The sequence below is a fragment of the Leptodactylus fuscus genome, chromosome 4 (assembly GCF_031893055.1).
Source record: "Leptodactylus fuscus isolate aLepFus1 chromosome 4, aLepFus1.hap2, whole genome shotgun sequence".
Taxonomy (NCBI): Eukaryota; Metazoa; Chordata; class Amphibia; order Anura; family Leptodactylidae; genus Leptodactylus; species Leptodactylus fuscus.
Window position 1 is genome coordinate 92,904,051 of NC_134268.1, and position 144,179 is coordinate 93,048,229.

At 41.8% G+C, this 144,179-nt stretch overlaps 2 protein-coding genes across 2 annotated transcripts; one reads left to right on the forward strand and one right to left on the reverse strand.

Annotated features, from left to right (window-relative positions):
- Positions 1-11,030: 11,030 nt before the first annotated feature.
- ELOVL2 (ELOVL fatty acid elongase 2) lies at positions 11,031-93,576 on the reverse strand. Its single transcript, XM_075270854.1, has 8 exons — positions 93,435-93,576; positions 35,750-35,813; positions 32,548-32,735; positions 21,353-21,430; positions 18,984-19,155; positions 16,657-16,781; positions 14,918-15,052; positions 11,031-11,493 (listed from the first exon to the last, which is right to left on the reverse strand). The coding sequence occupies exons 1-8, from the start codon at positions 93,435-93,437 to the stop codon at positions 11,368-11,370; spliced, it is 891 nt and encodes a 296-aa protein (XP_075126955.1). The 5' UTR covers positions 93,438-93,576; the 3' UTR covers positions 11,031-11,367.
- A 20,094-nt stretch (positions 93,577-113,670) lies between these two features.
- Positions 113,671-129,548, forward strand: SMIM13 (small integral membrane protein 13). Its single transcript, XM_075270865.1, has 3 exons — positions 113,671-113,787; positions 121,667-121,755; positions 124,106-129,548. Exons 2-3 carry the CDS (start codon positions 121,680-121,682, stop codon positions 124,297-124,299), a joined length of 270 nt encoding a protein of 89 aa, XP_075126966.1. The 5' UTR covers positions 113,671-113,787; positions 121,667-121,679; the 3' UTR covers positions 124,300-129,548.
- Positions 129,549-144,179: the final 14,631 nt, after the last annotated feature.

The window sequence follows — 144,179 nt, forward strand, 5'->3', positions numbered from 1 at the left end:
TCCACACAGTATAATCTTCCTACAGTCACCCGTAAATTATATCTCCCCCCCATTTTCATATACACCCTTCATCTACCCCTAGTTTCATGTCCTCCCCTCTATCTCTGTCCCTAGTTTCATGCCATTCTCCCCCTTTATCTTCCCAGTTTCATTTCCCCCCCGTCTCTGCCCCATTGTCATGCCGTTCTCCCCCCTTCATCTGCCCCAGTGTAATGCCATTCTCCCCCCTTCATCTGCCCCAATGTCATGCCATTCACTCCCCCCCTTCATCTGCCCCAGTGTCATGCCATCCCCCCCTTCATCTGCCCCAGTGTCATGCCGTTCTCCTCCCCTTCATTTGCCCCAGTGTCATGCCATTCTCCCCCCTTCATCTGCCCCAGTGTCATGCTGTTCTCTCCCCCTTCATTTGCCCCAGTGTCATGCTGTTCTCCCCCCTTCATCTGCCCCAGTGTCATGCTGTTCTCTCCCCCTCTATCTGTCCCAGTGTCATGCTGTTCTCCCCCTCCATCTGCCCCAGTGTCATGCTGTTCTCCCCCCTTCATCTGCCCAGTGTCATGCTGTTCTCTCCCCCTCTATCTGTCCCAGTGTCATGCCGTTCTCCCCCCTCCATCTGCCCCAGTGTCATGCTGTTCTCCCCCCTTCATCTGCCCCAGTGTCATGCCATTCTCCCCCTCTATCTGTCCCAGTGTCATGCCATTCTCCCCCCTTCATCTGCCCCAGTGTCATGCTGTTCTCCCCCCCTCCATCTGCCCCAGTGTCATGCTGTTCTCCCCCCCTTCATCTGCCCCAGTGTCATGTCGTTCTCCCCCCTCCATCTTCCCCAGTGTCATGCCGTGCTCCCCTCCATCTGCCCCAGTGTCATGCTGTTCTCCCCCCCTTCATCTGCTCCAGTGCCATGCCGTTCTCCCCCCTCCATCTGCCCCAGTGTCATGCCGTTCTCCCCCCTCCATCTGCCCCAGTGTCATGCCGTTCTCCCCCCCTCCATCTGCCCCAGTGTCATGCCGTTCTCCACCCCTTCATCTGCCCCAGTGCCATGCCGTTCTCCCCCCTCCATCTGCCCCAGTGTCATGCTGTTCTCCCCCCTCCATCTGCCCCAGTGTCATGCCGTTCTCACACACACACACACACACACACACACACACACACACACACACACACACACACACTCACCATTCCTCGTTTCCCTGCAGCTCTCTCCCTCTTACACATATTGTAGCCGCGATGTGATGACGTCATCACATCGCGGCTACAAATGCCAGAGCTCAGCGTTAAAGCAGGAGCTGAGCTGTGACAGCTCCTGCTTTAAACGCCTATGTTGTCAGCTCCTCGGCGTCCTACTGCCGATGAGCCGAATACATAGGCGTTTAAAGCAGGAGCTGTCAGCTCCTACTTTAACGCTGAGCTCAGTTGGAGTCGGGACATGCTGACCGGGACCATTTTGTTGCTAAGCGCGGGGCCCCGGGCGGTTGCCCGGCTCGCCCGGCCCTGGATCCGCCCCTGACCCTCAGGACCTCCATCTTAGTGCTGCTGAAATTATTTCATCTCCCTATATATGGAGTCTAATGATCTACATGTGACCTCCATATCAGGGCTGTATATTGAGTCCTGTATGGATATATATGGCAGCCTTCAGTCACTTTATACATGTCATCCTGCTGATATTGCTTACTATAAAATGTCTGCCTTTGCCTCTGTAGCTATTTCATCTACAACTGGAAATTAATCTATTACCTAAAATGGTGGAAGGCATATACTTTGTACATTACATGGAGCCTTTATCTAGATGTTTTTCCATAGTTCTCTCAAAGAATATATTATATCTAGATCATATTTATAGCTCTGCACACAGTATTATCCCCCTAGTGGCCCCTGCACACAGTATTATGCTCCATAGTGGCTCCTGCACACAGTATTATGCTCCATAGTGGCCCCAGCACACAGTATTATGTCCCATAGTGGCCCCTGCACACAGTATTATGCCCCATAGTGGCCCCTGCACACAGTATTATGCTCCGTAGTAGACCCTGCACACAGTATTATCCCCAGAGTATAATGATCGGAAACCCAGCAGAGGATACAAACATAAAAAACAATGTTACTTACCTCTCCCTGGCTCCAGCACTCTCCCTACTGATTTCAGCCATCTTCAATGTTGGACCAGACGTCACCTGACCCAGGCCGGCGTCGCGACGCATAATGACGCTGGCCTGGGTCACTTGACGTCACTAAACAGGCCAAAGCTTGCCAGAGCCCAGAAGAAGTAAATAACAGTGCTTTTTATGTTATCTCACCTCCCCTGGCTGTCCAAGTGTTATACTACAAGGTCTGAAAAGACCCTAGCGTATAATGATAGCGGTGTTTGTGGGGTTCACAGGCCTGCGGCTTCACTTACTCATCCTTGCTCCTGCTCACAGCCGCCTCCACAGAAGGGGAAGCGAAGGCGGCCATGAGCAGGAGCGAGAATCGGTAAGTAAACGGTGCCCGCCACCTGCTGGTATTACTCCATCAGGTAACAGGCTATTAAAAAAAAAACACTTCAGGGGCCCGCCAGGCCCTCTAATGTCCTGGGCTCTGTGGCAGCCGCTTTATAAGAGGCAAGTCTGCAGCAACTCTAGTGTTTTTTTTTTTTTTTTTTTAAAGAAAGAAGGAAAGAAGGAAGGAAGGTAGGAAGGAAAGAAGGAAAGAAAGATGGAAAGAAAGAAAGAAAGAAAGAAAGAAAGAAAGAAAGAAAGAAAGAAAGAAAGAAAGAAAGAAAGAAAGAAAGAAGGAAAGAAAGAAGGAAGGAAGGAAGAAGGAAGGAAAGAAAGAAAGAAAGCAACTCTAGTGTTTTAGGGTAAGTTCACATGGTTTTTTTGGATCGGAACCTGAGGCACTGCTGCTCTGGGATGAGCTTGGAGAGTCCCTGCTGCTGCCACCGCTGTCCCTACTGTATCGGTACCGACAATTGTGGTGGCAGCAGCCCTCTCCCAGCTCATCCCAGAGCAGCAGGGACAATAGATACAGTGTAGCAGGTGCAGCAGGTGCCGATTTTTTTGGTCAACAATAAAAGTGAATTCTTGTTCATGAAAAATAAGACATCCCCTGAAAATAAGACCATTGCGGTTTTGGAAATTGCAGCAAGTCAATTATACCTAGGGAAACGCTGTATTAGTGTAGAGGCCACCACTTAAATATAGTGGCCCTAATTAGATGACTTGTTTGGAGAAATAAGTTAGTTACTGCTCATGACAGACTACCCCGTGTTATACGTTTTTGTTCATGGTTAATGTGGATTGATGAATAATGCTCAATCATTTCCTATAGAATTCTAATAATACTTTGGCGCCATCTAGTGGTCAGGTAATTAATGTACTTGAGGAACACATATGATTGGCTTGTGCTTTGTTTAGTCTAGATAATGTAGTGGGTGGCAGACATGTCTCTCGATTTCCAGGCCCCCTCACAGTGGCATAACTAAAGTCTTGTGGTCCTCGGTGCAAACTTTTCAGAGCATTAATAAGGCCGAACCAGGACAAGCCCAGTGCGCTATATTTCTGTTAGTCCACCTTGGTACGCTGTACTATTCAATGTACTAGAAGGCTGGAAAAATTCATAATGGGATGGATTTGGATAGAAAAAGTGCATTTCTGTGGCATTCATACTTGCTTCATTTTTACGGCATTTACTGTGTAGCCAAAATGATATGTCACCTGTATTCTATGTTTCGGTACGATTCTGGGGATACCTAATTTATATTTTTACTTACATTTAACCCCTTAACACAAATCCAAAACTTTACAAAAATGTTTATTTCTTAAAGTCACCATCGTCTGACAACCATAACTTTTTTTCTACTTCCATGTACGAGGATGCATAGGGCGTCTTTTTTGCAGGCCCGGATGTACATTTTAGTGATACCATTTTGGGGAATGTTTATTGCTTTGACCACTTTTATTACAATTTGTATCAGAGGCAAAATTGTGAAAAAACGTTGGTTTGGAACTTTTGAATTTTTTTTTCTTCTGCTTTTTTCTTCTTCACCATACGGGAATAAATATTTTTTATAAATTTGTAGGTGTTTTCGGATACAGGCATACGCAGGCATATACATGTATATGTGTTTTGGACTAATTTTCTACTTTTATATGTATTCTAGGGAAAGGGGCATAATATGAACTTTTTGAAATTTTTTATTTCATCTTTTAGATACCTTAGGGGTCTTGAACCCTGGGGGGTCTGATCACTAATACATTGCAATATACCATCATTTGTATGACAGGCTGCATAAAGCATGTCGGGATGTTGGGAAGAGGCGAAACTCTGGTTCATGCCAAACTTAGCCAACCCCAAACAAATCTTTGGGCTGCACTTCCCAAAACTGAAATGAAACAAATCTTGAGAGTTTTGCCCTCTAATCACAAAGTCTCAAAAAATTTGTAGAACTATTAACAGAAAAAACACATGTGTAAGCCACAATGGTACCAATAGACAAAAGATATAATCCTTCCAAAAACAAGCTGTCACACGGCTCCATTGGTTTCTTGTTTATTTTCTTCTTCTTTTTCATGTTTCCTTTTTTCCTTATCTCTTTTCTTTTGCTGTCCTTTCTCCTGCCTCCCTCTCTTTTCTTGCTGCTTTTTTTCATTCCTTAGTTTCTCTTTTTTCCTTCTATCTTTCTTTTCCTCCTTCATTCTTCTCAACTTCAATTCTTAAATTTTTTTATTTCACAATTTCTTTCTCTTATGTTTTTCTTCCTTTTCCATTCTTCTATAGTCTCTGCTTTCTTTACTTCCTTCTTTACATTCTTTCTATTTCTACGTCATCATTTTTTGTCCTTTCATTTTCCTTCATTTTTTCTCCTTTATTCTTTCTTTTTTATACTTTATTTAATTTATCCTTCACTATTTTCTTCCTTTTTTGTGTCTTTCATTCTTTACTTTATCTTTGTTTCCTTCTATCTTTCCTTCCTTCTCTATTTCCTAATTTCTTTTTTTATTCATATTTTCTATTTTCTCTCTTTTCTTTATTTTATCCTCATTCCTTTTCCTTTATTTCATCCTTTCTTTCCCTACATTTTATTTTTTTCTCTTCTTTCTTACATTTTTATTCCTTTTTTCTTTCACCTTCCTTTCCTTGCTTCATTTCTTCCAACTTTCTTTTCTTGCTTTCATTTTTCTAATTCTAATTTCTTTGCTTTTTGTCTTCCCACTTTTTTTTTTACTTATTATTTTTGTTTTATTTCTGTTTTCTAATTTTTCTCTTTTCCTATTTATTTATTTCTTTACCTCCTTTATTTTTAATTTCTTCCTGTATTCTGAGCTTCCTTCTTTCTTTTCATCCTTCAATATTTTAGCTTTTCTTTTTCTTTCATTCCATCTTTATTTTTCTTTCTATTTTTCTTCCATTATTCTTACTTCACTTTTTATGTCTTCATTTTACTTTTCTTCCTACTGTCCTTTTTTTTAAATTGATTTCTTACTTTTTCTTTACTTCCTCCTGTCACTTTTTCATCTCTTACTTTTTCATTCTTCCCTCCTTGTTTCTTTTATTCTTACCTTTCTTCCCCTTTCTTTCTTTCTTTCTTTCTTTCTTTCTTTCTTTCTCTTTCTTTCTTTCTTTCTCTTTCTTTCTCTCTCTCTTTCTTTCTTTTCTCATTAACAACACACTTCAAGGTGATGTAGACAATTATTTGAGTTATATTTAAATAAATAGACAAAAGTTGAAGAGTTTTGTTTTCTGTCTGCTTGCAAAATTGTCTTCAATAAATAACATCCCAGTTTCTACATAATTGTCAACTTCATTTCTTGGTAGCCCACCACGTACACTCACCGGCCACTTTATTAGGTACACCATGCTAGTAACGGGTTGGACCCCCTTTTGCCTTCAGAACTGCCTCAATTCTTCGTGGCATAGATTCAACAAGGTGCTGGAAGCATTCCTCAGAGATTTTGGTCCATATTGACATGATGGCATCACACAGTTGCCGCAGATTTGTCGGCTGCACATCCATGATGCGAATCTCCCGTTCCACCACATCCCAAAGATGCTCTATTGGATTGAGATCTGGTGACTGTGGAGGCCATTGGAGTACAGTGAACTCATTGTCATGTTCAAGAAACCAGTCTGAGATGATTCCAGCTTTATGACATGGCGCATTATCCTGCTGAAAGTAGCCATCAGATGTTGGGTACATTGTGGTCATAAAGGGATGGACATGGTCAGCAACAATACTCAGGTAGGCTTTGGCGTTGCAACGATGCTCAATTGGTACCAAGGGGCCCAAAGAGTGCCAAGAAAATATTCCCCACACCATGACACCACCACCACCAGCCTGAACCGTTGATACAAGGCAGGATGGATCCATGCTTTCATGTTGTTGACGCCAAATTCTGACCCTACCATACGAATGTCGCAGCAGAAATCGAGACTCATCAGACCAGGCAACGTTTTTCCAATCTTCAATTGTCCAATTTCGATGAGCTTGTGCAAATTGTAGCCTCAGTTTCCTGTTCTTAGCTGAAAGGAGTGGCACCCGGTGTGGTCTTCTGCTGCTGTAGCCCATCTGCCTCAAAGTTCGACATACTGTGCGTTCAGAGATGCTCTTCTGGCTACCTTGGTTGTAACGGGTGGCTATTTGAGTCACTGTTGCCTTTCTATCAGCTCGAACCAGTCTGGCCATTCTCCTCTGACCTCTGGCATCAACAACGCATTTCCGCCCACAGAACTGCCGCTCACTGGATGTTTTTTCTTTTTCGGACCATTCTCTGTAAACCCTAGAGATGGTTGTGCATGAAAATCCCAGTAGATCAGCAGTTTCTGAAATACTCAGACCAGCCCTTCTGGCACCAATAACCATGCCACGTTCAAAGGCACTCAAATCACCTTTCTTCCCCATACTGATGCTCGGTTTGAACTGCAGGAGATTGTCTTGACCATGTCTACATGCCTAAATGCACTGAGTTGCCGCCATGTGATTGGCTGATTAGAAATTAAGTGTTAACGAGCAGTTGGACAGGTGTACCTAATAAAGTGGCCGGTGAGTGTATGTATACATGGTTTACTTCTCCAAAGGATAAGAGAACCGAAAGCAACCACAATTTGTGACAAACCTTTGTACTGTTTCATTCTCCAAGTTGTTTAGCAAATGAATTTTCAGTTTAGTAAATAGTAGTTTGTTTTGTTATCCAGATTGTTAATTTAATAAACCCATGCGGACTTCCCCGGATGGAATACTAATGCAGATGTGAACAAGAGGTTAGAAAACACTAGTGAACAACCAAGGAACTCATCAGACAGGTCAGGGATAAAGCTGTTGAGAAGTTTAAAGCAGGGTTAGGTTATAAAAACATATCCCAAACTTTGAGTACCCCAAGGAGCACTGTTAAATTCATCATCCAAAAATGGAAAAAGTATTGTACAGCTGCAAACCTACCAAGACATGGCCGTCCACCTAAAAAAAAGAGGCCCATGTTCACTCTGGAGGAGCTGCAGAAATCCACAGCTCAGGTGGGAGAATCTGTTCACAGGACAACTTTAAGTCATGCACCCCACAAATCTTTATGGAAGAGTGGTAAGAAGAAAAGTGCAGTTTGCCGTAAGCTATACAGGGGACATAGGGAAACATGGAAAAAGGTGTTCTAGTCAGATTCAGATGAGACCGAAGTTGAACTTTTTGGCCTAAATGCAAAGCACTATGTGTGGCAGAAAAGTAACACTGCTCATCACCCGGAACACACCATCCCCAATACGAAACATGGTGGTGGCAGCGTCATACTGTGGGGAGGCTATTCTTCAGCAGAGTCAGGGAAGCTGGTCAGAGTTGATGGGAAGATGGATGGAGCTAAATACAGAGCAATCCTGGAAGAAAACCTTTTGGAGTCTGAAAAAGACTTGAGACTAGGAAGGAGATTCATCTTCCAGCAAGATTATGACCCTAAACATACAGGCAGAGCAACAGTAGAATGGGTTAGATAAAGAATATTCATGTGTTAGGAAGGCCCAAAGTCCAGACCTAAATCCCATTGAGCATCTGTGGCAAAACATGAAGATTGCTGTTCACAGACTCTCTCCATCCAATCTGACTGAGCTTTAGCTATTTCGCAAAGAAGAATGGGCACAAACAACAGTCTCTAGATGCGTAAAGCTGGCAGAGACATATCCCAAAAGACTTGCAGCTGTAATTGCAGCAAAACGTGGCTCTAAAAAGTTTTGATATAGGGGAGCTGAATACTTTTGCACGTCACACTTTTCAGATTTTTATTTGATTAAAATTTTGAAAACCATGTATTATTTTATTATTATATTAGCTCTTCACCCAGGGCACAGATCGGGAAAACCGACAGTGCGCTGAATTCAGCGCACTGTCAGCTTTCCAGCAGTATATACAGTCCTATGAAAAAGTTTGGGCACCCCTATTAATCTTAATCATTTTTTGTTCTAAATATTTTGGTGTTTGCAACAGCCATTTCAGTTTGATATATCTAATAACTGATGGACACAGTAATATTTCAGGATTGAAATGAGGTTTATTGTACTAACAGAAAATGTGCAATATGCATTAAACCAAAATTTGACCGATGCAAAAGTATGGGCACCCTTATCATTTTATTGATTTGAATTCCCCTAACTACTTTTTACTGACTTACTGAAGCACAAGATTGGTTTTGTAACCTCAGTGAGCTTTGAACTTCATAGCCAGATGTATCCAATCATAAGAAAAGGTATTTAAGGTGGCCAATTGCAAGTTGATCTCCTATTTGAATCTCCTCTGAAGAGTGGCATCATGGGCTACTCAAAACAACTCTCAAATGATCTGAAAACAAAGATTGTTCAACATAGTTGTTCAGGGGAAGGATACAAAAAGTTGTCTCAGAGATTTAACCTGTCAGTTTCCACTGTGAGGAATATAGTAAGGAAATGGAAGACCACAGGGACAGTTCTTGTTAAGCCCAGAAGTGGCAGGCCAAGAAAAATATCAGAAAGGCAGAGAAGAAGAATGGTGAGAACAGTCAAGGACAATCCACAGACCACCTCCAAAGAGCTGCAGCATCATCTTGCTGCAGATGGTGTCACTGTGCATCGGTCAACTATACAGCACACTTTGCACAAGGAGAAGCTGTATGGGAGAGTGATGAGAAAGAAGCCGTTTCTGCACGTACGCCACAAATAGAGTTGCCTGAGGTATGAAAAAGCACATTTGGACAAGGCAGCTTCATTTTGGAAACAAAAATTGAGTTGTTTGGTTATAAAAAAAAGGCGTTATGCATGGCGTCCAAAAAGAAACAGCATTCCAAGAAAAACACATGCTACCCACTGTAAAATTTGGTGGAGGTTCCATCATGCTTTGGGGCTGTGTGGCCAATGCCGGCATCGGGAATCTTGTTAAAGTTGAGAGTCGCATGGATTCCACTCAGTATCAGCAGATTCTTGAGAATAATGTTCAAGAATCAGTGACGAAGTTGAAGTTACGCCGGGGATGGATATTTCAGCAAGACAATGATCCAAAACACCGCTCCAAATCCTCAGGCATTCATGCAGAGGAACAATTACAATGTTCTGGAATGGCCATCCCAGTCCCCAGACCTGAATATCATTGAACATCTGTGGGATGATTTGAAGCGGGCTGTCCATGCTCGGCGACCATCTAACTTAACTGAACTTGAATTGTTTGTCCAAAATACCTTTATCCAGGATCCAGGAACTGATTAAAAGCTACAGGAAGCGACTAGAGGCTGTTATCTTTGCAAAAGGAGGATCTACTAAATATTAATGTCACTTTTCTGTTGAGGTGCCCATACTTTTGCACCGGTCAAATTTTGGTTTAATGCATATTGCACATTTTCTGTTAGTACAATAAACCTCATTTCAATCCTGAAATATTACTGTGTCCATCAGTTATTAGATATATCAAACTGAAATGGCTGTTATAAACACCAAAATATTTAGAACTAAAAATGATTAAGATTAATAGGGGTGCCCAAACTTTTTCATAGGACTGTAAAACTGCCTGTGCTCCAAACCATGAAAGGTCCTCTTTAAGGCCTGGTTCACATCTGTGTTTGGTATTCTGTTCGAGGAGTCAGCATGGGGACCCCCAAACAGAATACTGAACACTTTAAAAAGCGGTGAGCAATGAAACCACACGGACACCATAGACTATAATGGAGTCTGTGTGTTTTTTGCACAGTGTCCGCACTAATCATGTAGAGAGAAAAGTGCTTCAAGCAGCACTTTTCTCTCCACATGTTCTGTTATAGTCTATGGGGTCCGTGTTGTTTCATTCCTCACCGCTTTTTAATGCATTCAGTATTCCATTCAGGGGGTTTGCAAGCGGACTCCTTTAATGGAATAGCGAATGCAAATGTGAACCAGGCCTAAGTTTGTGGTTGTAAGGTGTTTAAACAGACCATAGCAGCAGAGAGCAGCAGGGACCACAATCATGCCAGAATACAGGATGCTCTCAATATTCACTCAAATATAAAGCACCATAGAATTAATGGTGCTATATAAATAAACAATAATAATAATAATAATAATAATAATAATAATATTCAGAAGCAATTATTGTTAAAATGAAGTTTATACTATTTTTAACAAAACTGGATTCATTTTTTTGTCCAGAATGGAGCTCTGGATAAGCTATTTTGCTTTTCATTTGCTGAAGTCCTCACATTGAGGAAGCTTTGGCAACAGACATGCTACAGATTGTGAGTTGATTCTTTTCACTTGTATGTCCCACTCCCACATTTAACAGTATTTATTGTGTCTGTATAGAGGAACGTGTCTATAAAGTCTTGTCCACATTTGAAAAATCTTTTTTTGTACTCATGTGGGCTACTGGACAACCTTGAGCAATGACTACGCTTGTTGATCCAGGCTAAGGTGATGTGTCCTGTGTGATATGAGACCAGGGACAAGTCATTGCTAGAAGTGCAGCGTGTAACTGGCTCTATCCGAATTCTCTCCTTGGTGTTCTTTGAACCCCTCTGTCTGAAAGTTTAAACTTGCAGGTCCATAATAACCAATTATAAGAAAGTAGTCTACAACAAGGATTTTCACAGATTTTAAACTTTAGTAAGTACAAAGTCCTACATTAAATTAAAAATTGTTAAACATGTAAAAGAATGTCATTGGGGTTTTATAAGGCATTTCCTGGACTACAATTACTTTCCATTTGCAGTATTATTATAATGACATTTGGACCAAAGCCTTTATTGTCATAATTGTGTCATACTCTATATCAAAAGATTATAATAATCTGAAGTAGTAATTATTTAAAAAATGCTTTTAACGGAGACAGATATTGTTCTGTTGTTAGGAGGACGCCTAGAAGCATTTTTAAATATCACTTCAAACAGAGACTTCTTCTTAATAATCCATCTTCATGTTCTAGTTGTGTTTCTTGTGCACAGCGCCATTGCTTGCATTCACCAAGTCTTTGTGAAATCCGTTCTTTAGTTCTATGCTGGCTGTAGTTCCATTTGTATCTGATTTTGATGATTTTGATTTGTAAGCCTAAAATAAAAATAAAGTTTACATTGTTAGATGAAGTTAAATAATGAGAAACAAAACTCTTTACTACAAAAAAGCAAGGACACGATGGCGCTTTCTGTATGTGTGCAGTAAAGGTGTTTACCAGGAGTCAATTATTGATGACCTATTCTTATACATCGTGACACTCGGCTCCCCACCAATCACATTGTATTGTCACATGGCACCCCCACCAATCACAGTGTATCATCACATGCCCCCCACCAATCACAGTGTATTGTCACATGGCACCCCCACTAATCACAGTGTATCATCACATGGCCCCCTACCAATCACAGTGTATCATCAAATGGCCCCCCCACCAATCACATTGTATTGTCACATGGCACCCCCACCAATCACAGTGTATCATCACATGCCCCCCCCCACCAATCACATTGTATTGTCACATGGCACCCCCACCAATCACAGTGTATCATCACATGGCCCCCCACCAATCACATTGTATTGTCACATGGCACCCCCACCAATCACAATCACATGGCACCCCCACCAATCACAGTGTATCTTCACATGGCCCCCCACCAATCACAGTGTATTGTCACATGCCCCCCCCAATCACAGTGTATCACCACATGCCCCCCCCCACCAATCACATTGTATTGTCACATGGCACCCCCACCAATCACAGTGTATCATCACATGCCCCCCACCAATCACAGTGTATTGTCACATGGCACCCCCACTAATCACAGTGTATCATCACATGGCCCCCCCACCAATCACATTGTATTGTCACATGGCACCCCCACCAATCACAGTGTATCATCACATGCCCCCCCCACCAATCACATTGTATTGTCACATGGCACCCCCACCAATCACAGTGTATCATCACATGGCCCCCCACCAATCACATTGTATTGTCACATGGCACCCCCACCAATCACAGTGTATCATCACATGGCCCCCCACCAATCACATTGTATTGTCACATGGCACCCCCACCAATCACAATCACATGGCACCCCCACCAATCACAGTGTATCTTCACATGGCCCCCCACCAATCACAGTGTATTGTCACATGCCCCCCCAATCACAGTGTATCATCACATGCCCCCCCCACCAATCACATTGTATTGTCACATGGCACCCCCACTAATCACAGTGTATCATCACATGCCCCCCACCAATCACAGTGTATTGTCACATGGCACCCCCACTAATCACAGTGTATCATCACATGGCCCCCCCACCAATCACATTGTATTGTCACATGGCACCCCCACCAATCACAGTGTATCATCACATGCCCCCCCCACCAATCACATTGTATTGTCACATGGCACCCCCACCAATCACAGTGTATCATCACATGGCCCCCCACCAATCACATTGTATTGTCACATGGCACCCCCACCAATCACAGTGTATCATCACATGGCACCCCCACCAATCACAGTGTATCATCACATGGCCCCCCACCAATCACAGTGTATTGTCACATGCCCCCCCACCAATCACAGTGTATCATCACATGGCCCCCCACCAATCACATTGTATTGTCACATGCCCCCCCCCACCAATCACAGTGTATCATCACATGGCCCCACCAATCACAGTGTATTGTCCCATGGCCTGTTTACAACTCAGTCCCAGCTAAATATTTTTCATGCTCCCCCCCTGCTTACATACATTGCCCACTGTTCACAGGTAACAGTCCCAATGTACACGTTATGGCTTTATTGTCTTTATTACATTCTTCTTAGAGATAGCAGGCAAGCTTCGCTAACTCCTATGTAAACTCCTTGTCTCCCCCTTACTGTCTACATTTGTCTCTACCCTTTTGTGGCTGCAGACACTTAGCTGGGGTTGGGGAGATCACAAACAGCTAATGTACTATATATTAGGATAAGGATTGTCTCCAAAGAGCCTCCTGCAGCTCCTTCTGGAGGAAAAGGACTGCTGTACAGACACATACAGAGTTACATTGACCAGTGTTCTCAACCTTTTCAAGTACCCCTAGTAAGAATGCGTCCCAACCAAATACCCCGAAACATAGCAATCACTTATAAGTGTTAATAAATTAAGGCTTTGTTGGAAGCCCATGACAAGAGTTATGTAATGGCCTCAGTGCTCCCACATGTAATATAATGGCCCTCGCACTCACTTGAATGATCCCGTCAGATCCCCACATGCAATATAGTGACCCCACAGTGCTCCACATGTATTATAATAGTCTTACAGTGTCACAATGTGTAATATAATGGTCCCCATATGTAATTTAATGGCCCCCACAGAGCCACACATTTATTATAATGGCCGCCACAATGCGCCATGTAGTATATTGACCCCTATAGTGCTCTATGTGTAATATAATGACCCCCACGGTGCACCACATATAATATACAGGCCGCCATTGTGCCTTAACACTGCTTCCACATATAATAGCCCCTCATATAATATAATGACACTTACATATAGTATAACAGCCCCACAGAGTGGTGACTACTGAACAGTAAAGGAAAGCTGGCACCTGCGGGCATTCATCCTTGGTGGGGACAGTGGCTCTTAATTAACCCCAGGGGTATGTATACTACAGGTTGAGAATCACTGTTATAGACCAAACCTTTTTGTTATCTAAGTAATAAACTGCTGGGAGCCAAGTGAAAAGTATAAGTGGCAGGGTGGCTAGGTGAGGGGGCTTCAACAGAGGGAGACTACAGGCAAAAACTGGTAACAGTACATCACTACCTGTTTCCTCATATACCTGTGGAAGATACCTGTGTATAGCTTTCTTGTTTTAAAGTATGTGCCCTCGTCACAGCTTTCATTTCTTCCACCAAAAAACATTGATAGAATATTTAATATATTTGAAAATCATGTTTTGTTTCACGTTTCAAATTGTCCTCCTATATTGTCCAGCATGTCATATGTTTTTCTATTAATGGACCACACTGGTTTATTTTGGAATAGATGAATGGCAATACATGTTGTATACTGTATGTGCACCATTTGTTTCTGCCAGCAAAAACAGGAACTAAACCTTTCCATATTAGTAAACAAAAAGTAGAATCATGAGTATATAGGAAAAAAATTGTTACAATTGTTATTATATGGGGCATACAGGCAGACATGACGAAAGCAGCCAGCCCCTTTGTAGAGGTATTTTTTCAATCCAAATCTATGAATTATCCTTTGTGTTATTCCTTAATCTACCCTGGAAATACAGTATATAAATAGCTAACTGAACAAAATTGCTGTTATACACTAACACTATCAGTACTTGGCAACGTCACATTGTCTATGAACACTAAGTTGTCATTAAAAAAAAAATAGGTTTTGATGGTTCCAGTGTAAGGATAGGACTGAGATAATCCAAAACATGGATTGAGATGTTAATGCAATTTAAATAAGACACATTGCTCTCCTTCTAGATAACTTACCTTTAGATAGAAGTTGACAAATAAAATGACCAATGTAGTCATATATGAGGACTGAAACATGAGACAGCCAAAAGGAAACCCACAGGGCTTAACTGCTGCACTCAGAGTGTGTGAAATCGTAAGCAGGAACTGAATCTGAAAACACAGATATGAAAGGCCCATGAATATTTCTATTTTTACAGGTATAAGGAAAATGTTCGTTCTTGTACCGTATTAGCCAGTGGGTTGGTAATATAAAAAAACAAAAAAAAAACTTGATAGTCTTCAGTAGTTGATACCTTTTTAATGGCTCCGAAAGAGGTTCCGAAACGTCAGTAATTTGTCATCATTATGAGTTAGCCATTAAAAAGGTATCAACTACTGAAGACTATCAAGTTTTTTTTTTTTTTTTTTTATATTTTTACAAGGTTAAGCCTACTGCCCATTGGTACACTATGCAATGTAAATGATCAAGGTAATTAAGGATTTTTGGGTAACAACAGGAATCACAAGATGTTCATATTTCCAGTTACTCAAGCGTCTGAGGCTAAGGCAGAAAGTGGCGGAAAAGCTGCTTTTTTGTTGTTGCACATTTTGCTGCATTTTTTTTGAGCCAAAGCAAGGTGAGGATCAAGCAGAAGGTAGAAGTATACATGTTCTATCTGTATTTCCCATTCCTTTTGTAGCACCAAAAAAAGCAGCTTTTCTGCAACATGGGACTTTAGCGTAAGGCCATGTATCGAGTCACAGCCAAAAAGTGCCGTGGGAAAAACTGAGGCAGAAACGCATTGCAGATTTTCCCACAGCGCTTTTCACAAAAAGTCTGCAGAGTTTTCCTCTACTGACTTTCTGCTTCAGTTATACCTATACAGAAAATGCGAGCATTTCTGTAGGTATAATTGACATGTTGTGATTTTAAAAACGCAATGGTTTTTGAAATTTCAGCATGTGCGCTGCAGATTATATTCTGCAATGTGTGGATGGGATTAGCCAGAATCCCATCCACTTTGCAGGTACTGTAGAACGCTGGAATTTTTGCTGAATCTTATAATATTCACACCATTTTAAAAGCCTCACCAAAAGTTTGCTGAACAAACGGCTGAATCTTATAGGCATTAAAGAATAGAAATGCAATCAATGTCATGGTCAATGGAAAATAAAAATGTGTCAAAACCACAAGGACATATGATCATTTTCTTCATTTTAATACCAATGCAATGTACAATGTATGGCCACATTCTGCATTCTATGGCTACATGTTACATCTGCATCAGTGTTCACATACTCAAACTCAGTGTCCACTTAAAAGCATTGAACAGAAAAGTAATACAGGCACGACTTTTTTGTCAAGAATTTTTATTTAAAAACAATGGACACCCGACGGACAACATTATTGTCAAAGGAATCCGTCAGGCCCCATATTCATCCAATATTTTAGCTCTCAGAAAATGGCTGCAAAAAAATCGAACAGGGCCTATTCCTGTTCATTTCTGTACCTCGGTGTTGTCTTTTCTATTAATAGGGCCCATGGAAAATACAGACTGCACACGGATGAGATTTGTGTACCGTCCATTCTTCTTTTCACAGACCCGCACACAACTGCGCTCATGCACATGAAGCTAAAAATCTGGTAAAATTGTAAAGTACTTTACTAGCCAAGAAATAACCTGGGCAACATTGGTATGCATGAATGTAGGCTCAAATTCACGCTGTATGCGGCTAAACATGCCTGGTAATATACAGTATTTGGTCTCACTTACCAGTTGTGCCTGAGTAAGGTACTTCTTCCACCAGAGGTATTTGTGCATGGATGGAATAACTGAGAGGCCATAGTAGGAGTACATTAAGACGTGAATGAAACTGTTAAGTGTAGGTCCAAAGAAACCTGCAAAAGTGTTAAACAAATGAAAAAGTGCAGCACAATTCAGAATTATTTGCTTTGACTTCAAGTACAAATATATATAATTCTGTATATAAAAATACCAATGAGCATTGAGAGCTGCTGTCAGTAAGATAACTGCTCCAGCCAAACGCCAGCGTGCCAGAAATCACATCTGCACCAGTCACAAACTGGTATATAAAAATATAAAAATAATTCTTCTCCAAATCTACAAAAGTGATATACATAACAAATGAATGTTATTTATCATGTTTAATGTGCTCTATAATACTGTATAGTTGAATATACTTGGGGAAAAAGACAAGCTCCCTTATAATAATTGAAGAGCATGTCATGGCCATCAGGGACTTTATTAAGACTGACAAACAGAGCACCAGCCTTAATGAATTCTCCCCAGTATGTCAAAACAAAATAAATTCTATGGTTGTAGCATCACAAAATTCAGATTAACTCAGACAATGTATAAAGATTAGAAATGAGCGAACAGCGTTCGACCGAGTACATGTTCAAACGGATTTCAGGCTGTTCGAGATGTTTGATTCCAGTCGAACACCAGGTGGCAAACTCACAAAAAAATTTGATTCCCCTCCCACCTTCCCTGGCGCTTTTTTTGCACCAATAACTACGCAGGGGAGGTGGGACAGGAACTACGACAACGGAGGCATAAAAAAAAAAATCGGAAAAAGTAATTGGCTGGCTAATTCACGTGACCTCCAATTTATACAAATAACTGATTTAATATCCGGGTCATATGAGACTGTGAACTATGTGACTGTGAGATAGGGATAGATGTACAGGCAGGGTTAGCTAGGGATTACCTTTATTTAGGTGGGAATGTCACTCACACAGCTCTTTGGGGCTCTATCTGGTCAGGATCCCTGTCAGCTTGCGATATGCGTGAGCTGACTTTTTCCTATAGGAATGCATTGACCAGCATTGATTGAATCAACGCTGGTTCTGCCGGAGGAGGCGGAGTCTAAGATCGGTCCACAGCAGTCTCCATTCTGGTCTGATCTCAGATGTAACAGCGTTGAGCGCACGCTGTGCTCTGCCACACCCTCAGATGCAGCAGAGCCGAGTATGTGCTGAACCCTGCTACATCTCAGATGTAGCAGAACTGGGTGTGACTGGAGTATAAGACATGATGTAACAGCAGAATAGCGACTGCAGCTCTAGATGTGACTGGAGTATAAGACATGATGTACAGCAGAATAGTAACTGCAGCTCTAGATGTGACTGGAGTATAAGACTTAATGTAACAGCAGAATAGTGAGTGCAGCTTTAGGGGTGACAGGAGTATAATATGATGTACAGCAGAATAGTAACTGCAGCTCTGGATTTGACTGCAGTATAAGTGATGATGTAACAGCAGAATAGTGACTGCAGCTTTAGAGGTGACTGGAGTATAAGACATGATGTAACAGCAGAATAGTGAGTGCAGCTCTAGAGGTGACAGGAGTATAAGACATGATGTACAGCAGAATAGTGACTGCAGCTCTGGATGTGACTGGAGTATAAGTGATCATGTAACAGTAAAATAGTAACTGCAGCTCTAGAGGTGACTGGAGTATAAGACATGATGTAACAGCAGAATAGTGGCTGCAGCTCTGGATGTGACTGGAGTATAAGTGATGATGTAACAGCAGAATAGTAACTGCAGCTCTAGAGGTGACTGGAGTATAAGACCTGATGTAACAGCAGAATAGTGACTGCAGCTCTGAGACGAACCTGTGGCACAACCATCGTTGATTGACCGAATGCTGTACTCTGTATGGCATTCGGCCAATCAACATTGGTCAATGCATTCCTATGGTAAAAAGTAAGCTCCCGCAAATCGCAAGCTGACAGGGATCCTGACGTAATACAGTGACTTGGGCATGTTCCCCTGCTGTCCTAGCTGCATTCCAGAGGTGTTGGCATCATTTCCTGGGGTGTCATAGTGGACTTGGTGACCCTCCTGAGTCGAATAGTGGTTTCCCCCTTAACGAGTATTTTTTCCCCATAGACTACAATGTGGTTCGATAATCGATCGAACAGTCGAGTACTGAGCGGCTACTCGAATTGAATTTTGAACTTGGAACATTTCACTGTTCGCTCATCTCTAATAAAGAATATTGTGTGGCCCACGGAGTCATCCTGCAGTTGCTAGTGATTTTAGTCAAAGCTGATCCCCCAACAGAAACTTACTCTGACCACAGGGAATCCAGTTCAGGACACACCACCATATATTGAACATTGTGGCATGGTGATATACATGGAGGAAAGTGATTTGGCTGTTCTTTTTCCGTAAAACAAAGAAAAATGTGTCCATAAATTCAATTGCTTTGGAAAAGTAGTACCACCATAACACCTTGGCCACCTGTATAAAATTGATAACAAAAAAGCATAAAAAAGAAAGTATTGTTAAGGTTGTGTGCATTTGAAATACCAAGCATTCACACCCATCCCCCAATGAATAAGGCCCGTAAGTAGTTGTTATAAGTGTACAGATGTAGTATTTCTTAAATGAACAATTCTTATGGCACAAACGTTCACTTGGAACAATAGGATCAAGACCCAAGGGCAGCGATCTTTTACCATGTCAGCAGGGAGGCTACTGAAAGCTCCCAGGCTTGACATTACTGAGCTTATGGCAGTCTGTTGTAGAAGGCAAAGAATAGTCCATGCGTGATCAGACCCCCAAGGGTCCAAACGCCCCTAGGGGGTCTAAGAATAAAACAAACAAAGACAAACCTAAACATATCAGATGTCCCTGTATCTGAAAATGCTCCAACTATAATCATATAAAAATATTTATCCCATATGGTGAAGAAAAAAAAATCAAAATGGTCAAACCATGTTTTTTTTCCAATGTTTTGCGCCCCTCTCCCCCCAAAAATGTGAATAAAAACTTGGATGTCAAGTTAAAGTATATGTTCCCAAATACAAGAAGCCTAGCAAGCAAATTGCGGGAGCTTGAGGCCCCGGTCCAGGAGGAGCACGTTGATGTAGTTGGTGTGGCTGAGATGTGGCTTGATTCCTCATATGACTGGGCTGTTACTATTCAGGGTTTTACACTCTTTTGCAGAGACAGGGCTAGAAGGAAGGGAGCTGGAGTGTGTATGTATGTCAGATGTGGCATGATAGAGAGTGTGAAACCCTTTGTTCACATCTGCATTCGGTTTTCCGTTCGGGGAGTCCACATGGGGATCCCCCGAACGGAGTACCGAACGCAACTGCAAGCGGTGTGCAATAAAAGCACACAGACCCCATAGACTATAATGGGGTCTGCGTGCTTCAAAAAGCACTAGAAAATGGTTTGAGAGAAAACACTGGAGTCTTCTAAAGTGGCCAGCAATGAGTCCAGACCTGAATCCCATAGAACACCTGTGGGGGAGAGATCTCAAAATGGCAGTTTGGAGAAGGCACCCTTCACATCTCAGGGACCTGGAGCAGTTTGCCAAAGAAGAATGGTCTAAAATTCCAGCAGAGCATTGTAAGAAACTCATTGATGGTTACCGGAAGCGGTTGTTCGCAGTTATTTTGTCTAAAGGTTGTGCTATCAAGTATTAGGCTGAGGGTGCCAATACTTTTGTCCGGCCCATTTTTTGGAGTTTTGTGTAAAATGATCAATGATTTGACTTTTTTTCATTCTCTTTTGTGTTTTTTCATTGCAAGCAAAATAAATGAAGATATTAATACCAAAGAATTTGTGATTGCAATCATTTTCTGGAAGAAAACGAGTATTATCTGACAGAATTGCAGGAGTGCCAATACTTTTGGCCAACAGTGCAGAGAACAGCTAACAGTGGCACAAGATAGGGGAGGGTTTGCAAGGTTAGTTCGACTTAGTTTGCTATTTTAGGGCTAGTTCACACGTGAGTATAAGGGGAGGTTTTTGACAGCGGATTTCGCGTCCAATACCTCCCCTTATAATGGTGGTCTATGGAGACCGCCGGGCTTCTGTTCTCCGCTAGCGGCGAGCTGCTGCTAGCGGAGAAAAGAAAGGACATGTCCTTTCTTCAGGCGGAAGCCGCGCAGGCTCAGCCGCGCGGCTTCCGCCCCCGGCAGCTCCCTCCTATGTCGGCTCATTCATTTGAGCCGACAGCAGAGGGTTAAGCTGCGACAGCGATGGTCGCGGCGGGCGGGTTTTGACAAGAGAGAGACACGGCTCGCCGCGTCTCTCTCTGTGTCAAAACCCACGCGGGCAGTTCACGTGTGAACTAGCCCTTACAGTTTTGGTCATTTTGTGGTCTAGACAACATCTTTGAGGTATATTTACACTGATCCATTAGCAGTTCGCTCTATTTTTATGTATGAGACCTTATAATGTTTATAGAACTTGGGTTTGTGCTGCTGATTATTTTGACCCTAGTTTTGGAAATGCTAGAGATCAGCACTGCAGAGCTCTGCCAAATACCTGCTCAATAGGCTGAAGGTGACTGCGTTGCTGCAGTATATAGGGCCCCACTTTTATTTTTGTCCAGTACCAAACTACAAGCTTGCTGCTGCAGAACAATGGTTTACCTAAACGTAACTAAAATTCATTTAACATTTATGCATTAAATATGTCTTACCCGAACATCAGCTTCACCTGCACTGTCCAGGTTCTGACATTGTAAGTTATAACCACCTTCCCATGTTGAAAGAATGAGCTGTAAAACAAAACATATTGTTGTATTAATGCACAGAGACTGTATGTATGTATGTATGTATGACTGTATGTAAGAGGTGGCGCTCTTGTTTAGACCAGAAGTAAAGTCACCTATACATATTAGACTTTGGACAACCATCATGTGGTCATCTAACAGGTGATGGGATCATTTCTACAAACAATCCCACCATCAACATTAACTACATTTTCTGAGTCTGTACAAGCCAAAAACAGCAGATCGTGCCAAAAACTTGTACCTCTGTATTTCCCTCCTCATTAAATTTTTTTCTAAAGATCAGTAAAGCAGTAACATAATAAGGCCATAAATACGACTGTAGTTGTGTGCTGGGCCGTGAAGAATAGGCACACAAGTGTTGTAAGCATACCCCATCATATGTAGGCAGCTTCCTACCCTTCTCTTCTGACTGTAAGAGTTAGTTGGAAGAAAGAAGAGAATGTCTGAACATGCATCTTCTATGAATATAATGCACTGATGCATTTCATAGGACACATTGGACTCAGCACACGTATTATCATTATACACCTCTGAAATGTAGCTCTTACTAGTGAAACAGACAGCCACATGCTCCATAGAAAGAACAACCCACTCTGGATATTGTAGCCTGAGAATATAATGGAGCTATGGGGGTGCATATCTTAGAATAGAAGGCACATAGGAAGTGGGTGAAGTCACAGAAACTGTGCATATGGTTTATCTACATGGTTGCTTAAGATTTTATCAAATAAGTTGTATGTTTGGAAAACTACATTAAGGGAATGTACTGTCATGAAAGATCGTTTAGGGTTAAAGGGAGTCTATCATTGAAAAAGTGTTTTTTAAGCTGGTGACACTGTAATGCAGCCTTTATAATGGATATTCTAACCATACCTTTATTTTTGTGCAGAAAAATTTAGACTTTAAAATTTGCTGTCACTTTTCAAAAAAGTGGAGAGATATTACAGAAATAAAGGCAGACCGCTGCAGGGATACCTTTGCTGAGCCAAATTTATTACAACTTATGCCAGAAAACTGGCACTAGTTGTAGCTGAGCTGTGTGCCAGTTTCAGAATGGCATAGTCACCTGTCAGAAATATTAAAAAGGTTGTCAAAAACCCAAAGGATAGGTCATCAGTATCAGATTGACCAGGGTCCAGCACCCAGATCCTGCACCGATCAGCTGTTTCCGTTCCGTACACTGTATACAGCTTCCAGCTCCATACTATAGCAGTGGCACTAAAGAAATTAAGTTCTGCTCCCATTCACTTGAATAGGAACAGAGCTGCTTCTGGCCGTATAACCTGCATTACTTCCAGCAGCCTAATCACCTGGGGCCGGGTGTCAGACCCCAACCAATCTGATACTCAAAGCCTTTCCTGTAGATAGGTCATTAATATCCATTTTTACTGGTCCTTTAAGAAGGCCGGAGCCTCATATACAGAAGTGATTAAAACCAGCAAGCAAAGTCTTTGCAGCCTCAAATTGATTTATGACAAGATCAAAGTTGAACATTGATCTAGTTGTAAATCAGCCTGAAAGTTTGTTCCAGGAGTTATCCAGGGACTGTTAAACCACTTCCCGCGGACCCTGACTCAGAAACCGCACATTTAATGACTAAGGAAAGGACAAAATAAAAACATGAAAGTCGGGGCCACATGGTGGCTCAGTGGTTGGCACTGCTGCCTTGCAGCGCTGGAGTCCTGGTATTCAAATCCCACCATGGGCAAAAAAAAAAAAACATCTGCAAGGAGTTTGTATGTTCTCCCCGTGTTTGTGTGGATTTCCATAACATGTTCCAAAAAAGACTCTGTATGGAGTTCACAATCTACATTAAAATAAAACAAAAACATGAAAGTGTGTAGAGATAGTCTTAGTACAGATACAGTACAGATTTAGATGGAAAAAAAATTACAATGTATATATGATAAAAATAATAAAACTAAGTCAAGCGCAAAGTGGCTTACATGGACATGGATTACTTGGTCAAACTGATCCCTCAGACCAGCAGTTCTGTATCTCCTGATGGCAAAATCTCAGTAGTAATTTAAATGATAAGTGTACAACCTCAACAGTCATTAATAACTCCGACCACTAGAGGGACCCCTTGAATATACAATCTTTCAAGAAAAAAGTTGTAACAGTACAGCAATCTAAAAGCAATTATTGTTGAAGGCTTATATGAAGACATAAGCTCTAACTACTTTAAAATTGAGTTTTCCACTGCTGTATCTGTGTGATGGGAACTTATCCTGGCCTGACTATAGGCTTGTCTGTGCTGAATTCATAGCATCATGGTGGTTTCAAATTATGGTGCTGTAAGTTCTAAAATGACCATGGCTTTACTGTTCCATACTCACATGATGCTTTAAACAAGACAGTACAGCTGTGGAGCAAACAGCAAGCATGCAGTATTTTCTCAGAGCTATGGGGCATTATATGGGGCCACTATGGGACATTATATTGTGAGCAGGGGCCGCTATGGGACATTGTACTGTGTGCTGGGGTTGCTATGGAACATTATATTGTATGCAAGCTTACCTCCCAACCGTCCCGATTTCTGCGGGACATTCACGATTTGGGTGACTTGTCCCGCGGTCCCGGTTGGAGGGAGGTATGTCCCGATTTCAACTCAGATCTGCGTCCAGAGGATGCAGATCTGAGTTGAACACATACGCCGCTGCACGCCGCCTACTGGCTGTGTAGACGCGATGTGATGAAGTCACATCGCGTCTACAACTGTGTCAGCGAGAGAGAGAGAGAGGCGCAGAGAGCGGCGAGGGAGCGAAGGAGAAGGTAAGTGTAATGTGTACACTAAGGTGGAACGTGAAACTGGGGGCAGATGAAGGAGAGGACGGCATGACACTGGGGGCAGAGATGGAGAGGACATGAATCTGGGGGCAGAGATGTGGGGACATGAATCTGGGGGCAGAGATGTGGGGACATGAATCTGGGGGCAGAGATGGAGAGGACATGAATCTGGGGGCAGAGATGGAGGGGACATGAATCTGGGGGCAGAGATGTGGGGAAGATGAATCTGGGGGCAGAGATGGAGGGACATGAATCTGGGGGCAGAGATGGAAGGGACATGAATCTGGGGGCAGAGATTGGGGGGACAAAAAACTGGAGGCAGAGATTGGGGGAACAGGAAACTGAGGGCAGAGATGGGGGACATGAATTTGGGGGCAGAGATGGAGGGAGGACATGAAACTGGGGCAGATGAAGGGTGTATATGAAACTGGGGGAGAGATAGAGGGGAGACATATAATTTACGGGTGACTGTAGGAGGATTATACTGTGTGTGGGCACATCAAAAATTAATGAGTGTGCGGAGTCAACACAAAAGTGGGCAGGGCTAAATTTTCCACGGTGCGCTACGCGCGCCGCCCATTTTGTCCCTCTTTCGATTCTTCAAAAGTTGGGAGGTATGTGCAAGGGACGCTATGGGACATTATACTGTGTGCAGGGGTCGCTATGGGACATTATTAAAAGTATAGTATGCTTTCTGATTGATAGGAGAGGGGATAGCTTGGACAGAAGTCCTCGCTACCCCCCAACCCGTCACATACAGGGTATGCACACATAATGATGATTTATCATCCTCTCTGCAGTCTGCAGCTCCTTCCTTCCCCTCCTTCTTCTTTTATGCAACTCCAAGATGCTGACTGAGGCAGGAGAGGGGAGGACACTCTGGAGCCCCATGTCTCAGGATCTGTTAGGGCTATGAAGATGAGCTTGGATTCATTTTAAAGATTAGAATCACCTTTAAAATGATACCAAGATCATTATGATAGATCTTACAGATTCTCAGCAATTTACTGTTAAAAACGCTGTCGCGAATTGAGATCTCCATTGTGATCTCAATGCCGAACATTGAATTCATCAGCAAATTGCTTTGGATCTATATGGGCTATCATGGTGAACTTGATATCATCTTTAAAATAAATCAAAGATCATCTTCATATCCCTAACCGATCCTGAGAAATTGGCATTAGTAGCAAGGACGTATTACATATGTCCTCTGCAAATAAAGTGCCACCCAGGCATCCATTAAAGTGCCCTTGCAGTTGTTCCCACAGTTTAAGGTCCCTCTCCTACCACACAAAAATAATAAATAAAAAAAACACTAATACTCACCTCTCCTCGCTTCCCTACTGTCTTGGTCCAGAGTCTTCAGAGAGTTGCAGGTGCGATGTAAGTGTAAGTTATCACATAGCGCCTGCAGCCCCAGGGTAAGAGAGGATGAATGGTGAAGCAGGGAGTGCATGGCTCCCTGCTTCATCATTCTATGCAACTAGGGCAGCCCGGTAGGACACCTTATGCAGGCTGTACCAACAGGGCTCCTGCTACCGTAGGGCCCGATGCCAGTGCACCATTGGCTCCATGGTTAAAGTGGCCGTGTGCCTCAACAAAAAAAACACCCAATTTCAGTTGATGCTCCCAAGGGTTCACAAAAGTCAGGAGCTGGCCCTGGCTACCTCTGCACCTCTTATAGCTACACCTCTTTTATCAAACTCCTTTTTTTGCACTTGTCCTGCTGCTAAAATCAATTCTGATTTTTTGGACAGGCCCCATGTTGTGGAATGCAGCTAAAAAAAACACCTCTTTTTTCCCGCAACATTTTTTATTGAGTTTTGCCTGCATTTTTGTTCCGCTTTTTTTTTTCTGTGTTAAATCTATTGGTAAAATACAAGTATTTTGGCACGTAAAATTGACATGCTGCATTTTTAAAAACACATGCGTTCTTGAAAACGCATCTTTATCACAGTATTTTTTTTCCCACAATATGTGGATGGGATAAGCCTGAATTCACTTTGCTGGTACTGTAAAATGCAGTTTTTGTTCACAACTTGAAGATTATTTTGGAATTCACCTTGAAAGGTTCATTCACCTCTTATACAATGTCTAATTATTGTCTTATGCATTTGCATGTGTGTAGACTTTCTTCATGTGCCTTCACGCTGATATCTAACTTTTAATATGCTAGATATTTTCTACTTAGGTTTATGTGCAAATCCCTCAAGGGGCAGATTTTTTACACTTTGCCACTTTTCCACTAGATTTACACTACTACTGGCGTAAGTGATTGCTGAAATCTGTGCCATCTACAAACTGGTGTAGATGCTAGTGTAGCTATATGTCTAGCATTGAGATGAAGCTCTACAACACTTACTAGGATCAGCAGCAGTGTCTGTATGTATGGGCCTTCCTCACTGCCTGCACCATCTCCCTTCAGCAACAATTATAACCTGATCCATAAATGAAACTGAAAATCTGTCTCTCATAAGAAAATTTTTAACACTCAATTGAACGCGAATGTTCAGTGAAGTGGGATGGAAGAGAAGTGGTTGAGGGTGAGAAATAGGTATTTTTTTCTCTAATAAGATACTTTACAACGTCTTTTACCTTCACTATTAATTTATGTAACAATTGCTAAAACAATGCCCATTGAAGTAAACGCTCAGCTGATGTCACGAAGTTGTGAAGAATTTTTTTCCTCACTGCACTATGAGCTATGAAACATATTCTGAATACTTGATGCAAAAATAGTAGTTTTTCCCTCAACGGAGAAGAAAGCAGGCGGGCTTGAGCTGAATGGAGCTGCCATTTATCTTTGTATTCATGGGTTGCCGACCTTTGGCACACATAGCGCTACTTGTAGAAACAACCAGACTATTAATCCAAGGGCACAGCGCTGGGGAAGCTGCTGTGTGTGAGAAGAATCAAGTTGGTAGACTCCTAATGCAAGTGAAGATACAGACAACTATCTGCAGTCCATTCTCCAGAATACTTTATACCCTGTAATACATCACCAGTACAAGATTGTAACCACATAATATGAAGTATTAGGCACTTGGTGTGTTTGCAAGTCAAACCCAAGTGACTCTTTCCCAAAGCTTCTTTCCATTCAGCAGCAGAGCCCTACAACCCGCATACACCAGGGCACATCCTACTTATGTATTCTACACAAGACCACCATTAGTATGGGCAAGACAAATGTGTATGCAAAATCCGCAAGTCTAGACAATTTACATATTAGTGACACTTTTATTTATCAGGATCCTGTTCACAAAATACTTTTACCTAGGGAAGTTTCTATAGTATCAACTATAAATTGTGAAATTCTTGTAAAACACTAAGTCAAGATCAATGTTGAAAATATATTACTTTATGATGCACAGTGAATCTTTAAAATGATACATGATAGTGAAATATTTTACAGTTCATTTAATATAAGAATCACAGTATATAATTCCAAGAAGGCTTTCCTAACATGGGATGACATATTACTAACACTATTTAAAGGGGCTGTACAGTTTCAGAACAATATTGAGAGACAAATATCATTGCTTGTATAATGAAAAGTTCTACTATTTTCCAATATACTTTCAATTCCTCACAGTTATCTAAATCTCTGCTTGCTGCCATTCATTCTGCTTACTCCCAATGGATAAATATCAGTCCATGGTCATATGATGTACAGTCCATGGTCAAGTGATGTACAGTCCATAGTCATATGATGTACAGTCTATGGTCATGTGATGTACAGTCCATGGTCATGTGATATACAGTCCATAGTCATATGATGTACAGTCCTTGGTCATATGATGTACAGTCCATGCTCATGTGATATACAGTCCATGGTCATGTGATGTACAGTCCATGGTCATATGATGTATAGTCTATGGTCAAGTGATGTACAGTCCATGGTCATGTGATGTATAGTCCATAGTCATATGATGTACAGTCCATGGTCATGTGATGTACAGTCCATGGTCATGTGATATACAGTCCATAGTCATATGATGTACAGTCCTTGGTCATATGATGTACAGTCCATGCTCATGTGATATACAGTCCATGGTCATGTGATGTACAGTCCATAGTCATATGATGTACAGTCCTTGGTCATATGATGTACAGTCCATGCTCATGTGATATACAGTCATTGGTCATGTGATGTACAGTCCATGGTCATGTGATGGACAAGGTGCACAGCTTATTACCAGGCAGATGCAAAAATGACTTAGTATAATAACTGGAGAGCTGACTAACCACAATGCCACGAGCTAGGCATGATATATAAATAACTGAAATATCGGGACCACACGGTGGCTCAGTGGTTAGCCTTGCAGCACTGGAGTTCAAATCTGGGCCAAGGGCAAAAAAACATCTGCAAGGAGTTTGTATGTTCTTCCCGTGTTTGCGTGGATTTACATCCCACATTCCAAAAAAGACATAGGGAAAAATGTACGCTGTGTGTTCTATGTGGGGCTCACAATCTACATTAGAAAAAAAATAAAAATAAATAAACAACTGAAATGTCAGATATCTGGGAACATTCCAATTTTCATTTTGCATCCACTACACTTTTTTTTTTGGAAACTATCTCATTAATGCTCAATATACCCTTTAATAAATTCTGTGGGGGGTGTACTTTCTAAAATAGTCACTTTTTAGGGATTTCAATTGTACTGGCACTCTAGGGGATCTGCAAATGTGGTATGGCACCTGAAAACTATCTGAAACTAACCAAAAGCTAAATAACACTCTTTCTATTCTGAGCACACAAATACGGGGTATTGCCATGCTTTTTCTTCTTTAGTCCCATGTGAAAATTAAAATTTTGGAGCTAAATAGATGTTTATTAGAAAAACTTTTCATTTTCACACCCCAGTGCTAATAAAATCTGTGGTGCTGTCAAAATGCAACTATACACCTTGATAAATTCTGTGAGAGGTGTGTATTTCTAAAATGAGGTCACTTTTTTGGGATTTCCATACAACTGGTACTTTAGGAGCTTTGCAAATATGACATGGCACCTGAAAACTATTCCAACAAAATCTGCCTTCCAAAAGTCAATTAGAGTTCTTTTCTTTTCTGCTTGGGTTCCAGCTGTGTAATGTTATCAGGACCCAGGCCTCCCATGAGGCGACCTGAAGCGCTATGCCAGGGCCCCAGGGAGGGCGGCATTTTTGCTTACCTAAACCAGTCCAGGACAAGCTGTCCTGGACTGGCTTAGCACCGAGCGGTGGATCGGGGAGGCCACTGGAGCAGCTGTCCTCTCCGTGCCTGCTCTCTGCCTGCGAAAGCCGCTAAGCCCCACCCCTTCACTTAGCCCTGCCCCATTCGCTATGTCACGCCCCCTCTGCTCTGCCCCCTCCTGGGGGGGGGCGGCTTTCTGTCGTTCGCCTCGGGCGGCGAAAGGGGCAGGTTCACCCCTGGGCACAACAGCACCATACTATCACTATATGTGTGACGAAATGGTATGGTGCTGAGTGCGAAGGCATTCAGAGGTCTCTACCTGACATTGGCATATATTCACTGACACTTCTTCATTGATGCAATTGGTGGGTTTTTTTTTCTATTATTCTTTCTCCCACTCAGCAGTTATCACATCAGTCTCATTCGCTGTAGCCAATTGGCTGGGTGCTATAAAACTGGAGATACAGCTGAAGTGACCTCTCATTCTTTGTGACTGCCATAGCCGTACATACTGAACATATTACAGCTAGGAGCGCTAATATGCTGGGGGGAAATTTAAAGTCTATTTTCTCCTAAAAAGTAAAAAGAGATTAATAAAGTATATTACAAAAATTTTCATCAAACCTCTTCTACACAATAGTAAAACAAGTAAAATGAGAATTATACTTTAAAGGTAAAATACTGTATAGCAAATATATAATACTCATTTATTGTGTGCCAAGTCCCCCATTTTAAGGGTATATAATGGACACTCTACATTAGTGATTTTATGTAGGATAAAATGAAGTATTTGTGGGTATTACCTTCAGTTCTTTGCACATAGAAGAAAATACTATATTGTAAGATGCTTCTAGATTCACCCCCTGAGAAGAGCTCTGGGATTTATAGAAACAAATACTAGGAATGCTCTATAAATGTCCTTATATCTTGTATTGTGTGTATAGTTCCTTCCTGCTGGAAATTAGTTATCACATCTCATATTCTCCTTGCTGACCTGCATTGTCCTTGAATGTGTCCATTTGTACAAGAGAAATCACTGATGTAAGAGTAAATGAATACTATATATGGCAGCCTGCCCAGATCTGGTGTGTGAAGAGGTAAGATGACTGCCAGCATGGCACAGAACTTACAGTGAGATGGACCATGTTCCTAGCTCTGCAAATAATGGCAAGACCTTTCCCCTAGATACTGATATTTAGTATTAATTTTTTGTGTGGACTGGAAAAATCATGAAATTCTATTATCAGAAATTTTTCTAGACAAAAACAATCAAACAGTCTAATGGTGCAAACTCTGGTATAAAAATATTGCAATACTACAAGTGCTACATTGCCAATGGCCAACCTTGCCTAACAACCTTGGGCATCAGGCACTAATTCAAGACTACTAAAGTTAGTGTCCAATTGTTTTAACAGCAATGTTCACAGTATATGATGGAAGGAAAAGGTTCCTTCTACCAGCCCAACGGCCGCAAAATCATGGGCGCAATAATAACGCGACGTATATGCTCGTAACTCACATTGAACTCAATGGGATCTTTTTGAGCGCTCAAACTCTGACACGCTGTATACGTGCCAGATCACGCTCAATTTTACATCGTGTGAACGCACCCTCAAGGTTTGATTGAAGCAGAAAGTCCATAGTGGAAAACTCTGTTGACTTTCTGTGAAAAGTGCGGTGAGAAAAACTGGGATGTGTTTCCGCCACGGTTTTACCCGCATTGATTTTTTTGTTGCACCCACTACATGGGGCCTTAGCCTTAGGAGGGTTTTTGTCTGCTTGGTAAAATGGAATACTACATGCTTCTATTTCCACTTGCCTTCATTCCCTAACTTGGTTAAAATGCAAGTACAGAATGCTCTATGTGTTATCTGAACAAAAGAATACTGAATTAAAACAGACCCACGGGTCATGTCATTGTGAAAAAAATGCTTGGACCATTAAATGAAGTCTTTTACACAACACAGAATTGTAACACATTTTGTCCAGTTTGCTGTTCATGTTGAGATTCTCATAAAAGCACAGTAAGATCTTTGGAAAATTCATCTCATAATAACTCTAGTGCACATAAATTACTGTGTGAACTCGACATTGAGAATCTTAACATTACAAAGTGTCCTGTGTGAATTCAAGCAGCTTCATATCTGTAGAACATGAATTAAAGAGATACACTATTTCATAATACTGTTTTCTTAGGGTAGGTTCACACTACCAATATTAATTGAGAGAGGAACAGAGATTAACCATAGAATGCAGGCAGGGCTCCATCGTCTGTTGTCCGTCTGCGTTCACTCTTATACATAATAAAATCTTTCCTCAATCATGTTTTTAAACATGTAAATATGTCCTGAAAGCTTATATATTAGGAGTATCACAAACTGACCGTTATAGCCCCCAAATCTGTTTAGGCTTTGTACCCCATAAAACCACATATGATAATTAGTAGTGCAAATGGACAGTTAGTAGCTGTCATGGAGAATGGGTGTCCCAGCTATTATATGTAACATCAGATCTCAAGTATAGATAAATACAGTGTATTACGTTCAACTCCACCTCTCACGCAGACAAAACCTTAAAGTCTATGAACACCACGAACATGCAAAAAATAACCTCTTTGCTTTTTAAGGAGCACTGAGGTCACCAATATTACATTCATTTTTACAATAAGAACATTGTTAGTGAGGTTATCATTGGCTATAGCGATTTTTAACTGAACATATCTTTGCATAGCCTTTAGAAAGGCTATTCCAGGCATACCTTTAATTCATTGATCGGCGCCTGCATTTTTTAATTATACTGCTTTTCTTGATATGCTAATTATCCAGCATGGAGCAGCGGAAGCCTTTGCAATGTTCTCTGAGCACCACTTGTGTCATCAGCCTTCTCTGGCTCTCACCTTCCCCTTCTTTACATAGGATCAGACAAGCGGTGCTCAGGGAATATCGATAAGGCTTTCGGTGCTCCATGCTGGATAATTTGCATATCAATTAAAGCGGGCTAATTCAATAACGCCAGGACCGATCAATGAATAAAAAGTATGTCTGGAATAGCCTTTCTAAAGACTATGCAAAGATATGCTTAGTTAAAAATCACTATAGCCAAGGATAGACTCCCTTTAAATAGGTTTAGCCACTTACCTCTATCAACATGTACAGGGAAAGCAAAGTGACTGCAAGGTTGTAAACAATTAAGTGACCCCTGAGAGAGAATGCTGGTCTGTTCTTCATATATTTGGTCCCCAACCATATGGAAATTAAGTAGAGGATAGTCAAAGACAGAGTGGGAAGGTAGGAGTCCAGCATAAACCATCCTCTAACCCTTGGATCTGGAAAGATACAGACAACAATGAGAAGCTGAAATACTGATAGCTCATTGTAAGTCAGAGAGCTACAAGCACTAAATTGTGGTTTCATCCTTACCATGTAAGACACTCATCTGTAGTGAATTGCCACAATACAATTAGAAACAGATCATTAAAAATTATTCACTTTTATTAGAACATTAAATGAAGAGAAATACGTTGCAACGGAAGTTCTTTTTCTAATGTAAATACTTGGATCATACTGTCATCTGAATATACGGACTTATGTTAGTGTATCATAGTACATCATTGTGTCATTCAGCATATTCATAGGCGGAGTCCTCTCACTGTACCTCTCTATGGCATTTGATAACTGACTGCTATGTGATTACATGTACAGCAGACATCAACTAACTGACAGGGGCAAGGAAAGCCCTCCCATCATAAATTCAGCAGATGTAACTATTTCAGCTATTCTTTTATTACTATTATCAGCTAAACACCCCGATATTTGGACAGGAACAACAATATCATTAGTTGTAGGGATTTTCAATCTGGTAATATTTTTCAACGTTTTTTTTAGTTTTTAAGGATCAGAATTGCATTAAGAGAATACCATTCTGATCTGGCTATGACTTTACTAAGTGAACAGGAGCAAATTTACAACCCCCTGCCTCACTTCACTAGTATTCAATGTTGCTGTTGTCAGCTGACACCACCGTTTGATGCCCCTGATACTTTACTTTCACCTGCACTTCTGTGCCAGATAGACGTGTGGGCGGACATGGCCTAAACAGCAAGCGGCAGTGCCACTTTCCACTTCCACACACACTCCCTGGTGTCCAGCAATCCACTGCCTGACCAGCGGCCCAGAAACATAGCAGCTTGCCATCCCCAGACCCCATTTTCCGTCATTGTGGCTAAGCAGCTTCCTAGTAGGCTAGGGCCGAACAGCCACTTTGGCCGTGACTGCTTTTGCATGACCAGATTGCTGTGTCACCCTTCAACTTCTTCATTAATATAAGTAAATGGAGTTGCACTACAACCTGGGGAATGTTCTATCATGGCTTCTAATGACCAAAAAACCCCATTGTGATGAGATCAGTTTGCCAGGTGGATACAAGCCAGTAAAAACCCTTACAGGAACAAGTTAAGCTGTGCAAATGGACCCGAGGAATGGAAACCTAGCGTAATTGATGTCTATGTCTGTTACTTTTTGAGACCTTTGTAGGATACAGTCCTATGAAAAAGTTTGGGCACCCCTATTAATCTTAATCATTTTTAGTTCTAAATATTTTGGTGTTTGCAGCAGCCATTTCAGTTTGATATATCTAATAACTGATGGACACAGTAATATTTCAGGATTGAAATAAGGTTTATTGTACTAACAGAAAATGCGCAATATGCATTAAACCAAAATTTGACCGGTGCAAAAATATGGGCACCTCAACAGAAAAGTGACATTAATATTTAGTACATCCTCCTTTTGCAAAGATAACAGCCTCTAGTCGCTTCCTGTAGCTTTTAATCAGTTCCTGGATCCTGGATAAAGGTATTTTGGACAAACAATTCAAGTTCAGTTAAGTTAGATGGTCGCCGAGCATGGACAGCCCGCTTCAAATCATCCCACAGATGTTCAATGATATTCAGGTCTGGGGACTGGGATGGCCATTCCAGAACATTGTAATTGTTCCTCTGCATGAATGCCTGAGGATTTGGAGCGGTGTTTTGGATCATTGTCTTGCTGAAATATCCATCCCCGGCGTAACTTCAACTTCGTCACTGATTCTTGAACATTATTCTCAAGAATCTGCTGATACTGAGTCAAATTTTGGTTTAATGCATATTGCACATTTTCTGTTAGTACAATAAACCTCATTTCAATCCTGAAATATTACTGTGTCCATCAGTTATTAGATATATCAAACTGAAATGGCTGTTGCAAATACCAAAATATTTAGAACTAAAAATGATTAAGATTAATAGGGGTGCGCAAACTTTTTCATAGGACTGTATATTCTCATTTGTTAAAGGCACCTAATAGAGCCTCTATTGCATATCCACTCAAAAATGCTGGTTATAATAACATAGCATGCTCTGCTGTATTGTCTGCTATAGCAAAATGGCATGAGGATGGAAATCTGACAGACCCATTATAGTCTACCATGTCTGTCAGCTGGGAAAAGGGGGTTGTAAAGTTTATATATTAGACAGGATTAGTACATCTGCCCCAGCATATCACTTTTGCACATATCTCTTTTGACAAGGTTTCTTAATCAGAATACAAATTTAGAAAAAATTGTATTTTCATCCAGGTATAAAAATATAAATGTATATATGAAAACCTACACCATACCAAAAATTGTAGTGGTGGGGATAGCGTGATTTATTAAGACTGGTGTTTTATATGTCAGTCTTAGGGTGCATTCACACTGAGTAAACGCTAGCTTACTCTGAACGTAAAACACGTTCAGAATAAGCGGCGTCTAAAGCAGCTCCATTCATTTCTATGGGGAGCGCTCGTATCCCCGCTCCCATAGAAATGAATGGAGCTGCTTTAGACGCCGCTTATTCTGAACGTGTTTTACGTTCAGAATAAGCTAGCGTTTACTCAGTGTGAATTCACCCATAATCTGCAGTGTGCTGGGGTCATTTATTACATCATTTTGTACATCTTTTCACAGTTTGTGTGCCAAAAAAAGAAAATACTATTTATGGGCTGGCATAGACTAGCGCTATAATTTACATCAGTTTTTGCATACGGTAAATAAAAGAAAATGTGCCATAGGATGCTCAACCCCTTTCCTATAAGCCATGCTCCCTTTATTGAAAGTGCCATGAGTGGGGACAAATCACAGAACATGGCATGTGTTTCCACAAATATGACTTGTGCAAAAATTTGCCACTTTTGTATGCTAGAAAACAGGCGCAAATCAATTAATAAATTCTCCCTGTATATAAGATGATAAGTTGTAGAAATTTCACATTTGCAAAGACTGACATATTTCTTTAAATATCACCTTTTATAATTTACTTACCTCTTGGACCAAACAAATAATCCACAAAAGCATTTACTTCTCGGTCTAATGTTTGAATGTGATCCTGAAAGAAAACCACAAACATATTATTTCTATTTGTACATACGTTCTTATTTTAAAGGGGCTCTATCACTGGGAAAAGTCATTTTTAACTAATCACATCTTTGCATAGCCTTTAGAAAGTCTATTCCACACCTACCTTTTGTATATAGATTGCCTCAGTGGTTTCTGAATAAGTCTGTTTTTATTCATATGCTAATTAGACTAGTCCACGATAGATCGTGCACACCTCAAGCTGATGATTCCTATGCACAGGCTGCTGCTGCTGATGATGACTCAGCTTCCTGTTTGCCTCACACACACAGGAGATAATAGGAGAGAGGAGGCTGCTGGGAACTTCCTGTACTGGCTGGAAGCTCATTAGCATATTAATAAAAACGGACTTACTCAGAAACCACTGAGGCAATTTACATACTAAAGGTAAGTGTGGAATAGACTTTCTAAAGGCTATGCAAGGATGTGATTAGTTAAAAAATGACTTTTCCCAGTGATAGAGCCCCTTTAAATATTACAAATATAATAAACATTACAATAGTAATTGTATACCACCATAGAAATATGTTAATGTACATAGTAAATACATTGGTAAAGTGCAGATTTACAACCCCCTGCCTCACTTCACTCATATTCAGTGTTACTGACGTCAGATGACACCACCACTTGATGCCCCTGATACTTTACTTCCACCTGCACTTCTGTACCAGATAGACATGTGGGCGGACACGGCGTAAACACCAAGCGGCAGTGCCACTTTCCACTTCCACACACATTCCCTTGTGTCCAGCAGTCCACTGCCTGACAGTGCACTGCACCGGCATCCCGTTGCGGCAGCCGTGACGGAATGTGTTCACGTGGAACCCCATGTGAACTACCCTTAATCTTACCTAGACTTACATACAGGATGTGGTATCTACCCTAAAACATTTTGTAAAAGCATGCATAAATGTAGCATCAAATTTGTACTCTACTTCTGTCATGAGTAATAATATAATATTGATGACTTTCCTCACTCGTGAAACAAATAGGATAATAATAAAGTTAATAATTTAAGACTAATTAACCTTGTAGCACAATATAAGAGTCTCCCGAGGATCCTGTAAGAAAAGTCCATTACAGTTTCTAATTAGGCCATTTTACTCAAAGTCAGTAGCTTAAACCTTTCAACAAATTGTGCAAAAAAGAGATTTGCTCCAAACTCAAATATAGCCGCAACGGCTTTGCAAATCGCATTGTGTCCAGACTGCATTTTTTTCCGTAAAGTGGGTATGGGATTCACATGAATTCCATCTCCTTTGCTTGCACTGTGAAATGCCGCAATTTTTCCCACAGTTCCCACAGCGTCTCCGCTGTGGGCAAATCGCAGCGTTTACGTCCCGTGGGGCCCCGGCCTGAAAAAGGTTTTCCCAATGATTTTACATTGGTTTTTGTAGTCTTCTATGGTAAGATATCACACTACAGCAATTTAACCTCTTCCAGACTGTCCATAGAATATATAAGTCTGGGTGGTCCCTCTCTTGTTCTGCAAGGACATACGGGTACAGCCGGAGTTCCCCTAGAATAGGCAGGGATGGTTTATTACCATCCCTGCATTTCCTGATCAGAAGTCCCCAAAGGTCTATTATGACCTTATGGGGACACAATGTAAAAAAAAAATGTAAAAAATTAATAGAAAAGTAAAAAAAAAATAATAATTTTAAAAAATACATAAAATATTATGCCAATAAAATGCCCTTATTACAGGTTCTAGCCCCTCCTCCGACGACACCATGAAAAATAAAAATTACCGTAATGGAGAGAAAAACTATTTTAAAAAGTTTTTTAGTGGCACTTTATATTTTCCCGGATAAAAAAAAATTAAAAAACATTCAAAAATTAAAACCTAAAAATAATCCTTATGTGTCATCTAAAAAAGATGTAGAAATGAGTTGAATAACACAAATGATTAAAATGTTACAGCCCTCAAAATCGTGCAAAAAACCCGAAAACGTGTCTGGTCCAGAAATTGACCCAGTACAAAAGTGGTTAACCAGTGTCCCCCATGTGCTCCTGCTGCTTGCACACTAAGTAGAGCAGGGACGGTCATATGACCCAAAGTCGGATTGTCAGCAGAGGAGGCAGCGAGAAATGACTTCCGGCCACCTGCAGCATTGTAAAATGTAAGAATCAGCATGGCGGGGGAACAGGGTGTATATTACTAAATTTGCTGATATAGTGCAGTGAGTACACTGCCCAAAATATTATTCCCCACATAACCCATTTAAAGCTGCCATACAGGTCTGAACTATAGTAGCTAAAATGACACAAAAGAATGACAGATCTTTTTACAATCATATTACATTACCATCGTAATATATTCCCATCATATGCTGTCCTGCTGTATTTCAATCTCTATATGCAGAATAGTTCTGCTTACAAGGCAGATCAATGCAATCCTTTTATAAGTAATCCTTCTCAACTCTTTTTTGTTTTATCCCAGTGCCCAAAGCTTCACAGACAGCTCAATTCAAGATTAGACGGCTTGAAATCTGTTCTGTAATTTTAATAGTAGCGACAGAAACCAATTACCTTCTGCTGATGGCGACTGTTGTCCAAAATTTAGTATAGGAATGTGTAGATGTAACAGACTTTAACTAGAACATATTTACTTACTGCTGCATGATATCATACAACAAAAGCCATTCGAACCCCCAAAACCCCTTAAGAATACCACCAATTTTGGCATTATGGCTTGACTTCTTCTTGGAAGAATTTAGTAAGCCTTAAAGAGGACATTTCACCATCTGGGGTACATGCGGTTTAACACACTGCTAGAAAGCCGACTATTGGCTTACATGTTTTGTGCCCCCAATGAAGACCTATTGGTGCCGATACCGTAGCTCTACACTGTCAGAAGGGCGTTTCTGACAGTCAGTCAGGAAAACCCTTCCTCACAGCAGCGCCTATAGCGCTGTACTGTGAGAGCAGTGAGGAACGCCCCCTCCCCTACTGATAGTGCTCGTCCATAGACAAGTACTGGGGGGTTCCTCACAGCTCAGCGTCATCACTGGGCGGTAAACAACGCCCCCTCTCACTGTACAGTGCAATAGATGCTGCTTTGAGAAAGGGCGTTCCTGACTGAGTGCGAAACGCATCGTCTCAACTACTAAAACCTAACCAGGTTTACTCTGTATCATCCTCCCCTCCCAGTCTTGTTAGATAATTTACAGTAATATAATATGCAAACAAATGGCAGCAATGCACTACCTTGTAGGAGCTCAGCTAAGCTACTAAAGATCATTTGAAAAGCTTGTTGAATGGTTTTAAAGGTAATACGCAGAATTCTGAATATAGCTATGGGCTATACCAAATGCTAAAATGAAGAACTAGAGCAAAGAATTGACATAGTCAGTGCCCACATTTACAGACTATGTAATTTTACATTTATCTCAGTCACTGCCTGTCTAAATTGTTACACAACTTATTGTTTGGCCTAGATTGTGCCAAAAAGCAAAAACTAGGACAAAGCAATCTAAGCTAGGAAACCTGGCTGACCTAGTAGGAAAATATAGCCTAAAACTAGATGCTACGTTTTGCACTAGAACATTTCTGGATCATTTTATAACACGCTATAAACACTAACAATCTAGTAATGTTTTCTTAGTTCATAGCTGTGGTCAGCTTTATCGGCATTCTTGACTTAGTATAGAAAAAAACAATATCTACATAAAGAGGGGATCCAGTATATACCAATTTTGTATAGTTAGAATGTCCATATACCCTCCACAAAAAAGCTGACCAGTCAACAAACATGCAGACTTACAGAAAAGTATTACAGAAGAAGCCTAGTATATAATATGGACAGGATTAAAGGCACACTTCCCTAATTCGTTGTGGCACTATCATTGACAGCAATGACAGACTCTACACATTTTGCATTCATCTGTTTGATGGTGGTTTCTTCCACTCTTCCCCTTCAGGTCTCTTAAGTTCTTAAATGTTTGCTGTTTCCTAGAACAGATTTCAGTTCGGTCCACAGATTGTCAATAGGATCTACATTAGGACACATTGCCACACACTAGCCTATTTTTTCTTCTTAACCATTCTTGGGTGTGTACTTTTGTGTTTTAGGCTAAGGCCCCAGGGGCCGTATCCACAGCACTAAAGCGCTGTGGGAAGAACCGCTGCGTGAACGCATTGCGGTTCTTTCCACAGTGCTTTTAAGAGAAAGTTCACAGATTTTTCCCCTGCAGACTTTCTCTTAACATTATATCTACAGGAAAGCCACCAGTGTTTCTGTAGATATAATTGACATGCTGCAATTTGCACTTACTGATTTTGGGCTATTTCTTGTTTTTGGCTTTGTTGTAACTAGCGAATCCTTGCAGTATTTCAAGTAAGTACCTGCGGCCCCTGCCCAGAGTGTGACTACAGTGTCTGGCATTACCCTTATCCTGTCACTGTTTACTATTTTGTATCCTTGTATACTTTTTGTAGCCAATGTTTCACTTTTGTGCCTTGTGCTTTTCTGTATTAAGTAGATGAGTTTATATATATCCAATCAATTCTATTTTTCTTTCAGGAGATATTATACATGATGTACTTAATATACAGAGCTGGCAAAGCAATGTATGTTCCTAAGCATTTAAGGAAACACAGACTGGTGGAATAGGGTGTTCTGGGATTCCAGGGCTACTGAACTTGCAATATGATGACACTCCGTTAGATCATTAGGGAAGTGCTGTTAATAATGCAGCTTTCTCTACTGATTATTTAACATCTCAAGCAGCAAGAAATTAAATATACCCGGGGGAACCTCAGGACTGTACGACGCCAGGCTTTGGGATATCAATGCTTTACTAGCAGTTTCCTAGTGTTACAGATTACAGTAACTGCAATTAGAATAAGCCAACACAAGCCAGTGAAAACCTACTTTAAAGCAATGAACATATATGCATTGCTTGTAAGCCGTAAGCCGATGGCTGGTCAGGTAATGGAGGGGGTGTACATCTCACCCAGACTACTAAGGTGGGTGAGATGAGAAAACTCCAGAAAGAACATTTCTCGGCAGATAACTATTGTCTGCTGAGAGTTATTTCAGAGTTCCAGTTACTGGACTCGATTTTTAGGAATGACAGGTAGGATTGGTAGTGGGACCTGTCATTCCACGCCCCTCCAGTCCACACTTTGGGGATGTTCTGGCAGCGACTCAGCTGTTGAGAGTCTTCTCGTCAAGGAGGCTTAAGAAGCCAGCTCCAACAGTAGACTGGGGTAGAGTTTGGCTGGAGAGAAAACAGTGATTCAACTGGCTTTTGATTTCTGTTATTCTAGGTGAGGTAACCTATTCTATGTTTAGTTAGAGCCTAGCCAGGCAGGTACCGTATTTTTCGGACTATAAGACGCACTGGACTATAAGACGCAGGTTGTAGAGGAGAAAAATAGGGAAAAAAAATTTCAGGCAAAAAATGGTAAAATATTTAATATATGGGAGTTGTAGTTTTGGAACAGCTGCAAGACCACATTGACAGGTGACCCTGCAGCTGTACGGGGATGTATAGGGCGTTTTTTTTGTGGGGCCAGGTGTACTTTTTAGATATACCATTTTGGGAAATGTTTATTGCTTAGATCACCTTTTATTTAATTCAGAGGCAAAACAGAGAGAAAAACACAGCGGTTTAGCACTTTTGATTTTGACGTTCACTGTACATAAAAATATTAGTAGACCGGGCATTTTCAGACACAGGGATACCTAATGTGTATGTTTCACAGTAATGTTATACTTTTATATGTATTCTAGGGAAAGGAGGTGAACTTTTATTTATTTTATTTTTTATTATATTTTTTTTAAGTGTTTTTTTTTTTTTTTTTTTTTACTATTTTATTATCCCCCGCCTAGGGGGCTTGAACCTGCAATCATTTGATTGCAAGTCCCATAGACGGCAATACAAGTGTATTGCCGTCTATGGGAGATTCTATACATTACTATCGCGGAGTGTCATAGACCAGCCGCGATAGTAATATATATCTATGACAGGCCTGGGAGCCTTCATTAGGCTCCCGGCTGTCATCGGAACAGGTCGGCTCCTGCGGCCTCGCCGTGCAGGAGCCGGCCTGCATCACTAAAGGTATGGGGCCGGTGGGGACCGGCTCCGGGGCTAACTGACTGCCGGGACCTGCGGAGGAGGAGCGGATTTGCAGCATGGCTGCGCTACTGCCACCGCTGGTTTTCTTCAGCGGCAGGAGCGTGGCAATCTGCAGGCCCCGGCAGCTAAGACAGTCCCCGGCATCTGCTGTAATAGACCGGCGGATGCCGGGGAGTGTCTTAGCTGCCGGGGCCTGCAGATTGTCACGCTCCTGCCGCTGAAGAAAACCAGCGGTGGCAGTAGCGCGGCCATGCTGTAAATCCGCTCCTCTCCCCACATTCGGACTATAAGACGCACCCTCATTTTCCTCCGAAATTTTGGGGAAAAAAAGTGCGTCTTATAGTCCGAAAAATACGGTATTTATTTTTGTATTGTTTCCTTTGTTGCTGCACTACCTTTTGTGAGTGAAAATTAAACTCTACTTTTGTTTTGGACTAAACAAACTGGACTTGTGTGTCTATGCCACCCCACCTAGCAACCCCAGATATATATATATATATATATTAGTGTATCTCAATAAATTAGAATATTATCAAAAAGTTTTGTTTTTTTTAGTAATTAAATTGAAAAAGTGAAACCCATACATTATATTGAGTCATTACAAACAGAGTGAACTTTTCCAAGTATTTAATTCTGTTAATGTTGATGATTATGTCTTACAGCCAAGGAAAACCCAAAAGTCATTATCTCAGAAAATTAGAATATTATATAAGGCCAACTGTAAAAAAGATATTTAACACAGAAATGTTGGCAAAATGAAAAGTCTGTCCAGTAAATGCCCTCAATACCTGGTCGGGTCCTTTTACATGAATGACTGCACCAATGCAGCAATATGGTATGGAGGGATCAGTCTGTGGCACTGCAGAGGTGTTATGGAAGCCCAGGTTGTATGATAGCAGCCTTCATCTCGTCTGCATTGTTGGGTCTGGTGTCTCTCATCTTCCTCTTGACAATACCTCATAGATTCTGTATGGGGTTAAGGGCAGGCGAGTTTGCTGGCCAATCAAGCACAGTGATACTGAGGTTATTAAACCAGGTCTTGGTAGTTTTTGGCAATGTGGACAGGTGCCAAGTTCTGTTGGAAAATAAAAAGCGGCTCACATTGAAATCAATGAGAGTCGGTTTTGTCAGCGGAATCTGAGGCAGATTCCACGTCAAAATCCGCTGCCAACAAAATCCTTTACAGAAATGCTACTTTTTTTTTAATGCATATCTCGCTGCGCTTTTATGAGCCAAACCTACTAATGGCTATAGAAGGCATGGGAGATATATAGGAAGCTCTTATATGTCCCTCTTCTGACGAATTCACTCCTGGCTTTGGCTCAAAAAAAAACGGTCTAGGCACAAGAGGTGTTAGAGTCACCCTTTTCAGGCAGTTGCTCCACTATGATACCATATTATGCCGAGCACTAGGGTCCTAGGCATTTAGAACTATACAGATACAGAACAAGCTACTTAGGGACAGAATTTTATACCCAGTTACAACTATATCCTAATGCACACCAGTAGTGCAGGGGCATCTACAGAGATCTTCCTACCTCTAATATAGGAATACTATGTACAATTTATTCTGTCCACCAGTTTTAGAAGCTAATGTACATAAATAAAATTATGTTGTATTCTTTTAAGGTTTTTGCAGTTTGGAAATAGAGACTAGAAAGGGTAATGTCCAGTCTATGCATACAATACTGCCAGAACTTTGATTCTTATTAAATGGGACTGAGCTGCAAACAGGCCATCTGGGTGCCAGGTGTCAGACTCCAACCAAGCTGCTAAGGCTAGGTCATAAAATTTACATTGTACCTGTCATTTCATCTGACTTTATAGGATAAGCTGTTATGTACTTGAGGAGTAACACTATATCTCGCCTGGTAAAAGGAAAATGTTTGTTTTGGTACCGTGTTAGCCAGTGGTTATAAAATATAAAAAACAAAAAAAACTTTGCAAGTCTTCAGTAGGTGATACCTTTTTTAATGGCTAACTCATAATGATGACAGAATATGACGTTTCGAAGCTTTCCTCTGAGCTTCTTCTTCAGATATAACTAAAAGACACTTTCTAGAGGCTGCATATTTATGTACAACAGGACACAGGGCTAGAATTACAGGAGGGAGGGGGGAAGAGGCTTATTACTATATACTTATAACAACAAACAATCAATTGCCAGATCCCTCAGTTCTTATCTTAATGGCTGTCTTAATGATGTGTATAAAAAGACATAAACCCACGTGAGATGTTCATCCCATTGTCCAACGTCTGGAATAGGGTCATGGCCTTGTACTCATAAATCAGTCGCTGTTTCCTTGATTTAAAGTTCCCTTTTAAGATCAAGATTTTCATGTCATTGGTGATATTATGATCTTCCTGGCAAAAATGACTTGGCACGGGAAGATCAGTTCTCTGTTGTTTGATTGTATGGCGATGTGAATTAATTCTCATTCGGAGTTTCTGACCAGTCTCTCCAACATACAGATTTTCAGTGGAACATTTGGTGCAAATGATCAAATACACCACATTAGGTGTGTTACAGGTGAACGTACCTGGGATTTGATATTCCCTGTTAGAGTTTGGTATCTCTATCTTGTCAGTGGTCAGTATGTGCGGGCAGGTTTTGCACCTCTTCTGTCCACATGGAAATGTTCCTTTGTTAGTTGGAGGTGACAGTGAGCTGCTAATAATCATATTCCTGAGGTTTGGTGGCTGTCTGTAGCATAGGAGAGGGGGGTCAGAAAATATGGATTTTAGACGATTGTCTTTTTGCAGTAGTGGATGTAATTTGCGTGTGATTCCTCTCAGCGTCTCCAGGTGGGGGTTGTATGTGACAACCAGGGGTACCCGAGTGTTCTCCTGTTTGGTATTGTATTTTAATAACTCCGATCTTGGTATCCTGGTGGCTCTGGTGATTTGGTTATCAACTGTTCTTGGATGGTAACCCTGCCTCAAGAATGAGAATTAATTCACATCGCCATACAATCAAACAACAGAGAACTGATCTTCCCGTGCCAAGTCATTTTTGCCAGGAAGATCATAATATCACCAATGACATGAAAATCTTGATCTTAAAAGGGAACTTTAAATCAAGGAAACAGCGACTGATTTATGAGTACAAGGCCATGACCCTATTCCAGACGTTGGACAATGGGATGAACATCTCACGTGGGTTTATGTCTTTTTATACACATCATTAAGACAGCCATTAAGATAAGAACTGAGGGATCTGGTAATTGATTGTTTGTTGTTATAAGTATATAGTAATAAGCCTCTTCCCCCCTCCCTCCTGTAATTCTAGCCCTGTGTCCTGTTGTACATAAATATGCAGCCTCTAGAAAGTGTCTTTTAGTTATATCTGAAGAAGAAGCTCAGAGGAAAGCTTCGAAACGTCATATTCTGTCATCATTATGAGTTAGCCATTAAAAAAGGTATCACCTACTGAAGACTTGCAAAGTTTTTTTTGTTTTTTATATTTTATATCTCGCCTTTCTATGACTTATATTTTGCACTATTCAGCAGTTTTGCTACATCTGTAGTTTTCATTCCTCTCTGAGTTGGTGAATGGAGACTTGCTGCCATGTTTTATATACATAAACATTCCAGCATTATGCAGGGCACATATAGTGAAGTACTGTGGGAATAAAGCACTTTGGTTTTTATATTCAGCTCCAGAATCAGTCTGAGCATCCATGCACACAACCGTGCAGGAAGCCTATGGCTCTGTCTTCTGCTATCTCCTGCTTATACTGCTCATTCTCCCCCCCCCCCATTCCTCTCCATAAACTTTAACAGAGATGAGTTATCTGCAGTCCATCTCAAGATGGACATGACTGTGAGTGAAAGGTAGTACAGCAGAAGTAGCGAAAGCAGGCAAAGAGCCTGATAAGAACAGAAAAAAGTTTTTTCATTATACTGGGTGCAGGGACCGCTATAAGACATTATACTGTGTATGTCTATGGGACATTATACTATGTGGAGGGGCTGCTATGGGACATTATACTGTGTGGAGGGGCCGCTATGGGACACTATACTGTGTGGAGGGGCTGCTATGGGACATTATACTGTGTGGAGGGGCTGCTATGGGACATTATACTGTGTGGAGGGGCCACTATGGGACATTATACTGTGTGCAGGGACCACTATAAGACATTATAGGGGCTGCTATGCGACATTATACTGTGTGGAGGGGCCGCTATAAGACATTATACTGTGTGAAGGGACCACTATGGGACATTATACTGTGTGGAGGGGCCACTTTGGGTCATTATATTTGATTAAGGGGCCAATATGGGATATTATACTGTGAGTCAATGGGGCATTAGACCATGTGGAGGCCAGAAAATGGGAGCACTATGCCATGTAGGGGTAAGGGAGCCAAGTCAAAAGTTTGGTATGAGGCTACCCAGTGTAAGGGGTTATCCCAACTCTTCCTTAAATACTAAACCATGCATGGATGTGTATGAAGGAATCAAGAAACAAATCAAATGTGCATTGTGCTGCCAGCAATATAAAGTATATGGGTGATTTAACAGTCTGTTGATATGCTCTCATAGCAGCAGAAAAAGTTAAGAACCTTAGTTACACTACTGTTTTCTATTACACTACTATTTTCAATCCTAAAATAGCTAACAATGTATTTTTATTGACAGAAACCCAAAAGTAAGAGATTGTTTTTTCAGTTTTCACCCTATTCCCCAAATCATTGTGTTTGCACGGTTTTGACAGTGCTTTCAGACTTTTCATTCTCATAGACCCTCAAAAACTTGTATTTTCTTGTTTCAAGAATAAGACGACTCTGCACAGCCGCTACAATATAAAACAAAAGCTTTTATTAAAGTGATTTTCCTCATATGCTCCCTTAAATCCAACAACAAAGCAAACTTTGTTAAGATTTGTCAATGTAAGTTAGAAAGCAAATACATCCTAGAAACTGGGATTAATGTACAGTAGATATCCCCCTCCTGTTACAGCTTGAGGGGATAACAGGGGATTTTCTAACACATGCTGCTAGACTGTAGTGGTGTATAGTACGACACTACATGACCTTGTTTCACTGCAGAATGCTGGATTATGAGAGTATTTCTCATGTTACTAGTAAGTGTAGACCCAGCCAGTGATATCTGTAGCATACGATCACTGTGCTTCAAATGCTGACTTGATCAATGATGCTTAGCTTTAAGAAACCCTGGTGTTCCTCCATAGAATTAATTCCTCTATTTCTAATCGATGTTGGCACTGTGGTCTCTCCGAGGTATCTGTCTCCCACATCTGAGTCACGTGCCCCAAAATTAGTCCTTTCTGGGAGCCGATCGAGTGAGAGATCGAGTCCATTTTGGACACAGGGATACCTAATAGGTATGTGTCTCACACAGTATTTCTAGGGAAATGCATTGAAAAATACTGGCATTTGTATGACAGGCTGCATAAAGCAGTTTTGGCCAAGCCGACGGGGCTCTGGAAATAATAAAGGTAGAATTGTGACACCAGAACCATGATTCTACGTTTAATAATGCCTTGATAGGCTGAGGCATTATCAAGCCTAAACTTCTCTGTATTACATGAGTACTTCTTGAACCCACATTCAGTACCCGTTAGGATTTCTAATACCAGAAAAGCAAAAGTTGGCTGAAAATTTAAGTTTGTTTGAAACATTAAAATTTCCCCACACTAGAACCATGAGGCCCAGGCCAAGCCTTACACTGCCAGATACAGATACGTGATTTGTTACTCCACAGACCAAAATTCCACCACTACAGAGTCTAGAGGTGGCATGCTTTATACCACACCATCCACATAATGCTTGGTGATGTAAGGCGTGTATGCAGCTGCTTGGTCATAAAAACCCATGACAGAGTAGGTTCAAAACTCTGCAGAGACGGGTGTAACTGCAAGTGTAGCAGACACAGCAACTGTGATGGAGTCCAGCAACTATCATGAAGCAATTTCCACTGGGACCTAGGATGCAATTAATGATAACTATGTATAATAGAAGGACATATGGAAAGCAGAATGGGCCACTTTACTGTGACATCATAATGCATTCATGTGACATCATAATTCATGTGATTTCATTTGGGCCTAATCAGAGGTTGAAATACAGAGGAATCCAAAGTAGATGTCTACCTCACATTCCTCTATACTTTTGTCATCTGAATGGGTTCTATCTACTTATATGGAATGGACTACCTTAGCAGCAGGTCTGCCTTTGCAAAAAAAAAAAACTATTTTGGTTGTTTTTGCTACAGTGCAATGAGTTGCTCCAATAGGGGACCACTGAGGCTCTGTCGCCCATGGGCCCACACAGACCTGCAGCCAGCCCTGTATATGAGTATGTATGCAATGAGAGTGGCAGAAAGCAACACCCAAAATGTCCTCAGCTCTGATATAATAGTATTATTTCATCTGTTCATTATTATTTTTTTAAATCTTTCAGCAGTAAATACTCAGCAACTGTTATCTGCTTCTCCAGAGGGCCACTTTAATAATTTATCCCTATCTGCACTTATAGTACTTCATTTAGAGTATATTGGATGACTCTGCAAAGTTCACATTCAGCTATATTGAACCTAGTGATGCTTTCGAAATGCATTTAGACATTGCATATTCTATATTGAATCTGGTGATGCTTTAAAAATGCATTAAGGCATCGCACATGACTTTGTCTTTTCCTAAATAAAATTAAGGAAACTTAGTTTTTATGACACTAAACCGTAAACAGTCTGCAACCTTAGCTACATTTCTGGTCCTCAATGTTCTTGCTTTAAACATTCAATGATCTTATCATTCATAGGGCATTATCCAAAGCCTCTCTCCATGATACTCTGATAACTGAAAATAGTTTTTGGGTCATGTCCTCCATTATTCTAACATCAGTAATGGTTAAAAGAGGCAATGTGAAGGCATGGCTAGTAAACTCGATTGGGGAAATTTAAGGCCTGCACTTCAGAAATCTGGCATTAAAAAGTTGCAAAGTATAGTGTTAGAACTTTTTGAACTAAATTGTACCAAATATTGCGACATTTTGAACTTTTTGTACTACTTTTGAAAAGTGAGTGGGAAACTGTATGTGGGGAAACTGGCTACTCTAACTGTCTAGTAGTATTATAAATGGGTTTTTTTTATCACCTCCTCTGGGGCTAGAATTATTACCGGGGATTCGTGGTTCGCTTCACCAATCACCAAATTCAGTGATTGTCAGTTGAGTTTTCCATGGTGTTTTACAGTCAGTTTCTCAAAATTCTTATCAACCGAGTGCACATCGGGATTTAATGCCATGAATTGCTCAGAGTTAAAACATGCATCTCCCAATGTCCCTGTCACTTACTCACATTGTCCTCAGATGCAGCAGAATGAATATAGTGGCAGATTCCCTTTAAATAGGACAGCTCAGTGACTCAGTGGTTAGCACTGTACGAGCTTCTAATCTGAGAAAGGAGAACATCTGCATGGAGTTTGTATGTTCTCCTGATACTTGTGTATGTTTCCTCCTACATTCCAAAGAAATTTTGATAGGAAAATTAGAATTTAGAATTTTAGTCATCCATGGGACAGTGGCCAACATTGTCTGAAAAGCACGGAGGAATACGTTGGCGCTATACAAGTAAGAGAATAAATGAATAAGGACAAAAATTATAGGACACTGTGTTAGTTGCCAGAATATCAATTTTAATAACTTTTTTTTATAATAAATCTCCATGTTTTTTCTTATTCTGCACCTGGAAATAAGGTCACACAGCTTTTAGCTCCCTGCTGGTTATCAGTGAACAGAAACGATTTTTCATTTAGAGGCTAAAAACCTTTCTAAACATATAGGTTCACAAAATAGGCTTGTCATCGCTTTGGAAAATAAAGCTAGTTTCTGAGCATAGAAGATTTTCTATTATTGTTATATAAGTGTATCAATACAGCAAGCATATGCTCATGTTCAATCCCTGTGCACTGATTTTGGACAGCTGCAGACAGCAAGTAGAGCCAGTACTAGGACGAAAACATATCATCCTTATGTAAATCCTGGCTGCCTTGCATCTGGAGACTCCATGAGCGGAGAACCATAGGGACTGAATTGTAACTGATTTTATAATGACATAACATTTTTTACTGCTTTAACCCTTCCCACCACAGGCATTTTTCTATTTCAGTTTTTGACTCCCTTCAGTTTTTGTTAATTTACCATTCACAGAGCCATATGACGGCTTAATATTTGTGGGGGGCACGCTGTACTTCATAATGGTACTTTTTTAGTATCCTGTACAATGTACTGGGAAGCTGGAAAAAAATTCAGAATGGGGTGTAATTGGAGAAAAACTGTGTTTACCTAACTTTTTGAAGGGCTTTGTTTTTATGGTGTTCACAGTCCAGCCAAAATGATATGTTATCTGTATTTTATGGGTCGGTATGAATCCGGAGATAACAAATTTACATAGTTTTATTTGTAAAACTTTGCGGTTCTGTTCTTTTGTCTTTTTTCTTACTGCATTGTTCACCGTATGATATATTTTTTTTTAGAAGTTTGTAAACTGGCTGTTTTTGGACACAGAGATACCTAATGTGTATGTGTTCCACTTTATTTAAGTCCTTTTATATGTTTTTAAAGAAACTGATTTATTTGAATTTTGAAAATTGTTACTTTTTTCTTTAAGGTTTGGAACCCCTTGAGGGGTATTGAACCCCAAGGGGACTGATCACTAATGCAATGCATAACAATGGACATACGAAATCAGAGGGATACACCAGTTGCGAGACATGTTAATTCCTGTCATGGGGGAGATTTAAACTGTCTACGATTTATGGGTATTGATCTGGTTAAGCCACATCAAAGGGGAGGGGACTGGTCAAAAATGACGTTGCAGCGAGAAGCCAAATGGATATTTAGATTAAAAACGGAGTCTCCACGGGGTCTGAATGAGCAACTAAATTATTGCTGCTTTATCTAGGAGATTTTTGGGTAATCTCTTTAGCCGTAAAAATTCTCGGCATCTGAGTTCTAGTTTCTGTGAAAACTACTAAAAAGTTTATTTCTTAGGGTATGCGTACAGACCAATAAAGAGGGACAGTATCTGGTTTAGTAAATGCTTAACCGGTTAAGGACCGCCGTACGTAAATTTACGGCCTGCGGTCCAGGTACCTAAAGACCGGACTACTGTAAAAATACGTCCTGTCTTTAGGTACCTATTTCGCGGGGGGAGGGGTGCGGGGAGGACGGGGGTTAGGTGTTACTAACACCTAACCCCTTCCTCAATAACGTCCAGTCGGAACTGAGTCCGACTGGACGTTTTAACCCTTTCGATTGCGCCGTGAAACATCACGGCGCGATCGAAAGGCATCCGCCGACAATTGAAGCTGATCGGCACCCCCCGCGGCGAGATCGGAGGGTGCCGATAGCAGTAAAAGGTAGTCTGGGGTCTGGCCAGTGACCCCAGACTGCCCGGAGCCCCCACATACCTGGTGATCCTGCCAGGACCTTCTGATGTCAGGCTGTGCGTCTACACAGCCTGACATCCTGCTACGGAATGCCATGTGGGACACCTGCAGGCTGTGTCTCACATGGCATTCTATATCAGCAAAGTATTGCTGATTGAAGTGTCCTAAATGGACACATGAAAAAGTAAAAAAAAATGTAAAAAAAATAAAATGAAGTGTATGAAAAAAATTAATAAAGTTATAAAGCCCAAAAATCCCTTTTTCTCAATAGAAAATGAATTATATAAAAAAAAGAACTAAAAAGTAATAAAAACAATGCATATTTGGTATTGTCGCGTCCGTAACAATCTGTACAATAAAACTGAAATAATATTTAATGTACACGGCGAACGCCGGAAAAAAAAAACGGAAAAAACTCGCCGGAAGTAATGATTTTTCGCCATCTCACCATACAAAATATGCTATAAAAAGTGATCAAAAAGTCATATGCATCCGACAACAGTACCAATAAAAAGCGCAGGTTGTCCCGCAAAAAATAAGCCCTCAACCAACTCTGTCAACCGAAAAATAAAAATGTTACGCCTCTTAGAAGATGCGATGCAAAAAACATTGATTTATGTCCCCAAATGTGTTTTTCCTCTGCAGAACTAGTAACACATAAAAAAATACTATAAATGAGGTATCGCCGTAACCGTACCGACCCGCAGAATAAAGGGAACATGTTACTTATACTGTACGCTGCATGGCGCAAAATTAAAAAAGTAAAACTCAATGCCAGGATTGATTTTTTTTTTTTAAATCCAGCAAAAAAGGGTTAATAAAATGTATTCAATAAGATGTAGACACCCAAAAATGGTGTCATTATGAAATGCATCTCATCCCGCAAAGAATAAGCCCTTATATGGCCGCGTCACCAGAAACATAAAGAAAATATAGCATCTCACAATGTGAAGACAAAAACCCTCAAAAATCGCCAAATTATTAGCACACAACTGGGTGCGTCATGTAGGGAATATATAAGCTGTGTGAGCGGATATCAGGGGACACCCCAGATTTACAGCTTATGAGGGAACAGACACCAGAAGTGACCCCTAAAGTGACCCCCAGAGTGACTCCCCCAATCATAGGAGCTACGGGGACATAGTAGGGAATTTGGTGTTTGCAATGTCCTCCGCACAGCTTATACATTCCCTCTTCGCCATCCGCTGTGCAGTCACGTCCGGGATACTAATATTCACTACACCCCCTGATAAATTCTTTGAGGGGTGCAGTTTTCAAAATGGGGTCACTCCTGGTACCCCATGGAATCCACTTTTCTGGTACCTTACAGGCTCTACAAACATGACATGGCGTCCAGATACCAAACATCTGAATCTGTACTCCAAAAGCCGCATAGCGCTCCTTCCCTTCTGCACCCTGCTGTACGTCCAAACTGCAGTTTATGACACATGTATGACACATGTATGACACTGGTGTACCCCCGGATAACGGACATAATGTCATATGTGGGTATAAACTGATACTAGGGCACAGCCGGACACAGAAGGGAAGAAGGGTCATTTGGTTTTTGGAGCACAGACGGTTTGGTTTTTGGATGCCATGACACTTTTGTAGAGCTGAAACGCCAGTAATTTGGAATCCCCTGATAAATTACCTTATTTTGGAAACTACACCCCTGAAGGATTTATCCAGGGGTACAGACAGCATTTTTAACCCCCAAGTGTTGCTATAACTTTATATATATAACTATAACTGTAGTGGATTGTGAGAGGTGAAAATGACCATTTTTCCAGGAATACGTCCTTTCAGTGCGTAATATGTTGTGCCCACCTTGTATCAGAGATGAACGCTCTAAAAGCTGTTGTGCCTGGGATACCCGTTTAACAGTTTTTGGAGTGTCTCTGCTGACATAAGTCGGGCACAACATGTTGCACACTGAAATGGCAAATCTGTAAAATTTTCATTTTTAACTTCTCTATCAGTTGCGATTTCATTTCTGGAAACTAAATAAATCCAACACTCAAGGGTTAAAAATTCTCGCTACACCACTTGATAAATCCCATCAGTGGGGTAGTGTCCAAAATAGGGTGACATGTCTGCGGATTCCACTTTATTGGCAATTCAGGGGCTTTGCAAAAGTGGCAAAAAAAACCAAACTGTGCTCCAAAAACCAAAATAGCGCTCCTTCCCTTCTGTCCCCGGTTGTGCCCAAACAGCCGATTCTACCCACATATGGCATTAAGTACGTTATCCGGGGTACACCAGTGTCATACATGTGGGCATACACTGCTATTTGGGTACCCAGCAGGGTGCAGATGTGAAGGAGCAATATGTGCTTTTGGAGTGCAGATTTAGATTCTTCGTTTTTGGACACCACGTCACATTTGCAGAGACCCTAAAATTGCCCCTACAAAATGGGGTCACTTCTTGGTGAATTCCAGTTTACTGGAACCTCCAGGGCTCTGCAAAAACATCATGGCGCCCAGAGGCTCCCTCTAAATCTGTATCCCAAAAGCTAAAACGCACAGTGGTCCTTCCCTTCTGAGCCCTGCTGTGTGCCCAAGCAGCAGTTTACACCCACATATATAATTTTTTGACCCCCGGGATGGCCCACTTAATAGTTTTAGGAGTGCAGGTCTCTGACAACACAAAGTGGGTGCAACGTATTGGGCACCGAAATGGCATATTTTTAAAAATTTCAATTTTCATTTTGTACATTAATTTTTGGGAAGCATTTTAGGCTCAAAATGATAATACCCCTTGATACATTCCTTGACAGGTGTAGTTTCTAAAATGGGGTCACTTTTGAGGGGTTTCCATTGTATTGATACTTTAGGGGCTCTGCAAATGCGACATGGCACCTGAAAACTATTCCAGCAACATCTGCCCTCCAAAATCCAAATAGCGCTCTTTCCATTCTGAGCCCCAGCATGTACCCATACAGCAGATTTTGGCCACATATGGGGTATTGCCGTGTTCAGAAGAAATTGTGTAACAAACTGTGGGGGGCTTTTAATTCTTAAACTATTTGCAAAATTAAAACTATGGCGCTAAATGGACGATTTATTGGGAAAAAATGTAATTTTTCATTTTCACGTCCCAATGTTAATAAAATCTGTGAAACACCTGTGAGGCCAAAATACTCACTCTACCCCTAGACAAATTCTATGAGGGGTGTAGTTTCCAAAATGGGGTCACTTATAGGGGGTTTCCACTGTATTGGTACTTTAGGGGCTCTGCAAATGCGACATGGGACCTGAAAAATATTCCAGCAAAATCTGCCCTCCAAAAGCCAAATAGCCCTCTTTCCATTCTGAGCCCCGCCATGTTCCCATACAGCAGATTATTACCACATATGGGGCATTTCTGTGTTCAGCAGAATTTGTGTAACGAACTTTATGGAGCTTTTTCTCCTTTATCCTCTTGTGAAAATTAAAAATTTGGGGCTAAATTGACAGTTTGTTGGAAAAAAAGTAATTTTTCATTTTCATGGCCCAATGTTAATAAAATCTGTGAAACAGCTGTAGGGTCAAAATGCTCACTCTACCCTTTAATATGTTCTGTGGGGGGTATAGTTTCCCAAATGGGGTCACTTTTAGGGGGTTTCCACTGTATTGGTACTCTAGGGGCTCTGCTAATGCGACATGGCACCTAAAATTATTCCAGCAAAATCTTCCATCCAAAAGCCAAATAGCGCTCCTTCCATTCTGAGCCCCGCCATGTTCCCATACAGCAGATTATAGCCACATATGGGGTATTGCCGTGTTCAGGAGAAATTGTTTAACAAACTGTGGGGGGCTTTTACTCCTTTAACCCCTTGTGAAAATGAAAACTTTGGAGATAAAGTGACATTTTAGTAATTTTTCATTTACACATCCCAATGTTAGTAAAATCTGTGAAACAACTGTAGGGTCTAAATGCTGACTATACCCCTTGATGAATTTTGTGAGGGGTGTGGATTCTAAAATGGGGTCACTTTTGGGGGGTTTCCATTGTTTTGGTACTCTAGGGTCTCTGCAAATAAGGCATGGCGCTGAAAATTATTCCAGCAAAATCTGCTGTTCAAACACCCAGTGTCGCTCCTTCCCTTCCATGCACTGCCGTGTGCCCAAAAATCAGTTTACACCCACATGTGGGGTATTTCTGTGCACGGGAGAAATTGCACAATAAACTGTCAGATGCATTTTCTCCTTCAACCCTTTGTGAATGTGTTAATTTTGGGTCTAAATGAATGTATTAGTGAAAAAAAATGAAATGTCTAAATTTCACTGCCATATTATTTTTATTCTTATGAAATGCTTAAAGGGTTAACAAACATCCCAAATGCTGTTTTGAATAATTTGAGGGGTGCAGTTTTGAAAATGGGGTAATTTATGGGGGTTTCTATTATACAGGCCGTTATAATTACTTTCAGAACTGAAGTGGTCCCTAAAAAATTGGTTTGGAGAATTTTCTTGTAAATCTGGAAAATTGCTGTTACACTTGTAAGCCTTGTGACGTCCAAAATAAATTAAAAGACAATCAAAAGATGATGCCAATATAAAGCAGAGATATGGGAGATAATATTTATTCATGTATTTGGATGGTATGACTATCCGCCTGAAAAGCAGAGAATTTCACATTTTGAAAATTGCAATTTTTTTCAAATTTCCATCAAATTTCCTAGTTTTTTTATAAATAAATGCAAAAATATTGATTAGTGTTTACCACTAACATGAAGTATAATGTGTTACGAGAAAACCATCTCAAATTCATTTGTGTAAGTTAAAGCGTCTCAAAGTTATTGCCATTTAAAGTGACACATGTCAGTTTTGAAAAAAGAGGCCTGGTCTTTAACATACTTTTGGGCCTGGTCCTTAACCGGTTAATGAGCAATGAGGTGGATGAGGTTAGTTTCACAATATACTCACCGTTCCTAGGAAAGTATGGGGGATGGGGATAGAAAATTGTTGAAACTAGGGGTTATATGTTTGTTTATAATTGCTGGAGTGCACTGATTGGATTTGTGCAAACCCTTTTTCCTCATTCAGACGTCTGTATAGACAGAGAAGCGCTACTGCGCATGTACGGAGTATGCTGTGAAGCTCCGTGCGGCAAACTACTGCGCATGCGCGGGATCGGGAGTGCGATCCCGTGAGACATGAATACTGGGAGTACGTCGATACGAGCGGCGTCATGAGTATGCGCGAGATGGCGCCAAAATCGGAATGGTATCCATTTACCCCCTGGCAATACAGGTAAGGGGAGGAGCGCCACAAAGGTATTTAAAGTTCTTGATTGGAGTAACGGGTGCTGCCAGTGTCACTACACTTAGCGAGCGCTAGGAGATTGAACTATCTAGATGTCCTACCACTGTGGGCATGAGTTTGAGATGAGAGGAGTCTGCGGTTAGCAGGCAGAGAGCTAACCCCAGAAGTCAAGCTCCCCACACTCTGATCAACATTCCCCTAAAGTCATTGATGAAAACAGCAGGAAGATGTCCATTAGAACAGATGGGCTGGTTAGCTATCTGCCCCATGACTCCAAAAAACTCATTAGCTTATTGAGTGATATCTCTACTCCTTTATCATTGGCATATTCAACAAAAATGTATTTAATATGGATTACACCATAGGAACAGTGTTATAAAGACAACAAAGAAAGCACCATTCAATAGAAGCTTTACTGGTGAAATGGAGTTGACAGGTTTCCTTTAAATTCTCCATAACCACCTTGACCATTGTAAAATTGTTGGTTAGTAAACTTTTGTGAGTAGCTGAAGTCATAATGCCAAATTTTTCAACAGTCAACTCAGTCCTGGAATGGAGGAACAAATTAAGGAAACTACCTGCCCTTTTCTGTGACTTAAAATAACTGATTCTTTAAACAGATGGTTAGGACTAGAGATCAGCGAACCAAGTTTATCAAAAAACCCTCGGTGGATGAAAGATGTCACCCAGGAGGATAGTAGAGAACCCAGAGAAAGCACCAGGCACTGTGAGAAGGCACAGAGGAGGTGAGTGAATTTGAGTTTAACTGTTTGTATTTTTTTACACCTCCCCTGGGCCTGCAACTATTATTCTGAAGAGACCCCAGGGTATAATAATTTTATTTTTGGTTCTATCAGAAGTGTAATAAAATAATAATAATATTTTTTATTTATATAGCGCCAACATATCCCGCAGCGGTGTACAATTTGTAGGGTTCAAATACAGACAGAAAGATACATTACAAGAAAAGTCATTTCACACAATGGGACTGAGGGCCCTGCTCGCAAGAGCTTACAATCTATGAAGCAGACTACAACTGATCCAATCTGAAGCCAGCTTCCTTCACTTCTGGGTGCAGCATGTCATCATCAGTCATGCACAGTAAAGTTAGTGTGTGGAGTTGAGCAGCAGTTAGCAGCAGGGTCGGACTGGGGTGTCTAGGGCCCACCAGTGGAATTGTTTCTAGGGGCCCACCACCAGGACCCTGCAGACCAGTGATACCGAGACAGGGCAGCTAAAGGTAATACCATCTCGGGTACCATAGCTCTTCACTGTCAGAAGGGTGTTTCTGACAGTCAATCAGTAACGCCCTTCCTCGCAGTAGTGTCTATTGCGCTGTACTGTGTGAGGGGGTTTTGCTTATCGCCTAGTGATGATGTTGAGCGGTGAGGAACACTACCTCCCCCCAGTACACGTCTATGGACGAGCATTATCAGGAGGGGAGGGGGCGTTCCTCCCTGATCTCACAGTACAGTGCAATAGGCGCTGCTGGGAAGAAGGACGTTCCTGACTGACTGTAAGAAACGCCTTTCTGACAGTGAAGAGCTACAGTACCGGCTTTCTAGCGGTGTATTAAACTGCATGTGCCCCAGGTGGTGAAAGGACCTCTTTAACATCTCAATACACTGTACATCACCTAAGACCTAACACAGCGTCCCGCAGCAAAAAAGCGCTGCAGGAAAAACCCCGGCGCCAACACATCAGTTTTCTTGCAGCGCTTTTTGCAGAAACTCACAGAGGTCTCCTCTGAGGACTTTCTGCTTCCATTATACCTATAGGGACACTGTAGGTGTTTCCGTAGGTATAAGTGCTGCGATTTCCAAAAACTGCAACAGTTACCTACACACTCATACATATACATTCATATATACTCTCTCACACACACACACACACACACACACATATATGTATACTAGCTGGTACCCGCGACTTCGTCTGCGGTGATTGTAGAAGTGGGTATATACAGGCGTGGGTAAGGTTTTCGTAGTGTGTATAAGGTATGAGATATGAATTTTAACTTTGTATCTTGTTTTTGCTGTAATTCAGAGAATACGTGAGACTTTTGTGTTGAAGTTACTTTGTATTTGAGCTGCTGTACGGTGTTGTGAGAAACTTTACATAGTGACTTTGGGACAGAAGTATTTGAAGTTAACCCTTTCCCGCCGGTGGCATTTTTTGATTTTCGTTTTTGACTCCCCTCCTTCTAAACCCCATAATTTTTTTATTTCTCTGCTCCCAGAGTCATATGAGGTCTTAATTTTTCCTGGGACAAATTTTTCTTCATGTTGCCACCATTGTTTATTCTATATAATGTACTGGGAAGCAGGGAAAAAATTCAGAATGGGGTGGATTTGAAGAAAAAATGCATTTCTGCGACTTTCTTACGGGCTTTGGTTTTACGGCGTTCACTGTGCAACCAAAATGACCTGTCCCCTGTATTCTGTGTTTCGTTTCGATTCCGGGGATACCAAATTTATATGGTTTTATTTACATTTTGACCCCTTAAAAAAAATTCAAAACTGTTTAAAAAAATTATTTTTTGAAAAGTCGCCATATTCCAACAGCCATAACTTTTTTATACGTGCGTGTACAGGGATGTATAGGGCGTCTTTTTTTGCGGGACCGGTTGTACTTTGTAGTTCTACCATTTTTGGGAAATGTTATTGCTTTGATCACTTTTTATTCAAATTTCTATCAGAATCAAAACAGTGAAAAAATGTCGGTTTGGCACTTTTGACCATTTTTCCCGCTACGGCGTTTACCGAACAGGAAAAATATTTTTATAGCTTTGTAGAGCGAGCGATTTCGGACGCGGGGCTACCTAACATGTATGTGTTTCACAGTTTTTAACTACTTTTATATGTGTTCTAGGGAAAGGGGAGTGATTTGAATTTTTAATCTTTTTTTTAATTTTTTTATTATATATATATTTTTTTCCTTTTTTTAAACTTTTTTTTTTGCATTTATTAGACCGCCTAGGGGTATTGACATGGGTGGGCGGTGTCGCGGATTGTCAGAGCGGTGGGGGTTGGCTGCTCCGGAGCGTTAAAGAGAACCTCCTGGAGTATCATTAAGGTGAGGGGCAAAGTGGTAAAGTATATGTGTATGAGATTGTGTGGGGTTAGGGGCGAGGCTGCAGAGGGCAATATGAATTTTGTGGCTTGCTATGGTCCAAAGTGTGTGAGATTGCAGAGATGGTGGTGTGAGTTTGGGTTTTGTGGGGGTCCTGGCACAAACGTATGTGCGCTATTGTGACGAAAAGTAGCCTATTGCGCAATCGGGTGTATTAACTATGTTTGTGGAAAATTTCAGCCAAATCGGTCGAGCGGTTTTTCCGTGATTAAGGAACAAACATCCGAACATCCAAACTCACAAACCCACAAACTTTCACATTTATAATATTAATAGAATATATATATATGAATATATATATATATATATATATATATATATATATATAATTAGCCTATACACATTTATATACATTCATATACCATATATACTATATATACTCACACTAGCTGGTACCCGCGACTTCGTCTGCGGTGATTGTAGAAGTGGGTATATACAGGCGCGGGTAAGGTTTTAGTACTGTGTATAAGGTATGGGATATGAAATGTAACTTTGTATCTTGTTTTTGCTATAATTCTGAGAATATGTGAGACTTTTGTGTTGAATGTAATTTGTATTTCAGCTGCTATACGGTGTTGTTATAAACTGTACATAGTGTCTTTGGGACAGAGGTATTTCAAGTGAATATACTTGGATATACGACATTGTATGATTTGTTATTTTCCGCCAGTACATGTACATTTTGGGCACAGGATACTCTTGAGCAAGCCACATAAAGTCTGGCCCTGTGCATGACAGTTTAGTAACTCCATGCGCCTCTTAGTAATAGCAATTAACCCCATCATGTCCCTCACATTAACCCTTGTGTAAGAGTTACTGATATGTGAGAGACTTGGAGGTAATAATTAAGTATCTTCATTATTGAGGTCTTTTATTAGTCCCTCCATATGTCTCACATAGTAGTAACCTTTATATGAGGCACACAGGGGTTAATATGAGGGACATGATGGGGTGTATTCCTATTAATGTGAGGCACATGGAGTTACTAAGACTAAACTAATAACCCCAAATGCTTGACATTAATGAGAATAGTAATCCTATGTACCTGCGTGTTTTTCAGTTTCACTTTGCTAGCAGCTTCCTCTTCTCCTCGGGGAATGTTTGCAGGATGCAGACCACTATAGCAGGCACAGACCTGAGTGATTAAGCTCCACCCCCTGGGTTTCCTGTACCCCTCTCAAAGGGGAGTGTCCTTATGCCTCAGCTCTAACAGAGCACGGACTTCACTTAACTCTTGCAGGTCCTGTGCTGCTGGTGTGCCAGTGAAATATGGCAGGAGTGCCACTCTTGGCATGTGTGCCAGGGGTTGCTGACCTCTGCTGTAGAGGGTAATATGAATTTTGTGGCTTGCTATGGTCCAAAGTGTGTGAGATTGCAGAGATAGTGATGTGAATTTGGGTTTTTTAGGGGTCCTGGGAAAAACGTATGTGCGCTATTGTGACAAAAAGAAGCCTATTGCGCAATCGAGTGTAGTAACTATGTTTGTGGAAAATTTCAGCCAAATCGGTCAAGCGGGTTTTGCGTGATTGAGTAACAAACATCCAAACACACAAACCCACAAACATCCAAACTCACAAACTTTCACCTTTATAATATTAATAGGATTATTATAGCATACTGTATACACACACACATACCTGTATACAAACATACAGTCCTCACACAGTATACAAGACACATGCTTTAACCCTTAAGTACTATCATGGTGTCTATCATAGTGATATGTGTATGGTAATGGTGTATGATAGACACCATGATAGGACTTAAGGGTTAAACAAATGTACACATATACATATTAAATATTACATTTTACCAAAAAAAAAGAAAAATATATACTCACATTTGTGAAGCAGCAGCAGCAGACTCCTCTGTCCCCACACGGGCCGATGTAAACGATGACTCACTCTGAAGAGGAGGGGGAGGGGGGAAAGTCCCGGCTTGCAGAGAGATCGCTTCCTAAGATTGCACTGACAGGAGGCCCCTGTGTACGTGTCGGGGCCCTGGGAAACTGCCGGCAGCCGTGCTTCTTTATTCATTACAGCGCTGCCAGCAGCCTGGGGCCCCGAGCTTACCGATCGGGCCCCTGCCACTAGCAGTGCTCAATTTATCAATGCAAATGCACTGGACAGGGGCCCAAACCAGCCCCTGACATCCCGATCGGGCCCCTGACCAGTGCTTCTGCATTGAGGAAATGAGCACTGACAGTCAAGGCTCGGGGCCTACCCGGTGGCCCAGTCCGACCCTGTGCAGATCGGGCCCCTGCTTATGCTTTTTCTTAAATAAAATGAGCAGCAATATATAGTCGGGGCCTGGGGCCCACCGGGGGATTCCCCGGTGCTCCGGCGGGCCAGTCCGACCCGTGTAACTGCTCCCCATGAGACCTAAGTCTCCAAGACCCTGCCCAATGGCCTGTGATAGGCCAGGGCTATACCAAGTGTAGGGTTTTGAATAAAAGGAGAACCACAGGGAAAATAACAAGAAGAAAGCAGCAAAACAAATTATAAGTAGGAGCACTCTGGGATGCTGCATATGGAGAAATAAAGTTTATAAGTACAGATAAAGAATGCTGAAGCATCAGAATATGTGCTTGGTAGAGCACACACTCAAAAGCATCCCCTCTCCATTGATCATAGTCGTAGTATATAGAACCCAACCATCTGAATTCAGCAAGGTAAGTCATTTCATGTGTAAGGCAGGTGGATGATGATAATGAATTGGTTTATATGCATAAGGAAACTCAGCCCTAAGCATTTTAACATCTACTGTATGAGTCAACAAGCTTTGTTTTGCTGAATGCGCTGAATGTTAGGACACTGTTTACCTAAAGCCTCTCAAGCCCCATGAGATACTTGGCTTGTGAACTAAAAGGGAATAAAAGCATCTCTCTCATGTGATTTTATAGAGTGTTATTTATTAGTTCCAGCCTACATATTATAACAAGCCAAGATACGTACAGAGAAATAGCTGAACAGGTGGCTCAATTCGACAACTCAACTTAAGTCTAAATGCACATTAACCCCTTAACGACCAAGGACGTACTGTTACGTCCTTGGTCACCTGGGGATGTATGGAGAGGGCTCAGCAGCTGAGCTTTCTCCATACATGGCGGATGCTGGCTATATAATAACATTTTAGGGGCACTTTTAGCTCCCCATTCTCCTGATTACTGGGGGACCCGGCAGTCAGGCCCCCAAGCAATAAAACATTTATCCCCTGTCCCGTGGATAGAGGATAATTGTCCTTGATGGCACAACTCCTTTAACTATTTGCCAGCAGTGGCGTAACTACCGCCGTAGCAGCAGAGGCAGCTGCCACAGGGCCCGGGACATTAGGGGCCCGGTGACAGCCGCAGGCTCTGGCCTATTGCCAAATTAGTATTTATCCCCTGACCCTGGTCTATAGTCTTTCATTCTGCCAAATCATTATCCCTGCACTATGCTGAGGAGGCCCAATAGGCCGAAACAGCGCTGGCAATTAAATCCGCATCATGATAGTAGACTTTTTAACTGAGTCATGCATGATGTTAAGGATGCTGCCCTCTAGAGGACGGCGTACAGAGTGCACTGGTTCTCCTAATTACATCCTGGAGAATAGATTTGCATATTTTTTACCCAGAATCCCTAGTGGAGCAGGAATGACTTGTAAGTCTCCGTACTGCCTATGTAGGCAAACACTCTCCCTGATGTGTACGATTATCCCCTGACCCAATTTCAGGTGGACATTGCGACGCAGAATCCAATGCAAATTTGAACATAGCCTAAAGGCAATATTACTATTAGGACAGAATACTGCATTATAAAAGCACCATATGGCAGCACAAGAAATGTGCCACTGTACTGACCCCTTCATCTGGCTTTTTGACCTCTGTACCTCTGGTACATTGATCGATAGTTGATCTGGGGATACTAAAGCATTACTGACCCGACACCAGAGTCAGAGCCGTATCATTTGGCTCCAGTAGTCAGGATCATAATACAGGCGATTACATAACAGTCAGCATTCTCCAACTGGACTTTGCAGCAGCTCCACATCACAGCCAGTTCACATTTTTGTTCGTGTTGTTCTTCTTAATAGTTTTGGTAAATACTTGTTACATACATGTAACACATTAGTAATATTTCTATTGTAATATGTTACACAGTCTCCTTTTAATATATAGCAAGGGTCATGCCCATTTGCTGTATTGGAATGTACTGTATGTTGTAAATTTAAGATTTCTTGTTCTAAAGTTTATGTACCATAGTTTCAGTGTCTTCTCACCCTCTATAAAATGGTAAAATTGTAATATGTCTGATATTTTATCTGTAGATACCTGGTTGTCATGTTATGTTTTGCAAAGTGCAGCGCTTCTGATGTCTTTCTGTCATGGCATTCCACATATGTGTTCTTCATTCAAGGCAATACTGATCATGTGCCATGCAGTAAGGATATAAGATACATAAGTTTCAATGCCAATGACAATGACTGATATTTTATCTAGTGCACCATTACAAAATCAGATCTCTTTCTACTGGTCTTACTCTTATGAGAATGCTGTGGATTAAATGGGTTTTATTGACTAGAACAGTCCTTGTTATCTGCCCTATATGCACAAGTCTTTCCATTCACTTGTACGCGACCTCCACAAACAGCCAAGGCTAGAGATGAGCGAACAGTGTTCTATCGAACACATGTTCGATCGGATATCAGGGTGTTCGCCATGTTCGAATCGAATCGAACACCGCGTGGTAAAGTGCGCCAAAATTCGATTCCCCTCCCACCTTCCCTGGCGCCTTTTTTGCACCAATAACAGCGCAGGGGAGGTGGGACAGGAACTACGACACTGGGGGCATTGAAAAAAATTGGAAAAAGTCATTGGCTGCCGAAATCAGGTGACCTCCATTTTAGACGAATAGTGGATTTCAAATACGGGTCATATGAGAATGTGAACTTTGTGACTATGAGACAGGGATAGCTGTACAGGCAGGGATAGCTAGGGATAACCTTTATTTAGGGGGGAATGTTATTAAAAATAATTTTTTGGGGCTCTATCGGGTGTGTAATTGTGATTTTTGTGAGATAAACTTTTTCCCATAGGGATGCATTGGCCAGCGCTGATTGGCCGAATTCCGTACTCTGGCCAATCAGTGCTGGCCAATGCATTCTATTAGCTTGATGAAGCAGAGTGTGCACAAGGGTTCAAGCGCACCCTCGGCTCTGATGTAGCAGAGCTGAGGCTGCACAAGGGTTCAAGCGCACCCTCGGCTCTGATGTAGGAGAGCCGAGGGTGCACTTGAACCCTTGTGCACCCTCGGCTCTGCTACATCAGAGCCGAGGGTGCGCTTGAACCCTTGTGCACACTCTGCTTCATCAAGCTAATAGAATGCATTGGCCAGCGCTGATTGGCCAATGCATTCTATTAGCCCGATGAAGTAGAGCTGAATGTGTGTGCTAAGCACACACATTCAGCTCTACTTCATCGGGCTAATAGAATGCATTGGCCAGCGCTGATTGGCCAGAGTACGGAATTCGGCCAATCAGCGCTGGCTCTGCTGGAGGAGGCGGAGTCTAAGATCGCTCCACACCAGTCTCCATTCAGGTCCGACCTTAGACTCCGCCTCCTCCAGCAGAGCCAGCGCTGATTGGCCGAATTCCGTACTCTGGCCAATCAGCACTGGCTAATGCATTGTATTGGCGTGATGAAGCAGTGCTGAATGTGTGTGCTTAGCACACACATTCAGCTCTACTTCATCGGGCTAATAGAATGCATTGGCCAGCGCTGATTGGCCAGAGTACGGAATTCGGCCAATCAGCGCTGGCTCTGCTGGAGGAGGCGGAGTCTAAGATCGCTCCACACCAGTCTCCATTCAGGTCCGACCTTAGACTCCGCCTCCTCCAGCAGAGCCAGCGCTGATTGGCCGAATTCCGTACTCTGGCCAATCAGCACTGGCTAATGCATTGTATTGGCGTGATGAAGCAGTGCTGAATGTGTGTGCTTAACACACACATTCAGCTCTACTTCATCGGGCTAATAGAATGCATTGGCCAATCAGCGCTGGCCAATGCATTCTATTAGCGTGAACTGAGTTTGCACAGGGGTTCTAGTGCACCCTCGGCTCTGCTACATCAGATTGCTACATCTGATGTAGCAGTGCCGAGTGTGCATCAGATGTGTAGTTGAGCAAAACTGACTCAGCACTGCTAAGTCTCTGCATTCGCATAGGAATGCATTGGCCAGCCTTCGGCCAATCAGCGCTGGCTCTGCCGGAGGAGGCGGAGTCTAAGGTCGGACCTGAATGGAGACTGGTGTGGAGCGATCTTAGACTCCGCCTCCTCCAGCAGAGCCAGCGCTGATTGGTCGAGTTCCGTACTCTGGCCAATCAGCACTGGCCAATGCATTTCTATGGGGAAAAGTTAGCTTGCGAAAATCGCAAACTGACAGGGATTTCCATGAAATAAAGTGACTTTTATGCCCCCAGACATGCTTCCCCTGCTGTCCCAGTGTCATTCCAGGGTGTTGGTATCATTTCCTGGGGTGTCATAGTGGACTTGGTGACCCTCCAGACACGAATTTGGGTTTCCCCCTTAACGAGTTTATGTTCCCCATAGACTATAATGGGGTTCGAAACCCATTCGAACACTCGAACAGTGAGCGGCTGTTCGAATCGAATTTTGAACCTCGAACATTTTAGTGTTCGCTCATCTCTAGCCAAGGCTGACTGTTTGGCTATCTTCAAAAGTCCTGTACAAATGAATGGAGAGACTTGCACATGCGCTTGTGGCTATGAATGGGTCCTGTTCTCAAAATAGATGTAGGTTCCAAAGTAGGACCTGCATCAAAAGGGCTACGTATACAGTCATAAATTTCAGAATGAAAATACCTCTTTAATGGTGGTGCATCATAGAGATACAGGTGTATAAGGGATTTTTCCATAAGTATCACAGATTTCTGTATTCATCTACTAATGCTCATTCAATCTATATCTCATGTGTGTATGTAATTTTAATCTATTTAACAACCATATAATAATTGTGTTCTGGTCTTTTTCTGTTCCTTTGGGTTTAATAAGAAAAGATCAATTCGAATATTTACCTATCATTTTCACCTACTTACCTTTACACAATGACTTACTACATTTAACATTGTAGATTTGCAGTTATTTTGCATACATTGTTGCAGTTTTCAATAAAAGTCACTTTCTATAAAAGACAATGCTGCATATTAGGATTAGAACCTGACTATCTAATTTTATGGATGATGATAAGGAATAGGTTTCTATGTATAAGGAAACTTGGCCCTAGGCATTTTAACATCTACTGTAGGAGTCAACAAGCTTTGTTTTGCTGAATGCACTGAATGTTAGGACACAGCACGGAAATATTCTTTCACTGTTTACCTAAAGCCTCTCGACCCCATGAGATACTTGGCTTGTGAATTAAAAGGGAATAAAGGGACAGCTTGCGAATAGTCAATTTAAAACCCCATTCATTTCAATGGGTTTTTAAAGCAATCCGCAGGTGTCCATATGCAGCCTCTCCGCCATGAAACCGCTTTTTTTGCACGGATACAAAGTCGGACATGTTGGTGGAGATCACTGGCAGGATAACATTTTTAGGAAATGGGTAGACTGGGCTAAAAAATAAAAAAGAAGCAAAGTACAGCTTTCAATACAGAATCAAATGAATAATAATAATAATTAGAGATGAGTGAGTACTATTTGAAACTCCCGTTTTGAATAGCACGCACCCATAGGAATGAATGGAAGCGGCCGGCACGCAGAGGGTTATGTGGCTGGCAAAGTCTTTGTGCCGGCTGCTTCCATTCATTCCTATGGGTGCGTGTTATTTGAAACGGCTGGTTTGAATAGTACTCGCTCATCTCTAATAATAATACATTTTATTTAAAAGAATAAAGAAACGAAGGATTTCACAGACAGGAGCCAAAATATCTTAACAAAGTATATTGCAAAATGTATTAATGAAACAAATGTCAGAAAATGAAAAGTTTTTTGAAAGTTTGGTTATGGTTTAAGGGTGACATTGCTATTAGGTCAGAATGACTCTATAATATGTTGCAGTATAAAAGTACCATATGGCAGCACATGAAGTGTGCCACTCTACGGGCACAGACTACATAGTCTCTCAAACCCTTCCAGGTCCCTTTTTGACCTCAGTCATATTTATTGTATGTTGATTAACATGTAATCTAGGAATATTAAAGTATTACAGCAAACTGGCATCGCCGTATCATTTGGTCTAGCCAGGATCATAAAATAAGTGCTAGACACTCTAGTCAGCACTATACAAAAACATACACAAAAAAAAGCAAACAAATACATATTGATAATATGTTGGCAAGTAGACTAAATACAATTTACAACAAATCTCACACAACCGCAATAGATAATAAGATCCATAGTTCTTACATTATTAAAAACAAGGATAGATTAAAAAGGAGAGAAATATACAGAGCCTTAAAAGGATTCATTCCAGCATTGGATTTTTTTGAGTTTTAACTGACACCACGTAGGAATAGCCTTTATAAAGGCTATTAATCTCCTACTTTTATTTCCACTTTCCTCGACGCCGTTTTCACATTATTCCTGGTTTTCCATTTATGTAAATGAAGCTGAGAGAGCACAGATGCAGTACGCTAGTATAGTTGTAACATCTCTGCCTGTTCGGGCCCCTGCGCCACCCTCTGCTCGTGTGCTGCGGCGCAGGAGGCGCGTGCAGTTTGATAATCTGCGTAAAGTTTTTAGTTGCACTGTGTGAACACGGCTCTAGTCCTTAATTGGATTTGCACCACACCCGTCTTCTGCCTAGGTTGCCTCTGTCCATTAAGTGGTTAATCTGGCCTTGCCCTGTGATTGACAGCCTGCCTTCCTGTGAACTCCATGGGCGGGTTCTTCCTCCCTATTTAGCCTTGGTTCCCATTCACACCAGTGCTTGTTATTGCCGTGCGCATACCTGCTCTTACTGTCCCTGTTTGCTTATACTATTATACCTGACCTTTGGCTTTTCTCATTGACTATTCTCTTGACTCCGATTTGGCACTGCATCGCTCTCCTGTTACCGAACCCTGGCTAGCTGACCTCCCTTTGTTGTTGTTCGTCTTGTCTGCGTTTTGTGTTTCACGTATTCAGGGAGGGTTTGTCCTCGTGGTTGTCGCCTATTACCTAGGATAGGGCCTGGCAATAGGAAGGGAAAGAGGGGGGCTTCAGCTTAGGGCTCACTGTCTCTTGTGCCCCTCCCAGGGTTTAACCGTTCTGGGAATTGCTGTCTTAGCAATTCCATTACAATAGTACTATGTAGTATGCTCAGTACTCCATAGAACTACACAGGCGCAGTACTCTTGCGTAGTTATCGAAACAAGATGGCGGGTGGAGCATGCGCTGTTGGCTCTGCCCGAATCCCAACTGCACATGCGTGGCATTTCGATTCCTGAAGATGATAACATCGGCTCCTGACGAGCAAAGAAGCCGTACAAAAGTAGCAGGGGGCATACTGAAAATACACATAGGCGGCATTGCGGGGCTGACGAAGCTGTGCTCTGAGGACAGGGAGAACACCCCTTGTGCTCTCTCAGCTTCATTTGCATAAACCAAAAACCAGGAATAACATGAAAAATGCGGCGAGGACAGTGGAAATAAAGGTAGGATATGAATAGCCTTTTATAAAGGCTACTCCTAAATGGTGTCAATTAAAAATCTAATGACAGAATGAATCCTTTAAGGCTCTGTATATTTCCCTCCATTGTAATCTATCCTTGAGTTTAATAATTTAATAAATATGGATCTTATTATCTGTTTTGGTTTGTGAGATTTGTTATAAGATGTACTTAGTGTACTCACCAACATATTATGTGGCGTTCACACTCGCGCCTTGACCTGTCCGCCATGATTCCGCCTGGATCCCAGGAAAAACTGCTTGGGGGCGGCTTGTTGGTCAGTTTAAAAACCCATTTATTTCATTTAAACTGACCGCCAGCATGCTGTCCCTAAACAGTTTTTCCTGGGATTTAGGTGGAATCACGGCGCACAGGTCAAGGCAAAAGTGTGAAGGCCACGTTACAAATATGTTTATTTGCTTGTTTTTTTTGTGTTTTTATATAGTGCCGACTGTATCAAGCACCTTTTTATGATCCTGACTAGAGGGGCCAAATGATACGGCATTGACTCTGATGCCAGTTACCAGTAATGCTTTAATATCTCTAGATTAACTGTTGATCAATGTGCAATAAATATGACTGAGGTCAAAAAGGGATATGAAAGGGTCTGAGAGACTCAGTAGTCTGAGCCTGTAGGGTGGCACACTTCACGTGCTGCCATATGGTACTTTTATACTGCAACATATTATAGAGTCATTCTGACCTAACAGCAATGTCACCCTTAAACCGGGACTAAACTTTCAAAGAACCTTTAATTTTCTGACATTTGTTTCATTAATACATTTTGTAATATACTTTAAGAGATTGTGTCTCCTGTCTTCATTTCTTTATTCTTTTAAATAAAATGTATTGTTATTATTTGTTATTCCTTTGATCCTGTATTGAAAGCTGTACTCTGCTTCTTTTTAATTTTTTTGATCCCAGTCTACCCATTTCCTAAAAATCAGCTCCATTAAAGCTCCGTTCACATCTGCATTCAGGGATTCCATTTCCCTCAACGCATGAAAAATATGGAGAGAAAAGGGCTGCAAACAGCTCTTTTCTTTCCAAATTTTTGTGCTGAAACCAAGCAGAAACCACACAGACCCCATAATAGTCTATGGGGTCCGAGGGTTCCTAAGGTAACCGCTTTTTTATGTGGATTAGGTTTGCATTTGGGGGTCCCCAAGTGGACCCCTCGAGCGGAAACTTGAACACAGATCTGAACCTAGCCTAAGACTGTAAAATGATTGATAATAAACCATGTTATGTTAATTTCTGCATAAAACTTTATCATTTATGAAGATGCACTAATACCGTTTCATAGCTGAAGTGTAACTCCCAGTTTACTATTTTGTTTTTGCTATTGTATTGGGGGAATGGTCACTACAAATAGCTATATCTCTGGTTTTATACCACATCTTTCTGGTATCTCAAGAAAGCTGATATTCTTAGCTTTTATATGCTGCCAAGATAAAGGTATTGGCTATAAAAGAATTAGAGATATCATTAATTAAAAACGCAGGATTTTGAACTATATATGCAGCAGTCCATGTGATAGTGATATCTCTAGGTAATTTATAGCTAGTGCTTGGCAGCATATGAAAGCTAAGAATCACAGCTTAATAGTGATACCGGTTTTCTAGGTGGTATACAGTAATACCAGAAATATACAGTAGCCATTTGAAGTGATCATTCCCCCATTTAGTAAATGTTTCAGCGCTATATACTGCATTGAGTACAGGCGTACAGGACAGACCCTCTCTGGCAGTGCTTAGTTAGAGCATTGCTAGTAGGAACTCTATGGCCTCTTTTCTATTAAAAGGAAGTTAAATCGGTAAATACAGTATATTGCAAAAATGTTTACTACACCCCGACACAATAGCGGACTATTGTTTACTACACCCCAAGCGGACTCCCTGAACGGAATACCGAACGCAGATGTGAACCAGGCTTTAGACTAGAAAGTTAAAACGTGTCACATTTATCACACTGTCTAATGCTGGACGATAAGTCTGGTGTATCTTTAAGACTGTGTAGTCAAACTTTATACTACCTATTTGTTGGCTTAGTCATACCAATAATTGCACCACAATTTTGGTGTATTTTTGGCATATGATATTCCATCTTAAGCCATGCTCCTGCCAGCAAGAGCATACCCCTTCCTGTGGAGTAAGTGGAGTAAAGCATAGATACCACTTTTTAATGCAAATAACACCAGAATCCTGTTCCATTTTACTTAGTAAATCATGTCTGCTCTTACATTCTTCTCCCTTTGTGCTGGATTTCCTTTACAGTTAACCTTTTTAAAAACATAATATTGTCAGCTAGAGACAGACAGAAATGTAAATACACAAAAATCTTCTTTTCATTTCTTTAAATGTAGATTGTGAGTCCCACATAGAGCTCACAATGTACATTTTTCCCTATCAGTATGTCTTTTTTGGAATATAGGATGGAAATCCATGCAAACACGGGGAGAACATACAAACTCCTTGCAGATGGTTTTTTGCCCTTGGCGGGATTTGAACACCAGGACTCCAGCGCTGCAAGGCTGCAGTGCTAACCACTGAGCCACCGTGTGGCCCCTTTTTTCATTTCTTTATATGGTATTATTCATATATTGCTTTCAATGGGGCAAAATGCAGCATGAGACTACATGTAAACCCTGCATTTACTATGCTGCATTTTACCTTAGAACTTGTATTAACATTTCCTACTATTGTTTCTTTTTCAGAATGACCATAATTATTTGCATATGTCTTGCATAGATCTTATTATCTATTTTGGTCTTGTTTGACTTATTGTAAGATATACTATAGTAGTCAGCACTGTCCAACTGGACTTTGCAGCAGCCCAACATCGCAACCACTTGACTTTTTCTGTTTGCATGGTTCTTTTCTTCTTAACAGTGCTGGTAAATACTTGTTACATACATGTAACACATCGGTTGAGTGTTTATTGTAATATTTTACACATCAACCCTATTTGGGGTATTGGAAGGTGTGTTGTAAATTTAGGATCTTTGTCCTAAAGTATAAGCTCCATAATTTTGGTGTCTTCTTACCCTCTACAAAACTGCAGTTTGTCTGATAAATTATCTGCAGAGATATAAGGTGGCCATCCTGTGTTTAGCAAAGTGCAGCTCTTCTGACCTCTTTCTGTCATGGTATTCCACATATGCATTGTGCATTAATGACAATACTGACTATGTGCCATGCAGTATGGCGATAAGCTACATAAGCTGTACTATGGATTCAATGTGCTTTATGGACTAGAAAACCCCTTCTTATCCACCTTATGGCATTTGTAGTTGACTACACAAGTCTCTCCATTCACTTGTACGACACGTTCCTAAACAGCCATTGCTGCCATACAAGAGTATGTTAGCTGAGCAGGAATGTATGTGTACTGTATCTATTAAAGGGGCTCTATCATTAGATTTTGGCAATTTTAGATAATCATATGCCTGAATAACAATTTAAAAAGACTATTCAGGTGCTGCTAATGGTTTTAGAAAATTCCCCCCCATTTTTATGATTTACCTGTAAAACAGATATGCTAATGAGTTCCTCCGTGCACACTGGGCATTCTATGCACCTCCCTAGTGTCTCTACCCTGCTCATGCCCACCTCCGTTGCTTTTGCTCTAAGTAATCCTTCTCCTCCCTGTGAGTAACCGCCTCCAGCGTCTGTATCTCGGCGCTAGGGAATTGAAAGTAAGCATGCCCAAGTGCCATTTTCTTGTGGAACTGTGATTTCAATTCCGTACTGCCATGAATACAGACGCTGGAGACGGTTACTCACAGGGAGGAGGAGGACTAATTAGAGCACGAGGTGGTCTTTTCTAAAACAATTAGCAGCATCTTAATAGCCTTTTTAAAGGCTATTCAGGCATATGCTTACCTAAAATTTCCAAAATCTAATGATAGAGCCTTTCAATGAAATTGCTCTCACACTTCCCTTTGCTTTGTAAATATTTATATTCTGTATCGCTTTCAATAGCTTTTATGAAGATCCATCCTGCAGTACATCGAACATATCACAGGAAACAGCAACCTGTGATTTAGAGTGCCCATACAATTCATGTGAACATCCAAATGATTTTTAGTACTTAGCAAATAATTAGAAAATTTGGAGCTTAGGGGAAGGTTTTCAATAGCTATAAAGCACTCCCAAGGCTTGTTCCCACTTAAAAGATTTTCATGCTGTACAAAGCAGCTACATTTTGATGCTTGCTGCGCTCTACTACTAACAGGCCATGTGCTTCCCTCTGGACATCAAGACCTGCTTGTTTCTAAGATCACATTATATGAATCTGCACAGCTGGAAGAAAACACAAGGGAAAGCTCAAGCAAATATGATGCCTGAGGTGTAAATTTTCTCTTAACTTTTTAGGTTCTGAACTAAGGACTTGATGTGTAAAATGAAATATAAAATGCTATGCTTTGAAACAAAAGAACCCATATTTCACCACAATGGTCGATAAGAATTTAAGAGCTCAACTCTGGAAGAAGAGAGGACAATGTACTTTCATCATACATAGTAGATTAGGTGGTCAGTGCTGAAATAGTACATTGTATGTATGTGTAAAAAAAAAAAAGGAATCATATTTACTGCAGTGCTATGGAAAATCAACTTAATCAATCTGGCTGTAATGAATAAAACCTTATATAGTGGCATTATTGCACTAATAGATATATAGAAGTATGGCCATAATAGTAAATATGGATATCACAGACATGAAATATCCAAAAACGGGGAACTGGCTCGCTGTGGTATAGACACTTGATAACAAGCATTTAGCATTTATCACATTGCACCTCTGCTTTTCATTAGTTTATTGTTCTTACTAGTAAATGGTCACAAATCCATATGTATAACATTTATCTGACCCCTTTTTTAATTGAAGGTGAAGCATAACGAAATTTTCAGACAACTCTTTGTTTTATGGCAGCATTTGTTTCATTAATATATTTTGTAATATACTTTATTAAAGAGGACCTTTCACCATTTTGCCCACAGGCAGTTCTATATACTACCGGAAAGCTGACAGTGCGCTGAGTTCAGCACACTGTCGGCTTTCCCGATCTGGGCCCAGTGTGAAGAGCTTACGGTCCGGTACCGTAGCTCTTCTATGGTCAGAAGGGCGTTTCTGACAGTTAGCCAGAGATGTCCTTCTTCACAGCACAGCCAATCGCGCTGTGCTGTGAGAGCCGGGAGGAACGCCCCCCTCCCTCTGCTCGCAGTACTCGTCCATAGACGAGCATTATCAGGGAGGGAGGGGGAGTTCCTCCCGGCTCACACTGTACAGCGCGATTGGCTGTGCTGTGAAGAAGGACGTCTCTGGCTAACTGTCAGAAACGCCCATCTGACCATAGAAGAGCTACGGTACTGGGACCGTAAGCTCTTCACACCGGGCCCAGATCGGGAAAGCAGACAGTGCGCTGAACTCAGCGCACTGTCAGCTTTCCGGCAGTATATAGATCTGCCTGTGTGCAAAATGGTGAAAGGTCCTCTTTAACAATTTTAGGTTCCTTTTAGAGATGAGCGAACAGTGTTCTATCGAACACATGTTCGATCGGATATCAGGGTGTTCACCATGTTCGAATCGAATCGAACACCGCGTGGTAAAGTGCGCCAAAATTCGATTCCCCTCCCACCTTCTCTGGCGCCTTTTTTGCACCAATAACAGCGCAGGGGAGGTGGGACAGGAACTACGACACTGGGGGCATTGAAAAAAATTGGAAAAAGTCATTGGCTGCCGAAATCAGGTGACCTCCATTTTAGACGAATAGTGGATTTCAAATCCGGGTCATATGAGAATGTGAACTTTGTGACTATGAGACAGGGATAGCTGTACAGGCAGGGATAGCTAGGGATAACCTTTATTTAGGGGGGAATGTTATTAAAAATAACTTTTTGGGGCTCTATCGGGTGTGTAATTGTGATTTTTGTGAGATAAACTTTTTCCCATAGGGATGCATTGGCCAGCGCTGATTGGCCGAATTCCGTACTCTGGCCAATCAGTGCTGGCCAATGCATTCTATTAGCTTGATGAAGCAGAGTGTGCACAAGGGTTCAAGCGCACCCTCGGCTCTGATGTAGCAGAGCTGAGGCTGCACAAGGGTTCAAGCGCACCCTCGGCTCTGATGTAGGAGAGCCGAGGGTGCACTTGAACCCTTGTGCACCCTCGGCTCTGCTACATCAGAGCCGAGGGTGCGCTTGAACCCTTGTGCACACTCTGCTTCATCAAGCTAATAGAATGCATTGGCCAGCGCTGATTGGCCAATGCATTCTATTAGCCCGATGAAGTAGAGCTGAATGTGTGTGCTAAGCACACACATTCAGCTCTACTTCATCGGGCTAATAGAATGCATTGGCCAGCGCTGATTGGCCAGAGTACGGAATTCGGCCAATCAGCGCTGGCTCTGCTGGAGGAGGCGGAGTCTAAGATCGCTCCACACCAGTCTCCATTCAGGTCCGACCTTAGACTCCGCCTCCTCCAGCAGAGCCAGCGCTGATTGGCCGAATTCCGTACTCTGGCCAATCAGCACTGGCTAATGCATTGTATTGGCGTGATGAAGCAGTGCTGAATGTGTGTGCTTAGCACACACATTCAGCTCTACTTCATCGGGCTAATAGAATGCATTGGCCAGCGCTGATTGGCCAGAGTACGGAATTCGGCCAATCAGCGCTGGCTCTGCTGGAGGAGGCGGAGTCTAAGATCGCTCCACACCAGTCTCCATTCAGGTCCGACCTTAGACTCCGCCTCCTCCAGCAGAGCCAGCGCTGATTGGCCGAATTCCGTACTCTGGCCAATCAGCACTGGCTAATGCATTGTATTGGCGTGATGAAGCAGTGCTGAATGTGTGTGCTTAGCACACACATTCAGCTCTACTTCATCGGGCTAATAGAATGCATTGGCCAGCGCTGATTGGCCAGAGTACGGAATTCGGCCAATCAGCGCTGGCTCTGCTGGAGGAGGTGGAGTCTAAGATCGCTCCACACCAGTCTCCATTCAGGTCCGACCTTAGACTCCGCCTCCTCCAGCAGAGCCAGCGCTGATTGGCCGAATTCCGTACTCTGGCCAATCAGCACTGGCTAATGCATTGTATTGGCGTGATGAAGCAGTGCTGAATGTGTGTGCTTAACACACACATTCAGCTCTACTTCATCGGGCTAATAGAATGCATTGGCCAATCAGCGCTGGCCAATGCATTCTATTAGCGTGAACTGAGTTTGCACAGGGGTTCTAGTGCACCCTCGGCTCTGCTACATCAGATTGCTACATCTGATGTAGCAGTGCCGAGTGTGCATCAGATGTGTAGTTGAGCAAAACTGACTCAGCACTGCTAAGTCTCTGCATTCGCATAGGAATGCATTGGCCAGCCTTCGGCCAATCAGCGCTGGCTCTGCTGGAGGAGGCGGAGTCTAAGGTCGGACCTGAATGGAGACTGGTGTGGAGCGATCTTAGACTCCGCCTCCTCCAGCAGAGCCAGCGCTGATTGGTCGAGTTCCGTACTCTGGCCAATCAGCACTGGCCAATGCATTTCTATGGGGAAAAGTTAGCTTGCGAAAATCGCAAACTGACAGGGATTTCCATGAAATAAAGTGACTTTTATGCCCCCAGACATGCTTCCCCTGCTGTCCCAGTGTCATTCCAGGGTGTTGGTATCATTTCCTGGGGTGTCATAGTGGACTTGGTGACCCTCCAGACACGAATTTGGGTTTCCCCCTTAACGAGTTTATGTTCCCCATAGACTATAATGGGGTTCGAAACCCATTCGAACACTCGAACAGTGAGCGGCTGTTCGAATCGAATTTCGAACCTCGAACATTTTAGTGTTCGCTCATCTCTAGTTCCTTTGTGTATGCCCCTCTATTGTGTATGGGTGCTGGGTTTTATGTGCTACACTGGGAAAATAAGCGTGAAGGGGGTTACTTCAAAGCCAATATATTTCAGGCATTGTAAAACAAAGAATCTTGCTTCTGGTGTCCTAAGAAACTGGAGATTCTCATCTCCCATTAAAGGGATCCTATCATTAGAATCCCTTTTTTACTAACTAACACGTAGGAATAGCCTTAAGAAAGCCTATTCTTCTCCTACCTTTTAGATGTCTTCTCCGCGCCGCCGTTCGGTAGATATTCCGTTTTCCGTCTTTATGCAAATGAGTTCTCTCGCAGCACTGGGGGCGGGCCCCAGAGCTCAAACAGCACTGGGGGCGTCCCCAGTGCTGCGAGAGAACTCTCCAGAGCCACCTCCATCTCCATCTCCAGAGCACGAGCTCTTGTAGTAAGCAGCCACAAAAAAATGGCCGCGCGCAGGTGCAGTCGGCTCTGCCCGAGGCCTTCTGGCAGAGCCGATTGCGCATGCGTAGAAGATTGAAAGCCAGGCCGGAAGATGACGCGTAGAGGCCGGTTCCTGAAGAAGATGGAGGCCGCACTGGAGAGTTCTCTCGCAGCACTAGGGACGCCCCCAGTGCTGTTTGAGCGCAGGGGCCCACCCAAGTGCTACAAGAGAACTCATTTGCATAAAGACAGAAAACGGAATATCTACTGAACGGCGGCATGAAGAAGACATCTAAAGGTAGGAGAAGAATAGCCTTTCTTAAGGCTATTCCTACGTGTTAGTTAGAAAAAAAGGGATTCTAATGATTTACAGAGCTATCACTGGTTGAAAATACAGTCAAAATTGAAATATGTATTTGTAGCTGCAAAAAAAATCGCAATCCAACTGTGTTTTCAACCAGTGATATCTTTGGAAATTAGGTTTTTTACTGTCATCTAAAATAGCGAATCTGTTCTTTCATATGGAACCAAAAGCAAGTTCCTATATTTTATAATGCAGAGATATAATAACTGTCTTTTCCCCACCATCTTTTCTTCACTACACACACAGAAGAATCCAATGTGTCATAATATATTTAAAAAAATATTAATGACACAAATTCTTCCCCAAAAAAGTTGCTATAAAATTTAGTTATGCTCTTAATGGATTACAATACTTTTGCTTACTACATCAGATTAGTACTTGTCTGTGAATAGAGATATACAGTGTACTTTATGCAGGCTGTTACCTTATCTATGCTCCAAGAGTCTGTGAAATCTGACCTGTGTACTATACCTCACCTGACACTTTCCTTTATCCTGTCCACAGTCCATTGCCCAATAAAGGCACAATGTAATGCTAAAGTGTTTCATCACCCCATGTCTACGTACTCCAGCACTTTGTACATTCAAATATCAGTGACTTTTATACTTTGACAGTGACAAGAAACAAATAGGCAACAGGCTACCCTCCAACAGCACTGTACCTGTCATCATATTTCCATAAAGTACAGTAACTTCACCAATAAAACACCAAACTAAAAGGAGACATCTATCAAAATAAAAAATACTTCTTTAGGCTGGGACCCCATGTTGCGAAAATGTAGAATTTACAGTAACTGCAAAGTGGATGGGGTTCTGGCTAATCCCATATACACATTGCAGAAACAAATCTACATCAGTAAATGCAACTTTTCTGCTGTGGATTTTTTTCTGAAATGTGTCGATATGATTAGACAGAATCCCATCCACTTTGCAGGTACTGTAAAATGCTGCGGTTTTACAAATCGTGGCGTTTTTGCTCTGTCTTGTCTAAGGCCACACATTGTGGAAATGCAGCTCGTTTTGTTCAATATTTTGCTGCATAATAATGACCAGTGGCGTAACTACCGTGGTAGCAGCAGTAGCAGCTGCCACAGGGCCCGGGCCATTAGGGGGCCCAGTGACAGCCGCTACCGCTGCGTTTTTTTTTAAATAGGCTATTACGGGCCCTATTCACTTGCCGATCCTGGCTGGGCCGGGATCAGCAAGTGACACCGCGGGCCCCACAGGGGCTATCATTATACTCGACACTATTGGGGTTAATACTGTGTGCAGGGGACACTATTGGGGTTAATACTGTGTGCATTGGACACTATTGGGGTTAATACTGTGTGCAGGGGCCAGTAAGGGACATAATAGAGTGCAGAGGAGGGGGGTCGGTCGAGGTCTTCGGCGTCAGTTGGGATGGGGGGGGGCCCCATGTCAAAAGTTCGCCACGGGGTCCCGCCATTCCTGGTTACGCCACTGATAATGACAATACATTTTATTTATAGAGCGCCAACATATTCCGCAGCACTGTACACTTTGTAGGGTTCAAATACAAAGAAAGATACATAACAAAGAAATAGCCACTTCATACAATGGGACTGAGGGCCCTGCTCACAAGAGCTTACAATCTATGAGGTAGAGGGGATGACACAAGAGGTAGCAGTGGGTAGCTGCACTTTTTTGAGCCATTTATAATTAATTTAGTGATGGATCATTGAGAAATATGATAATAAAACAATATACTATGCAGCTTTGTATGCTAATGCAGTTGCTCTCTATTTACAGGGGCTTTCCAGGACCACAATTTATTTTTTCCTTTCGCCCATTAGGCCATGTGTAATGTTTATTAGATTAGCACATTGCGCCATGTAAGTCATATGACTGTTCTGGTGTGAATTTCTCTAGTCCCAGTGATGTGCTACATTTCTAGCCTTATTTCCAGAAGAGAATGGTTATGTCACTGAGAGGATGCCGATCAATCTCAGAACACAGCAAATATGTGAAATGAGAGAATGAAAATAAGAACAGAGGTGTAACTAGGAAAGACCAGGCTCCATAGCAAGTTTTGATAGACCCCCCTACAGTATACTGCCCCCTTCATTAGCCCCACATAGTATATTGTCCCCTTTGCAGGCCCCCATACAGTAAGGGTCCCCCTTTATAGGTTTATATACAGTAATGGACCCCTTTACAGGCTCCCACACAGTAAGGGCCTCCCATATAGGCCACCACATGGTAAGGGCAGTCCATTCTGTAAGTGTACCCCAATACTGGTCCCCAAACAATATACTAGTCTACGTACAGTGAATTTAAACTGCTACCTACTGGATTACTCTAGTAACTAGTGGACAATATTCACTTACCCATCCCCACTAGTGCCAAGGGACTTCCCAGCTTTGCCTTCAGCCACTTGTTGTATATTATATTTTGACACTGAACAGTGCCAGGAGACAACGTCCAAGCAGTGATTCGCACCAGGATGTAATGTGCAACCCCAACTGAAGGCTGAATACATAGCAGAGATGGCACTGGGCATCAGTAAGTCACTATAGGATGTTACCTGATAGAATAATCCAACAGGTAATGGCTTTAAAAAAAAATAAGCAGAGTGTAGTTGGCTGTGCTCCCTAAGGGTAGTTCACACGAGGTTTTTTGGTCCGGAACATGAGGCACCAGCATCCAGTCGCACACTCCGCTCCGGATTGGGCCCAATGAATGGGCCTAGTCGGGAGGAGGGGATGTCTTCAGGCAGAATTGCGAGGTGAAATGGCCTGAAGAATTTGCATATTCAGCTCCCGGAAAAAAGAATTGACCGGCTCCCATTGATTTCAATGGGAGCCGTCTTTTGGTCAGGATTTTGAGGCAGATATGGCCTCAAAATCCTGACCAAAAAACCCTGTGTGAACTAACCCTAATACAGTCCACATGGCAGCCACTACGCCTGCTATTGTGATAGCTATGGCTCTCCATGGCACCAGTCACAAGGATATGAAACTTGACTGCATATAAAGTTAAAAGAGGCAATAAAAGATAACTCAAACACTGCAGGTGTAGGGTGTCTTCTTTTGCGTGTGTCTTCTTTTGGGAAGTTTTTTACTGAGTGGTTAGAGATATGGTTATGACATTCATGTTAGCGAAGTTCAAGTGAAAACACAAAAACTGTGAGAGAGTCAATGATTTATTATTGCTTATTGGAGTGACATCGAACTTCTGAAATGTTTATCTGTACTGTAAAATGTATCATAAAGGGTTGATAAATTGACTGGGAAAGTTTTTTTATGCCTTGTACAACATTTTTCTCACGTACAATGCAAAATAAAGTTGCAATTTTTTGAGCAAAAAAAATTGTGACTTTTTCAGTGCCATTCTTGCCACCAGATTTATCATAATTTACGCCAAAAATCTGGTGTAAATGATGTGGGAAATTTATATCAGAGGATGTGTGTCAATTACGAGGAGGAATGCGCCATACCATAAATGAGGTGCACCTTCTGCCATCTTGGCGGTTAAGGAAATAGTCTTCATAAATCTACCCCACTAGCTTTTTAATAAAGCACCTACACAACTACACACAGCCATTGCTGCAGGCCCAAGAAAAATCTGCAGGCTCTGGGATCATAAATTCCTTCTGATGAAGCTATCTCACCATTCATGGCACTCCTGGAAAGTATTGTCCGAGCGCTGAGACAGTGTCTGCATATTGTTCTCAACTTGGCTTTGGCGTAGATTTCATTAGACATACTATATATATGTGCTGTCCATGAGGGCAGACAATTACCGTATGTCTGGATACGTTTTCCTTGTACCATGAAATCTGAGGCCTACTGTTCCTAACACACCAGAATAATCCACAAGACACCAATTTACACCAAATTAAAACGGCAAATTCATGTCAACAAGAAAATTGCCATGTTAATCGAAATTTTTTAAAAAACCTTTTTCATCTATTCATGGGATAGGTAATAAATGGATTATTTCTGGAGGTCCAACCGCTGAGACTCCCACCAAATATCCAGGAGTCCATGTTGTAAATGGAATGGCATTACACGAGTGACTACTGCTCCACTTCTGTAGGACCTCTGGAGAATCTAGATAGCTCCACAATACTCCCTATACATCAATTGTTCTTTCATCTTTGCAAAACTATTCACGCTCAGTCAGTTTGGAAGAGTGTGAGTGAATAGATATTTTCAAGCTCATATCTAGAATTTCAATTAACATCTGGATTTCAACTAAGACTATAACACTGATGTATATAAGACCTCTGACTGAGGTTTTATGTCTTCATGGAAAGTCTACATCCTTGAAAGTATATTTTATGTCTGTTTTATGATACGACACGGATGTTAGGATAAAGAAATAAAAACCGTTATATATCTAATTATGAATTACGATTTCCATGTTCTTCGTTAATTCTAGTCTACACCACCTCCATGTATTCAGCTTATCTATGCTGACACGCTAATGCCGATGCTGCATCAATAAGACAAGAAAATAGGACTTGGCTTGAACACAAATGCTCTTTACTTTGTACATGAAAGATGATATAGGCATACTACAATGATATCTAGCTAATCATTTTCTTATTGGAATTAATCACATTACACATCTCACATAAGTACAATGTTTTCTATATGTACTGTAATGTTCTATATGATTTACCGTAATTAAAGGAAATGGCTATGTGACTTTAATAAATTCACTATTGCTCACACCCTACTCTTATTCTGATGTCTTTACTCAGGAGATTTTTGCCAATTCTAGGGGTTGCCGCACTACTCCAGACACTTATCCCTTATCCCCCTTTGAATGAAGCACTAGAATGAATGACCTATCTATAGAACAGGTTTATCAATATCAGATCTGTGAGAGTCCAATGCTCCGATCTCTTCAGTATTTAGGTCGGTCAACCTACTTGCATGCTAGATACCTAGTAGTGGCAGCAAATGGTACTGCAGCTTTATTCCAAACTACTGTGGCCCCTTTCAAGCAGCAGATAGCGGGTTGCCAATAGTTAGACCCTCAGTATCAGATTGATGGGGGTTCCATCTTGGTTGGTCCACCACGCAATGCAACAACAGAAATCAGATGGAAAATAAACGGTAGAGATGGCTTAGCAATATTGTTTGTTTGCACTGCAACGGCATCCTGTCGCAGCAGCCGCAACAGAATGTGTACACGCGGAACTCCATGTGAACTAGCCCTTATTGTCATTTTTGAATGGCTATGTGGCTTAGGGCTCGTTCACATCTGCGCCCCGTCTCCGTTCTGCAGGTTTCCATTTCCTGCAGAAAACAGAGGCAGGAGACGGAAACCTGCAGGACTCTTTCATACCCATTCATTTGAATGGGTTTGAAAGCTGTCCGGCTGTGAGCAGCGGTGAGCGTTTTATGCTCTCCGCCGCAAAACCGTTTTTTAAATCCGGACATAGAGTCGGACATGCAGTACTCTGTGTCCGGTTTAAAAAAACGGTTTCGCGTCGGAGAGCATATAAACGCTCACTGCCGCTCACGGCCGGACCCGGTCTGTGGTTTCCGTTTTCTTGCATGCAGAAGATGGAAACCACAGAACGGAGACCCGAACGCAGGTGTGAACCTAGCGTTAGAAACATTAACCGGTTAAGAAACACTTTTGTAGGGTATGCAAAGATGGTTAGACAATATTAACTACAATTTTTTAATTCTATTCACTTCACTTTGATTTTTTTTTCTCATGGTGAAAAGGGCTGCACTACTCATTTAAGATGTAGACACATAGAACTAGTTTATCACACTTACAGTATTTACAAGGTAATTGCTTAAATACATTTTCTTTGGATTTACCCTGTAGAGAAATATGCCAGAGCCTAGCACATGTGAGTATGAGATAAAAGTGTTAGCGCAATCTGATTATAAAGTCTGTAGTCACATAACCCTTGTTCAGGGGACAACATAAAGCAAATTAGCTCTGCGTGTACAGAACTATCTGATCACTCCATTTTCAGGCAGCGAATCGTACAACTAAATGACTTAATCACCTTACGAGGGAAATCCTCTTATTTGGAAAAATGTCACGTGTGAATGGAGTTGGTGTGAAAGATGGGATGTGCTTTATGCTTTCTTGTAACGCTGCTCCACATACATAAACCCACTGGCACACCAAAGAGGTTTTCAGTTTTATGTTAATAAAAAGGAGAACCACTATATGGCTCATATGCCATATGGACCACTTAGGAGGCTTCTTCCCCCCAGTATCATCAGGAGTGGATCATTCACCGGTGGACTAATCATGGCCACGTAATACACAGTTAACCATTTATTTCCATTTATGTTGTGCAATACTACATTTTCCCTCCAGCAGCCAGTACAGGAAAAATGTATGGTCATTCATAGCTGATAGAACAAACAGCTCATGACTGGGCAGCAAGTTTATAAGAAAGGGAAGCTTTGTTGCCCAATTTTCTAATTAGAAAAGTTACTATACTATGTGGTTCAGATGTGGCCTCATGTTCACACATCTTTGTTGTCAAAAAACAAAAGTGGATTCTTTAGAAGAAAGTAGGATATAGTTTCTATTGGGCTCTTCTATTGGGACCCCTTTCTGGTTTTGGCAGTTAATATACACAGTAAGGTCTCATTCACATGGCCGCTTTAAGGACACATTGATTTCAATATGTCTATTTACGTGTCCGTTTTTTTCGACTGACTTTTTTTAATGGCGGTAAAAATAATTGACATGTTTTATTTTTGGAATCTTTATCTTATCTTTATCTTTGGAATGTTTTATCTTTACCAATGAAATGGATCTGTTTTTAATTGATGTAAAACGGATTGATGTCCACTCTACAGTTATTAAAAACAGATTAGTGGGATGGGTCAAAAAAGAAATATCAATGAAATTCATCCGTTTTTTTTACTGATGAAGAATGACACTTGACCATCAAAAACAGAAAAGTGCAATAGATGCAAAAAGGCAGTTAAAAAGTACCAGGTAGATCCATTAGCTCCAAACTTCACTGTGGTATGCATAAGGCCTATAAAGCTACCGGTACATGTACATGAATGTATGCATGTATGGGTCGGTGAGTAAGTGACATGTGACCTCCACGGACCTGTACATTTCATTAATGAGCCCAAGCCATGAAACAGGACTAGGACCTGATTTTTGCCCCTGGGCTAATGGCCCTCTAAAAGAACCTATGATAATATACAGTCATCGCATGGGGCAATAAAAAAATAAGTCAGTGTGCTAGCTGTTAAAAACACAAGTAGCATAATGTCCGTGTGCATGGGGTCTAACATGTGATTATGATTCCTATTGAAGACAGGGACACTGAGGGCATGGAGGTAAGTGGCAGTAAATAGAGCAGTTAAACCAAGTCCAGTAAATGATGATAAGAAATTAAACATAAACATAACTTTATGCTTCACTTCTTACTTTTGGACATATTTAGAGATGTAGGCCTTGTACATAAAGGTAGAAACAAAAGAGAGAAGACATATCATTAAAGTTATAAATGCATTACTCCTTTTACTACCTGATAAATGGAATTTAGTAATCCCCTGGGATTTATCCAATAGAGCTCTAAGTGCTGACACTGAAGTCCTACTCTAATACAATGCATGCAGCTGTTCAGAGGATTTTTTAGCACATGAAGTACCATAAATGCACTGAGAGATACAAGTCTTTCCCATCATGAACATGATCACATAGTTAGGACTAAGAGAAGCAGAGTATTCAATCCTCTCATGGCAAAGCCAAGACAAAGTTTACGAAACATTTTATTATCTAGAATTTACACAGATAAAATAAACTAAGCAGACATCTACTTGAAGCTAGGTGATTCCACTGGAGATATCCAAGAAACAAGATAGCACAAAGATCGAATGACCAGGAAGCACTGCTGGCCAAGGCCACTAATCCGAGTCTAAAATTAAACGTGAAATGAATAATGGAACAGGATGTAAATGGAGAAGTCGTAGAAAAGCAAAACTGTGACAGCTCGGCTTTACCAAGATAACCGAATGAAGATTCACATAGTGCTGATAAACTGTAGTAGCAATACTGTATAAATATATAGGCTGGCAGGATACCAGGCATGGTAACTGTTATGGGTTCCAACAGTCAGAGGGACCCTCCTCTACTAGGACCTCCCATGCCAGGAGAAATATAGTCCATACATCAGCTGGAGTTCCTGGCCTGAGCCCAGTCTAGAGACCCAGACTCCAAGTGTCATAGTAATTTATGATGCTAGAAGTCCCTGTCTTCCCGTGACCCTGCTGTGCCATGCTGTATACAGTACAAGACAGTAGTGCTATGGGGAGCCAGGAATTCCTAGCATCATAGATCACTATAATGCCTAAGTTTAGATAGCCAGACTGGATAGGTCGGGAAATCTGGCAAATATACAGAGCCTAATTTTTTCACCATATTCCCCCATATGTATTAAGACTCAGAGGTCAGGTGCAGTGTGTGATCACTTTACATGAAGGAATCTGGAAGTGAAAGTGGTCCAGTGGATACTTGAATGTAGAGCACTGGGAGAACAATGAAATATAAGGGATAAAAAGACACAGGGGACCAAAGTTACCATAAGTTTCCATGCAAATTGTAACCAGAGATTGTGGTTTAGCAAACTGCCGTTCCATGTTTGGATACAGGACATATGGTCACGTGTTAAATCCTTGCCAATGTTATTACCATAAAGCTCAACGGTATGAAGTGGCATCTAGTTTATGAAAAACTGCAGAGAATATAGTCAAATTCTACATTTCACTTGCAAAGTGGCAAAAGGTTTTCACTTCACTTGATGTCACCTTCAGGTTTTGTTTTTTGTCACAGCTGATTCCCAGCTCAACTTATGGGACATTCAACCCCTGAAGTTTGCCTTGTTTTTAAATGTTGAGGTACCTGTCGGAATTGGGAGCCCAGGGCAAATTCACACTGACAAAATGGGATGTGGTAACTTAGGTTAAAAAAGTCAATACCCCACAGTATCCATAGGCGCTGCTTACTTAACTAACACTCAGTTCACACTAGCAACATGGCTTACATTTTAATAAGAGTTCTGGTGCTTATGACGGATCTGTTATGTACTGCTGTGTAATGTCATGTAATGGATCCCATTTACTTTTAATGGGACAGGGACTTAAAGTCACATGAACTATTCATTTATGAAATGTTTTATAGGTGAAGGCATGCTTTAAGGAGGGAGGTGTGGGATACTCAAATACCCTACAATTACATAATCATATATGTTATTTTGTTATAAGAAGGCGACAGACAGAAAAGAACAGAAATGTGTAAATGGCCAAAGACCAATAACAACTCTTTAGCAGTGGAGCAGTGAAGCATATACCCAATTACTGTATACACCGTCCAGCCATAACATTAGAACTAATATGGTGGAGGCTCCTCTAATACCACTAAGAGAGCTGTGAGCCTTCAATGCATGTACAAGCTGTATTTCCGTAACGTAGGCCTTAGTCGTAGCGTTTTACAGCACCTGAAAAGTGGGTGGGATTCTAGTAAATCCCATCCACACATTGCAGAAAAATATCCGCAGCAGAAATGCTGTGATTGCTACAGTAAATTGCAGCGTGTCAATTATACCTATGGAAATGCTGGTATTTTCTATATGGGTATAATATGGACAGAAAGCGCTGCAGAAAAAAAAACAGATTGCATTTCTGCCACAGTCTTTTATGCAATGCTGTTTGTCTGCATCTCACCACATAGGGCCTTAGCCTTAAAGGGGTTGGCCACTTCCAGACCAATATTGAGAGACAAATCTTATTGTTTGTATTCAAAGATACACAATTTTCCAATATACTTTCTGTATCAATTCCTCCTGGTTTTCTAGATCTCTGCTTGCTGTCATTCATTATTTTACCTCTAGTGGATAAAACTCTGACCATGGTCATGTGATTTACGGTCTATGGTCATGTGATGAGCACACAGGTGCACAGCTGATTACCAGGCAGGTGTCTGATTATTGTGCTGTGACTGTAATGAGCGGCACCTGTGTGTCCAATCACATGACCATGGACTGTATATAACATGACCATGGACTGTAAATCACATGACGATGGACTGTAAATCACATGACCATGGACTGTATATCACATGACCATGGACTGTAAATCACATAACCATGGACAGATTTTTATCCATTGGGAATAAGCAGAATGAATGACAACAAGCAGAGATCTAGAAAACCGTGAGGAATTGATACAGAAAGTATATTGAAAAATTGGGGCTACACGGTGGCTCAGTGGTTAGTACTGCAGCCTTGCAGCGCTGGAGTCCTGGTGTTCAAATCCTGCCAAGGGCAAAAAACCATCTGCAAGGAGTTTGTATGTTCTCCCCGTGTTTGCATGGATTTCTATCCCATATTCCAAAAAGAAAAGACATACCGATAGGGAAAAATGTACATTTTGAGCTCTATGTGGGGCTCACAATCTACATAAAAAAAAGAAAAGAAAGTATATTGAAAAATTGTACAAAATTTTGTCATACAAATAATAACATTCGTCTTTCAATATTCATTTGAATGTGATCAACCCCTTTATGGAGCAAATCTAACCGAAAAAAACGAAAAAACAGCTGAGAATGCCCCCATTCTAGTATAAATGAGAGTTTACTATACAGAGGTTATGTTAGGCTGCCTCATTGCTTCGTTACTCTTCTCACACTACACAAAGGCTTCCCTTTGAGCTAGAGGTTACATTATCTACACTCTATAGTTGCAGTGTAACCGCCATAGGTTATATAGTTGATCATGATACATAAAGAAGTCTCCAACTATAAAGCCCCATCTGGTTCCAACATTCAACCCTCATCAAAAGCCTTGCCTAGAAATTATATATAACACACACATTGAATATGGACACTGTGTATGCTTGTATATACTGTATTTCATGGATAAATATACCTTATTCTACTGTACATTTCATGGCAAACCAAGATGCAAAATGGATAACTGGAAACTATCAATTTAAAAGTCGCCTAAAGAAACAAATGCTTATTTACTACACACAATATTTAGCCCTTGTGTACCATGTAGTCTGACTCATATGCTAATTATCATTTTGTATGTAGCCCCATCTTGATGTCTGTATATATTTTGGGGTTATCGTTTTTTTGATTTATTAACAAAAATGCCAAAACATGTTACGGTAATCCACAGTTACTTAGCAAATAATGCTGCAAATTCCTTCATTATGACCCCCTTTATGTTGCTCCACTGCATTAAAAAACAGTGTAGTCTGATCGTCAAAGTCATAGCTTTCTTCTACTGTAGGTTAGCAAATGTCAATATCAAGGCAAAAGAAATCCTATATGCATGGAATTGTGAGCAAGTGGTGTACTGTTTTTTTGTAGTTTAGAAGAAGGCAGGAAAGAAAGTGGGGTGACACATAATTGCAGAATCAGACTGTAAAGGGTTTAACTGTAGTCTATAGCAGCGGTTCTCAACCTTTTCAAGCAAAGAACCCCCTAGAGAAAAAATGTCCCACCTGAGTCCACCCTAAGTAGCGATCACTTATAAATGTTAATAAAATAAGGCCTTTTTTGAGGTTTTTCTTAACAATTATGTAAAGGCCCCATCAGTGCCCCAACATGTAGTATAATGACCTTCTCAGTGACCCCACACTCAGTATAATGGCACCACCAGTGCCCCCACATGTAGTATAATGGCTCTCACACTTCAGTGCCCCACATGTAATATAATGATACCACATGTAGTACAATGTCCAATAGCGGCCTCCATACAGTATAATGTTCCATAGTGTCCCCTCAATACAGTATAATGTCCCATAGTGGCCCCTTCATACAATATAATGTCCCATAGTGGCCTCCATGCAGTTCAATGTCCCATAGTAGCCCCTCCATACAGTATAATATCCCATAGTTCCCCAGTGTAATGTCCCATAGTTGGCCCTCCATATAGTATAATGTCTCATAGTGGCCCCTTCATACAGTATAATGTCCCACAGTGGCCTATTCCACATACATAGGGATTCTCTTACAATATTGGGTTCGGCCGAACTCTCATTTTTTTGGGTTCAGCCATACCCGATATTTTGGGTGGTTTGTCACATGCAAACTACAATTATACTGTGAGGTTCTCTTTGGACCCTCAGAGTAGAATTAGGGAAGGTCGCAATGAGATAATTAAACATAAAAACAGTGTTACTTACCTGTCCTGGGCTCTGGCTTCTACCGCGCCTTGAGAACCATTAGTCTACAACCATGGTTCAGCATTTGAAACAAATTAGTCTTACTTAATAGATTCTGGACAAAAATGTAATGTACATTTTTTATTTTTTTATTTTTTTTTTAATGTTGCTGTTTTCTGCCTTAAAAACTTTGTAAAGTCGCTGCCATTAGGAATTTCCCTTCCTGCTAAGATGCTGTTCATTCCCTGTTACTTGGATAAGTTCTGTATTTAGAAACCAGCAGGCTCAAGATGGGAACACAATGAGTAGAAGGGAGAGGGACAACCTCTACATGTTTCCACACAGCTTCCATAGCACACAACACAGACATGAATCTACAGTTTCTGACAATGAGTGTAAGGAGAGCTGTTGCTTGTGTTATTGTTAATGGTATGTTAGTCATATACAGCAAGTAACTTTCCTTATTGTGCTCAGATTTTTTTTATGTCAGGGATCATTTTAGCTCCATCATAACCTGTACATGGAGTCTAGTGTCCCTGGATCTCCTATATCATATTCACTTTGGCTTTTCTCAGCTGTTTGCTATTTTACAGTTACTCCTGGCAAAATTACATCGAAAGAAACCAGTGGTAGTAATATTGAATGGAGGGATTAGACTATGCTACACTGTACACACCCCATGCCTCAGAGAGAAATATAAATGTGCTGCATCCATAATGGGGCTATTAGCAGCAGAAAATCAGATAGGACACCACATATGAAGGGTTTTGCAGCCATAAAACAGACTGTTCTGCTAAACCCTACTGATATATCAACTTTTGAAAAAAACTCAAGTGCCCTTTAAGGGAGGGAACTCAAACGCTGAAATTGTGTCTTAAGGAGGACCATTCATCATCTCTTTGTCCTTCAATTGGTGCAGCTCTGCTGATTCACCACCCAATATGCTAAGTAGTTTCTCTACTGTCAAGTGGGCAAACCTGAGCTGGAACAGAGAAACGAGCACTAGCTAATGTCAGTAAAGAGTCTACTTAGAATATTGAATGCTTTAACTAACTGTGCTATTTGCTCAGGAACAGTGGGGGCCACAGAAAATATTCCAACTGTGTCAGAATCGGCTGAACAAGCCTACAGAATGATGTAAAAAAAATGGAGAAGGTGGAACTGATGAAAGGTCCTTTTTAAAGAGGACCTTTCACCGATTTGGGCACAGGCAGTTCTATATACTGCTGGAAAGCTGACAGTGCGCTGAATTCAGCGCAGTGTCAGCTTTCCCGATCTGTGCCCCGGGTAAAGAGCTATCGGTCCTGGTACCGTAGCTCTTTACAGTCAGAAGGGCGTTTCTGACAGTCAGTCAGGTACGTCCTTCTCCACAGCAGCACCTATCACGCTGTACAGTTTGAGTGGGGAGGAACTCCCCCTCTCTCTGCTCACAGTGCTCGTCCATAGGTGAGTATTATCAGGAGGAGAAGGGATAGTTCCTCCCCGCTCACAGTGTACAGCGCAATAGGCGCTGTTGTGAAGAAGGACGTACCTGACTGACTGTCAGGAACGCCCTTCTGACTGTAAAGAGCTACGGTACCAAATTGGTGAAAGGTCCTTTTTAAATAATCTTCTAGTCCTGTGTTTCTCAGTGTGGGTTCTAAGGAAACCCCATAATTCTGCCAATAAATAAATCACAGGGGTCAGTGAAACAAGTGTCATTTTGGGTGTTGTGACATACAAGAGCCAATTGTTACTGCCTACATATTCACAGTTCAGTTTGCCAAGAAAAGAAACCCCATCTGATACATAAATAAATAAATATGGGGAATTATATATTCTGTATAACTCACACTACAGGGTTATGCATGGTCACTGTTCACCTAAAACTCAGCAACATCACTACACAGTGAGTGCCAGGTTACTTTCTTCAGGTGTATTCATCTTCTTCATCTCATTGCTTAGCATTGGTTAGTACTGCAGCCTTGCAGTGCTGGAGCCCTGGGTACGAATCCTGCCAAGGGCAACATCTGCAAAGATTTATATGTTCTCTATGTATTTGTGTGGGTTTCCTCCCACACTCCAAAGACATACTGATAGGGAATGTAGATTGTGAGCCCTATATGGGACAGTGACTGTCAATGTCTGTATAAGTGCTGTGGAATATGATAGCTCCACATAGGTAAGCTTAATAATAATAATTGCTTCATCGGGGACCTCAATGCAATGGTACTACCGTATATAGTACTTGCTTGTCTGGTTATACTTTTGGCTATGCCGTTTCTCTTTGGAAGCTGGAGCTCACATCTAACTGTAATGTAAGGGTTCCTCAGTGAGATCCTGAACTTTTTTTTAGGGTTCTCTTTCCTTGAACACTTTTACAAGCACTGTTTTAGTCTGTATGAATACATTATGTTAACAAGTCATCAAGCTAATGTTAACAACTTCTAAAGCTTTGAGCCTTTCCTTCTGACAGTTGTATGGGAAGACACATAGACAATACTCGTATAGAGCGCGGCTCCATGAATCAGCCCCATGACATTGGTGTATTATCCGTATAGCTCTGTGTTCTTGGCAATCTTTTTAGGTCATCCTGCCGGATTCTGTGTCTCGTCTTACAATTCACAGAATGCAGTGAGACATTTCCCACCCCTCTCCTCAGCCCACCATGCTCCCCTCCCCTTGTACAGCCCCTCTCCATCTACTCATGGAGATCAGACCAGCTAGAGTCCAGCCTGCTCTTGTGTTCTCCTGACAGGTCAGGCAGGATCAGCTCTCGCATGGATAAGTAGACTTGTCATTATGTCAGTAATGATATAGAGGATGAGTGAGGTGGGCACAGAATTGACTATCACACTGACAGTCACATCCATTCCCTTACAAGACGGTGACAATTCATGGCTGGGTTTAGAGATGACTGAAGCTAGACTGGTTATTATATCCTAGAGGAGGCCATGCACTGGAACAGCACATGGTCCTGGTGGAATGAATTGTTATACAGTAGTAATATGGGGATGCCCCTCAGAGTGACTGGAAGCATCTTCAGCCAGTGTGGATGGGAAGGATGAGTGTATTACAATGTGAAGGAGGGGCACAGAGCCTGGTTGTGGAGCAGGTGCATGGCTCCTGTCAGTGCACTCTTCTATATGTGTGCTACACATTACTACGGTCAGTGGTACAAATACAATGCAAGTGTTCTAGTACAGCCCTGGCCAGCAGCTATAACATAGGTGCTACACACATATACTACAGTCTATGCCCTGGTAAAGTGCACTATAGTGAATGAATGAAGGCATCTGCACGCACTTACCATGGTGAGGGCAGCAGGGCTGACACAAGCAGTAGCACCGGGAACTCCAGTGGATTGGATGAGTGCTGTCCAGGGTATCTAAGCGGCGCCGCTGCTGCTGCTGCTGCTGAGCACTCCGGACTGGAGGATGTCTCTGCACTCACAGAGCAGGCACAGATGAGAGGCCGGCCTGAGGCACAATGTGAGGCTGCCACTACTGCTGGCTTTGTGACGTAGTAAGGGGCGTGTCCTGGGCTGCTCCGTCTACTCAATGTAAGCCAAGGGTAAGGGGCTGACAGTGTAGTGTATTGAGTAGTGTGTATTAGGCTTAAGACATAACTTTAATTTGTGACTTTAATATCAAATCAACTCTTAATAATATAAGTATACGATGACTCTTACAGGTAGTGTAATAATAGGAGGTTAGAACTCATGCTGGTTTCATCTACATATGATTTACAACAGTGTATTAAGATTATTACAGCAGAGAGTGACCAATCTTCACTAGATACTCTATGTATCCCTCAATAACTCCTACGGGCAGCGTGAGTGGACTACATACACACTTTTAATCATTTTATAGTCCCATAGTGGCCTCTCCATAAAGTATAATGTCCCATAGTGGCCCCTTCATCTCTATATATTATAAAAATGAATACTTGTCTGTCTGTCTATCTGTCTGTCTGTATGGACATACACACAAACAACATACAAAATACAACAGTGCAAAATTGGACAATTCTTATGGGGCCACTACACAAACAAAAAATGTAATATACAAAGCCAGGTCCTCCTGCTAGTACAGTATAATGTCCTATAGTGGCCCCTCCATACAGTACAATGTCCCATAGTAGCCTCCATGCAGTACAATGGCCCATAGTGTTCTTCATACATTACAATGGCCCATAGTGGCCCCTCCATACAATATAATGTCCCATAGTGGCCCCTCCATGCAGTATAATGTCTCATAGTTGTCCCTCCATACAGTATAATGTTCCATAGTGACCTATCCCACATACCGTATAATGTGCTACAATGTGCTATAATGTGCTACACTATAATGTCCCATAGTTGCTCTTCCATACATTATAATGTCCTATAGTGGCCCCTCCATACAGTATAATATCCCATAGTGGCCTATCCCACATACATAAGCATTTTCTTAAAAGTTTAGGGTCAGCCAAATCCGATATTTTGGGTGGTTTGTCACACACAAGCTACAATTATGCTGTGAGGTTCTCTTTGGAAATACAGAGTAGAATTAACGGAGGCCGCGATAATGTAATCAGACTTGCAAAAAGTGTTACTCAACCAGTGTATTTAGTTTATTAGGGTGGAGAGTGGCCAACCTCTACAGTGTGTTTCATTTGCCCCTCAATAACTCATATGGGTACTATGATAATAGGAAGTTATAACTCATCCTGGCTATTCTCTTTCATCTCCATATAATTTTCAACAGTGTATCAAGATTATTACAACAGAGAGTGGCCAATCTTCACTGTACACTCTATTTGTGCTTCAGTAACTCCTATGGGCAGCGTGATTGGACTAATTAGGGGACACCTGTCACAAATCCCTAATTACCTTTGCACACACTTTTTATCATTTTATACTTGTATTGTGGTGATTTGATATTAAAGTCACAAATAAAAGTTATACTTTAAAGCTAATACAAACATTATACTATCCTTTGTCTGCCTCGTTTCCTTTTCGTTTCCTTACCCTTGCCTTATATTCACTTTTTCAAGATAGTGTACACCTGGTAGACTTACTCAAGGAGCTATAATTCTTTTTCCTGGGACCTTTGTCATCTATAACTGTTCTCTGTACTGGAGATTACAATGCTATGGCAATAGTATCCAGCAGGGGGCACATGATGCTCTGTTAGACGCTTGTTGCTGGGTACTTACACATGCTGGAGAGGATGATAGATATTGGCGATTTATGGCCCTCGGTGACAGGATGGAAGGGTTGAGCTCTGTATCTGGTATATTGAGTAAAGAATGAAAAAGCAAATTGAAAGGAGGTGGAAAATTTGGATTTAGGACATTTTCACACTTCATTATTTGGCCAGTATTTTGCATTAGTATTGGTAAACCAGGAGTGCGACCTGTATAGCGAAGAGGTATAATGTTTTGGATTGACTCCTGATTGCAGCTTACAGATACTAATACAAAATTCTCACCGAATACTCTTTATTGGAGGGAGGGGTCTTATTTATTTTAGTTTTCTCCACACTACCATTGTTGTTTAGTAGTCTAAACTTACACCCTGAAGCTATTAGATGTGGCAGAATTGATTAAAGCGTTTCTCTTTAGCTAAGGCTGTGAACACACGGCAGAATTTCCCTGCAAGCTACCACCAGTGATTTTTACTATGGCTCACCTGCACGTTTCTCCTGCTGACCTTCTGCATATTTGGACCTTTTTATTGAAACCCACAAGTGATAACTGATGCACTTCGGGTTTAAGCCATAACTTGGTGCTACTGGTTTTATTTGCAGACAGAGGTGTAACTTAAAGCTCTTAGGACCCAACACAAAATCTGTAATGGGGCCCGATTTACCATTTGCTATCTATAATACTGGTGTCTTCTGATGCTTTAGAGGCCCCCAGAGGCTTCAGGGCCCGGTAACAATTGTTACCTCTGCACCCTTTATAGCTATGCACCTGGTTGCAGCAAGTGAATAAGATTTATAGAAATCCCTGCCACAATTCTGCAGTATTGGGAGCAGGGTTGAGCGACAACCACAATGCTACTTAAAGAGGTTTACTAAAGTCCTTCTGAACCATCAGAACAAATGAATAACCTGAAAATAGGCAAAGATTTGAACAACCATCTTTTTCTTCAGCCGCCTGCGCTGTGCAAGTGACTCTCCCCCTCCCTCATATGGAGTGTAAGGTTGGAGCCAATAACTTGATTTAAAGGTGGTAGCCAGAAATAGGTTCCATCTATGGCACTCTTCACTGTCTGACCCTCCAGTACCCAAAATGGCCACCTCCTCCTGTACTTCCCTCATCAATCCCTCACTGCTGCTGGCTCCGTTTCTGCTCTAGGTGCTTCTGCATGTATACCTGTTTCTAGGGCATGGATTTGCTCTCTCACTCTGTCTTTGGAAGGTTCGATCAGGCCAAAGACAAATCTTTTTACAGCACAAGAAGCTTCCCTCCAAGGAAGAACAGTTGTCAGGTCTCTCTGAGGACATGAAATATTATTCTTTTGTCATTGTTGCTCTGTTACATGGCAACATATAGCGTTAGTATGAGGCGCCTTTCTTGTAGCTCCCAACTGATCATTTAGAAACCATGTAAACGTATACATGTATTTACACTTGACCTAGTAAGTACACTTACTTACATGTTATGCCTTTTCTCTGATAGTACAACGTGTGTCTGCCTGAATTCTACACTGTTCTATCTTCTCCCATTTCTGGGTAATCCATGCACAACACATCTAGCAAGATACTAGACCCTCGTAAAATGTGTTCCCTATCCTAGAAAACCCATTTCAAATACAGTGGTCACGTTACAGTAGTAATTGGTTCTGTGGTGACCTTTGTAAATTGACACCCTTGAAACTTGTGGCCATAACTATATGGTTAAAACTAGTAATTTGTTCCAAACATCTCAAAATATCACCAGAAATGTAGAAAAAAAGTGAAGATTAAAGAAAAATCATAGGGTAATGAATATTTATAGAGCAATTCTTGAGTATAAAAGTATACTAAATCTTTATGTTTAAAAGTAAAAAAGAGCTGATGTAAGCAGGATTGTGACAGCAGCTTTTTTCTCTGTGTCCTGAAATGTATGCACGGTGCACCCCAAAATAACATGGAATTTCTCTCACCTGGTATCCATTTTGCAAACCATTTTCTCTCTTCATTCTTCTCTGTGCATGCTCAGAATGAAGAATGAAAACAAGGGTGAAAAAAAATGGATCTGCCAAAACCGGACACTAACAGATACTTTTTTGACGGACACCCATTGATAAAAATGGATAACGATATGCGCTGTTTAACCGTTTGAGTCAGGTTTTTTTTTTTTTTTTTTTACAAATCTGTTATTTTTAAATGGCTACACAAGGGGCGGATACCAGACGTAGATGTGAACATAGCGCAATCTGATCAGCTTTCATGAGGAGGTATAATCTAACATATCCTGGTATCACATCAGCAGCCCAGTTTCATGCAAGTTATTGCCTTTCTCTGGGTCAGCTCCACTTGGCAGCATTGTCCTGGCAGTAGCTGCTCTACATTCACAACATCTCTCTTACAGTGTGAAACATTTCACAGTTTACCCCTCAGTCCCCATCAGACACACCGTCACATTCCCCCAGTTGTCTCTGGCATGGAGCTCAGACATCAACTCTCAGATTTCACCCCTTAAAGCATGGACTTATTTTGCCTAATGGCACAAGCACTCTTTCTTACTTGTGACAGGTAGTCTGAGCTTCTCCCACCCAGAACAATGAATGTAGCTCAGGCTATAATTTTAGGTTACATTCACATGGAGGAATGTTGAGCTGATTTTGAGATACATTATGCCTCAAAAACATCTTCAAATTCCATTTGGAATATACCTCCAATTCTTTTCAATAGGGGGTAGTGGCGGACACTTCTTTTTTTCAGAATGCAGCCACATGACTGGTGGCCTGAGACTGCAGCAGATTACCCCCATTGTGACTGAGGCTAATCAGGGATTAAATCCTCGGTGGAAAGCCAAAGCTCTGCTGCTCTGTTTGTCCGCAAGATGTACAAGGCCAGAATTTGGATAAGAAAGTGAGGCAGAAGACTACTTCAAATTCCTCTTCACTTACCCATACCTCCCAATTTTGAAAGGACAGAGGGACAAAATGTGTGGTACGCCACGGCAAATTTAGCTCCGCCCCCTTCTGTGTTGGCTCCGTCCTTTCTCACCCATTTTACTGTGTCCCCACACAGTACAATGCTCCTATAGTCACCCTAACATTATTGCCCTCAAATTATAATGTTCCTCTCCAATTGCCCCACAATATCATGTCCCTCTTCTCGTTCCTCAATTTAAGCTGGGGGCAAATAGAAGGGGACCTTAAACTGGGGCAGCTGGAGCGGGACATTAAACTGGGGCAACTAGAGGCAGACATGTCCCCCTCTAGCTATCCCCATGGTTTAGTGTCCTCCTCCAGTTGCCCCCAGTTTAATGTCACTCTCCATATGCCCCCCCCAGTTTAATGTCCACTCCTCTATCTGTCCCCAGTTTAATGTCCCCTCCATCTGTCCCAAGTGTAATGTCCCCCTCCATCTGCCACCAATTTAATGTCCCCTCATCATCTGCCCCCAGTTTAATTGCCCTTCTTAAACTGTCATCAGTTTAATTTCCCCCTTCATCTGCCTCCAGTTTAATGTCCCTCTTTATCTCTATATCTCCCTCAGTTTAAAGAGGACCTTTCACCATTTTGCCCACATGCAGAAACTCCCTTCTGACCATAGAAGAGCTATGGTACCGGACCGTAAGCTCTTCACACCGGGCCCACATCGGGAAAGCCGACAGCTTTCCGGCAGTATATAGAACTGCATGTGGGCAAAATGGTGAAAGGTCCTCTTTAACATAACAAAATCACTGATGCTCACCTCTCCTCGCTCCCCTGTGGCTTCTTCACTCCTACAGCTTCTAGGATCAGAGCATAGGGAGGAGATCAGTGGTGAAGCAAGACCTGTCCTCTCCCGCTTCACCATTGTATTCAACTCATCTACGTCCTCTCTTGATGGTTGGGAGTTATGCTTACCACTGTTCGAACAGCTCCTTAGGGTATGTTCAAATGGTGGAAAATGAGGAGAAATTCCTTTTCAATTTCCGCCACAGTATTCATCTGCAGTTTTGCCACAACGAATTCCGATGCCCAGATGAATGGACATTATCGGCAGGGATTTCCGAGCAGGAGAATCAGCCATGGAATCTGCAGATTCAGCAACGGAATCCGCTGCAAGGTTGAGCAGGGCACTGATTTTTTTCCGCTTTCTGCTGCAATCTCTGCCTCTTATTGAAAACAACAGGAGGTAGATTCAGGGTGGGCCCTTAGAGTCCTTTTGTGACCTAATTACTTCTTATCCCACCCCCACACACTTACTAACTAACAATTCTGCAGTGAATTGGGATTCTCCTCAGCACAACCTCCTGTGATTATTGATTGGAAGTTTAACGTTGTAAAGAGCTGATAGGGCTAGTTCACACAGGGTTCTGCATGAACACATTCTGTCGCGGCTTTCCGCTCCGGATTAAGCCCAAATGAATCCGCCTGAAAGGGCAGCTCACTTCTTTTTTCCGCAAGCGGGAGCAAACCGCTCGCGGAAGAAGGAAATGACCAGCTCCCATTGATTTCAATGAGAGGCGGCAGGATTTTGACGTGGATTCCACGTCAAAATCCTGACCATTGTGCCCCATGTGAACTAGCCCTTATAGTATACACTGGTATGGAGAGAACACTTGGACATATTGCCACTAAAATGTTTGAAAATGCCGCTGTATATAAACCATAATTTACTAGAATAGATTTGGTGTCAAGTTAACTTTTCAGTATAAGATTGTAATAATAGGGCATTTGGTCTGGGTCGTAATATGCAGCAAAATAAGTTTATACATAGCAATAGCTTGTAGACATTAGATTTCAGATGGCAACAGCATCTACTCGCTCATATCTACATTTTGGTTGATAAAAGTCTAATGTCTATAGCTTGCTTAAGGGTGCATTCAGATGTTGCAGTTAGATGAGGTTGAAACTGAATCAGCAACAAAAGAAAAAACACATGCATATTTGCCCTGGTTTTAATATGGTTGCAGCAGTGGTTTACAGGTGAAACATCTATCTGACATGTTTCACATATACAATAGGAAAAATACACCACAAATTGCTGCAAAACTACATGAATTTCTATCTGTTGCGGTTCTGATACTGTTTCAAGCATACCTTATTGCACTTCATATGGGTCTGATACAGTATATGTCCCGTGATAGCAAACCAAGTTACTTTACCTAACTCTTCCTGCAACTGTTGCCAATGATTATTCAGAAATCAAGGATTATGTATTTTAGGGACAGAGCCCTCAATGCAAGAGAGGCAATGGAAGTAGGCAACTTTGTTGACAGATATTTAAGACAGTATACACTAAAATACATTTTTTTTTTTGTTCAGTACGCAAGAGAAAAGTTTATCTTGCCCTACAGATTGTTCTGAGTTATACTATGGTACTTTGTACTGCACTCTGTCACCCTCTAGTGGAATTCTAGTGTTATGCAGAATTTTTCATCTAATTTGTGGATTAAATATGAAGACATTTAGACCTTTGATATTGCATAGATGTTGCAAAAGTCAATTTGACATTTTGCATCCTACATGCTATTGATTTAAATAATATGTAACCTATTAAATGTCAAGTTAACATTGCTCTCTGATTCTCTCTGAAGCTGCCTGTAGAGACTGGAAAGTTCTCTCGGGAACCATATGAGGTGTTAGTTTCATTTTTGTTTGTGCATTTTTTTGGGGACCACAAGAGGTCGACATTGTAATGTGGGGGCCACATGGAGGGAGACATTATAATGTCAGGGTTATATGTAGGGGGAATTATAATATAAGGCCAAACACAGACATTATTCTGTGTGCGGAATGAAAAGGGCATTATGAAGAATGGGCAGGGCCGAAGAAGGGGTTGGAGGCATGTCTTATAATATTTAAATACACCACTGCAGTTTTTAAGTCTTTTTCAGTCCGCCACGTTGGTAGGTATGGGCTATGCATTTACAATTGTGAATTTCCTTTAGGGAATTTTTCCATCCTTACATTGAAGGTTACTCCACAATCATTAAATGATATTTAGTTTAGCTGCTGTGGAATTAAACTTTTCTTCCAGTTATCTTGAAAGGCTATTAAAACCTTTGACATGGAAAAAATATTATAAATATGACATTGGTTCCCTTAAAAAATTGCACTAATTTTCAAATCGCAATCTCTGTTCATTCCTAGCAAATTATATTTATGATCTATCCTTAGCATAGGTCATCAATATCAGATAAGCTTGGTACAAAAACCCAGGACCCCAACTATTGTCAGCAGCCACTATACAATGCACTGAGCATAAAGCAAATAACTCTGTTCTCTGTGTATTGGTGCTGAGTAGAGATGAGCGAACAGTGAAATATTCGATATTCGATATTCGTTTTGAATAGCCGCTCAATATTCGACTATTCAAACGAATATCAAACTCTATCAATTGGACAGTTCTGCGGAATATGTGGACACTATATAAACAAAATACTGTATATTATCATTATTAATTATTATTATTAAAAGCACATCAAATCTGCCATTGTTTGCTTTATGCTAAAAATTATTTGGTAGGGATGACCCAAGGAAATTTTTTTTTTCAAGTGGTGCCCCATGTGTGAAGAGGTTGGGAACCACTACAACCACCAAAACATTATAACTAGAGATTAGCGAACAGCGTTCGATCGAGTACATGTTCGATCGGATATCAGGCTGTTCGAGATGTTCGATTTAAGTCGAACACCAGGTGGTAAACTCACTAAAAATTCGATTCCCCTCCCACCTTCCCTGGCGCTTTTTTTGCACCAATAACTGCACAAGGGAGGTGGGACAGGAACTACGACAATGGAGGCATTGAAAAAAAATTAGAAAAAGTAATTGGCTGGCTAATTCAGGTGACCTCCAGTTTATACAAATAGTGGATTTAATATCTGGTTCATATGAGACTGTGAACTATGTGACTGTGAGACAGGGACAGATGTACAGGCAGGGTTAACTAGAAATTAGCTTTATTTAGGTGGGAATGTTACTCACCCAGCTCTTTGGGGCTCTATCTGGTCGGGATCCCTGTCAGCTTGCAATATGCGAGAGCTGACTTTTTCCCATAGGAATGCATTGACCAGCGTTGATTGGCCGAGTGCCATACAGAGTACAGCATTCGGCCAATCAACGCTGGTTCTGCCGGAGGCTCGTCTGTGAGGAGGCGTAGTCTAAGATCGGTCCACAGCAGTCTCCATTGTGGTCCGATCTCAGGTATAGCAGAGTTGACGCAATTCTGCTACATCTCAGGTGTAGCAGGGCTGTGCGCTCAACTCTGCTATACTTGAGATGCAGCAGAGCTGACCATGCGCTGTACTCTGCTACACCTGAGATGCAGCAGAGCTGGCCGTGCACTGAACTCTGCTACACCTTAGATGCAGCAGAGCTGGCCGTGCGCTGAACTCTGCTACACCTGAGATACAGTAGAGCTGGCCATGCACTCAACTCTTCTACACCTGAGATGCAGCAGAGCTGGCCGTGCGCTGAACTCTGCTTCACCTGAGATGCAGCAGAGCTGGCCGTGCGCTGAACTCTGCTATACCTGAGATGTAGCAGCGCTGTGTCAATCTGCTATTCCTGAGATGTAGCAGTGCTGTGCGCTCAATGCTGCTACATCTGAGATGTAGCAGCGCTGTGTCAACTCTGCTATACCTGAGATCGGACCACAATGGAGACTGCTGTGGACCGATCTTAGACTCCGCCTCCTCCGGCAGAACCAGCTTTGATTGGCCGAATGCTGTACTTTGTATGGCATTCAGCCAATCAATGCTGGGCAATGCATTCCTATGAGAAAAAGTCAGCTCCCGCATAACGCAAGCTGACAGGGATCCCGACTAGCATATAATGGGCTGCCACGAGATAGAGCCCCAAAGAACTATTTGAGTAACATTCCTACCTAAATAAAGCAATTCCTAGCTAACCCTGCCAGTACATCTATCCCTGTCTCACAGTCACATAGTTCACAGTCTCATATAAACCAAATCTAAAATCCACCATTCGTATAAAGTGGAGGTCACCTGATTTAGCCAGCCAATTACCTTTTCCGATTTTTTTTCGATGCCTACGTTGTCGTAGTTCCTGTCTCACCTCCCCTGCACAGTTATTGGTGCAAAAAAAGCGCCAGGGAAGGTGGGAGGGGATACGAATTGTTAGTGCGTTTGCCGCATGGTATTCGATTGGAATCGAATATCTCGAGCAGCCTGATATTCAATCAAATACCAATTCGATCGAAAGCCGTCCGCTCATCTCTAGTGCTGAGTTACTATTCTGTGTATTGGCGCTGGTGAATTACTGTTCTGTGTATTGGCGGTGCTGAGTTACTGTTCAGAGTATTGTGCTGGTGAGTTACCCTTCGTTCACATCTGCGTTCGGTATTCCATTTGGGGAGTCCGCATGCCCCCCCCCCCGGAATGGAATACCGAACGCAACTGCAAGCGGTCTGCAGTGACAACACAGGGACCCCATAGACTATAATGGGGGTCCGTGTGCTGGCTGCGCGCTGCCCATACGAATCATGCAGACAGGAAAATAGATTGTGAACTATTTTTCTGTCCACATGATCCCTTCGGAGATCTGGCAGCAAGCACACGGACCCCATTATAGTCTATGGGGGCCGTGTGCTTTCACTGGCACACTGTTTGCAGTTGCTTTCGTTATTCTGTTCTGGGGGTCCTCATGTGGACTCCCCCGAAAGGAATACAAACGCAGATGTGAACGAGGGCTTACTCAGCTTCCATTCATTTGTATAGGCCACTACATAGTGAACAGAGATGTCTGCTTCCATCTAAGTTCTATTGCAGCTGCTGAGAACAGCTGATTGGTGAGGATCAAACTACTTAAGATCTGATATTGATGACTTATCCAAAGAATTGGTCATCAATATCATTTGCATGGAAATCCCTTTTTTTCCCAAATCCCCAGCTATGCAGTTTGCAATTTACTCCTGCTTCAATAATTTTGTTATCTGCTCGTATCCCTCCAACTAATAGATGCTAAATGTCAATTCTTTGACTCCATAGTCCTATTGACTGCACTAGCTTTTAAGAAGTAGCACCACTTTATCTGTATTGCTTTTCTCTTCAGAAGCCCATAAGCAATCTATTCTCCTTGTGTTTACAGACACTGATGCTGAGGCATGTATCTAATCTTCCCACCCCATGCTGCAAAGTTAGATGTTCACCCCCTTCATCCTGAAAATTGCCGTCACTGCTTTTCTCCCTGTCTAAACTTTGGCACAGTGCAGCCTGTATGTTCTATCTTCCTTGAAGAATTGTATTCTTTCATCTACCCACACTCCAAACTGTGGTCTACTCCTCCTTTCGAAAGAAGTGAGGCTGAGAGCAAAGAGTGCCTGCATGGTTTAGAAGCAGCTGTACATATGTTGAATTTTGCAGTTTATATTGGACTATTCTTCTACACTCCTTTGCTGGTCCTGAGTCCATATAGAACTAGTCCTGGTAAGGTGCATTCTGGTAAGCTTATTATATACTGTATATTGGACATTGTACAGAGTTGCAAATCCACTGCTTTCCTTAACAGCATCATAGATTTCAAAAGCTAAATTCTGCAGCCTCCACTATGTGAAGCTGAGAGCTCAATGGATCTGTGTAAATCTGTCTTCAGTAAGCACCAGCAAGTGGGGACTGTAGATCGCAGAATTTTGTTACTTACCTCTATGGCAATGTGAAGGCTATAAAGGAGACTTTATAGCTATTATTATAAAAGAAAATCCATAAAAAGTCCATTCTTTTCCAATATTTTTGCTAAAATGACTACCAATGTATAATAGTACACACAAGATGCATTGTGACAGTAGATAAATATCATTGACAACTACAAAGGAAAGCTGAAATAAATGTGGGCTTCAGTGGTTTAAATACCAGCAGAGCGTTTCAGTCCCTGTCTGGCCCTAGTCAGATCTTATAATTCATCTGGCAATAAAAGCTGTGCTGCCAGTTTGGGAGGGGTGAGGATTGATCACCTGCCTAGTAATAGACATGCCTGACATTGGAAAAATGATAATAATGAATCAGCCTTACCAATCCAATCTGCAATCTATGCCTAGACTGACAAGTTATACTACATTAATGTATGTAATATTCAGAGATAAAGCTAATAACCTGCTGTACTCACGTTTAACTAATCTTATTTTTATATATTTTCTGGTGTAAACCAATAACAATGAAATTTCAAAGTAGAATGGAAGAATATTAGTGAGAGTCTATATATTTTCCATATTTTTGAGTATGTCACCCATAAAATTGTCAATAGTGTATGTGGGATTAAATTCTAAACCTCATAAGAAATATGGATAGATGTGTTTTTTTACTGTTTCTTACTTATGTTATTTGTGTACAATGCTGTGGCATATTTTATTACTCAACAGTGAACTAGAGGTAAATATGGCAAGTCATATTATTATTAGATGATGGATATATTTTCTTTTTCATGTGATACATATTTGTGACACCGTGACCTTGCCTTTATATCAACTGTTTTTAGCTTTAGGATTCTTTTAATTGAGTAGTTTTGTGTATCCTAATAAATTTATTATACTTTTTGACATTAAAATTCATGTGTTGTTGATTTATTTTTATTTTATTTAACAACTATTCCTGATAGGTGAAGTGTATGTTATAGTAGGGGTAGTCTCTGTATTTGCCTGGATTATTGGAATTGTAGGTTATATATGCCAAGTCAACCCTATAGTTAAATATACAGCTAACTAACCCATTCCTGTAGTTGCCATTTTTCATTTTTGCATTTACAAATTTTTATTCTCCTCCCCTGTTCATGGAATGATGAGAGGGTACAGTACAGTGTATACAAATGCACAATGCATGGTATGGGGTATGAAGCCAACAAGCATGTACTACATTGATCTTTACATACAACGGAACTATGTAGTACACACAAAACCATGCACACACTTACAGTGTAGATACAGAGTTAAGTGCACACTGTGCTGTCTGTAAAGATCATATTCTACACTGGTGTGTACTATATAGATTTATTGTATATATGTGAGTCAGTCTGCAGGGCATATATTTATATAGAAATAGATAGATAGATAGATAGATAGATAGATAGATAGATAGATAGATAGATAGATAGATAGAGTGGCGTAACTAGGAATGGCGGGGCCCTGTGGCGAACTTTTGACATGGGGCCCCCTCCTAGAGGGGTACATGGGCGTGCAGGCTGTTTGTGAATAAGAGGGCGACATGGGGTGCAGGGTGTGTATAAGCAAGAGGGGAAATGGGGTGCAAGCTGTGTGCGAGCAAGAGGGTGATCGGGGGGGGGGGGGGGGATCCCCATTCCACCACACTCTTGCTCACCCACAGCCTGCACCCCCATTCCCCATTCTTTCTCACACACAGCCTGCACCCCCAAGTCACCCTCTTTGCTGACACACAGCCTGCATGCCCATGTACCCCTCTCTTCTCACACACAGCCTACACCACCCATTTCCTCCTCTTGCTCACATAGGGCAGAATGGGGGGTGCAGAAGTGAGTAAGAGGGGTACATAGGTGTGCAGGCTGTATGTGAGAAAGGAAGGAATGTGGGTGCAGACTTTCTCACACACAGCCTGCACACCCATGTACCCCTCTTCCTCACAGCCTATAACTCATTCCCCCATTGTACACTGACCTGTACAATCCGGGAAGCTCTGCCCACAAAAGACAATGAATCTATGTTAGTAGATTAAAGGACCTTTGATGATGTCATGTCTCAGGTCCTTCAATCTACTAGTATAGATGCTGACACAGGGCCTGAATACAGCGGTCAGGAGATAGAAGGGCAGGAGATAGAAGTTTCTCCTGCCCACTGTCACTATGAAAGTTCTGGGAGGCAGGGGCCCAGACAGCAGGCGGCCCCTGCTTGGGTACAGTAGTAAAGCCAGCAATTGTAATTACTCTCCATCTTCAGGCAGCCCCCGACACTGCAGTAAATAGGGCCCGTTACCGGCTGGAGTTACTCCAGCAGGTAACGGCCTATTTTTTTAAAAAAATCTGCAGCGGTAGCAGCTGTCACCGGATCCCCTAGTGTCCCGGTCCCTGTGGCAGCTGCCTCCTCTGCTACCACAGTAGTTACGCCCCTAGATAGATAGATAGATAGATAGATAGATAGATAGATAGATAGATAGATCTACTGTATATTGCGAGGCTGTAAACCTAGAGGGAGCTGGAGAGTAACCCAAAAACAAGGTGTGAGGTGTTGATAAACTAGAGGACCTGTTGGAAACAGACAAGTGCTCTCTCCTGAGCGACTTGGTTGAGCTCAATATGAGCCAGATTCCTGAGGATTCTCAGAAGTTAGTCAGGGTTCAAGAAGTGAAGCATTGCCCTGCATACTCTAGGCTGTGTTGCTCTGCATACACTAGGCTATTTATATTCTTGCCTACACTTTCGATGGTGAGCCGATGCTAATGTGAACCTAGCGTTACTGTGTTTGGACCTTCTATTAGTCCTTCAGTTACCTTCATCACAACTTTGTGACAAAGGTAATTGAAGGTTTAATGGACGCTCCAAGCATAGTATGGATTCAAATGTGTTGCAGAGCTGGATCAGTGCTCAGACCTGGAAAGAAGCAGCAGTAGGTGAGCCCTTGCTGGGGCGCATCCTGCTGCACCAATCCTGCTTTGTATTACTGCAAACAGCATTAACACACAGCATGACCGAAAAGTAGGAACGTACCACAACTAGAGCTCACCTACTGCTGCTTCTTTCCTGAGCTGAGGACAGTGAAAAGGGTGGTTGTAATGTGTGACCTTTACAATGAATGGGGACTCTCAAGATAAGGAACATTGGTCCCAATATTCACTAGTTCTCAAACGGTATTGTGTAAAGCAACCCTTAGCAGGCAATCGTGCCATAATATAGCATCTTGCAGACATCTTGCAGGCTTCTTTTATATCAGTTTGTAGCATTTGGGTGACAATTTCTTTTCTAGTGTCCATGCTCCGAAGTCAGACAAGAACAACAAAAACTGTAAATACAAATCCATAACAAATTTGTAAAATATGCCTAGTATATTTTTTGTGACTTCAAGAACTGATGTCATGAAGATATTTTAATATATATATATATATATATATAAATATTCTGTCTGCTTATATCATTTACGAATTATATGTTTTACAGTGTAAATACCTGTTTTATTGTGGATCGCTTACACATAAACAACCGCTTCCATTAGTGTTATGCTCCATGAGGAATAGCATGGGTTATTCCCTGAAGAACACAGAAGCAGATTTATTTCCCCTCTGATTTTCCACAGGTATAATCAGAGGATTCTAATGATGGAAGATCCGTAATAAGGGCTGCTAATAGCAAAACAAGCCTTTGCATTAGCTGCATTATCCCCAGTACCATATAAAATATAAGAGCCGTCTGCTCAGACAGAGAATACTACCAATCTAAGGTCAGAGAAAAGAATTTATGAATGATATAGGTTGGTGTTAGAAAATAGAAAGCAAAAAAATGTAAAGAACAAACACCTAAAATATACTACTTACTTGGCTTAATCTATCACAACTTGCCCCAAACTGGGGCTGGTCACAACTGCGCCTTACTTCCCATCTTGTATTTGCAGGAGTTAAAATGGTTTATCAGGAGTAAGGTTTGGTATATATTTCCTGACCCCCCTAACCTTACTACATAAAGTTGGTGCAATCTGCTCTGCCCGAGGCCCAAGGCCAGGAAGTTTGGAGCTAGCTCTGGAAGAAGAAGAGAAAAGAAGACGTTCCTGAGGAAGACGGAGGTGGCGCTCGAGAGCCCCCAGTGCTGTTTGAATGCTGGGGTCTGCCCCCAGTGCTGCGTGAGAACTCATTTGCATACAGAAGGAAAACCGTGATTTCTACCGAGCAGCGGTGCGGAGAAGACATCTAAAGGTAGAAGAAGAATAACCTTTGCTAAGGCTATTCCTACATGTGATCAACAAAAAATGGGATTTTAATGATAGAATCCCTTTAAAGTTGCTTTATGTCTATCTTGCGCAGGAGACGGAAACCTGCTGGCATCTTTCAAACCCATTCATTTGAATGGGTTTGAAAAGTGTCCGGCCGTGAGCGCCGGTGAGCGTTTTATGCTCTCTGCGGTGAAACTGTTTTTTTTTAACCGGACACAGAGTCGGACATGCAGTACTGTGTGTCCAATTTAGAAAAACCGGTTTCGCTGCGGAAAGCTCAAAACGCTCACCGGCGCTCACGGCTGGACTCGGCATGACAGGTTTCCATCTTCTGCCGGCAGAACACGGAAACCTAATACGGAGTGCCGAACGCTGGTGTCAGTAGTATATGTACACATTAATTCCGTCGGTGTGATTAGTCACAGGCTGCAGGTACTGTAAAACGCTGTGGTTTTTGCCATGGCATTTTTGCCACGAAAAAATTCACATTGTTTACACTACTTTAATTTAGGTATTGCTGTAATCATATCAGCTCATAGAACATGTTGCTTAAAAATGTAAAAAACTATTTTTGGTTTTTTTACATTATGTTTTTTTAAATATGTATGTAGAGTTTTTTTTAAACTTTTTTCTGTCTCACAAGGGGATTTGAACCTGGGATCTCTATTCACGTATAGGTTTGCTATGTATAACAGGGAATGTCAGTTAACTGCCACAGCAACCCCTCAGACTCTGCAATGTTATTGCATGGGATCCAAGAGGCAGCAATCTTGCCCCAGATATCATGATCAATAGTTCTCATCCAGGGGGTTAATCTGCCAGAGTCTGAGAATTTTCCATCTTAGGCTGCATTCACACGGAGTAAACGCTGGCGTTTTTTGTGTGTTTTTTGCACATAGCGCCGCGTTTACGCCGCGTAGCGCCGCGTTAACGCCGCGTATACGCCGCGTTAACGCCGGGCAACGCCACCGCTAAATAGCGTGGCGTATACGTGGCGTTAACGCGACGCTACGCGGCGTAAACGCGGCGCTATGTGCAAAAAACACACAAAAAACGCCAGCGTTTACTCCGTGTGAATGCAGCCTAATCCTGAGTCTCTGACGTAATGCTGCGGGCACAGGCATTACAGTGCTGTACTATTACAGCACTGAACGTTACAATACACTTAAAGCAACATAAGGGAGCCTGCACACAGAGTAAACGCTCCGCTCATTTTGAACGTAAAATTCATTCAGAATGAGCGCGTAAAAACCATCTCCCATTGATTTCTATGGGTGCCAGCATACGTGCGTTACCCATTGAAATCAATGGGAGGCTTTTTTCCCCTATTGCTTTCAATGTGATACGCGCTTATGCGGCACCCATAGGAATCAATGGGAGCTGTTTTTTTACAGGCTCATTCTGAACGAATTTTACGTTCAAAATGAGCGGAGTGTATACTCCGTGTGAAGGCTCCCTAATACGATGGAGCTGAGTGAGAAGTTCTGTATGAACTACACCTTAAGTTGGCTTAAGGCCGGGGGTTCCATATTGTGAAAATGCAGTTTTTGTAAATTGCAGTAAGTCAAATATACCCTTGGAATTGCTGGCAATTTCCATATAGTTATAATAGAGGCAAAAAGTCAGCAGAGGAAAACTCTGCGTACTTTCTGTGAAAATCACTGCAGAAAAAAACGCAATGGGTTTCTGCCGCATTCTTTTTTTTGCAACGGTTTATTGTGTGGCGCCTTAGATTATAACATAGCGTAAAACATTCTTAGGGCTCGTTCACACGTGAACAAAGGGGCGGATTTTGACAGCGGATTTCGCTTCAAAATCCGCCCCTTTACAATGGTGGTCTATGCAGACTGTCGGGCTTCTTTTTTCCACTAGTGGCGGGCTGCTGCTAGCGGAGAAAAGAAGCAACATGTCCTTTCTTCAGGCGGAAGCCGAGGCGCGCTGGGCCGCGGCTTCCGCCTAGCGGCTGCACCCTCCTATCTCGGCTCATTCATTTGAGCTGACATAGGAGGGGAAAGCTGCGACCGCGATGGTCGCGGCAGGCGGGTTTTGACCAGAGAGAGCCGCGTCGAGCCGCGTCTCTCTCTGTGTCAAAACCCGCGCGGGCGCCCCACATGTGAACTAGCCCTTACACTGAGGCCCAATGTTGCAGAAACACAGCTTTTTTTGTTGCAGATTTTGTTCGTTTTTTTTTTTTTTTTTTAGATACATGCAGTGTTTATAATTGCAAAAAGTAATGGCTTTGTAGAAAAATTAGGGAGTCAAATTTGCGGCTTTGTGGTGGCAGTGGTGGTAGCTGTTTAGGAGTAGCAGACAGAATCAGCAATATAGTAAATGGAATATAACGAAAAAGAGAGACAGTGACACCATCATTCGGAGACATCAGCTGGAGTTATTTATAAATCCCCAAATATCCATACCTGATTTATTTTGTGAGAAGTGTGTGAAAATCCTCAGAGATCCAAGCTTGATTCACTTTGACTAAAGTAATTTTTTCCATGCTACCTGTGGACAGTTTTGTCCTTTTAGTGTTACAATGCCACCGGCAGCACTGAACACCTCAGGTATTAGACTTGAGGCCAGACAAGATAAACCTCTATGGCAAGCTCCTTCCACTGCTCTAGCCTATTGCACCAGAATTCCATGGAGTATGAGTTATCTGCTAGAATATAGGTGCACTTTACATACAACTGTACAAGGTTAGACAAGCCCACCGGGTTACTGGTGAATCTCCCAGTGGGCCCCGTGCCTTTAGGAGGCCCTACAAGAACCCCACTGCTTTTTTTAATAAGTAATGGAGGTGTGATAATGGCCCCGATTTACTTTCCTTTCCCCGCTCCTGGTCCCAGCTTCTCCACGTTCCTCTTCAGTCTCCAGGGGGCCCCGTATGCCGCACATTATGTCATCACAACATGATGTGTTGTTGGGTTATATGACTTTTTGATCACTTTTTACTGCGTATTTTGTGTAGCAAGATGGCAAAAAAAATCAGCATTTTCATTTTCTGCATTTTTTATGGCATTCACCATGCATGTTAAATAAAGTTTTAGCTTCATTGTACAGGTGTTTATGGATGCGGCGATACCAAATATGTAAAGGGGCTATTTTTGTTTCTCATTTGTTTTACATAAAACATTTTATATAGGAAAAACGACATTTTAGGGTCTTTATTTATTCATTTTTTTTAAACACTTTTGAACTTCTATTGCATAGAGGCTCTTAGCATACGCAGACTATTAGGGGGGAGTTCACACGGAGTAACGTGCCGCGTGATGTGGCACATATACGCCGTGTGAAATTTTGAGCGCCGTATACGCTCCCATTGATTTCAATGGGAGCCGGGATCGTATACGCGGCGCTATTTTGCGGCCGTGATTTTGTGGTATACGGCGCTCAAAATCCCACACGGCGTATACGTGCCACATCACGCGGCACGTTACTCCGTGTGAACTCCCCCTTAGGCTGACAGCCTCGGTTATGGGCAGAATCAAGCAGGTATGTGGCACTGGCAGACCCAGGGTCACTGATAAGACCCCAGGCTGTCTTATAGGAACATTAGTAGCCCCTGCTAGAAGTGATCAGGAGAACATTGTATAGGAAAATCCCTTAGATACATCTCTCTGAAAAGCAGAGCATAAATTGCATATTTTTCAAAATTTTTGTTAACACTTCCCCAACTTCTGCTATAATATCACAGGGGATGTTAGGTATTTAAATATGGTGGGCACTCAGGAGCTGAGCAGCCATTATAGCCACTGTATTATACAGCAGAGACCTGGTGATAATACCCCTCCAGGAAGAGGTTAATAATGTTTCTGACCCTAAGCTTGGGATGCGACATCCAATTTCACTTGCACTACAGAATGGATCACTATCACTACATGCCATTCCTACAATCAGATGAACCATCCATGTAAAGCTTCGCCTCTGGCACCTCTTCTTGTCATTCCAGTTCGTCGTGGTTCTCTAAATCACCAGGACATGTTGCTGATGGCTCGGCCTGGGCTTGTGTAAAGGTCTTGCACAATTTGGAGCTGGGTTCATTTGCAAATCTCAGCGACACTTGCTACTTCCTCAGTTTGTATAACCAGACATCTTTCTTGGTGATGAAATGTCAATGTTGCCTAGTATATAATAACATTGATCAATACAGGGCATTTACAATGATCAGTTATTAGCAGATCTATATTAGACTGACTGATGAAATGTAAATACCCTGGGCAGAATCATTCACTGTCTGTAAGTAGACAAACTCAAGGTACATAATGTCCAGCCCACACATCACATGCTGGTCCTCATACACAAGCATCCAAAGTTGTCTCCTGTGCTGATTATTCTCTGTGCTCCAGTGCGCCATCTAGTGGCCAGTCGCAGTTATGACACCACACAAGCGCCTCCCAGTGCAGCTGCCGCAGTACATACTGTGGCTTCCAAGCATAGAGTGCCAGGCGGTGGGCGTGGTTCCATGCGTCACGACTGGCGTAAGAATAGCGTCTTTCCATAGGCTGGCCGTGACTCCTTGACCAATACGTGCGTGTGGAGGCGGAGCTGTGAGGTGACTGTGTCATGTACGGCCCTGGGACAAGCTTTCCATTGCATTGTCTGCGGTTCCCCGGGGCAGGCGGAGCACAGGTAATAGGCAGGGGTGCGGGGCCTGTACTGAGGCCGGTGTCTGAGGGGTCGGTAACTGGGACTGACGTGCCTGTGACTTACACTAGGAGCCCCCAAGGGCATGTAGAAGTGTGTGGGAGCCATATGCTGTACCCCAGTAATGCTGAGGTGACTTGTATACAGGTCCTCATTGTTCAGCTGCTCCCTATGAGATAAACAATGAGCATGCTAGCAGCCAGATACACCACCGGCAGGGGGCAGAGCATAGTCCTGTGGTATTGGGTGTACCTATGGGAAATCAGTGTATTACTGCATAGAGTCTACAGTCATATCTGCTTGTAGTGCTCAGGTGAAGTAGAGTTGGATATCTGTAATTGGTGTACATGGCATGTAAGTGGCAATGCAGTAGATATCAATGGGACGGGCCTTGTGTTATATAAACAATACTGCCTGTGTACTAGTGATCTGCAGGGGTCTAGGGTGTTGGACCAGTGCAGATCTAGCATCAATGTTAGAACCCAGATAACCCCTTTAAGGCTAGTCGCCATGTAGTGCGCCTCAGCCACCGCTGTGGAAAAGACGGAAACTCATTCTTTTTCACAGAGAGTCTGCGGAGTTTTCCTTTTCTGACTTTCTGCCTCTATTATACCTATAGAGGAAATGCTAAAGTTTCCGTAGATATAATTGAAATGCCGCGGACTTTCTGCCCCTAGTATATCCATGTGGAAAGTGCCGGCGTTTCCATAAGCATAAATGACCTGCTGCGAGTTTCAAAAACATTTACATTTCCGGCTAGTTCACACAGGGTTCCGCGTAAACACATTCTGTCGCGGATTTCCGCTCTGGATTAGGCCCAAATGAATGGACCTAGTCCGGAGGGTGCTGTCGCAAGGCGGACGCTGTGGCTGAATCAGTCACGGAATCCGCCTGAAGAAAGGGCAGCAGGAAATTACCGGCTCATATTGATTTAAGTGGGAGGCGGCAGGATTTTGATGTGGATTCCGCGTCAAAATCCTGACCATTTTGCCCCATGTGAACTAGCCCTTCCACTGCAATTTCTTTCTGCAAAGTGTGGAAGGGATTAGCCAGAATCCCAACCACTTTGCAGGTATGTAAACTACAGTGTTTTTTGCCGTGTTAATTTTTGCGCGATCAAAGCACAGCATTTCTGCAACGTGGGGTCCCTATAGAGGACTTTTCACTGCTGCCACCAACTACACCTTTCATCCTTCAATAGCCGTAGTTTCGCTTATTTTTCTTGAGTAATTAGTGTAGTTAGTTGCAGTATCCAATATGCTAATTAGACTCTGTAGTGTGAGGTGGGCGGTCCTAGACAATCTGCTCCATTTGTGACCATCCACCTATCTGTATAGAGCATAATTAGCGTATTGGGGACTGAATGAAAATGTACTTTCTGCTTGGGAATGGTGGGAACTAGAGAGAAAAATCCAGCTGCGCTCAAATCTGTGCAGTAGCACGTATTACAGAATGTAAAGAGATAGAGGTGATGAAATGTCCTCCTTGAAGAGCACCTTTCACATCCTCATACAGCCATCTTTACTGGTATGAACCCAATGTTGGAGATATCGGTGCCATTAATTTTGGCACCAATATATCTCCCCACTGTCAGAAGGGCAGGAGTTATAGCCTATGGTCATCGCTGTGCTGTAAAGAACACCGCCAAACAACGTACTGTTGGCTTTTTATGAGGACGATGTGAATGGTCCTTTTTAACCACTTCCGTACCACCCATTGGGTTTTAAGTCTGGAGAGTGGTTACCTTACCAATCGCTGTGTATACAGCGCTCAATGAGTGCTGTACACACCGCTATGGGCGCCACCATGATGCGGTTGCCCTCTGATCCAGCGGTCACGTGATCCGCTGGGATCAGCATGTATCAGAGCTGCTGGGTCCTACAGGACTCATATCAGCTCTGCAGGCTGTATGCCTCCTGCAACTGGGGCTAAGGCTGGTCTTACACGGCCGTAATGATTTTACGGTCAGCAAGTTGCTGATCAGCAACATAGACACCGCAGATGCCCGTAAACTGCCGCACTCACCCATACAGTTCTATTGGGCGTGTGCGTGCAGTGCCGCAATTCACGGCCATTACGGACATGTTCTATAAATTGCGGCCCGGCAGACCACGGATAAAATATCCAGTGGTGTAAGACGCCCCATTGAATATATTGCGTACCATTTGCAGACTTACATTACGGCCGTGTAAGACCAGCCTAAATGTACCAGTTACAGGAGAAATCAGCTCCCCCGCCCTCAAAAAAAAAAAAAAAAAGTGATCAGATGTCCCCAAAAGTCTATTATGAAATTAGTTGAATAACCCAAATGATAGAAATAAAACATTAAAAAAAGGTCCTTGTAGTCCTGAACCAGGAATTGGCCCGATACTGAAGTGGTTAAGTCAAAATGACTACAATTGGCATTAACTGTAAGGATAACATATAAGGTGGTGAATAGCATATCTAAACTTTCATATAATAGCTTTATGACCCTTGTATCAAGTTCCAACAGTCATTACTTTTTTTTTTTTTTTTTTTTGGATGTAAAACATGGATCTAAACATTGCATGTGGATATTGCTAGTACTATCTGTTTGTGCTGCAAAGCCTCTGCATTTAGAGACATGGTGCATATAATGGATACAGTCCTGAGGTTTGTTGTGCATGTGACCTGTTTGCTCTGGATCTTATCTTTTCTCCAGATGTCTGTTTTTTCTTTATGCAAGGATTTGCAGCACAAGGTTACTACTCATACATCCCATTCCACTGATACACAGCACAGCAAACCTTTTTCTTGTAAGTAGACTTTGTACTAGCCCAATACAAATGAAAAGGATTGTGTGAGATTTGGAAAAAAGCAGACTGACCTATAAATAAACAGATGTTACATCACCTGCTGCTCCTATGACCCACGACAATCCTGCAGTGATGCCACATGTATATTAGGCAGTCACTGTCCTCAGCAGTCACATGTCGTATATGTAAGGATCACCATTGTGGCCAGTGATTGGCAGTAGTAGTAACAAGATGTAACAGCAGGCCTCAAGAAGAGACCTGTGATGTCACAGGTAGTGACCTCTCATGCCCTCGTGAGGCCTCATCGGTGACGTGTGGCTGGGACTTCCGCCACACATTAACACCGGACTGAGAAGACCGGAATGTGCTGGGAAGCATCGGGGAAAGGTGAGTATAATGTTTTTGTATTTTTTTTTTTCTCTTTCCCCAGCCCATTTAAAGATTACATTTAATTTCCAGTTTTGCTTGGACAAACCCTTTAAATATTGTTCAACTAGCTGGTACCCGCGACTTCGTCTGCGGTGATTGTAGAAGTGGGTATATACAGGCGCGGGTAAGGTTTTCGTACTGTGTATAAGGTATGGGATATGAAATGTAAGTTTGTATCTTGTTTTTTCTATAATTCAGAGAATACGTGAGACGTTTGTGTTGAAGTTAATTTGTATTTGAGCTGCTATACGGTGTTGGTATAATCTGTACATAGTGTCTTTGGGACAGAGGGATTTGAAGTTAACCCCTTCCCGCCGATGGCATTTTTTGATTTGCGTTTTTGTTTTTTGACTCCCCTCCTTCTAAACCCCATAACTTTTTTATTTCTCTGCTCCCAGAGCCATATGAGGTCTTAATTTTTGCGGGACAAATTTTTCTTCATGATGCCACCATTATTTATTCTATATAATGTACTGGGAAGCAGGGAAAACATTCAGAATGGGGTGGATTTGAAGAAAAAATGCATTTGTGCAACTTTCTTACGGGCTTTGGTTTTATGGCGTTCATTGTGCAGCCACAATGACATGTTCCCTGTATTCTGTGTTTCGGTACGGTTCTGGGGATACCAAATTTATATGGTTTTATTTACATTTTGACCCCTTAAAAAAAATCCAAAACTGTAAAAAAATTTTGCTTTGAAAAGTCGCCATATTCCGACAGTCGTAACTTTTTTATACGTGCGTGTACGGGGATGCATAGGGCGTCTTTTTTTGCGGGACCGGGTGTACTTTTTAGTTCTACCATTTTCGGGAAATGTTATTGCTTTGATCACTTTTTATTCAAATTTTTATCAGAATCAAAACAGTGAAAAAACGTCAGTTTGGCACTTTTGACCATTTTTCCCGCTACGGTGTTCACCGAACAGGAAAAATATTTGTATAGATTTGTAGAGCGGGCGATTTCGGACGCGGGGATACCTAACATGTATGTGTTTCACAGTTTTTAACTACTTTTATATGTGTTCTAGGGAAAGGGGGGAGAGTTGAATTTTTAATCCTTTTTAATTTTTTTTTTATATTTTTTTTTAAACTTTTTTTTGCATTTATTAGACCGCCTAGGGGTATTGACATGGGTGGGCGGTGTCGCGGATTGTCAGAGCGGTGGGGGTCGGCAAACATGGCTGCTCCGGAGCGTTAAAGAGAGCCTCCTGGAGTATCGGTAAGGTGAGGGACAAAGTGGTAAAGTATATGTATATGTGATTGTGTGGGGTTAGGGGCGAGGCTGTAGAGGGCAATATGAATTTTGTGGCTTGCTATGGTCCAAAGTGTGTGAGATTGCAGAGATAGTGATGTGAGTTTGGGGTTTGTGGGGGTCCTGGGAAAAACGTATGTGCGCTATTGTGACGAAAAGTAGCCTATTGTTTAATCGGGTGTATTAACTATGTTTGTGGAAAATTTGAGCCAAATCAGTGGAGCGGTTTTTCCGTGATTGAGGAACAAACATCTGAACATGCAAACATCCAAACACACAAACTCACAAACTTTCACATTTATAATATTAATAGGATAATGTACTGGGAAGCAGGGAAAAAATTCAAAATGGGGTGGATTTGAAGAAAAAATGCAGTTCTGCAACTTTCTTACGGGCTTTGGTTTTACGGCATCCCCTGTATTCTGTGTCTCGGTACGGTTCCAGGGATACCAAATTAATATGGTTTTATTTACATTTTGACCCCTTAAAAAAAATCCAAAACTGTGTTAAAAAATTATTTTTTTAAAAGTCGCCATATTCCGACAGGCGTAACTTTTTTATACATGCGTGTACGGGGATGTATAGGGCGTCTTTTTTTGCGGGACCGGGTGTACTTTGTAGTTCTACCATTTTCGGGAAATGTTATTGCTTTGATCACTTTATTCAAATTTTTATCAGAATCAAAGCAGTGAAAAAATGGCGGTTTGGCACTTTTGACCATTTTTCCTGCTACGGCGTTTACCAAACAGGAAAAATATTTGTATAGCGTTGTAGAGCGGGCGATTTTGGACGTGGGGATACCTAACATGTATGTGTTTCACAGTTTTTAACTACTTTTATATGTGTTCTAGGGAATGGGGGGTGATTTGAATTTTTAATCCTTTTTATTTATTTTTTTAGATTTTTTTTTACTTTTTTAAAACTTTTTTTTTGCATTTATTAGACCGCCTAGGGGTATTGACATGGGTGGGCGGTGTTGCGGATTGTCAGAGAGGTGGGGGTCGGCAAACATGGCTGCTCCGGAGCGTTAAAGAGAGCCTCCTGGAGTATCGTTAAGGTGAGGGGCAAAGTGGTAAAGTATATGTATATGTGATTGTGTGGGGTTAGGGGCGAGGCTGTAGAGGGCAATATGAATTTTGGGTCTTGCTATGGTCCAAAGTGTGTGAGATTGCAGAGATGGCGATGTGAGTTTGGGTTTTGTGGGGGTCCTGGAAAATACATATGTGTGCTATTGTGACGAAAAGTAGCCTGTTGTGCAATCGGGTGTATTAACTATGTTTGTGGAAAATTTCAGCCAAATCGGTGGAGCGGTTTTTCCGTGATTGAGGAACAAACATCCGAACGTACAAACCCACAAACTTTCACATTTATAATATTAATAGGATACCAATAATTCTATAATATAATTTAAAAAAATAATTTCTTATTATAAAGCTCGAGTCCATAACTTTTTTGAAAATGTGAATGTTTCTGATCACTGGCAGAATCCTTAAAAGTTTGAGGAACTGGAGCACAAAGTTTATTAGAAAGCTTCATATCTTTCAATAACAAGTTATTGGACCTTTTTTATGGAAAATCCCTTTCACCAAGTTGTAAAGCTGTAGGAACTAATGGAGGTTATGACAGACACAGACTTCATGTCATTTGAAATTTCTATATACCAGCAAAAGATTTATCAACTTAAAAAAAAAAAAAAAAAAAAATATGCATGGGAGTAGATGGGTGTATAAAAGAAAGAAAAACAAGCTCAGGCTGGGTTCAAATCTGTAAAAAACAAAACAAAAACAAAAAAAACGCTGAAAATTGGCAGAGAGAAAAGCCTTGACTTTTTTTTCTATGCCGCTTTTAGTTTTCAAACAGCAGACCCCATTCTGTTTCATGGGGTCCTCTGGTGTCTATGTGTAACCGCTGTTTTAGCAGTCTTGCTCTTGTTTGGGTCCTCGACAGAGATCAAGGCGCTAGTCTGAACTTATCGTCATCTTGTAAAGGTCCTTGTGTTCCAGCACTATGGGTCCTGTCCCTGTTGGACTGAAATTAATGATGTCACAACCATCATTCATGTGACTACTCAGCTAGTCACTAGTCACAATGGTTACATGTACATGAATGGCATATAACTGTGAGACCAGTGGTTGGCTTAGCGGTTACATGAATGAAGGCCCAGCAGGTTCTAAACTTTAATAAGATGTCAGAAGACTCCTTAAATAGAACCTTTCATGTCCTCGGGGCACGTGCGGTGTTATACACCACTAGAAAGCTGACAATGCGCTGAATCCAGCGCACTATTGGCTTTCCCGTTCTGTGCCCCCACTGAAGAGCTATCGGTGCTGGTACCGTAGATCTTCAGTTTCTCATCCCTCAGCGTCATAACTGGGTAGTAAGGAACGCTCCCTCTCACAGTACAGCGCAATAGACGCTACTGTGAGGAAAGGGCGTTCCTGACTGACTGTCGGAAATGCCCTTCTGACACTAAATAGCTACGGTAACGGCACCGATAGCTCTTCAGCGGGGGCACAGGACGGGCAAGCCAATAGTGCGCTGAATTGAGCGCACTGTCAGCTTTCTAGCAGTGCATTATACCACATCTGCCCTGAGGACGTGAAAGTTCCTCTTTAAATAAATTAGGAAGTGTGTTAACTTGGTTTACAGACATTATGGGATAACAGCTAAAATATTAAAATATTTGTTCTGTAATTCCACTTGTAGGTGCTGGGCCACACACGGCACGCTGCTTAATTTCCATCCTGGGAAATTCGGCAACGTGTTCCTCTGTGAGCCACTGCAATAATCCCACAGGAATCGCTGCTGGTCTTCCACAATTATCAACCTTTGCATTGCAAAGGTTGAAGGTCTCAGGTGAATCCCTAGTAATGGCTGACGGGCTGTGGCAATGGCATTTATTCCTCTGTGTTCCCCTAAGACTTCTCTCTAGGACTTTTAAGAAATGTCAAAATATTGTCATAAAAAAAGCAATGAAAATAAAAACATGGCAGCTTTCTCTTTTGTTTAGTCCTTATGGCTGTAACTGCACCGTGGGTCGCTATTATATAAATCCATACACTGTTATGGAACTGTATTAATGTATTTCTGTCTGAATGCCATTTTATGAGGTCGCATGTGAGGGAACAAAGCTTTGTTTTATGGATGCGTTTCATCTAGGATTGCCACTATATGGTGGTACCAGTGTGTATTTATTGGTTATACTTGTACACATCTTACATGCTCTCCGTACATGTTTAAGTCTCCAGCATCATAGAGGTACTGTATTTTATATAAAATAAACCTAGTACAACAAACTCTAGTGGTTTTTTTTTTTCTGTTTAATCCTGCTTGTCACATTGTACAGGGAGGGCCACTTACCTGCAGCTTATGGTATATTGTACTTATGTGTTTCCTTCTGATTTCAGAAATAAATAAACCATGTGGCAGAGCGTTGGTTTAACGTTTTTGGTCTTCGTGGCCACATTAATCTGTGTTCTGCTGTTTATGCTCTGTGGTAAGTACAATGAAATCTTTGCTCCTATTACCATGTATATTATCTTTCCCATGAAATAAATAAGCTGTACTTTATATAATGAATTTGTAGAGTCTTTTGTCTGCTTAGGTGCGGACTGTTAGATCTGCAGAGTGTGAGATGGATGATGTTTACACTTTACACTTCTCAAACAACAAACTCGTTTAGGCTGGAGACCTCCTTAACCCCTTCCCGACATGCGCCGTAATAGTACGGCGCGTGTCGGGTCTGTAACTATGGCGACCGCCCGGGAGCCGGGCGGCCGTCATAGCCGCCGGGTGTCTACTGCTTTAAGCAGTAGACAACCGGCTCTAATGCCTCCGATCGGTCCCCGGACCGATCGGAGGCATTAACCCCTCCGGCGCTGCTGTCAAAGGCAAAGGCATTTTGGCAGGGATCGCCGGCACCTGGAGCATGCTCCAGGGCCGACCCCCCGTTGCCATGACAGCCGGGAGCCTTGTTAAAGGCTCCCAGCCGGTCTGCAAATTCTCTCTTTTGCAGGCTGGTGTATACAGCCTGCAAAAGAGATGATGCTTTTTTGCAATGCATTAGCGTTGTAATGCATTGCATTAGTGATCAGACCCCCTGGGGTTCAACACCCCTAGGGGGTCTAATAAATGCAAAAAAAAAAAATATAAAAAAATATAAAAAAATATAAAAAGTATTAAAAGTTCAAATCACCCCCCTTTCCTTAGAACACATATAAAAGTAGTTAAATACTGTGAAACACATACATGTTAGGTATCCCCCGTGTCCGAAATCACCCGCTCTACAAGTCTATAAAAATATTTTTCCTGTTCGGTAAACGCCGTAGCAGGAAAAATAGTCAAAAGTGCCAAACCGCCGCTTTTTCACTGTTTTAATTCTGATAAAAATTTGAATAAAAAGTGATCAAAGCAATAACATTTCCCGAAAATGGTAGAACTAAAAAGTACACCCGGCCCCGCAAAAAAAACGCCCTATGCATCCCGTACACCTATGTATAAAAAAGTTACGGCCGTCGGAATATGGCGACTTTTAGAAAAACAAAAATTTTAACACAGTTTTGGAATTTTTTTTAGGGGTCAAAATGTAAATAAAACCATATAAATTTGGTATCCCTGGAACCGTACCGAAACACAGAATATAGGGGACATGTCATTTTGGCTGCACAGTGAACGCCGTAAAACCAAAGCCCGTAAGAAAGTCGCAGAAATGCATTTTTTCTTCAAATCCACCCCATTCTGAATTTTTTTTCCTGCTTCCCAGTACATTATATAGAATAATTAATGGTGGCATCATGAAGAAAAAATTGTCCCGCAAAAATTAAGACCTCATATGACTCTGGGAGCGGAGAAATAAAAAAGTTATGGGGTTTAGAAGGAGGGGAGTCAAAAACCAAAAACGCAAATCAAAAAATGCCATCGGCGGGAAGGGGTTAAAGGGGCTCTGTCATTGGGAAAAGTCATTTTTAGCGAAGTACATACTTGCATAGCCTTTAGAAAGGCTATTCCACACCTACCTTTTGTATGTAATTTGCCTCAGTAGTTTTTTAATAAGTCTGTTTTTATTCATATGCTAATTAGCCTCCAGCGTGCACCCTCTCTGCTGTTCTCTATGTGTATGAGAGCAGAGAGAGGAGTCATCAGCACAGCAGCCTCTCGGCTCTCACACACTTAGAGAAAAGCAGAGAGGGTGCACGCTGGAGGCTAATTAGTATATGAATAAAAACGGATTTTTTTTCAAAACTACCGAGGCAGTTTACATACAAAAGGTGTGGAATAGCCTTTCTAAAATCTATGCAAGTATGTGCTTAGCTAAAAATTATTTTTCCCAATGACAGAGCCCCTTTAAAACTTTTGCTTACTTCTAGGGTAATGAGGATATCTATTCATAAGTTTGGGCATATATGGCAATAATCAATATAGTGCAACGTGTTTGGGCAGATATGCCCTCCCTCAGGCTTAGAATGTCCTGGATGAAGACCCTGAAAGTGCTGAATTGGGCTTATTAAGACAGATCAGGGGAAGGTCCAGGTGCCGGTTGTGTAGGAGTAGATGCGAGAGCAGCATCTAAGAGTTGTCATAAGGACACCGATGCAGCCATACACAGGAGTGGGGTTAGGTTGTGCTAATATACAGATACTGTTGGGTGAGACAACCCCTTTAAACCTGTTGAGTATGAGCCCTCTTGGCTCCCCCTCTTATTAGCTGGTGTTATTCTGCTCATGAATATACATCTGGGAATAGCGTATAATACCGCGGCTACATATTAACCCTACATTTCAAAGTGCAAGCCAAATAAGTTGACAGACTCTCTTCTTTCTAACATGATGGTTTTCTGCTGCTTTTAGGTTGGTACGTCGTGTGGCATCTCTTCTTGTCGAAGTTTAAGTTCCTCAGAGAACTTGTTTGCGACAGTGGATCACTGCAAGGAGACAGTGAATCTTCAGAATCTGTTGCAGAGTCAGAATCTCCATCCACTCCACAAAGAACCAGACCAAAGACTGCAAGACAGAGGAGAGTCCCAGCAGATGAAGCGACTTAAAGATTCCCTTCATCCATAGACTTCATCACTGGGAATCGATGACACTAGCATATGCACTGTAGGAGGCAACACTATGACTTTGGGAGAAAATGCAGAGATTATATCACTTTGATCATCAAAACTGTTCCGTAAGAAGCTTCATCATTGGGTAGAAATCCTTCATTGCATGACCTTAACCATGCAAGCGAATCCTGCAATATAAAGCTGCAGCAGTTCTCTGGCTCCATTGTATGAACTTGGCTGCTGAAGCATTATGTGCTCTGTATCTACAAATGCTGGATTATATAGCATATTAGAGCAGTCAGTTTTGCCTCCATTCTGGATAACAAAACACCAGCCTAAGACGCCTTGTAATGAAGTAACTGACTGGTTTGTTCTGTCGCCATGATGTCACGTACTGCAGCCTCCACCATGCAGGTTTACGGTTTCTCTTGCTGCTATTCCTGCTTTGTTTTTATGTCATCTGTCTAGCTATAACTTCTTGAGCACTGTGGAAACTTGTATTAGGATTATCAAAGTCATAACTGCAACAAGCTACATATGTTTAAAATCCAGAACAAAGCCCTTCCTTATTCCGTATATTCCATACCACTGTCATCACTAGTCAGCCTCAAGGACGTATCTTGTTTGTTCTTGGTCCCGGACTCAAGCTTTCAGTCTGGATGTTGCATCATAATGGGCACAGCCACTCAGAAGATAAATGGTGGCTTGTTTGTTAGTGGTACTGATGCACTAATATTCTTGTCTTACTGTGAAATTATCATCCGCCAGTGACAATGACAGTGCAATTGTTCCATTTTTATGTTTACATTACAAAATGTTACTCTTTTTTTCATACAGAATTGCAAGCGGTCATATCTCCTATTTGGACATGCATATTGGCAATATAACTATCAATTGGGTGTCACTCATTGATAGTAGCAGTGTGTATGGCTTTGTAACTCTTCATATCGATGCTTTGTAATAAGAAACGCAGGTATAAGGTCATTTACCCCCCATGCCATACTTTTAGTAACCATAATTCTTTACACATTTAGATTTTTCTGATGTTTTTGTGTTTTTAAGGTTTTACAGCTGAAGTACTGTAAGCGGCATTCATTGCATCATTGCATACATTTATCTGTATTAATACAGAACATAGGTTCTTGGATGACACTTGAAATATGGTGCATGTATATGCAGAGCAAATTGCAAATTAATTTTAGAGGAATAGTTTTAATAAAGGAAATGAGCAAGGATTGGTTTAAAGGTGTTATGAAGGTGAGGACCACGTTAAATATTATATAATAAGCTAAGATTATTATCTATACTAACAAGTAAACTGTTAATTCAGAATGATGACATGCGTATGATATGGATAGCACAGGTCAGAGATAATAAATACATGGGAACTTCAGTCAGTTACTGACAGATCAGGAAAACCAAGACACACACCCTGTTTACTGGAGCGTGGGCAAAGTATGATTCTGGAATGTATGTTTTCTTTTAAATTAGGTTTTAGAATATTTTTTTACTTTCCTGTGGACACCAGCATTTGCGGAATACTATAGGCTGACAATAGGTACAAAATATAGACATCTGTTCTTTACTGTCTCAAAAATGGTAATTTCACACAGGTCCTTGTTTCATTGTTTGCAAAATGTTCAGTCTAAAAAAAGGTATGCACATAGTACTGTAAAGTGTTAGCTCCCTAAGGGTATGTTCACACAGCAGAATTTGCTGCAGTGCTGTGCATCCGGCGCAGCATTCCCCTCCGGAATAGGCCCAAATGACTGGGCCTAATTGGGAGAAAGCCTCATGAATCCGTGGCAATAAGGGTTATCTTTCTTCTTTTTTCCGCTATTAGCTAGTGCAAAAATGAAGCGAGCGGCTCCCTTTGACTTCAATGGAAGCTGGTTTTGGTAGAGTATTTTGAGCCGGATTCCACATCAAAATCCGCTGTCAAAAAACTGTGTGAACGAGCCCTAACCGCTCTCTTTAATGGCACATGATTCTTTATTGACTTTTAAAGGGGTTTCTTCGCTATTGAAAATATGTTTATTGGATGTTAAATATATTAGACTGGTCTGTCCCCAGGATAAACCATTAATATTAAATCATGGGGATTCGATATCATATGTTTTCAACTGCTGATACACAGAGAATGAAGCAGACAGCCCTCTGTAGCAGCTGAATTGTGTCATTACATCTCATTCAAGTGAGAGACAGGATCCTCAATAACCTGGTCTGGCCAGTACACAGGGAATAGAACTGTACTGTTTGCTTGATACTTTGTATCACATACTGAGAACAGGTGATCGGTGTGGGTGTCAGATCTCCACTAATCTGATATTGATGGCCTATCCATTGGATAGGTCATCAATATTTTTAGCCAAGCAAACCCTTGTAAAGCCATGAAAACTGGCCATGGTTGTGGGCCCTAAGCATTGTACGGTTGAACAGTCACATTCCCATGTCAGCAGGGCCCAGGAAATGGAGACCAGCTTTGAATGCATCAGATTGGGAGCAGCCAAGGTACTCTATTTAACCCTTAAAGGGAGTGTCCAGTGTATATACATATATATATATATATATATATATATATATATATATAATATATATATATTTTTTTTATTTCTTACAACCCCTTTGTACAAATCCAGAAGCTGCATTTTCCACCTCATATTCTGTGGTTGGACTTAAAGTGTACCTCCAATAAAATAATAATAAAACCTTATTAGTGATGGGCGAGTAGTATTCGATCGAATACCTCGCTGGCATAGGAATGCGTGTAATCGGCCAAACACCAAGGGGTTAAATGCATTGAATATTCCTATGCTGGCGAGATATTCGATCAAATACTACTCACTCAACACTAAACCTTATCTAAATGAATCATACATGTATTTCCTTCTACACTTAAGCTGTTCTCCTGCTTCTTATCTTCACTCAGATTGTTTATTTATTCAAAGCTTGTTTTCATATTCATCTCGCACACAGAAGTCTATGGACGAGGATGTTAATTCATTTATTGCCTCATTCTCTGCAGTGATGGCCTGGTCAACTTTGAAGTAGATAGTATACATGAAGTTTTCAATTTTAAGAAGGTGAGATGTATAGTAACATGCACTACTCCTTGCTGCAATTGGCAGCAGTTATTTGTATGTCTTTTCCAGCAGACTCCTTTACCCCTCTCCATAGATTTCTATGTAAAAAGTAACTCTGTCTGCTAAGTGGAGTAACTTTATGAAAAGTTTTCATAATTGGATATATGCTTTAACTAAAATAGTTTATTTTTACAATGACAGCGCTTATATGTGCATTACAAATATAGGGGGTGGATTTCAATGGGATTGTGTATTTGCTTCAGTTATCCTGTGGCGAATGGAACACTTAATGCCAAGTTCCTCTCATGATTGTTGGGGGTTGCAGTATTGGGAAACCCTGTCATCAGATTATTGTTGATAGATGCTTTGGGTATTATTAACAAAAGAGGATTATCCAAAAAAAGGAGGATCACTCTAACTAAAGTTGCCCTTGCATATAAAAGCCGAGTCAGCCAATCTCTCTGAGTTATAGAGGACTGGACACTTCTCTTATGTGTATGGGAATGCAGCGCTTCTCACCACACAGATAATGCATGTTGAATTTAAACATGTCCAATCCTTTGTCCTAAAGGTAGATAGCGCTGCTTCCTGACGTATCAGCATCTGCTAACTCCCTTCCCCCTCATTATGTGAGGGTTTGTTCAACAGTTATTTATGGAGTATAAGTACCCTAAGTGTTCTCTTATTGCCCTATTACTTCATATCACCTCTGCATTATATTAAGCAACTAGAATCTCGAGATGAATGAGCCTTTATTGAATTCTTATGTATTGAGAAATGTTTGAAAAAGAAAAATAAATTTTCAGGAAATGTCTTATCTAAGGAAATTTTAGATTTGAATGCATAAAATTCAATTTTCAGTCACCTGAACACCCTGTTAGGCTACAGAAAATTTGCCTTAGGAATGCATTGTAAAATTATGTTATCCTCATGAGCTTGTGAAAACGTATGTCATTAACTTTTATTGTCTGTGCCTCGCCAAACGCACCTTATACTGTGTGTACAACTAGGTTGTAAGAAATGAACTTGGTCCTTGTAAACAGGATTTTTTAGGATCAGGATACTGATGTCCTAACCTTAAAGGGGCTCTATCATTGGGAGAAGTCATTTTTAGCTAAGCACATCCTTGCATAGCCTTTAGAAAGTCTATTTTACACATTACTTTTGTATGTAAATTGCTTCAGTAGTTTTTGAATAAGTCCGTTTTTATTCATTTGCTAATTAGCCTCCACCGGGCACCCGGAAGTGTATATGAGCACCGTCTGCTATATGTGTGAGAGCAGAGAGGCTACTGTGCTGATGATTCCTCTCTCTGCTCACATACACATAGAGACTAGAGGGTGCACACAGACACTTCCGGGCGCAAGGTGGAGGCTTATTAGCGTATGAGTAAAAACGGACTTATTCAAACACTGCTGAGGGGATTTACATACAAAAGGTATGTGTGGAATAGCCTTTCTAAAGAATATGCAAATATGTGCTTAGCTAACAATGACTTTTCCCAATGATGGAAACCCTTTTAAAATAGGTCCTTGAAATTTGATCAGTTTTCTCAGCATTCCTGCCAGCCAGCTTCAAGTAAATGGGCTAAAACTGCCATACACTACGTATTTGATGGCGTGCAGGTAGTTGGACCTAAGTAAACATTGAAGAGACAGCTGATCAGCAGGGCTGCTGAGATTTGGACCTCCAGCATTCTGATTCAAATAGCCTAAGAATGGGCTATCAGTTTCCTGGTCCTAGAAAATCCCTGTAAGTGATTGCAGATACTGGGGGGATAGTGTGGTGTATGCATTTTACCTGTGTGTCTATGTTTTCTTCTTTGAGTATAGTTAGCCTAAAGAAATGACAGCAGATCCTCCACTGCAGATAATGCCCTGTGTACTATAGCACAGGACAGCAGAATTATGCACAGTCCTTTTAACTGCTGCATTATTGTATGTTTACACCATATGGGTCTTTGTTCTCTCTTAGGGCATTATAATAAGACTGAGGAATGTCTTGTCTTAGAATATGCCTCTTCAGTGTTATAAACCGTTATCAAAGGTGATGTGGATCTGAGTTTTTCTTTATAGAGAAGATGCTAATTGAAGCCTTGTGTGTTCTACGGAAACTTTAGCTATCAAATTTATTTATAATGATGTTGCATTCATTAAAGGTAAACTGCACTCTCTCCTTTATATTCTGTGTAGTCTTTTTTTTTTTTTTTTCCCCTCTCATTTTAAACAGTCTGTTCCTGCTCATGTGAATTTAATACTGACTCGCATTTTTCTGATGGTTTATATCATTACCGTTATATTTCATTAGGACGGTTTGAATTTGATGCTGACCCAATTGTTATAGTCTTTGTGATAGAACAAAGTTATTACTATATAGTTATGAAGATTATGGGATGTATTGAAATACATTGACGTTCATAAGAAAATTAGTACAGATTAAAGCCGAAAACAGACTGCTTTCTTCACAGTATAGTGGTCAGTTCTGCAGCTCTGCATAGGCCATCAATATAAAATGCCCTCAAAAGCCGTTGGGATTGTTCAATTTGGGGAAAAAGACGTCTTAGCTAAGTTCCCATCCATGAAATTGGCTGAGAGAAAAGTCCTGTATTTAGGACTGTAAGTATATATTTTGTTGAGCTTGAAAAAGTGCTACCAGCATGAAACGGCTGTCGCTCTCCTCTCCCAGGCGTGCCTCCTCCTGTATTGTATTTTACATGGACGTTTGAAATATTTTTCTACTCTTCCAATGATGAGTACCCAGCTTTTTCTATTTTCCGGACTATATATTTTTTTTTTTTTAAATCAAATAATATCCCTTAGAGACGCAGCCCAAAAGTACCTTAAAGAGGACCTTTCATTAGTTGGAGCACATGCGGTTGTATACACCACTAGAAAGCTGACAGTGTGCTGAATTCAGTGCACTGTCGGCTTTCACGATCTGTGCCCCAGGTGAAGAGCTATCGGCGACGCTACCGTAGCTCTTCACCGTCAGAAGGGCGTTTCTGACAGACAATCAGGGACCACCTTCTTCACAGCAGAGCCTATCGCGCTGTAATGTGAGAGCTGTGAGGAACGCCCCCTCCCCTCCTGATAGTGCTCGTCTATGGTTGGCCATATGGTTAAAGCAGTAATTGTTCTGGAGCGCCTCCTTTGGGGTTGCCTGTCCTAAAAGTTGTAAAATTCATTTTCTATAGGTGGAGACTTCTATCTATATATTTATAGCAATTGTAACTAAATCTAACAAAAATTTAGACTTTGCAAAAAAACAAAAAGCAAAAAAAAATATAAGTATTTAAAAAAAAAAAAAAAAAAAAGAGAGAACTCCTCAAAAAGGGTCTTGTGCTGGTTAGGCGTTCAGATGGAGAATAGAGGGAGGTAAATTCCTGGAGGCACAAATTGATCTGCCAGAGGGAACTATAGAGGAATCACACTGAATAACGCTCACAATAGCAGCATTGGCACTGTCCTGCTCGCAATCCTAGAGGGAGTGACACAAACCGAGCAGTGACCAATGATCTGAGCCGGTAAAGCTGCTATTGGCTGATTAGACATTTGCCAGGATTGTCTCCTTTACTGGTCCTAGTGCCTGGGAACACAGTGACCTGTGACCGTTGCGCCTTACTTTTACAGCATGTTGCCATAAGACGCGAGCATCTGTGCTGTAATAATATGGCGCATGTCGCCTAATAGCTAAAGAAAAGTCAGCTTTAAATAACGGGGTCTTTTTTTTTTTTTTTTTAAATCAGATTAGCACAGGCTGCAATCCTATTAATATTATAAATGTGAAAGTTTGTGGGTTTGTGAGTTTGGATGTTCGGATGTTTGTTCCTCAATCACGGAAAAACCGCTCCATCGATTTGGCTGAAATTTTCCACATAGTTAATACACCCGATTGCGCAATAGGCTACTTTTCGTCACAGTAGCGCACATACGTTTGTGCCAGGACACCCACAAAACCCAAACTCACACCACCATCTCTGCAATCTCACACATTTTGGACCATAGCAAGCCACAAAATTCATATTGCCCTCTACAGCCTCGCCCCTAACCCCACACAATCACATTCACATATACTTTACCACTTTGCCCCTCACCTTAACGATACTCCAGGAGGCGCTCTATAACGTTCCGGAGCAGCCATGTTTGCGGACCCCACCGCTTTGACAATCCGCGACACCGCCTACCCATGTCAATACCCCTAGGTGGTCTAATAAATGCAAAAAAAAAAGTTTACAAAAAGTAAAACAAATATAAAAAAATAAATAAAAAGGATTAAAAATTCAAATCTCCCCCCTTTCCCTAGAACACATATAAAAGTAGTTAAATACTGTTAAACACATACATGTTAGGTAGCGTCATGTATGTAGAGCGTCTGAAATCGCCCGCTCTACAAAGATATACAAATATTTTTCCTGTTCGGTAAACGCCGTAGCGGGAAAAATGGTCAAAAGTGCCAAACCGCCATTTTTTCACTGTTTTGATTCTGATAAAAAATTGAATAAAAAGTGATCAAAGCAAAAACATTTCCCGAAAATGGTAGAACTACAAAGTACACCCGGTCCCGCAAAAAAAGACGCCATATACATCCCCGTACACGCACGTATAAAAAAGTTACGGCTGTCAGAATATGGCGACTTTTCAAAAAAATAATTTTTTAACACAGTTTTGGATTTTTTTTAAGGGGTCAAAATGTAAATAAAACCATATAAATTTGGTATCCCCGGAATCGTAACGAAACACAGAATACAGGCGACATGTCATTTTGGTTGCACAGTGAACGCCATAAAACCAAAGCCCGTAAGAAAGTCGCAGAAATGCATTTTTTCTTCAAATCCACCCCATTCAGAATTTTTTCCCTGCTTCCCAGTACATTATATAGAATAAATAATGGTGGCATCATGAAGACAAATTTGTCCCAGGAAAAATTAAGACCTCATATGGCTCTGGGAGCGGAGAAATAAAAAAGTTATGGGGTTTAGAAGGAGGGGAGTCCAAAATGAAAATCTAAAAATGCCATCGGCGGGAAAGGGTTAACTTCAAATACATCTGTCCCAAAGTCACTATGTAAAGTTTCTCACAACACCGTATAGCAGCTCAAATACAAATTAACTTCAACACAAAAGTCTCATGTATTCTCTGAATTACAGCAAAAACAAGATACAAACTTACATTTCATATCCCATACCTTATACACAGTACGAAAACCTTACCCGCGCCTGTATATACCCACTTCTACAATCACCGCAGACGAAGTCGCGGGTAACAGCTAGTACTGTATATATGTGCAACAAAAAAGAAACGCTTAAGAAATTTTTTATTTTTTTTTTCCAGAATCACATTCTGTCATTGAGTATTTGGTGAGCATAAAAAAAAAAAAAAAAACAGGAACAAGAGGTGTTTTTTTGTTTTTTTTTTTCAGAAAAATTTTACAGTGGGGCAATTGCTATGAAAGAGAGGGAGGATCACTGAATAAGCAATTAAAATATAAATTTTAATAGGTATCTTCTCAAACAAATAGATCTTAAATAGTAAAAGAGATCAGTCCTGATGTCTATATGCAGTGGGAAAATACACAAGCATGTGTGGGGGTAGCAGTATGTCTAAATCCCCTGTAAGTTCGCAAACCTACACATAAATGAGTATAATATCTCATGATATAGACGGAGACCACCAGAATCCCCACACTAAAGAACTGAATAGGATAACTGATGGAATAGTATAGCTAAATATTCCGTGTATGGAGGTAGTCGGCGTCATGTTTAGTGCTGTGTATATATCATGATGAAGAAACATACAGCAGCTGATAGCATAAGAGCTGCATAAACTTGATCCCCCTAATGATATATATATAATATATATATATATATATATATATATATATATATATATATATCAAGGGGGGGATTACACCAATATGGCCTGTGCTTGTCAGGTAATTAGCCTCCCTTCAGTGTTTGGGTTACACTGCAAGGCTAAAATGTTACACAACAGCCAAATTAGAAGTAATCCTAAAGGGTCTACACGGCATGGTAATATATGCAAAACCTTTCATTTTGGCCAAAAATCAATCTATATACAGTAGCTTAATACATGTGCCATTGTGTGAATTTGCAAGGAGGGGAGTTTTTCTGGGACAAAATGTGCCAGTTGCCCTCAGTTTCTTTTTCCCATTCCAGTTGTCCCCATTTTTACTGTCCTCCTCTAGCTACCCCCCCAATTTAATGCCCCATCCACCTGCCCCCAGTTTAATGTTCTTCATCTGCCCCCGGGGGGGGGGGGGGCACACACGTCATGGAGGAGCACTGGTCTGTGTACTTTCTGACATGCTACAGACCATTATTACATACCGCCCCTCCTGATATTGGCAGCACTGTTAAATAGATCAGCGTATGCAAGATACGTCAGCCAAACTAATTGTGTGGCTGACGTCTGCTTCTCTGTGTGGGAGGCGCAATGTGATGACGTCACGCGCCTCCTACGCTAAGACGCAGACGTCCTGCGCGCTGTGATCCTGGCTAATGAAGAGGAGATGCCACCTGCATCAAGCGCTCCTAGGTAGGTGAGTAACTTTTTTTTTTTTTTTAAATTTGTTTATTTTTTAAGCGAGTTGTGGGTATTTAAGGGCTTGTTAGGAGGGAGCACTTTATTTATTAACAGGAGATATTTATATAAGGGCTATTAGGGGCATTATTAATACAAGAGGGGTAAATAATGCCCCTAAAAGCCCTTATACTGAATATCATTAATACAAGGGGGGTATTTATATAAGGGCTATTAAGGGCGTCATTAATCCAAGGGGAGATTTATATAAGGGTTATTAGGGGCATTATTAATACAAGGGGGGGTTATAAAGGGGCTATTAGGGGCGTTATTAATATAAGGGGGTATTACTGATAAGGGGAACTATTTAACCACTTCTGTACCGGGCCAATTTGTGGTCCAGGCCCAGACACATTTTAGGTTTATTTTGTATGTGTGGTTTTGAGGGCTGTAACATTTTTCCCGTATGTCTCAGTCAACTAATTTTTGCGTCTTTAATCGGGGACACATAGGGCTTTATTTTTATGTTGTTTTTATTTTCAAGTGTGTTTTAATTTTTTTTATATCTGGGAAAATATAAAAATAATAGGAGAGAAAAAGTGTCTGGTTTTCAATTTATTTTTTTTATTTAATAACACAAAGTGTCACTGAAAAACTTTATAATATAGGTTTTCCTCTTCGTTACGGTAATTTTTATTTTGTATGGTGTCGTCGGGGGTGGGGCTATAACCTTTAATAACGGCGTATTAATTTTTTAAAATTTTATTTACATTTTTTAAAAACTTTTTTTATTTATATTTTTATTTAATTCTTTTTTTTTCAGATTGTGTCCCCATAAGGTCATAAGAGACCTTTGGGGACATCTGATCACTTTTTTTTTGTATTGGAGGCTGATTTCTCCTATAACTGGGGCTGCTACATTTAACCCCAGATGCAGGAGAAATACAGCCTCCTGCACACTGTATATACAGCTTACTGAGCTGATCTGGGGTCCTGTAGGACCCAGCAGCTCTTGTAAGACTCTGCTCCCGGTGGATCACGTGACCGCCGGGTCAGAGGGCAGCTGAGTTATGGTAGCGTCCATAGCTGTGTATACAGCGCTCATTGAGCGCTGTATACACAGCGATCGAGATGGCAGGGGAGGTAATAAATCTTCCCTGCCATCTCTCTGGGAGCTCCGGCTGAAGTTACAGCCGGCTCCCAGCTTTAGTAGCTGCACGATCTCTGTGCAGCTACTGTGTTCTGACTGGAAGTACAGGTACGTCCTGTCAGAACTAGGCAACCACTATCCGGACGTATATAGTCTATGGGCGGTCCGGAAGTGGTTAAAGAGGACCTTTCATGAGTTGGGGCACATGCGGTTTTATATACCGCTGGAAAGCCAACAGTGCATTGAATTCAGCGCACTGTCGGCTTTCACGATCTGTGACCCAGTTGAAGCGCTATTGGTACTGTAACTCTTCACTGTCAAAGGGCATTTCTGACAGTCAATCAGGAACACCGTTCTTCACAGCAGTGCCTATAGTGCTGTACTGTGAGAGAGGGGAGGAACGCCCCCTCCCCTCCTGATAGTACTCATCCATATATGAGTACTGGGGGAAGCGTTCCTCACCACTCTCACAGTACAGCGCTATAGGCGCTGCTGTGAAGAACGGTGTTCCTGATTGACTGTCAGAAATGCCCTTTGACGGTGAAGAGCTACGGTAGCGGCACCGATAGCTCTTCACCTGGGGCATAGATCGTGAAAGTCGACAGTGCGCTGAATTCAGTGCACTGTTGGCTTTCCAGCGGTATATAAAACCGCATGTGCCTCAACGCATAAAAAGTTCTCTTTAAGGGGCTTTGTGTAGATGAGGACAATGTGGATCGGGTGCCTGGAGAAGTCAGGAGTCAAAGATGTCTGTGTTGCAAACTTTACAGAGAAAAAGCACATGCTGGAAGAAGTGGTCATGGCGGTCCAGAGGGAAGAGACGGGAGATGTGAGCGATTAGTCAGGGACGTCCCGGGGAAGTCACCAAAAAATGTTATGCACTGTATTCACTGTAATGTTACCACTATGAACAACCCACCCCCGGTATTCATTCCGGCAGGGGGGGGGGGGGGGGCGCCTTTCTGTCGTCCGCCTCAGGTAGCAGAAAGTTGAATCCTGAACATACCTCCCGCCATCCGGGACTGTCCCGCTGAATTCGGGATGATTGGGAGGTATTGGTTGCTGCAATATATTATCCGCAATTACAGGTCTGTAATTGCAGATAATATACAGACCCATTCATTTATTTGGCCCCATACACACATTCTTAGTTCTTGTGGAAGTATGCTGGAGCCTTGGAAAAGAGATACATAATATGGAATAGGTGCTATACTTACTCATTTTTGCGCCTCTGTCCATCCATTCAAGTGCATGGGTCAGTGAACATCACACAGATGGCACACAGATATCAATCCATGCTACATCCATTTTATTTTCAGTGACCCATACACTGGGGCCATGCAGTTTCTGGCAGTTGAAGACCTCACTTGTACAGGACATTAGAATGATAATATAAAGTGCATAGAAAGTAGAGGTTTGCAGCTGCAAAATGTTGCAGACAGTATTATTAATATACTTCTATAAAGAGTAGAGAAAATGTCTTGTATATACACTGTATATAGACTGTTCAGCCCATAACCTTAGATTAAAATATAGAACAGTGGAACCGCACACTCATATGTTAGATTGAGGTGTGAGCAGGAAATGAGTCCTCCGACCCTGTCAGCATCCAAAAAGAAATTCTGCTGCACACTCAATTTTGCAGTGAAAAAAAGAGGTTCTTTTATCGAAAAATAAACACAATGATGACCACGACATGGAGGCCTGCCTTGATTTGCATGTTGATCTGGCATGAGGAAGGTCACAAGAACGAAATGTCCTATTTACCATTTGATCTATTTTCTCCATTTACACGTATATGCCGTTATGTCCATGGTGCATCAACTTGTGTTAATTTTTCAATAAAAGAACCCCTTTTTTCACTGCAAAATTGAGTGTGCAGCAGAATTTCTTTTTGCATAACCTTAGATTAGTCATACTGAATACTGTGGGCAATGTGTCTGAGGTGTCATATTTTTTTGAAGTGATACAGAGTATGTATTTTTGTTTTTTTGAGAAAGTCGTCAGTCACCACTGAACCCTGTGTGCCCTACACAATGGTTGTGGCTCACTGCTTGGACTACATTTTCAATTTGTTTAGATCCTTAAAGCGTAAGTCCCATTTATTTATTTATTGTTTTGCTATCGAGTCGGGGAGTGTTTGGTGACAATTTTGGAATATATAGTTTATTAAGTAATCTAACTTCATTTTTATTATAAAACAGGCTGTAACTTTCTCTTTACCAACTCTCTAAGTACTCTAGGTTCAAACTAGTATTTGGGTCTCTGTCGTTCAGGTGCATGGGGACCCGAAAGATGAAGACACTGTCCACTTACAAAGCGGAAACCTGTGGACCCCATAGTGCAGTCCACCGTGTTTCTATCTGGTTTCCGTCAATCTTGTACTGAAACCAGAAAAAAAAAAATCACAATTTAGCTGCAATGGAAATGCTGCAGCAAAAAATGCAGCGTTGTACAGTACCAATTTGCAGAAAAATATCCGCAGCGAAAATACTGCAATTTCAAAAACTGCATCATGTCAATATACCTACAGAAACACTGACGTTTTCCATATAGGTATACTAGGGATAGGAAGTCTGCAGAGGAAAACTCTCTGGACTTTCTGTGAAAAATGCAGCGGAAAAAAATGCAATGCTTTTCCACCTTGGTCTTTTTCGCTGCACCTTGCTACGTGGGTCCTTAGCATTGAGAAGGACCTTCCATATTATTAAAGGGAATCTATCTTTAGTATGCCCTTTTTTAACTAAGCACACATTAGAATAGCCTTAAGAAAAGCTATTCTTCTCTTACCTTTATTATTCTGATTCACGCCGTCGTTCCTGAGAAATATCTTCTTTCTTCCTTATGTGAAGGATCCCTTACTCAGGCTGGGTTCACACCAGAGCTTGAACTATATTTGGGGTTTCCATCCCTGGCCGCTAAGTGGACCCGAAGAACGGAAAGCTGAGCACTAGTGTGAGCCTATCATCAGATAATACTAGAAAGCTATTATGATAGTAACATTTTGTGCTTCCAATCTGTTCAGCTCACAGATAATTCCCTATACTTGGTGTAGTGTAGCAAATCCTCAGACATATAAAGTCCATACTGTATAACATATAGGTGTGAATATATACTATCCATGATGATTGAAGCGGATAGCCGCATAAGGCCTGCTAATAAACCTGAAAATGAGCTGCAGCTACAACAACCTGTTATAGAAATTTAGCAGCATGTTCACACTGTATGGCTTTAGTCAAAGAGTTTACTTAGGCTTGTTTGAAAGACCACAATATCTTCAGTTACTTCTCACATCTTCTTGACATCTTGCCTGAAGTCGTCTATCTAAGAAGACGTTACTACAAAACGCTATTTTCTAAATGAGACTGAAATATTCTGTTATAATAAATAAATAAGAGAATCTCACCAGTTAGTACATGAGCCAATGTGCTGTTCACTAATAATGATACAATGACAGTGTGCTATAGAGTCCACCAGGTGGCACTGTTGTAATGTGTTATGGTGGGACCATTTTCAGTTTCAGTACAAGTTAAGGGTTAGGTTTCTGTTATTATTGTCACTAAACTCATTTTTAACGTTCTGCTTAGGTCCGGTTTACATCTGTGTTCAGTATAACGTTCAGGGAGTCCGCTTGGGGACCCCCCAAATCAGCGGCATAACTAGGAATGGCGGGGCCCCGTGGCGAAACTGTGACATGGGGCCCCCCTGACCGACGCCGAAGACCCCGACCAACCCCCCCCCCTGCATTCCTGCGTGCGCTATTATGCCCCATAGTTGCCCCTGCACACAGCATTATACCCCATAGTGGCCCCTTCACTCAGTATTATACCCCATAGTGGCCCCTGCACACAGGATTATACCCCATAGTGGCCCCTGCACACAGCATTATACCCCATAGTGGACCCTTCACCCAGTATTATGCCCCTAGTGGCCCCTGCACACAGCATTATACCCCATAGTGGCCCCTTCACTCAGTATTATGCCCCATAGTGGCCCCTTCACCCAGTATTATGCCCCATAGTGGCCCCTGCACACAGCATTATACCCCATAGTGGCCCCTTCACTCAGTATTATGCCCCATAGTGGACCCTTCACCCAGTATTATGCCCCATAGTTGCCCCTGCACACAGCATTATACCTCATAGTGGCCCCTTCACTCAGTATTATACCCCATAGTGGCCCCTTCACTCAGTATTATGCCCCATAGTGGCCCCATCACCCAGTATTATGCTCCATAGTGGCCCCATCACCCAGCATTATGCTCCATTGTGGACATCCATTAACAATTATTATACTCTGGGGTCTTTTCAGACCCCAGAGTATAATAATTGGAGACCGAGAGGGGGATACAAACATAAACACTGTTACTTACCTATCCCTGCACTCCCCACTGTCAGCTATTTTCAATGACGTCAGAGATGTCATGTGACCGGGGGCCTGCGTCGTGACGCATAAGGACGCAGGCCTCGGTCATGTGACTTCTGAGACGTCACACAAGTAGGCCCCAAAGCCTTCGCGGAGCGTGGAGAGGTAAGTAACACTGTTTTTATGTTCGTTTACCTCTCCTGGGCCTCCAATCAGCGCCGCACACTTCAGGCGGCGCTATGCCAGGGCCCCGGGGAGGGCAACATTTTTGCTGACCTAAACCAGTCCAGAACAAGCTGTCCTAGACTGGCTTAGGGTCACCGTCACTGAGCGGTGGATTGGGGAGGCCGCTGGAGCAGCGCTGCTCCAGTGGCCGTCCCTCACGCTCAGGCAGAGAGCAGGTCCTCTCCCTGCCTGCTCTCTGCCTGCTGAAGACGCTGGCTCCGCTCGGCCCCGCCCCCTCCACTCGGCCCCACCCCCTCCTCCGGGGGGGGGGGGGGGGGCGGCTTTCTGACGTCCGCCTTAGGCGGCAGAAACTCATGGTTCACCCCGGCCTCCGATCATTATACTCGGGGGTCTGAAAAGACCCCTGAGTATAATAATGATGTTTGCGGGGCCCGCGGTGTCACTTACCGATCCCAGCCCCTTCCAGGATCGGTAAGTAAGTAGGGCCCGTTAGGGTGACAGCCTATTAAAAAAAAAAAAAAAAAAAAAAATGCAGCGGTAGCGGCTGTCGCCGGGTCCCTTAATGTCCTGGGCCCTGTGGCAGCTGCCTCCGCTGCTTCCCCGGTAGTTACGCCACTGCCCCAAATGGAATACCAAACACATTGACAAGCGGTGAGCAATGAAAATACACGGACCCCATAGACTATAATGGGGTCTGTGTGTTTTCTGCGCGGTGTCCACAAGAGTCATGTGGAGAGGAAAGTAGTACATGAAGTACTTTTCTCTCCACATGTTCCATGTGGACACCGTGCGGAAAACACATGGACCCCGGGCCTTATAGATATATCAGAGATTTTATTTGAAAATAACACGTTATACAGCAATATTCTTTTCATGGAAAAGACACCGACCTAATGTAGATTAGGCGTTGAAGGAAAGCTCTAGGTGGTACTGGGTTACTATAAGGCTTGGATCACATCTGTGGAAAGGTTTCCATTTTGGGTGTCCGCTTGAAGACCCACCAAATGGAAACCTAATCCACATAAAAAAGTAGTTACCTTAGGAAACCCATGAATCCCATAGACTATAATGGGGTCCGCGTGGTTTCCGTTCGGTTTCCACATGAAAAGGGCAAAAAATGCAGAGAGAAAAGCACTGCTTGCTGCAAACGGAATGCAGAGAGGCAAACTGAATGCCTGTGTGGAGATCGGGCGCAGATGTGAACTGAGCCTAACTGTGTCTTGTATGAGGAGCAGTAGAAAACACACACACCGTTCCAGAGCTTAGTATCACTTGTGGTTTATTCAAGAAGGATGTTAGTAAACAAAATGTGACGTTACACACATATCCATCCAATTGGCAATGATAACGAAATTCCACGAAACAGATATTGAAAGAGAGCAGCCAATTTTATTAACCCTTTGTTTAAATGTAGTGGCCATAGACGTCGGTTATCCACTGTATTATAGTGGTAATATCTGCAAGTGGAGACTACCGCCGGTCACAAATATTGTCCATTTCATTGTGGCCCCCAAAGTAAAAAAAAAGTACCTTACCTTTGTTGCCCCCCAAACTGGTATATCTAAAAAGTATATCTGGACACGCAGATAAACATGGAAATATAAAGGAGTTAGAGGTGTCAGAATATGGTGATGTGAAGAATTTCTTTTTGCAAAGTTTTGCAATTTTTATAAGGGGTTAAAACTTTAAAAAAAACTATATAAATTTGGTATCTCTGGAATCATACTGACCCAGAGAATGCAGGTCACATGTCATTTTCACTGTCAGAAGGGCGTTTCTGACAGTCAGCTCTCACAGTACAGTGTCTATAAGTGCTGCTGTGAGGAAGGTCATTCCTGACTGTCAGAAATGCCCTTCTGACTTTCAAGAGCCACGGTACCGGCACTGATGGCTCTTCACCCGGGGGAAAAGAACATGAAAGCCGATAGTGCGGTTTTATATACCGCTTTCTAGTGGTATATGAAACTGAATGTGCCCAAGTGGTGAAAGGTCCTCTTTAAAGGAAGTGTTTATGGAAGAATAGAAGGGCACAAAAGAGAAATAGAGAGTACTAGCTTCTGCCCGCGACTTAGTCTGCGTGTTGTTGGTGTTGATGATCCACCAGCTCCGGCGTTTCGATAGCTGTCAAGCTGGCCTGCCGCTGAACTCGTTCCTCACACTGTGCCCGTGATTGTTGCGGCATCTCAGCAACTCCCTGGGACGCCAAATAATCAGCGTATTGTGGGTGTTGTTGATCCGCCTGTTCCGGTGTTTCAGCAGCTCTCAAGTTGCCCTGGCACTGAAGTTATTCTTCGCACCGTGCCTATAATTCTTCCGGCATCTCAGCAGCTCGCTGCGATGCCATATAATGAGTGCGTTGTTGGCTGTTTTTGCGTGATTGAGGAACAAACACACAAACTTTCACATTTATAATATTAGTAGGATAGGATAGCAAGTCCATATAAAGTGAGAGAAATAAGGAAAGGCGGAAGTCCTCGGATAAACGACATAGAGGAAAGGACAAAATCTGTCTACCGCCCAACCCGTACTCTCTGCTCACTCAATGACCTAAGACTAACAACCTTTATTATAAGAACCTCCCACGCTCGTATACAAGACTTCTCCTGAGTTGCACCACTTCTCTGGAATGCTCTATCCCAGACAATCAGATTAACTCCCAATTTCTACAACTTCAAGTGCAAACTAAAGACGCATCTTTTCAGACAGGTCTATCACAATTCCTAATATAAACCCTTTTGTACTGTAATTAGAGTCCCTAAAACAAACCCTCCTCTGTTCCCATTCCCCACACGATATGATGCCGTTTGAGAATAACTTTATATGTCCAGGCACCATCTGTACGTTAAAGGACACGACTGGTGACGGCTCATAAAGTTTTATGATTATGTAATGACAGTAACCTCTATTATAAAATTGTCTGACCACTGTATAAGCAATGCTACCGCCGATACTGCTCCTGCTACCTCTTGTGTCACCCCCTCTACCTCATAGATTGTAAGCTCTTGTGAGCAGGGCTCTCAGTCCCATTGTGTGAAGTGACTATTTCTTTGTAATGTATTTCTTTGTCTGTACTTGAACTCTACAAATTGGACAGTTCTGTGGAATATGTCGACACTATATAAATAAAATATATATTATTATTAATAAAAACATAAAATCTGCCATTGTTTGTCTTATGCTAAAATTTATTTGGTAGGGATGACCCAAGGAAATTTTTTTTTTTTCAAGTGGTGCCCCATGTGTGAAGAGGTTGGGAACCACTACAAACGCCAAAACATTATAACTAGAGATGAGCGAACAGTGTTCGATCGAGTACATGTTCGATCGGATATCAGGCTGTTCGAGATGTTCGATTCGAGTCGAAAACCAGGTGGCAAACTCACTAAAAATTCGATTCCCCTCCCACCTTCCCTGGCACTTTTTTTGCACCAATAACTGTGCAGGGGAGGTGGGACAGGAACTATGACAATGGAGGCATCGGGGAAAAAAAAAAAAAAAAAAATATCGGAAAAAGTAATTGGCTGGCTAATTCAGGTGACCTCCAATTTATACGAACAGTGGATTTAATATCAGGTTCATATGAGACTGAACTATGTGACTGTGAGACAGGGATAGATGTACAGGCAGGGTTATCTAGGGATTACCTTTATTTAGGTGGGAATGTCACTCACGCAGCTCTTTGGGGCTCTATCTGGTCGGGATCCCTGTCAGCTTGCGATATGCGGGAGCTGACTTTTTCCCATAGGAATGCATTGAGCAGCGTTGATTGGCCAAATGCCATACAGAGTACAGCATTCGGCCAAGCAACGCTAGTTCTGCCGGAGGCTCGTCTGTGAGGAGGTGGAGTCTAAGATCGGACCAGAATGGAGACTGCTGTGGACGATCTTAGACTCCGCCTCCTCCGGCAGAACCAGCGCTGATTGGCCGAATGCTGTACTCTGTATGGCATTCGGCCAATCAACGCTGGTCAATGCATTCATATGCCGAGATGTAGCAGAGCTATTTCTTCCTCTCACTGAATGTTATGGTGTATGGAAGTACGGGGCTGTGTAAAATGTAGAGAAAATGATGGGAGGGGAGGGTGACTTCAAACAGTTATGTTGGACATTATAAAACATACAAAATTAGCCTGAAGGAGATTTTTTTCCCAATGACACTAAGATTGCAGTGATGTCTATATTATTCCCAGAGATGTCACTGTTGGGATTAGGATATTTATATGTAGCTGTATAATATACACTCACCGGCCACTTTATTAGGTACACCATGCTAGTAACGGGTTGGACCCCCTTTTGCCTTCAGAACTGCCTCAATTCTTCGTGGCATAGATTCAACAAGGTGCTGGAAGCATTCCTCAGAGATTTTGGTCCATATTGACATGATGGCATCACACAGTTGCCGCAGATTTGTCGGCTGCACATCCATGATGCGAATCTCCCGTTCCACCACATCCCAAAGATGCTCTATTGGATTGAGATCTGGTGACTGTGGAGGCCATTGGAGTACAGTAAACTCATTGTCATGTTCAAGAAACCAGTCTGAGATGATTCCAGC

What these genes read in the sequence shown, in the direction of transcription:
- SMIM13 (XM_075270865.1), top strand. Translation starts at nt 121,680, where the DNA reads ATGTGGCAGAGCGTTGGTTTAACGTTTTTGGTCTTCGTGGCCACATTA. An exon ending in TCTGCTGTTTATGCTCTGTG is followed by an intron (nt 121,756 to 124,105) that starts GTAAGTACAATG and finishes TGCTGCTTTTAG; the next exon opens with GTTGGTACGTCGTGTGGCAT.
- ELOVL2 (XM_075270854.1), bottom strand. An exon ending in CCCTGTACATGTTGATAGAG is followed by an intron (nt 21,431 to 32,547) that starts GTAAGTGGCTAA and finishes TTTGTTTTACAG; the next exon opens with CTCATTCTTTCAACATGGGA. An exon ending in ACCTTACTCAGGCACAACTG is followed by an intron (nt 15,053 to 16,656) that starts GTAAGTGAGACC and finishes CTGTGTTTTCAG; the next exon opens with ATTCAGTTCCTGCTTACGAT.